The following is a 144,179-nucleotide window of genomic DNA, read 5'->3' on the forward strand; positions in this document are numbered from 1 at the left end:
GGGTGGAGACTCCACCTCTGGAGCCGGAAGGGATGCCGGGACAAGTGGAGCTCTGCCCCCAGAGCAGGTCATGGTGCCGGGACAGGTGGGGCTCTGCCCCCAGAGCAGGTCATGGTGCCGGGACAGGTGGGGCTCTGCCCCCAGAGCAGGACATGGTCCCGGGACAGGTGGGGCTCTGCCCCCAGAGCAGGTCATGGTGCCGGGACAGGTGAGGTTCTGCCCCCAGAGCAGGTTATGGTGCCAGGACAGGTGGAGTCTCCGCCCCAGGAGCAGGATGAGGCAAAGGGATGGAGGGCAGAAGCTCCACCCCCGAATCAGTACAGAGTTTCGGAGCAGGAGGCCACTCCACCCTCGAATCCATACGGGGAGCCAGAGTGAGAGGAATCCTTTATGTGAAGTAGTGTACTAGCCAGTACAAATTGAAAATTACATCTTAAATTGTTATTTATAATTGAAATAAACAATGTAAGTTACTTATCTCTCACTCATTGATACTTTGGACTTGTGTCTGAGGTGTGGCCTGGGATCCTACAGAAACTGAAATGAAAAGAAAGGTAATAGATACTAACCTTTGGCATTCCCACGGTATATTTGCTTGGTCTTGTGAAGGTGTGAAAGTCATCTTTCGAAGTTGTGAAAAGCATTTCTCATTTCAGGGTGAGGATGACACTGTTAATGTTGAAAGATAGCCCATGTTCTCTTTCTCTGTCTCTCTCATCAGAAAAAAACAGAAGTGGGCTGAGGTCAATGACATCCACTGAAGCAACAGTTAAAGGCATAGACTGACCTATTTGTTTATTTTCAAAATATTTTACCTTTTCAAATTGTAATTCCTTCCACTATCTGAATGTTTTAATAAAGAGGAAATGATAGCACATCAGAAAGAATCTTTAGTGTGTGAAGACATACATGTTCTTGCATGACCACACAGTACAGTATAAACAGCAGACTGATTCCTTATGTCCCTTATATTCATTACAATGTTACTAACCTGTATTACAATCTGCAGAATGTCCTCTTGGGTAAGACACTGCCAAGTGATTTTTCTCCAACAGACAACCAGCATCACCATTTGGACAACAAAGCCTATTTGTCCTATGATGAGCTCTCCTATTGGGTCTAATGAGGAGATGTGGATGTGAGGAGAAAGCAATTTAAATTAAATCTCTGTTACCTATTCGGGCCAGCTTCACTGACACATTGATAACTGACACCAAGTCATTACAGGATGGATTCTGGTCTGTTAAAACGTTTTAAATAACTGAACTGTTGGTCTGTTAAAACCAAGATGTTTTATGGGAACTGTGTGTATCCTTTCAGGAATCCTCCCACCTACTTTATTTTCCTGTAATTCCACAAAAAGCTGTTAATAAAATGATATTAAAATACAATACTACTGCATGCTTATTTTGCCATTTCATATATGATTCTGTCTACAGAGACTAATTTAAAACAATAATAATAATATTATCAAATATAGTTTTACAATTAATAAAAGTAAGCATGTTTTCCTCCAGAATCTGAAACATGCACATATTTTCCATGTCAATGAAATGTGTACAGTACATCAGGGATTCCTAAGCCTGTTCCTGGAGAGGTTCTGTCTCTAACACCAGTTGTGATTAACCTGATTTAGCCTGTTCAACATCACAAACAACAGTTGTGCTGGATAAACGTAGGAAAGGATGGTAACACTACGGCTAGCCACCGAAAAGAGGGCGTGCACTTCAGTCTGCTGTATCTGCTTGTGCAGCATTTTTTTCCAGCAGAGATGCTATTGTAACCCTTTTATTCTTGTACTGATTATTTTATTTATTTTAATATTGTAAAAACATTGGTAGTTTATAAATAAAATAGACTTTGACTATTGCTTGTGTAAAGGACCTTTGTTTAGACATGTACAGTAAATATGTACAGTATAATATTTTCCCGAACTAATGGGCATTTTCCACTGCATGGTACCGGCTCAACTCGTCTATAGCCTCGACGTTAATGCTTCATGGGGGACAGTTCTTTACTGTGTTTAACCACTGCCGTGTCTGTAGATGGCGCTATAGCGAATTGCACATGTGTAAGGCAAGACCACATGTCTATGGGCAAGACAGTAGCCATTTGGTTCCCGCACTGTTGTCCCGAGAAAACTAGAGTGAACATTCATTTTAGCGACTTGGTCCTCTCGTCAACTCTTGTTCAAAGTGTATAAGGTATAAGCTATATGCTCTAAATTGGACAATACAACATGTGGATTATCACATTGTTTTACTACAATTTGATGAACTCCCGAAACAAACAAAGCTCAAGGATTTTTTGGACATTAGACCAAAAATTATTGAACGCCGAGTCACCTACATCTATGGTGAGTTCTGTTCAATTATAAATAATTATAAAAAAAATAATTATAAAAAAAGTGTTAAGAGTAAGAACATACTGACTGTTTTGTATTAAACAATGACTGTTTGCAATATTCTATTAACATTCTAATTCTTTAGTCAAAGTTCTAAACCATTGGCGGGAAAACAAGTTATAGAAACTGAGCTTGAAAAAAACTGCGTTGGCCTGATATGAAATACCTACAGTCATAGACATAATAAAGAGTAGACGCAGCATCGACCACTACTGGCTACTGGCGCTGACGAGCCGTGGGGCCGCCATCTTGGACCGGTCCGCCGCTCCACTCAGTGTAATCTCTTTTGGCAGGTGAAATGAGCTGTCAGCGCATTAAATTAATCATACCTCAGTGAATACCTTACTGATTGTCACACGTTTTATTTTTTGCTGCAAAGGTCATATATGTCAATGTCAATGAATTTGTCATACATTCGTCTCTGCTCTTTGCGGATGATGTTGTCATGTTGGCCCCTTCAAACCAGGACCTTCAGCATGCACTGGGACGGTTTGCAGCCGAGTGTGAAGCGGTGGGGATAAGAATCAGGACCTCCAAATCCGAGGCCATGGTCCTCAGTCGGAAAAGGGTGGCTTGCCCACTTCAGGTTGGTGGAGAGTGCCTGCCTCAAGTGGAGGAGTTTAAGTATCTAGGGGTCCTGTTTACGAGTGAGGGAAGGATGGAACGGGAGATTGACAGACGGCTGCAGCTTCTGCAGTAATACGGTCGATGTATCGGTCTGTCGTGGTGAAGAAAGAGCTGAGCCGCAAGGGGAAGCTCTCGATTTACTGGTCAATCTACGCTACTACTCTCACCTTTGATCCTGAGCTTTGGGTCATGACCGAAAGGACAAGATCCCGGATACAGGCGGCCGAAATGAGCTTTCTCCGCAGGGTGGCTGGGCGATCCCTTAGAGATAGGGTGAGAAGCTCGGTCACCCGGGAGGAGCTCAGAGTAGAATCGCTGCTCCTCCACATCGAGAGGGGTCAGCTGAGATGGCTTGGGCATCTGTTTCAGATGCCTCCGGAACGCCTTCCTGGGAAGGGACTAAGTCTCCCAGCTGGCCTGGGAACGCCTTGGTGTTCCCCCGGAAGAGCTGGAGGAAGTGTCTGGGGAGAGGGAAATCTGGGCATCTCTGCTTAGACTGCTGCCCCCGCGACCCGGCCACCGATGAAGCGGAAGAAGATGTATGTATGTAGGTCATACATGTAGCTATGACACAGGACACGTGGTTCGGCATATTTTAATATTCATAATGGGCTTAACAGTAATAGAATATTCTGATATATGATATAAAGCAAAGGTCTCAAACCGGTTCCACGGAGGGCCGAGTGTCTGCAGGTTTTCGCTCTCACCTTGTACTTAATTGACTAATTAGGTCAATAATTGGTTAGTTTCTAACCCCACCTGGTTGTTTAGGTCTGAACTGGGAACCAATTTAAAGGAAAACCCAAAAACATGCAGACACGTGGCCCTCCGTGGAACCAGTTTGAGACCTCTGATATAAAGTGATCAGACGTCCGAAATCAAAACTGGGAACATAATCCCCAAAAAGGGAGAAAAACGGATGTTTCCAGTTTGACGATCATTCTGATTGAAACACATAATGTGTAAATAGTGGCAGTAAAATCAGATATATATATTTTTTTCTCTCTTTTTAATTTCGCAGCCCCCCTCCCAACATACACACACAAGTCCCAGTACTCTGTCTAAAATAGCAGGATGAAATGAAAAGTGACAGTTTTTATTTAAACTGCACATTTACTTTGCTGAAACTCCCTTGAAAAGTCTGCAAACTTAATTACTGTAGCAATTTTCAAAACACAGTTACAAAGTGCTTTACAGAACACAGAGGGAAAGAGATCAGGGTAAAGACAATCACAAACACAAAGACATAATGTAAAGATAAACTTCACTATACACAATCTCGCAAACCCAGTGTAAGGCAAACGAGACCAAAATGTTGATTCCTGGAGACACACACCATGAGGCTAGAGTTCATGAAACACAAACAAACAGAGGTATTTACAGACCCACCTACACTTACAGCAGTATTCACATATAATGTGACAGACCACTGTTTCCAGGCAGTTTTAAGCCATTGCTTTCAGTTTCAGTGTTAATCTTGTCAGAATTATGACAAATATGACATTAAGATACGTGTGATGAGTAAGGTTAAAGTACAGATATAAAGCTTAGAATTAGTTTTGGGATGCCGGAATTTAGGATTAAAGTCTTGAATTGTCGTGGATCCACACACACGCACACACTCTTAAACCCCTGAAAGAGGACAGTTTTGCAGAGCTTCTTCCACATGCTCCCTTTCTGCAGTTCACGAGAGGTGAGCTTGGCAATGGGGTGCAGCCTTATTTTGAGAAACACAGACACAACCAATGACAACAAGTCAGAATGATGGTTGTCGGTGCCAAACTGTGTCTCCACAATGTGTTCTCCAAGAAGAAAAACATCCTCCGTTCCAATCTCCTCCCGGACGATGTGTGTGACTGTCGACACCTTAGGAGCTTGCATTGGTGAAGCTTGGCGGATCACCCTCTCTGCAGCTCTCAGCACCTTATTAAAAAAATAATTACAAAAATACATTATATTTATATAGCGCTTTACACCGTGCTCAAAGACACTTTACAAAACAGAGAAAATAATAACAAAGCAACCTTAATATACAAAGATTAAAATAATAAAAAAAAACAAGATAATAAAATCAAACCTTCACTGTGTCTTGTGATGGAATCACTAGGCCTCCATTGTTTTTCAGGGTTAGAAGGTGGTAGCTCTTATCAAATGAAGATGGTACAGTATCTCTGACCAAGCTCGAACGGCACACATCACAGGACAGTTTTTGTAGAATCTGCTGGACTACAAACCCTGCTATGTAGACCAGAGCATTTTCCACCAGACCACCAAACCGAGTGGGGAGATAACTGTGGTGAAACACAAGGGCCAAATGTTGGTGAATGGAGATGGGTGCTCTTCAGCAGTTTCAGGAGAGGACATCTCCACAGCAGACAGGGACACAGTGTTATCCTGGGCTGCCACATTGCCTGTCTTACCAGGTGAGACACCACACCGAACCATCAGCGGCGGAAGATGGCCTGGAACTGGCGTGCCGATGGATTGTTATTCCAGACCCCTTGTATGGAAAACAGGTACACAATACATACATTACTCACAAGACAAAGATATTCATTAGGTATATTTTCCTAATTAATTGTAATTAAAAGAACACCAACCCTACCTGATGCTCTGTTTGAATTAAATAGGAACTCCAAGTGATCTTGGCTGGACTGTAGGTGAGCACATACCGTTGAACTTTGAGCAGTTAAGGAATCATCAGCATCAACATGTCGATATTCATGACAAATCTGATGACCGGCAAGTACCTGCAAAAGAAAACGTTTTATTACTCTGATCATGGCAAAAAAAGACACCCCAAGAAAGCCCCATGTGATTTTGTTAATTGAAAGCAGTAAAGTGAATTTTCCATCACATCCATCAGTAATGTGTAATCACCTAGTCTTGAGTGCCTATCACAGGGGTGCAAACTCACAGAGAATGAAAATGGTAAACAGCTACCAGGGCAGATAGATAATTAGTTTGCCTCCATGTTTTTAGGAATGGGATCATTTTCTTGTTTAACATATACAGTATACTTGTAGACAAAGGAAAATTAACTTGGAACAATGTAATTGCAGAACTGGGATAAAATGAAAACAACACATGCAATACCTACCATTTTGACACCTACATGTACTTGATGTTGTGTAATACATACCATTTAGAAACATCTAGGACTTGAAAAACACACTGAATACAAGATAATTCCAACAGAAACAAAACTGCATATCACTACACAAAAACTAAGACCCAGTCAAATGTAGCTAGCTAAGTAACACAAACACAGAAGTAGGCTAGTTCACCACATAGGATGCTACTTTAAGTTAATTTTTAAGCTAATTTCACATTACAAGAAAAGTGTAGCTTGTGTGGCCAAGCTACTTGGTAAATAAAGGAGTTACTACTACTGAAAAGTTACTTGATTCTGGAAATAGTGAAGCTACCACCAAAATACTAAGTTACTAGCTAAGCTAGTACTGCTCAACAATGATAATACTGTGATAAATGATGTGCCACTTGTGTAAAATTAGCTGACCAATGTTATATGTTGAAGTCTAACACTTCCCCGAGTTGGTTTGTTGGAAAGGAGAATAAAACACCAGGAGTCAGGTCTAATTACCGTATCATATGTCCATTTATTACAGAAGCTTCTGGAGACACGTGTCGCTGCACAATGTCTAAGGATCAACAGTCAAAACATAATTTTTATACTTCTACTACGCCCAAAAAGATAGAGGCGTTAACTTACAAAGTGTGTGCCATTGGCCCAATCCCAGTTTTATTCCTTATAGGATAACTGCAAGTATCCCCTTGCCCCCCTTCTGGTTTCTGTCTTGTCTGTCTGACTATGTGTGTGTGTCTCTGACCTGTGACCTGTTTCTCACAAAACAGACATACTAAATCTTTCTCTCCCCGGCAACCGCATTTAATATTTTGTTTCATTGGTTACAACAGCTTATAATATTTCACTAACTCATACAATCACTACATCTACATATACCAGTAATATTTGTTTAATTTCTACAATAGCATTCTTGTGTCAGCTGTAATCTAAGTCATAGCATAGCATAGCATAGCATCATCTTCCGCTTATCCGGGGCCGGGTCGCGGGGGCAGCAGTCTAAGCAGGGATGCCCAGACTTCCCTCTTCCCAGACACATCCTTCAGCTCTTCCGGGGGGACACCGAGGCGTTCCCAGGCCAGCCGGGAGACATAGTCCCTCCAGCGTGTCCTAGGTCTTCCCCGGGGTCTCTTCCCGGTGGGACGGGACCGGAACACCTTCCCAGGAAGGCGTTCCGGAGGCATCCGAAACAGATGCCCAAGCCACCTCAGCTGACCCCTCTCGATGTGGAGGAGCAGCGGCTCTACTCTGAGCTCCTCCCGGGTGACCGAGCTTCTCACCCTATCTCTAAGGGATCGCCCAGCCACCCTGCGGAGAAAGCTCATTTCGGCCGCCTGTATCCGGGATCTTGTCCTTTCGGTCATGACCCAAAGCTCATGACCATAGGTGAGAGTAGGAACGTAGATTGACCGGTAAATCGAGAGCTTCGCCTTGCGGCTCAGCTCTTTCTTCACCACGACAGACCGATACATTTCTGCATTACTGCAGAAGCTGCACCGATCCGTCTGTCAATCTCCCGTTCCATCCTTCCCTCACTCGTGAACAGGACCCCTAGATACTTAAACTCCTCCACTTGAGGCAGGCACTCTCCACCAACCTGAAGTGGGCAAGCCACCCTTTTCCGACTGAGGACCATGGCCTCGGATTTGGAGGTACTGATTTTCATCCCCACCGCTTCACACTCGGCTCCAAACCGTCCAAGTGCATGCTGAAGGTCCTGGCTTGAAGGGGCCAACACGACAACATCATCCGCAAAGAGCAGAGATGAAATCGTGTGGTCCCCAAACCTGACACCCTCCGGCCCCTGGCTGCGCCTAGAAATTCTGTCCATAAAAATTACGAACAGAACCGGTGACAAAGGGCAGCCCTGCCGGAGTCCAACATGCACAGGGAACAAGTCTGACTTACTGCCGGCAATGCGGACCAAGCTCCTGCTTCGGTCGTACAGGGACCTGACAGCCCTTAGCAAAGGACCCAGGACCCCATATTCCCGAAGCACTCTCCACAGGATGCCGCGTGGGACACAGTCGAATGCCTTCTCCAAATCCACAAAACACATGTGGACTGGTTGGGCAAACTCCCATGAACCCTCCATCACCCTGTAGAGGGTATAGAGCTGGTCCAGTGTTCCACGGCCTGGACGAAAACCACACTGTTCCTCCTGAATCCGAGGTTCTACTATCGGCCGTATTCTCCTCTCCAGAACCCTGGCATAGACTTTCCCGGGGAGGCTGAGAAGTGTGATCCCCCTATAGTTGGAACACACCCTCCGGTCCCCCTTCTTAAAAAGAGGGACCACCACCCCGGTCTGCCATCCCAGAGGCACTGTCCCCGACTGCCACGCGATGTTGCACAGGCGTGTCAACCAAGACAGCCCCACAACATCCAGAGACTTGAGGTACTCAGGGCGGATCTCATCCACCCCCGGTGCCTTGCCACCGAGGAGTTTCTTAACCACCTCGGTGACTTCAGCCCGGGTGATGGACGAGTCCACCTCTGAGCCCTCATCCTCTGCTTCCTCAATGGAAGACGTGACGGCGGGATTGAGGAGATCCTCGAAGTACTCCTTCCACCGCCCGACGACATCCCCAGTTGAGGTCAACAGCTCCCCACCTCTACTGTAAACAGCGTTGGTAGGGCACTGTTTCCCTCTCCTGAGGCGCCGGATGGTTTGCCAGAATCTCTTCGAGGCCAGCCGATAGTCCTTCTCCATGGCCTCACCGAACTCCTCCCAGGCCCGAGTTTTTGCCTCCACAACCACCCGGGCTGCAGTCCGCTTGGCCTGTCGGTACCCGTCAGCTGCCTCTGGAGTCCCACAAGCCAACCAGGCCTGATAGGACTCCTTCTTCAGCTTGACAGCATCCCTTACTTCCGGTGTCCACCACCGGGTTCGGGGATTGCCGCCTCGACAGGCACCGGAGACCTTACGGCCACAGCTCCGAACGGCCGCTTCGATAATGGCGGTGGAGAACATGGTCCACTCTGACTCAATATCTCCAGCCTCCCTCGGGATCCAGTCAAAGCTCTGCCGGAGGTGGGAGTTAAAGATCTCTCTGACAGGAGACTTTACAGTACGCTTGGGCCTGCCGAGTCTGTCCAGCTTCCTCCCCCGCCATCGGATCCAACTCACAACCAGGTGGTGATCAGTTGACAGCTCCGCCCCTCTCTTCACCCGAGTGTCCAAGACATATGGCCGCAGGTCAGATGAAACGACAACATCATCGACCTGCGGCCTAGGGTGTCCTGGTGCCACGTGCACTGATGGACACCCTTATGCTTGAACATGGTGTTCGTAATGGACAAACTGTGACTAGCACAGAAGTCCAATAACTGAACACCGCTCGGGTTCAGATCAGGGGGGCCGTTCCTCCCAATCACGCCCCTCCAGGTGTCACTGTCGTTGCCGTGGGCGTTGAAGTCAGTGTTATGGAATACTATAATCTAAGTCAGTGTTATGGAATATTACTTATCAAGTCATAGCTAGGTGAACACCGGCTGGTGCAGTAAACATAGCCTAGGTAGCTGGCTACGATTTCAGTACAGTAATATCAAAGATCCTTGCTCCTTCTCAACTCTCTGGTAATATTCTTGTCACAAAATACAACCAATAGTACGGTAATGTTATCCTCAGGTTCGGAATGTTTTGTGCTTCTTCGCATATCAACAGTTGAACAGGTATGGTAACATCGTTAGCTAAATTGTCTAAATCATGTTTCTTTGGGTATCAACAAGTTAGAATTTTATAATATGTGCTTACACCTTTTAACTTTTATGAACTGATACGTAACGTTGGCTAAATCATGTTTCTTTGTGTAACGTTATCCACTTCATGTGGATAACGTTACTCTTGGCAGTAAATTTAGACTAGCTAAACCTGGACCTGTTGCAATTTTGTTACTGAGGTGTCTGTGTATCCACATTGTTCTTAACTAGCCTGTGTGTGTCTTATGCTGCCAGTTTTTTAAACTTATTTTCTAAACATTGCTTTCAGGTGATGACGTTTTCTGTAGTTTGGTTCCCGGAGGAGGATGACTGTGTGGCAGCAGTTCCACGCCAGGTATGTGAATTACATGTTGATCTCGTAATTGCTGCAATGTTTACTTGGTTTCACCATATTTACCTGTTCACCAACTTTTATGTTTCTTTTTAGGATGGAGCAAGCACAGTACTCCTAGGCACCAGAGAGGTACTCCACGCCACCATGTAGAGGATGGCTACATAGGTACGTGTGGGTTCATTCACTTAACCCAGATGCTAAACTTGTTATTAAAGCATGTTGCTTCCAATTTAATTTGTCAATTTCAATGTATTTTTAAGGGCAAGAAGGCAGAGGTAGGGGGAAGTGTTAGCTCTGCACATGAAGGTATGAATGAACATTTTGGCGGACACAGCGATTTGAGTTCTGATTGTAAAATATCCAGATATTTAGGACTGAATAATTAACTGTCTGCCTTTACTTTCAGAACATTTGGAGAAGATCAAGTGGCTGACTTAAGAGAAGGTCGAGCTGAGGGCACAGATAGCTCTACATTCAGGTAAAAACAAGAATATAGTTATTGTAACAACTCGTCGTGGTGTAGTGTTGGAGGAACCAGGCGCAGGCAGTACTCTCGTTCGTGGGTTTTTATTAAAACAACAAACAAACCAAACACGAACGGAAAACGAAACTAACTACTGACTGAATGAAAATAAAGTGCGCGACAACGCGTCTTAAACAATAAACATTCAACAGTACGTTAACAACACTCACCGGTATACTAACAGACAGCGACAGCGACAATGATCCACAATGTGGGGAGCAGAGGGGAAACATATATACACATACAAATGATACAAATTGGGACCTGGTGTGGAAGATTGGAAACATGTGACAGTCCGGGATGTGTTTGTGAGGTATGGGAACTGAGGAACTATGGCACGGTGGCGCTGCTGCTCACCGCACTGTGACAGTACCCCCCCCCCCAAAGGGGAGGGCCAAGACGAACCCCAGCCCAAGGGAGGGGGGGGCAGGGCAGCGCAGTACCCCCATCGGCACAAACCCGCCGAGGGGGCGGAACAGCCGAGACTAACCAGGGTGGCGGAGCCGTCGGGACAGGCCGGGGAGGCAGAACCGGCTGAAGATCAGGAGCCGGCGGAGGGTCAGGAGCCGGGAGAGCCGACGGAGGGTCGGTAGCCGGTGGAGGGTTAGAGGCCGGGAGAGCCGACGGAGGGTCGATAGCCGGCGGAGGGTTAGAGGCCGGGAGTGCCGACGGAGGGTCGGTGGCCGGGAGAGCCGGCGGAGGGTCGGTAGCCGGGAGAGCCGACGGTGGGTCGGTAGCCGGGAGAGCCGACGGTGGGTCGGTAGCCGGGAGAGCCGACGGTGGGTCGGTAGCCGGGAGAGCCGACGGTGGGTCGGTAGCCGGGAGAGCCGACGGTGGGTCGGTAGCCGGGAGAGCCGACGGTGGGTCGGTAGCCGGGAGAGCCGACGGTGGGTCGGTAGCCGGGAGAGCCGACGGTGGGTCGGTAGCCGGAAGAGCCGACGGTGGGTCGGTAGCCGGAAGAGCCGAAGGAGGGGCCGGGGCGGCCGGGACAGGAGAGGGCGGTGGCAGCCAAACCCCGGCAAGCTCAGGCGGTGCAGGCCACTCCTCCTTGGCCTCAGGCGGTGCAGGCCACTCCTCCTCGGCCTCAGGCGGTGCAGGCCACTCCTCCTCGGCCTCAGGCGGTGCAGGCCACTCCTCCTCGGCCTCAGGCGGTGCAGGCCACTCCTCCTCGGCCTCAGGCGGTGCAGGCCACTCCTCCTCGGCCTCAGGCGGTGCAGGCCACTCCTCCTCGGCCTCAGGCGGTGCAGGCCACTCCTCCTCGGCCTCAGGCGGTGCAGGCCACTCCTCCTCGGCCTCAGGCGGTGCAGGCCACTCCTCCTCGGCCTCAGGCGGTGCAGGCCACTCCTCCTCGGCCTCAGGCGGTGCAGGCCACTCCTCCTCGGCCTCAGGCGGTGCAGGCCACTCCTCCTCGGCCTCAGGCGGTGCAGGCCACTCCTCCTCGGCCTCAGGCGGTGCAGGCCACTCCTCCTCGGCCTCAGGCGGTGCAGGCTGCTGCCACTGGCAGGAAGGAGGCGCTGGCTGCTGCTCCAATGCAGCAGGGGGCGCTGACTGCCGCTGCTGGCAGGTAGGAGGCGCTGGCTGCTGCTCCAATGCAGCAGGGCGCGCTGACTGCCGCTGCTGGCAGGTAGGAGGCGCTGGCTGCTGCTCCAATGCAGCAGGGCGCGCTGACTGCCGCTGCTGGCAGGTAGGAGGCGTTGGCTGATGCTCCAATGCAGCAGGGGGCAATCGGCGCCGTGGCGCAGGGACAGGGGCGGCGGAAGGCCGCGGAGCAGGAAGCGGTGTGCGCCTAATTGCCAGCCTACAGCCTGGCCAGCCTGCACGGGGTCGAGGAGGCCCCGGACATAGAGGGGGCGCCGTCGGGACTTCCCTCGGGCACCCTCTCAGCCCCCCCCTAAAATTTTCCTGGGGGGACCTCGGACCGAGCGTTGGGCACCTTGCCCTCTTCTTCCTCCGGCCTCGCCTATGTCCTTCCTGCCTCCTGCATGTCCTGCAGGAGACCCTTCACCAGCTCCCCTTGTTCTTTGGTGAGGGGCTTGACCACTCCATACTGGTCCATGCCCCACAGCGGCACCCCGGACCCGTCTTGGGGCAACCCCCAGCACTGCTCCCCAAGGGGATCCTCCTCCACTCTCTCATAGACCGCTTCATCATCGTCCGATGAGAGGGAGTCAGACCCCCAATCGCCCCTCCACGTATACACCCTCTCTGGAGGGGCTGCCTGCTGGCTCCAGTTGCGGTGGATCATTCTGTAACGACTCGTCGTGGTGTAGTGTTGGAGGAACCAGGCGCAGGCAGTACTCTCGTTCGTGGGTTTTTATTAAAACAACAAACAAACCAAACACGAACGGAAAACGAAACTAACTACTGACTGAATGAAAATAAAGTGCACGACAACGCGTCTTAAACAATAAACATTCAACAGTACGTTAACAACACTCACCAGTATACTAACAGACAGCGACAATGATCCACAATGTGGGGAGCAGAGGGGAAACATATATACACATACAAATGATACAAATTGGGACCTGGTGTGGAAGATTGGAAACATGTGACAGTCCGGGATGTGTTTGTGAGGTATGGGAACTGAGGAACTATGGCACGGTGGCGCTGCTGCTCACCGCACTGTGACAGTTATGCTAGCATCTTGTCTTAATTAAACTGCATCTGTCTGAACGTGTGCCCTTTACTGAAATGCAGTACTGTGCAGCCTTTCTGAAATTACATGTATACACTCACCTAAAGGATTATTAGGAACACCTGTTAAATTTCTCATGAATTCCATTATCTAATCAACCACATGGCAGTTGCTTCAATGCATTTAGGGGTGTGGTCCTGGTCAAGACAATCTCCTAAACTCCAAACTGAATGTCAGAATGGGAAAGAAAGGTGATTTAAGCAATTTTGAGCGTGACATGGTTGTTGGTGCCAGACGGGCCGGTCTGAGTATTTCACAATCTGCTCAGTTACTGGGATTTTCACTCACAACCATTTCTAGGGTTTACAAAGAATGGTGTGAAAAGGGAAAAACATCCAGTATGCGGCAGTCCTGTGGGCGACAATGCCTTGTTGATGCTAGAGGTCAGAGGAGAATGGGCCGACTGATTCAAGCTGATAGAAGAGCAACTTTGACTGAAATAACCACTTGTTACAACCGAGGTATGCAGCAAAGCATTTGTGAAGCCACAACACGCACAACCTTGAGGCGGATGGGCTACAACAGCAGAAGACCCCACCGGGTACCACTCATCTCCACTACAAATAGGAAAAAGAGGCTACAATTTGCATAAGCTCACCAAAATTGGACAGTTGAAGACTGGAAGAATGTTGCCTGGTCTGATGAGTCTCGATTTCTGTTGAGACATTCAGATGGTAGAGTCCGAATTTGGCGTAAACAGAATGAGAACATGGATCCATCATGCCTTGTTTCCACTGTGCAGGCTGGTGGTGGTGGTGTAATGGTGTGGGGGATGTTTTCTTGGCACACTTAGTGCCAATTGGGCATCGTTTAAATGCCACGGCCTATCTGAGCATTGTTTCTGACCATGTCCATCCCTTTATGACCACCATCTACCCATCCTCTAATGGCTACTTCCAGCAGGATAATGCACCATGTCACAAAGCTCGAATCATTTCAAATTGGTTTCTTGAACATGACAATGAGTTCACTGTACTGAAATGGCCCCCACAGTCACCAGATCTCAACCCAATAGTGCATCTTGGGGATGTGGTGGAACGGGAGCTTTGTGCCCTGGATGTGCATCCCACAAATCTCCATCAACTGCAAGATGCTATCCAATCAATATGGGGCCAACATTTCTAAAGAATGCTTTCAGCACCATGTTGAATCAATGCCATGGAGAATTAAGGCAGTTCTGAAGGCGAAAGGGGGTCAAACACAGAATTAGTATTGTTGAATCTGGGAATTAACAATTACAATATGAATGTATGTTTCATTGGAAGTGCATGTGTCACAATAATGAGAACAACAGAAACATCTTTGTTTAGATTATCTCTCTGTAGGTTGTGCTTGAATGACCAGAGGAATGTTTACGATGGCCATATGGCATGGGGGGTTGACTTCTAAAAACATGGTCTTTGCTAGTTAGAAACGCCTTCAGTGTATATATCAGCTTTTAACCAACATTACAGTGAGAAGATAATGGAACGTTCACCGAATGACATCTGTGCTGCAATTCTCCAATAAACTTGAGCGAACTTCTCCCTCGATTTGATACGGGTTCTACATTATTTTACCACTATACGTAACCGCCGATTTCTAACAGTATGGTGTTCCTAATAATCCTTTAGGTGAGTGTATGTCAGTTTTGTTTATTTCACTATTAAGCTATTGACATTTTTGTGCTTTTTAGCTTTTGATAAACGTCTGACTGAAAATAATGTCAAGCTGAGGGCACAGCTGGCTCTACAATCAGGTAAAAACAAGACTATAGTTGCACTAGCATGTTGTCTTCATGAAACATTTCATTTGTCTTGAATGTCATGCAATTCTCAAAATCATGTCAGACTATTTAAGTACAATATCTGATTACTGTATTACAGGAGCCATAAGGAAGAATCTTTCCAACCGGGATGCCACTGATGAGGCTGTCCAGAACCAGGTCCACAGGTACCATAAAGGGGCAGCTGACCATGCAGGGTGGGAGATGTCGCGGCGGTACAAGGGACCTGCCGTGAATATGAATGACATCTCCAGCACAAGCAATATTGAATATATAAATGAATACATGATATATATGAATATATATGATTGAAGATCATATATATTGAATAAATATGATATTCAATAACTTTGGATTGCTGCTAGGTCATACTTATGTATATTACTGCCATTCTACTGCCCTTGTTTATTTTGTATTGTATTATGTTTATTTTGTACTTTCACATTCAAATACTGTAATTTTATTATATCTGTTGCTGGACATGTTTTCTTGCACTATTTGATTTTGTAAAATTTTTATTTATTTTGTATGCTTGCTGAATAATGCATGTTTTTTTGTATGCATTGTGGCAGACTACAAGGAGAGGTGAGGGGAGTGGTGATTGAAGGAAGGTATCTTGCGGCTCGTTGGCTCCACCCCCGAGCCTTATATGGACTTCCTCTTCCGACACAGACAGGCTGGGATTAATTGGGTAATTAGGTATTGGAGGGTAAAAGGGAAGCAGCTGGTTTTAGGGGGAGAGAGAGGGTAGAAGAAGGTGGGACAGTGCGAAGAGAGGAGTGATGAGAAAATATAGAATTGTGTGACTACTTGGTGTGACCTGGACTGGCTGACTAACCCCCTGTGTACCGAACTGATTTGGATGAGAACCTGTTGGTGGATTACCTGTGGACTCCCCGTGGATAGAAGACGATGATAATGGAGTGTGGACCGTGAAGCAGTGGACGGTGAAGTAGTGACAAAATCCCCTCCTACGCTGTGAATTGTGCTTAATAAACTTTCCAACTGTGTTCAACTGTACTCCTGGTGCCGGCTTGTGTTATTGTGCTGGTGACGTGGAAGCCCACACCCCCGGGCTTGCCACAGCATCTTGCACAATTTGAAATTAATTGTTTAGATTTTTTTCAGTTCATTTTCATTTGTGATATGACCAAAATTATTATAAAGGATTATTATAAATTAAAACCTAATATTGGGGCATGAGGCATCCCGCTGGGTTTATTGCATAAAAGCGGCTAGCCGCCGTCGGGCCGCTGGTGAGCTGCTGGTGAACCGCTGATCAGGGTATTGTTGGAAGGCATTGTCATGAAAGCGGCCCACTGCAACAGCGCTATATTAAAAATAGCGGCCCGCTAGCCGGACGCTTTGCAGAAACGCTCGGCGGCCGCAGCAACAAAACGCTAGTGGGCCACCGGTTTGGTGACTGGCGTGTTGCTTGCTGGAAAAAAACTGTAACTCCCCTTACGTTACCAACTAAAATATTGTAATCAGATTACCGACACTTTTGAAAAAAGATATGATTACATTTGGATTACTGCAATTGAAAAGAATAGTCGCGTGAAATAATTATGACACCTTGCATGTTTGATTTTTCATATAATGTTTTAAAAACATTGTTATTTGAACCAAAATAACAATTGTTGGGTGTGATCATCATACGCCCAAAAGTGGGCGCGCATAACCAGATTAGTGACAGATGAAGCGCTACTTTTATTGGTAAAACAGAGTGTATCTACGATAATATAAGCCTACCCATATAAAATGTGATTTATCCACTCGATGCATCTTTCTCAGAACAATAATTGGCGATAGGCCTACCTGGTGTTATATATTCTTCCACTTTCAAGGTCTATTTGTCAATCGCATGGAGCTACCGTCAAGATAAGACATAAGTAATTTATCATGACATTCGAGGAGAAAATGTGTTGGGAAGCACTTTTCCAAAGGATAAAGTTATGCATTTGAAGCAGCCACCTTAACTCTGTCCATACAGGTCATGTGGTCCTGCTTTTGCTTTGCATCTCAGAGAATTGTGGTTGTCATTGGCTGCTGACCGCATTGAATTTAAGCTAAGCTATAATCACAGTTTATTTCTTTCATATGCGTTTTTAAAAACCTTTGCTGGTGGCCGTAATCACAGGTTACGTTTCACGCTGGTACAATGTATTTGTGTGTGGGTGTTCACAATTGCAAAGCTATGTAAACTCTAACATTGATTGATCCCACAAAATGTGTTCAGTTGGTTATAGGCTATTCCTATTTGTTTTCTAATGCCTCTTAATATTAAAGTAATTCAAAGTAATCAGATGACCTTACTGAGTTTGAGTAATCGAAAATGTTACTGATTACAAATGTGGACATGTTACTTGTAAACACAATGGAGTACTTTTAAAAAGTAACCTACCCATCACTGACTACAACAGGATTGTAACACTCCAGAAACAGGGTTGGGCAGGTCTGATATAAAGTGTCAATACTACAGAAACAACTGTTTAACCATGGGTTTCATTAAATTAGTTGTCAATAGAAAAGAAAACACATTTCCACTATACCATGAGGATCGTGAATATATGTGCTGTATGTAAAGAATTTTGAACACCGACACTATGGCCAGTTTAGTCTAGTGGCTAGTGTCTAATGTTCCTATTGTGTGGAGAAACCATCCAAATACTGTTGCTAAAATAGACATTCTGGGTCAATTCTGCTACAGTGTTGGTATACTTCATAGAGTCTGGGGTAACAAACACATTCCACAAAGGGCAAAGTATTGGCTGTTTTTTTGTCTTCCTTTTATTTGGCCCAGTTAAGACCTAGACAACCAGGTTAAGGCAGGTCCTTACTAATTAGTGTCCTTCATTTTCAACCAGTCACAAAGTAGGACTGATAACCTGCAGGCAGTTGGCCCTCCATGGAATTAGTTTTACACCAGTGTTGTAGGTAATCCAGGGGTTTATCTTACTTCCAACACTGGGCCTCAAGTGTTTCCAGGTAAATGGAATCGGTTTCTCACAAACTTCAGGTACTCACAAATACACTCAGTGTCTTAGTATAGTATTAGATACCTATCTGATTAGTACCGGATCAAACCACACATTTTCTCTAGAGAACCCTGAGTTTTAGTTTTTGGTTGTTTTGGTAATTTGTAGACACTGTCTTAAGCTAGAAGTGAAGGTTTCACAATTACTTAGTGTGAGAAAAAATTCTACAATCTAAAAATGTGACCACTTTGAGGAAGTGGTGGTGGAGTGGTGAGCAGAGATGAAACTGAGATGAGAAACTCATAGTGAACCCAGACTTTGACGGAGGAGAGAAAGAGATGACAATGACTTTGGGACTGCTCCTCATCCTTTTGTTCCTACTAACAGGTAAGACAGAAAAGATCAGTGAGAGAAATAGTCAATGTGTTATAATACACATTACACTGTGGTGAAAGGGTCTCTTTGGGTTATTTCACCACTACATTTTTCCATAGACGTTCAAATATGGTCTGTGTTTTGTTAGGGTTTACCCTGCCTTAGTGTTTTGATACTTGTGTAAATCTTGTCAGTACAAGGTGTCTTTAATCAACATATTTGCATCAGTTCACTAAAACATATTGACTCAATGAGGGATATTGACAAAATACTAAAAGGTATGATGCATCATTTTCTATACCAAGAATATCATTAGAAAAATAAAACCTCTTTCATAAAGATACCTTTATACAATTAAAATGTTATATCTTTTTGCTATTGAAGGATATTTTTATATTCTTTGGAAAAGTACACAGAGATTCTTAAACCCGGTCCTTGGTGTGATGGCAATTTCTAAAGTTCAAACAATTTATGAAAATGGGAGGTAAGACAGGGGAAAACTCAGTTGCACAATAAACAGTTTTTTTCCTGCAAGGAGAGAGTACACAGGTTACCAAGTAACAGTGAATAATCTCTAAAGCATTTAGAAGTACATTCAATACTTATAGATACATGGGTGGGGATTAGAATCTGCATGGTCATGCCACAAAAACAACACACGTTCCCAATCCATCCTACCCTCTGTCGTATATCTTCCTCTATACGGTCCTAAAACCCCTTGGTCTGCATCTACCCCCATCCTACTGAAGATTTACGTTAACCTCCACACCTCATACTTCCTTTCTCACAACACAACCAACATTCCTTTTCTTATCTAAACATGGGGACTCAATACTTTAATCAATAAGAATACATCAGTGACATTCCAGTGACCAGTATGAGGGAGTGTGAGAGTGATAACACCAAATTTAAAACACCTGCTCCCCATACACACCTGAGACCTTGTAACACTAACGGGTCACATGACACCGGGGAGGGAAAATGGCTAATTGGGCCTAATTTTGACACTTACGGGTGTACTCACTTGTTGCCAGCGGTTTAAACATTAATGGCTGTGTGTTGAATGATTTTGAGGGGATAGCAAATGTCCACTGTTATACAAGCTGTACACTCACTACTTTGCATTGTAGCAAAGTGTCATTTCTTCAGTGTTGTCACATGAAAAGATATAATCAAATATTTACAAAAAAGTGTGAGATATTGTATATAAATTATAAGGCAACTAAATTGCAAAAGCAATTCTCCCAACTCACTTGTTTATTCTATTTTTTTTTAAGTGGGTAAGTAACACAAAATGAAAAATGTAACACAAAATGACATATATGTATTAAAATATGTATTTTTTGCACCCCAGTTGACTATTTGCAACAAAACATTAGATTTTCTGGTGGCAACGCATTAATAGTTTAGCTATTTCAAGAGTGTTGCATCCATCTGAATGGCGTTTTGCAATTTTTGACTCAGTTAAATCTCTTTTTTGGCCCATTTTACCTGAGGTCATGAGGCTGCCTATTAATTATGCACACCTTGATATAAGATGTAATTCACTTTCATGACACCCTCCCTCATTACACAAATATACATCACCTGAAAATGATTCAATCCAATGAGCATTCAAGTTTATATGGTTTATATGGTTGTGGAATATGGAACATGGCAGTTCCACTGCTACATTAGCCTGGTCTCAGGGAGCTAAATGTTGCTGATTCAAGACACTGCCTGATAAAGGGCCTCTGTACGCCTATGTATACACTCTATTTTAAGCAAGCGTGCCGCACAAGCCCTGAAAAGTGAAGCCAAAACGTCTCGAGTTTGTTTTTAAAATAAGTTGGTTTTTAGTTAGTTATTTAATGCTCTAAAAACGGTGGTGTGACGTCGTGATTCACAGCTTTGATTGACAGCTATCTGAGCCAAGGAGCCACTGAAGCGCCATCCTCCTTCGGAGGACTGAGGAGATTGGAGCTTAACATTTAATAAATTTCTATAATTGATATAATTTCACACGGACATAATGGGTTGTCCTGCAGTACATTGTGCTAACCGATTTGGCATTTCCAATCGATCTTTGAATTTTTTTCGGTAAGTTAAATTTATAAGCTATTTAATTAGTAAATAAATGTAATGGGCTAGCTAACGTTAGCTAAAAGACAACAAGCCTCGTTAATAGCCATGTTAATAGCTAGCAGGTGATCGTTAGCTAGAAGTTACCAATTATTTTTGTATTAGGCCTATTCTAAATTAAGGTTAAACATGATGTAAGTTAGGCTATAACATATCGTCTAGGTTTAACAAGCAAAGGTTGTACTGTACTTGGACTTGCGATTGATTACGGTATGCGCATTCTGCGAGGGAGAGTGAGGGCGGGGCACAGGGGTGGGGCCGTTGATTTCGCGGCTTTACGGCTTTACTTCCTGCTCGAACTGGTCCCAAGATCGCTATCTGCGCAGACGCAAGTCCAAGATGTCAGCGCCGTATCGGGACACTGGCGGCTTCATTTTTCACCAAGGGAAAAGAGCGAAAGGGCGTCGTCCATTTTTTTTTTACAGTCTATGATTTTAAGCTACAATTATCATTTACAACATTAACAGTGTCTACACTGTAATTGTGATGCATTTGATGTTATTTTAATAGACAGAAAGTTGCATTTCTTTCGAAAAATCGGTAGTGTATTTTACGTACTGTAATTCACGTTTATTCATGTGGCTTATACACAGATAATGAAAACAAATCATAATAAATGAGTTTACATTTTTAAAACCGTTTCCACCTGTGAACTTTTTCCCGACATAGAGGTCTCAAAAACTCATGTAGCAAAAATGACACAATTGTTATTACAGGGTTGTCAAAAACATCTTATTCTTCACCAGATAATTTTTGGGAGCACCCCATGACAGATATTTAATATTAATGTACAAGGTATGTATGAGTCATAATTCTCTGGGCAAATGCAGTTTATATACAGGTGCGTTTAAAACTCAGGTTTGTATACACACAAAGCTATAAAATAAATGGTGCGGTTTATACACAGTGCAGGTTAGGAATTACAGTATTCCCCTAAGACCACGTTGGTATCAACATTTAGTATCTGTCCTACTCTGAAATGGAGTCTGTTCAGAAATTGTCCATCAATCCTTAGAATTAGATGGAGCACATACAGAAAAGCTGGCAGACAGCTCACTGAGGTGTGTGAAAATAATCTCAATCGATGGTGGGAGGATAGCAGGCCTCTATTTCAAGAATCTTTAGTTCTCGTTAATGACGACAACCATAACCTTCCTGTTTATTTAAGATTAGTGACTTTTTCTCTCAAAACCTTGTTGACATCACCTTGTTGCATGATGTTAGTAGGACTAGGTATAATTCTTCATTTTCACATGAAGATACAACCAAAGGTTTTAGATTGAATATATACAAAGAGTCTTCTCTAATAGAAATCCCCAATCAGAATTCATGTACTTGTTTTTAGCACAAATCATGGGCCGAAAAACATTAATTCTAACAGTCATGCCACACTGAACTGCCCATCAGCAGATCTTAAGTTAGTTTCCCACTTTCATGTGATTGTAGTCGTTATTGTTTATATACTCTCAACTGTGAGAGGCAGAATCTAAAACAAAAATCCATAAAATCACATTATATGATTTTTAAATAATTAATTAGCATTTTATTGCATGACATAAGTATGTGATCACCTACCAACAAGTAAGAATTCCGCCTCTCACAGACCAGTTTTTCTTTAAGAAGCCCTCCTGTTCTCCACTCATTACCTGTATTAACTGCACCTGTTTGAACTCGTTACCTGTATAAAAGACAACAGTCCACACACTCAATCAAATGGACTCCAACCTCTCCACAATGGCCAAGACCAGAGAGCTGTGTAAGGACATCAGGGATATAATTGTAGACCTGCACAAGGCTGGGATGGGCTACAGGACAATAGGCAAGCAGCTTGGTGAGAAGGCAACAACTGTTTGCGCAATTATTTGAAAATGGAAGAAGTTCAAGATGATGGTCAATCTCCCTCGGTCTGGGGCTCCATGCAAGATCCCACCTCGTGGGGCATCAATGATCATGAGGAAGGTGAGGGATAAGCCCAGAACTACACGGCAGGAGCTGGTCAATGACCTGAAGAGAGCTGGGACCTCAGTCTCAAAGAAAACCATTAGTAACACATGTCATGGATTAAAATCCTGCAGCGCACGCAAGGTCCCCCTGCTCAAGCCAGCACAAGTCCAGGCCCATCTAAGTTTGCCAATGACCATCTGGAAGATCCAGAGGAGGAATGGGAGAAGGTCATGTGGTCTGATGAGACAAAAATAGAGCTTTTTGGTCTAAACTCCATTCGCCGTGTTTGGAGAAAGAAGAAGGATGAGTACAACCCCAAGAACACCATCCCAACCATGAAGCATGGAGGTGGAAACGTCATTCTTTGGGGATGCTTTTCTGCAAAGGGGACAGGACTACTGTACCGTATTAAGGGGAGGATGGATGGGGCCATGTATCGCAAGATCTTGGCCAACAACCTCCTTCCGTCAGTAAGAGCATTGAAGATGGGTCGCAGCTGGGTCTTCCAGCATGACAACGACCCGAAACACACAGCCTAACTAAGCCAACTAAGGAGTGGCTCCGTAAGAAGCGTCTCAAGGTCCTGGAGTGGCCTAGCCAGTCTCCAGACCTGAACCCAAAAGAAAATCTTTGGAGGGAGCTGAAAGTCTGTATTGCCCAGCGACAGCCCCGAAACCTGAAGGATCTGGAGAAGGTCTGTATGGATGAGTGGGCATAAATCCCTGCTGCAGTGTGTGCAAACCTGGTCCAGAACTAAAGGAAATGTATGATCTCTGTAATTGCAAACAAAGGTTTCTGAAACAAATATTAAGTTCTACTTTTCTGATGTATCAAATACTTATGTCATGCAATAAAATGCAAATTAATTACTTAAACATCATACAATGTGATTTTCTGGATTTTTGTTTTAGATTCCGTCACTCACAGTTGAAGCTAATACCTATGATAACAATAACAGACTTCTACATGCTTTGTAAGTGGGAAAACCTGCAAAATCGGCAGTGTATCAAATACTTGTTCTCCCCACTGTAGGTTTTACCTGAAAGGGTGGGCAGGCCCCCCATCCTTATCCCAAGGAACTAAGGACACTGCTTATTCATTCCCTAAAGACAACATTTGTTCCTTATCCTTCCTGCCATAATATTTTACCCAAGTCAGGGCTAAGGGAACTTTGTAAAAGACCGTCAACCACATTTCTGAAGGACATACATCCTAATTGGTTTAGGCAATTTAACAAATGGTCAGAGTACCTAATGATCTTCTGATATCATTCAGACATGTCACAAACAAAAACCAGAGTTACATACCAGGTATTAGAAAAGCAAAGAAATGTAAATTTGGTCAAGAATTTCCTTAACATGTGGTATGCTCCGGATCATACTCCGTTCCAAGCCCTCTACATACTTTTTATCTTCCTATCTTTCTGCTACAGGTTGATCTTAGCATCATCTTTCCAAAGAATGCTGTTACAGAACTGGGCTGGCTTTTTTTTTTTTGATGTATTTGCTCTTGTGAAGTATTCTCTTTATAATAGACTTGGATAATGACATGCCTACCTCCTGGAGACTGTTCTTCAACTTGGCTGGATGTTGTGAAGGCGTTTTTCTTTACCATGGAAAGGATCCTAAAATCATTTACCACTCTTGTATTCTTTGGGCATCCAGGTCTTTTTGTGTTGCAGAGCTTTTTTTTTTTTTTATCTCAGAGTGTACCAAACTGTTGATTTGGCCACTACTAATGTTCCTGCTATCTCTCAGATGAATTGTTTTGAGAGCTCCTTTGACCGCATGTTGTGGGATCACAGCAACAACATCCAAATGCGAATGCAACACCTGGAGTCAACTCCAGACATTTTACCTGCTAAATTGATGAAGAAATAACAAACAAATAACACCTGTCCAAGAAACAGCTTTTGAGTCAATTGTCCAATTACTTTTGGTCCCAAGAAAAATAGGGGGCTACAAATTAAAGAGCTGTAATTCCTAAACCCTTCCACCAATTTGGATTTGGAAACCCTCAAATTAAAGCGGAGATGTGATTATTTAACTGTAGCTTGAATATAATTTGGTAAACTGCCATAATAACAATACTTGTGTCAGTGTCCAATTATTTACGGATCTGACTGTATAAGGTTGGCGATACAAAGACATGTTGACTCTTTGGCACTATAATACTGTATGTAATTTTCTCTGCCATAAAGGCAAAATGTCTGTGAATCGGCAACCTTTTATTGAATGAATGAATATGTCTTCATAGTTCTGGTTTACCTGTTGTAGTAGGAGGGCCTTTCATTTAAATAAGCAACTGCAAAGTTTGGAATGAGACAGGCGAGACGTTCAACTAATGTCAAGGTTAAGAAATTGCAATGATCCACTGTAGGGGTGTCTGAAATCGTATTATAAAATTCTTCCAGGCTTGAATATGGTAACTATATTATAATATTCATGATTACAGGGAAGAACGTTATATGCATGTTTCGACCCCCCCGACCTGATGTTTTTCCCTCTTTTGGGCCCAAATTTTTATCCCCACCGTACTTCGAACGCTGCCTAGAGGCACACCAGCCAGGACCTGACACCACGTCCTCCGTGCTTAAAAAGAAATAGACCATCCGGCTTGTTGTCAGCGCACTGTTCAAAAGCCAACATCTGTGTTGGGTGACTGTCCAGATCTGATATTGGAGCAGCTTTTGGAGCAACATATGCTGCCATGTCATTTACAGCATGGCTCCGTAGTAAAAAAAAGTCTGGGTGCTAAACTTGCCTGCCAGAATGTAAAAACATTTCACTTTCAAAAATAGAGCAATTGGTCTCAGTTCTCAAACGCTTACAGAGTGTTCTTAAACAGAAGAGGAGATGCAACACAGTAATTAACATGCACCTGTCCCAACCTTTTTGAAACTTATTGCTGTCATCAAATTCAAAATTGGGGTATATTTAAAAAAAAAAAAAAAAAGATTTCTATTTTCAGTTAGATATAGCAGAGATGGGGACAAGTCACACATGGTCAAGTCCAAGCAAGTCTCAAGTCTTAATCATCAAGTCTCGAGTCAAGTCTCAAGTCATAGTTCAGATAAATCAAGCAAGTCAAGTCAAGGCTTCACCCTAAGCAAGTCAAATCGAGTCCTTATAAGTTTCAAGTCAAGTCAAGTCACAGTACTAAAGAGATGAACACACACTCACACACACACACACACACACACACACACTGTCCTCTGTTTCTGACGTGCGCTTGGTGTGAAGCTCGATTTCAAAATCAAATATTTTTCTCCTCCGCGGTACAATTTCTTGGGGGGACGAAGCGGAGGGATCTTGAATCAGCCTGAAGGGGTTGTATTCGCTATAACAACCGCCTCGCCATACCTTATCCCGCTTATTACATACCTACCAAATAAATCAATAATTTGACACAAAATATTGATTTCAAAAGGAATGTATTGATTTAAAAACAATTGTATTGCTTCCTCTAAAGAAAATAGTCCATTCCGTCTTTGGTTAGAATCCTGCTGCGTCCATAGCAACGCGCTGTTTTTCATGGCAACGGTCTGTTATCAAGAAATAACACGCATTCTGCACTGGAATTCAGCCAATCCATGTAATAAGGGCTAATAATAACAACCTTATAAACTAATTATTGTGACTGAAAAACAGCCTAATATGTAATTACGCTGTAATTATTCTTGTCTGTATGAGTAAAAAAAAAAAACTCTTCGAAATGTTTCGGTGCTAGTAATCACATCGGCGCCTCCATGTTAGCTTTTCATGCAGTAAAGTTAACTGTTGTGGTGTAAGCACAATGCTTTTAAGTTTCCACACGCAGTCCACAAACACTTGAAAATACGCACATTTAATACAGAAATTATAGCCTACGTGTAATAATATACATGCCCGCTCATTTTAAGATGCCCATCAACATTAAAATTCAGGCTATGCCACTGTTATAGTCAAATTCCCTTACATCTATTTACCAGACGTATTCAGTAATGATAATGGTCACATTTCTAACAAGAAAAAAAACAAAACATAATATGCAACCAAGGCCAAATGATGACAAACAAAAGATTAATTAATTACATTAGTAACTTAATCGTTATAGATCTTAGTGAAACTGAATATAAAGAGATTACTTTCTTACCTTTCCTTGTGGTTCTTAAAATGACGAATGAAATTTGACGTTGTTGCATATTTTGCATCTGGCAAATCTTTTTTTATTCACACGGTCCAGTTTAAAGTCCTTGTATCCAAATCATAGACTGTAAAAATAATGGACGACGCCCTTTCGCTCTTTTCCATTGGTGAAAAATGAAGCCACCAGTGTCCTGATACGGCGCTGACATCTTGGACTTGCGTCTGCGCAGATAGCGATCTTGGGACCAGTTCTGCGCAGTAGTTATGCGCAGTAGCGAGAAGGAAGTAAAGCCGTAAAGCCGCGAAATCAACGGCCCCACCCCTGTGCCCCGCCCTCACTCTCCCTCGCAGAATGCGCATACCGTAATCAATCGCAAGTCCAAGTACAGTACAACCTTTGCTTATTAAACCTAGACGATATGTTATAGCCTAACTTACATCATGTTTAACCTTAATTTAGAATAGGCCTAATACAAAATTAATTGGTAACTTCTAGCTAACGATCACCTGCTAGCCATTAACATGGCTATTAACGAGGCTTGTTGTCTTTTAGCTAACGTTAGCTAGCCCATTACATTTATTTACTAATTAAATAGCTTATAAATTTAACTTACCGAAAAAAATTCAAAGATCGATTGGAAATGCCAGATCGGTTAGCACAATGTACTGCAGAACAACCCATTATGTCCGTGTGAAATTATATCAATTATAGAAATTTAGAGATTAAATGTAAAGTTCCAATCTCCTCACTCCTCCGATGATTCAGTGGCTCCTCGGCTCAGATAGCTGTCAATCACAGCTGTGAATCACGACGTCACACCACCGTTTTTTAGAGCATTAAATAACTAACTAAAAACAAACTTATTTTAAAAACAAACTCTTGAATTTACATTAGCGTGATACAAACTACAGTAAATGACAGAAACCAGCTTCGGAAAAAATATATTTGAAGGGTAATTTAATTGTTTAGTTGGTCTCGCGTCCCATTGAATAACATGGGGAGGGCGGGGTTTATGACCTATACTGGGACCACTCACCAGGGGGCGATCGAGACGTTTTGGCTTCACTTTTCAGGGCTTGTGCGGCACGCTTGATCCAAATGATGCTATTTGTGGAGCTCGACTAACGTTACTGTCTGCCATGTTTGGCGCGGTTTGAATTGTGCAGCGTTAAAGGCACATATGCTGATTAGTAGTGCTGATGTCACAACATATAGAATTATTTTATTGCTGTTTGTTTATTATAAGTTCAAGTCATTGTCGAGTCTTCCACTTCAAGTCAAGTCTCAAGCAACTTGTTCTCAAGTCAAAGTCAAGTCAAGTCATTTTCATACTTTAATCAAGCAAGTCACAAGTCCTGAAAATTGTGACAAGAGTCAGACTCGAGTCAAGTCATGTGACTCGAGTCCCCCACCTCTGAGATATAGGGATAAATGATTTGCACATGATTGCATTCTGTTTTTATCTTCATTTATCCAGCATCCTTACTTTTTGGCAACGGGGTATTAAGGCAAAATCAGTATGCCGTTAGTTTTTTTTATATATATATTTTTTTATATTTTTATATTAGAATAAGACTTTCAGCTGCTGGTGAGCAGTAGAATTTGGTATGAAATCTTAACAGTTGAAGAAAGAATCATGACCACTTTGAGGAAGTGAAGCTAGTACAGATGGTGTTTAGTGGTGAAACTCTGACAGAGAGAGAGAGGATCATGGCTGACATCTACCATTATATTTTATGTCGCCTTGTGACTATTTTATGTCTTACTATAAGGTAAGACAGCAAAGACAAGAATGCTATCCAGATTAACAATACTTGTGAAGAATATCAAGTAACTTTCTTGAAATATAATGTATTGTGTTTTACCATTGAAACATATTCTGATTATTCTCTTGTCAGGTGTCAGTGGAGACACTTGTTCTCTGTACACCAGAGTGGGAGATACTGTAAGTCTGTCATGTACCAATGTGGTTTATCCAAACTGCTCCTCAACTACATGGACCTATCACAGAACTGGATTACGGAGTGCTATTGAAGAGGTTGGACATGGGAAGATTAACACTAACTCAAAGAGAGCAGACAGACTGAAAGTGGGGTCTGACTGTTCTCTACATGTTCGTGATGTCAGAGGTGAGGATGCTGGAATCTACACCTGTCAACAATTACTTAGTAATGGATCACAATATAGAGGGGATGCTTCTGTTCATCTGTCTGTTCTAAACAGTGAGTATTACTGTTTAAATGGGAAACTTATATTTCACTTTGTACTGTGTAGTGTTGTACTTCTTTTATATGAAAATTAACCTTGTTTGTTCTCAATTACTACAAAGAAATAACAGCCTTGTCAACCACTTCCCCACCTTCTGAAAATAATGTATTTAAAATATATTGTTGTACTTCTTTTATATGCCATGTGAGTTCATAGAAATTCACATTTAAGACAATGACATTGATGATCACCTTCAGGCATAAAAAAAAAAACTTGCATCACTATTATATGTGCAAATATAATGTATTACTTCTTTAATGTGCCATCTGAATACACATCACTACGGTACCCTGCATCAGTCTGGTCCAGAAAAAAAGACTCAAACATATTTTGTCTGCTGCTCTTGAGGGTTAGGGTTGCAGATTGCAGTAGATCTTGTCTGTACTGTTCTTTCACCATTATTCATTATAAAAAGTGGTCTCCTTGTTGTTTCTCTACTATCCAGGACATACAGCCTCTACTGCAGGGACAACAATGCCAGTCACCTCCACATCTTCTATTGGTAATATATTTTATACTAATTAAACAAACACAGAACTTTTAGTTTCACATTAGATGTTTGTTCCTGTGAGTGCTTTCGTTGTCATTCAGAAAATAAAAAATGCTAGTAATTGGAGATCTATATACACTACCATTCAAAAGTTAGGGGCCACTTAGAAATGTCCCTGTTTTAAAAAAATAAGCTATTTTATTCTTCATTAAAATTACATCAAACTGATCAGAAATAAGGTGTAGACATTTTAATTTCCTAAAAGAATATTGTAGCTAGAATCGGCTGATTTGTAATGGAATATCTACATATGCGTAAAGAGGCCCATTATTAGCAACCATCACTTCTGTGTTTCAATGACACGTTGTGTTTTCTAATCCAAGTTTATCATTTTAAAAGGCCAATTGATCATCCAAAATCATTGCAAATATAGTTGCATAGCAACAATGGATGTGGTCCTCCAATATGGAGCGTATAGGTAAAAGGTCTGGTGGGGTACACTAACAGAATGAGATTCTGGCTGATATACATTGTGATATACTTCATGGTCCCAGGTAATCATTGTATGATTTGTAAAGATGTAATACATCTTCCATGTTCAATCTGGTTATATACCTATCAGCTGAAACTATAGAAGAACCTTGGCCACGAACTGACGATACCAATTTTAATGTATGGCCTTAGAAATGTAAGGTGACTTCAGTATTATACTTGATATAAGGACTGTTCTGCTAAAGCAGTTTTCCATAAATGTTTAGTCAGAGTTTGTCTTTCTAATACCTTAAAAATGTGTTGAAACTTTTGATCTACCAATGTCAAGACATTTGAATTCATGGTATTCAGACAGTTCTTATAGTATGTTACCTGTAAAGACAACTACATACATTTGTTCTGCACATGTCTGTGACTGGTAATGTATAAACCTGTAAAAACCATAGCATTAGGAATTAAAATACCATCCCTATCATAAAAAAGCACAAAACTTATTTATAGAAAGTTTGTTTTGTCTAGTGGTCTCGAGAATGAAGTGGATTTCCTGTAAACGTCACAGACTATATTAAAGTAAACTACAGGGTTAGGGTTATAGAGAATGAAGTGGATTTCCTGTAGATGTCACACACTATATTAGAGTAAACTACAGGGTTAGGGTTATAGAGAATGAAGTGGATTTCCTGTAGATGTCCCAGACTATATTAAAGAGAACTCTACAGGCGTTACAGAGTGAGTCAGTGGATGTGGATCTATTTTCTACTGTTCTGTCTCCCTTTAGACTCCCAGTTTACATGCATGCTAGTTACACAGATATCATCTGTAATCACTCTGGTATGTGTGGCTAGTCACCCTGATTCACCACGGAAGAAAATGTACCTTGTTTGTTCTCAATTACTAAAAATAAATAACAGCCTTGTCAACCACTTCCCCACCTTCTGAAAGTAACGTATTTAAAATATATTGTTGAACTTCTTTTATATGCCATGTGAGTTCATAGAAATTCATATTTAAGACAATGACATTGATGATCACCTTCAGGCATAAAAAAAAAAACTTGCATCACTATTATATGTGCAAATATAATGTATTACTTCTTTAATGTGCCATCTGAATACACATCACTACGGTACCCTGCATCAGTCTGGTCCAGAAAAAAAGACTCAAACATATTTTGTCTGCTGCTCTTGAGGGTTAGGGTTGCAGATTGCAGTAGATCTTGTCTGTACTGTTCTTTCACCATTATTCATTATAAAAAGTGGTCTCCTTGTTGTTTCTCTACTATCCAGGACATACAGCCTCTACTGCAGGGACTACAATGCCAGTCACCTCCACATCTTCTATTGGTAATATATTTTATACTAATTAAACAAACACAGAACTTTTAGTTTCACATTAGATGTTTGTTCCTGTGAGTGCTTTCGTTGTCATTCAGAAAATAAAAAATGCTAGTAATTGGAGATCTATATACACTACCATTCAAAAGTTAGGGGCCACTTAGAAATGTCCCTGTTTTAAAAAAATAAGCTATTTTATTCTTCATTAAAATTACATCAAACTGATCAGAAATAAGGTGTAGACATTTTAATTTCCTAAAAGAATATTGTAGCTAGAATCGGCTGATTTGTAATGGAATATCTACATATGCGTAAAGAGGCCCATTATTAGCAACCATCACTTCTGTGTTTCAATGACACGTTGTGTTTTCTAATCCAAGTTTATCATTTTAAAAGGCCAATTGATCATCCAAAATCATTGCAAATATAGTTGCATAGCAACAATGGATGTGGTCCTCCAATATGGAGCGTATAGGTAAAAGGTCTGGTGGGGTACACTAACAGAATGAGATTCTGGCTGATATACATTGTGATATACTTCATGGTCCCAGGTAATCATTGTATGATTTGTAAAGATATAATACATCTTCCATGTTCAATCTGGTTATATACCTATCAGCTGAAACTATAGAAGAACCTTGGCCACGAACTGACGATACCAATTTTAATGTATGGCCTTAGAAATGTAAGGTGACTTCAGTATTATACTTGATATAAGGACTGTTCTGCTAAAGCAGTTTTCCATAAATGTTTAGTCAGAGTTTGTCTTTCTAATACCTTAAAAATGTGTTGAAACTTTTGATCTACCAATGTCAAGACATTTGAATTCATGGTATTCAGACAGTTCTTATAGTATGTTACCTGTAAAGACAACTACATACATTTGTTCTGCACATGTCTGTGACTGGTAATGTATAAACCTGTAAAAACCATAGCATTAGGAATTAAAATACCATCCCTATCATAAAAAAGCACAAAACTTATTTATAGAAAGTTTGTTTTGTCTAGTGGTCTCGAGAATGAAGTGGATTTCCTGTAAACGTCACAGACTATATTAAAGTAAACTACAGGGTTAGGGTTATAGAGAATGAAGTGGATTTCCTGTAGATGTCACACACTATATTAGAGTAAACTACAGGGTTAGGGTTATAGAGAATGAAGTGGATTTCCTGTAGATGTCCCAGACTATATTAAAGAGAACTCTACAGGCGTTACAGAGTGAGTCAGTGGATGTGGATCTATTTTCTACTGTTCTGTCTCCCTTTAGACTCCCAGTTTACATGCATGCTAGTTACACAGATATCATCTGTAATCACTCTGGTATGTGTGGCTAGTCACCCTGATTCACCACGGAAGAAAATGTACCTTGTTTGTTCTCAATTACTAAAAATAAATAACAGCCTTGTCAACCACTTCCCCACCTTCTGAAAGTAACGTATTTAAAATATATTGTTGAACTTCTTTTATATGCCATGTGAGTTCATAGAAATTCATATTTAAGACAATGACATTGATGATCACCTTCAGGCATAAAAAAAAAAACTTGCATCACTATTATATGTGCAAAGTTAATGTATTACTTCTTTAATGTGCCATCTGAATACACATCACTACGGTACCCTGCATCAGTCTGGTCCAGAAAAAAAGACTCAAACATATTTTGTCTGCTGCTCTTGAGGGATAGGGTTGCAGATTGCAGTAGATCATGTCTGTACTGTTCTTTCACCATTATTCATTATAAAAAGTGGTCTCCTTGTTGTTTCTCTACTATCCAGGACATACAGCCTCTACTGCAGGGACAACAATGCCAGTCACCTCCACATCTTCTATTGGTAATATATTTTATACTAAATAAACAAACACAGAACTTTTAGTTTCACATCAGATGTTTGTTCCTGTGAGTGCTTTTGTTGACATTCAGAAAATAAAAAATACTAGTAATTGTAGATCTATATACACTACCATTCAAAAGTTAGGGGCCACTTAGAAATGTCCTTGTTTTCAAAAAAAGAAAAGCAAATTTATTCTTCATTACAATTACATCAAACTGATCAGAAATAAGGTGTAGACATTTTCATTCCCTAAAAGAATATTGTAGCTAGAAACGGCTGATTTGTAATGGAATATCTACATAGGGGTAAAGAGGCCCATTATTAGCAACCATCACTTCTGTGTTCCAATGACACGTTGTGTTTGCTAATCCAAGTTTATCATTTTAAAAGGCCAATTGATCATCCAAAATCATTGCAAATATAGTTGCATAGCAACAATGGATGTGGTCCTCCAATATGGTGCGTATAGGTAAAAGGTCTGGTGGGGTACACTAACAGAATGAGATTCTGGCTGATATACATTGTAGGCAAGTAGATGTCATTGTTCACATATTCTTTCTGACCACACTATATGGGGAGATGAATGAGGCAAAGGACAATAAGCATAGTGTCAGGCTTCGAGTGAAGGAAAGACAGCAGCGAAGCTTAACAATACTCTTGTGATGAGCAAGACAGCGACAAAGCTTAATTATGCTCTTTACCAAGAGAGACAATAACACACAAAGACATATATACTGCAGAGGGAACATATATACTGGGGAGAATGATGAGGAAGAGAATCAGGTGAGCTAAGACGAGACACAGGTGAAATGCATAAATGAGATGGGCGGTGGTGTCAGAAGGCCGGTGACGTCGAACGCTGGAGTCTGTCCGCTGCAGGGGGAGGAGAGGCAGCAGAGGGCGTAGTCGTCACACATAGAAGGAAACAGATATTTGTTTTTAAACAATGAAACAGAATAAAAACAACAGGAAATAGAATAAAGTAGAAACTGTATGAAAGACAAAGAATCTATAGATGAAATTAATAAAAACAACAGGACTAGAAATATACTACACACCATTTAAAAACAAACAGGGAATATTGTAGAGCTGCAACTTATAACTATTTTGATAATCGATTAATCGATTAATCTGATAGAAAGAAAATATCGGATCAGATCGGTCATCAATATTTGCTCCTTTTCTCACTCACGTCCATGTCACCTGCTCTCCCTGCCCTGTTGGCATCCTCATACCCTCTCTCTCACTCTTTCTTCACTCTGAACGCACCAGAGTGAACATGACAGAAAAATCAGTAAACAAGTTTCTTGCCATGATGTTCAGGAATGGATTACGAACCATTCCTGATCTGAATGGCAAAGATTATTATATAAATAAACAGTGACTCACCTCTTGTGCTACTGCATAATTATCTGACTGGTACATGATGGGGCGCTGAGTGACTCAGATTGACTTATACTATTTTATTTGAAAATCAAAAAAATAACAGAAGCACAACTGAACATTTTAACAGCACAAACAAGCGCAAACACCATGTACAATTAGCCTATTTTGACTAAATGTGGAGCATGTCGGTGGGCTGACTGACGTCATCACCAATAATTAAATATCTAATATAACAAATACCAAAGCAGCACAAACGAATCACAAACAAGACTATTTTGGTTGATTTTGGAGTATGTTGCGGGGCTGAGTGACCTCAGAATATCTATAAAATGATTGATGCACAAACGAAAATGTTAACAGCACAAAGCAGCACAAACGGAGCACAAACGATTGAGCCTATTTTGCCAAAGTTTTGTGTTGGGTGGGTGGCCAACCTCATGCAGGTTCCTAACGCCCTACCTGTTACAAAACATAGATCTGGGGAATTGCTAAAACATTGCTAATGATAGCTAGACAGTAGTTACAACTACTAAGCAAGTACGTTTTGGTGTAGTCAAATGAATCAGAGTCTGATTGACACTAGTTAAAACATGTAACACCTCAAACTAATTAATTAATGACAATTTAAAATGAGAGGGTATGTTCAAAATGAGGAGATCTGTAATTTTCACAGGCTTTTCCAATTTGCATGAATTTCATTGCAGCAACTCATAATGTGACTCGAGTGTGTATGACTGAATAGTGTGTAGGTGCCTGTATGCACTCCTGACAATGTCTGGGCATGCTCCTGATGAGACAGGGGATGGTGTCCTGGGGGATCTTCTCCTAGACCTGAATCAGGGCATCAGTGAGCTTCTGGAAAGTCTGTGGTGCTACTTGGCAGCGTCAGATGTACTGATACACAACGTACCAGAGGTTCACAATTGGATTCATGTCTGAGGCACGTGAGGGCCAGTCAATGCAATCAATACCTTCTTCATCCAGGTCACGTACTCATGTGTCATCCTGGAGGCGCTGGACTGCCTGTGCAACCTGAATGGGCTGCAGGTACCGCCTCATACTAACATTAGTGAAAAGGACACTGGCAAAACACAAAACTAGAGAAGAATTAGTCAGGAAGGATAAGAGAGAGTAATTGTCTGTAGCCACCACCACCAAAACCTTTCCCCTTTTTTAGGCTTTTGCCTCTCCAGTGCACCTGTTGTTGCTTTCATTTGCACCAAAACAGGTGACATTGTTTCACAATCGCTTATGCTTCCTAACTGGACAGATTGATATCCCTGAAGTTTAATTGACATATACTGTAATAATGTAAATATATTTTTTGAGCAGTGTAGTTGAAACTTGGGTAGACAAAAACAAATACAGTGAGGAGAACAAGTATTTGATACACTGACGATTTAGCAGGTTTTCCCATTTACAAAGCATGTAGAAGTCTGTCATTTTTATAATAGGTACAGTTCAACTGTGAGTGACGGAATCTAAAACAAAAATCCAGAAAATCACATTGTATGATTTTTAAGTAATTCATTTGCATTTTATTGCATGACCTGTAGTTCTTGACCAGGTTTGCACACACTGCAGCAGGTATTTTGGCCCACTCCTCCATACAGACCTTCTCCAGATCCTTCAGGTTTCGGGCTGTCGCTGGGCAATACAGACTTTCAGCTCCCTCCAAAGATTTTCTATTGGCTTCAGGTCTAGAGACTGGCTAGGACCTTGAGATGCTTCTTACGGAGCCACTCCTTAGTTGCCCTTGTTGTGTGTTTCGGGTCGTTGTCATGCTGGAAGACCCAGCCACGACCCATATTCAATGCTCTTACTGAGGATCTCGCGATAGATGGCCCCATCCATTCTCCCCTCAATACGGTGCAGTCGTCCTGTCCAGTTTGCAGAAAAGCATCCCCAAAAAATTATGTTTCCACCTCCATGCTTAACGGTTGGGGGATGGTGTTCTTCGGGTTGTACTCATCCTTCTTCTTCCTCAAATACGGCGAGTGGAGTTTAGACCAAAAAGCTCTATTTTTGTCTCATCAGACCACATGACCTAGTCCCATTCCTACTCTGGATCATCCAGATGGTCATTGGCAAACTTCAGACGGGCCTGGACATGCGCTGGCTTAAGCAGGGGAGACCTTGTGTGCGCTGCAGGATTTTAATCCATGACGGCGTAGTGTGTTACTAATGGTTTTCTTTGAGACTGTGGTCCCAGCTCTCTTCAGGTCATTGACCAGGTCCTGCCGTGTAGTTCTAGGCTGATCCCTCACCTTCCTCATGATCATTGATGCACCACGAGGTGAGATATTGCATGGAGCCCCAGACCGAGGGAGATTGACCGTCAACTTGAACTTCTTCCATTTTCTAATAATTGCGCCAACAGTTGTTGCCTTCTCACCAAGCTGCTTGCCTATTGTCCTGTAGCCCATCCCAGCCTTGTGCAGGTCTACAATTTTAACCCTGATGTCCTTACACAGCTCTCTGGTCTAGGCCATTGTGGAGAGGTTGGAGTCCATTTGATTGAGTGTGTGGACAGGTGTCTTTTATACAGGTAACGAGTTCAAATAGGTGCAATTAATACAGGTAATGAGTGGAGAACAGGAAGGCTTCTTAAAGAAAAACTAACAGAGCCGGATTTCTTACTGGTTGGTAGGTGATCAAATACATATGTCATGCAATAAAATGCAAATTAATTATTTAAAAATCATACACTGTGATCTTCTGGATTTTTGTTTTAGATTCCGTCTCTCACAGCTGAAGTATACCTATGATAAAAATGACAGACCTCTACATGCTTTGTAATTAGGAAAACCTGCAAAATCGGCAGTGTATCAAATACTTGTTCTCCCCACTGAATTATTGTGTCAAGGTTTAGATCTGGGAAAGGTTATAAAAAGTTCCCAGGAGCGCAGTTGGCTCCATCCTTGTGAAACAGAAGATTTCATCTCAGGGTACTGTGTATGCATCAACCATGAGAAGAACACTGAAGAATATGACATTAATTGGATGGTTGCTAGGAAAAAGCATCTGCTGTCAAAAGAACCAAGCTGCCCATGTAAACTTTGTTAGAGAATTCCTGAAGAGTTCTAGAAGTCCATTCTCTGGATGTATGATTTCAAAAGGTACATTTTTGGTCAAAATGTAACCCTCTATGTTTGGCAAAAACACTAAAAACTCTGCAGACCATCAAAAGAACAGCAACTGTCTGGTCACTTTTTGGTAAGCACACTCCATTTTGTGCACCAATGAATCCAATTGCCATTCTAACCAAGCTTAGATGGGCGATCCTGCCAGAAGGATCACCTGTCTGCAGAATTCCATCAATCTGGTCTTTTAGGGTAGACTGGCTAGACAAAAGACACTCCTGATATGACTTAAATGCATATAATATGCCCCCACAAGGACTGAGATCATGAGGAAGAAGATTGTCTGGTTAGACAAATGTGGCCTGAATGCCAAACTGTACAACTGGCAAAAATAAGGTTGCACATACCCCCTAGCTAATACATCTCTATTGTAAAGCATGGTGTTGTCAGTGTCATGTTATGGGAATGCATCTCAACAGCAGGGACTGGTAGACTGGTAGATTCAGGGAAGGATGAAGCGATCCAGATTGCATAGGACCTCCGACTGGTGTGAAGAATCATCTTTGAGGAAAACAATGACCCAAAGCACAAGAGCAAGACAAAGCCCAGACATGACCTACCTTGAACATCTGTTGAGGGGACCTGCAGATCACTGTTCACTGATGCTCCACCTCTTTACTGACAGAGCATGAGAAAATAGACATGGAACAACGGGAGAAACCACCAAAACCAAGTTGTACAAATCTGGTAGAGGCAGACAAAGGTGCTTCTACAAATTCTTGAATAGTGTCTGAATACATATGTGCATGTGTACCTTCTGTCTTCCTTCTAGAGACTGAAGTGAATAATGATTTAGGAGATTGCAGAAGAGAATGCAAACACAGAGTCAGTGGGTGTGGATCTATTCTATACTTTTCTGTCTCCTTTAGTCTTACAAGTTACCTGGTCTTAGATGCTTATATGAATGTTTTTTAGGCAGCAGGTGACTAAGTGGTTAGACCATCTGACCAGCAACCAAAAGGTTCCTAAATTAAGGTGGAACATCTAGTCCCAAACTATTGCTTTAACAATAAATATGTTTTGGTAAACAACAACACTAATCATTTGGGTATATGAGGCTTGCCACTAATTAAAATATGTTTCTATCCAGATAGTACAGCCTCTACTTCAGGACCAGTCTCATCAGCCACCACCCCATCTTCACCTGGTAATGGATTTTATAACATTTCTTTTTGAAAAAGTGTAGATTTAACAAGAATTTGAGTAGTGAAAGTATCATATTTTTTTAGACACTTCTCGTCAAATAACTGTGTGTCCTGTCAAGACAACCACCCAGCAGCAGTTAAAAACTGGTATGTAATAACAGTCCCAAACATAATTACATTCAACTCCAGATCCCTCCAAAAGTGTTCTTCCAAAATTACAAGTTCAACAATTTCAACAGAAACCTAAAATTAGTGTTGTTGTTAGACAACTTGAGGTAGTCAGACCTGCGTTTGAAATCAGTCTTTAAAGGCTGAACAAAATCTTGTCAACCTGTCTTTTCTTTCAAAACGTATAGTTTGTTATCCACTCTAGGGAATTATCTAGTAGGGTTGTAAATAATAATTATAAAAATAATATTTTGAGTTTTTCAGAAAAATATAATACTATTCCAGAAGTTTTGGGTCTGAAAAAAGATTGTGTTCAAATAAAACCATACCTCTTATGTTTTGCGCAAAATATGTTTGTGTTGTTTATTTTCTCCTTTTACTTTTGCTCAATTTCAGTGGAGACAATACTTTTTGATTTGATTTTAGAGAAAGTACAGATTGTCTAGGCACCAGATCTTAGAGGAAAATTGTAATACTGAAATATGAGTAGTTAATCATTGGGCGTCATTTGAGGAACATTCCTTGGGCAGCACTAATGTCTGTTTAATTACATTTGAGTAAACAAGGATGCACCACCCTCAGGTCCTCCTTCACCACAGAACATCCCTGTTGTTGTGGGAGTGTCTGTGAGAGTGTTTGTGGCAGTTTCCATGTCTGTCATTGTCACTGTCATCATTTTACGCTGGAGAACCAGTAAGTATTGATGTTGTTCATTTTTCTTTTTGTTTAATAAAATGCATCACTAGCTCAGTAATACACATGGAAACAGGTCCTCTGATGTTTTTTTTTTAAATTGCTTCCTTCAGAGATTCAAATGGCAGCAGATGTCAGCCTTGTGAGTAACACAGACCTTGTATTGTGTCTTCAAGTATTATTAAACTATTGTTGTACATAATTAACTAAAGGTCCCACTATATAAAGTCATTCATTACTATCGTTACTAATTTATATGATTTTAATGCAATAAATCACTGCACCCCACAAGACAATGAAGACAGGGTCAGTTCATCAATATGTTACAGTATTTGATCAAATGAAACATGTTTTAACCCATATTGTTGTTAAAATGAGACTAACATTATGTAATTATTCACTTGTAGAGTCAACCTGTTGGCAGTATCACCTATGACTCCATCAACCACATAGACCATAATCCCCTCCAGAGAGTTGTCGTTAGTGAAACTAATGTACATACTGTTGTGTCTTCTTCCTATAGGACTTTCAAAACATTTCCTTTGTGATTGTGTGTGTGTGTGTGTGTGTGTGTAGGCCCATGGTGAGAATGCAGTGAACTACGCCTCAGTTATGACCTCTACTGAAAGAGGAAGAGAGACAGAGAACCCTGCTGACCCCAACTCCTTTTATTCTACTATCAATGAACCTCAGGGGAGTTAAGCCATACAAACGTCAGTCATTCATTTAAATACACCATAGTTTCAGTACCCAGAAGTACTTTTTGTATGTGTGCTGGCCAGCTACTCAATACGGTTCTGGTAAGAGAAGTTTTTATATAATACATTAAGATATATGTTAAATCAGATTTCCTGGGCACAACAATGTGTGTCCTACAGGTACACATTACACTTTTCTATTCCAAAATAAAATAACCCAGTTCTCTAAAAGAATAGGCATACAAAGTAAGTATTGTTAAGTATTTTATTGAATCGAATGCAGGTATGTTGTAGTGTTTTTAACATGATGAAGAAAAACAACAACATTGTTCATGATTGCTTATATACTTTAGTTGAATTATTAGGTTTGTGATAATAAATGTTTTTTTTTATTTTTATAAATGGCCTCCACAAAACCCCATCTCTCTCAGAACAGTAAAGCAGTGTTTTGTAAAATTCAACTTTCTAAAGTGTCTAGTGACAAAAACATTTCACTGTAGCTCTGTATAATGAAATAAAACCTCATACTCAAAAGCAGTTGAAATACTGCATTTAAATGACAGTATCTCACAAAATTGAGTACACCCCTCACATTTTTAAAAATATTTGATTATATCTTTTCATGTGACAACACTGAAGAAATGACACTGCTACAATATCAAGTAGTGAGCGTAGAGCTTCTATAACAGTGTAAATTTGCTGTCCCCTCAAAATAACTCCAAGTACACAGGGAGGTTATGGTTAGTGATGGGTCACAGAGTCCAGTAGTACACAGGGAGGTTATGGTTAGTGATGGGTCACAGAATCCAGTAGTACACAGGGAGGTTATGGTTAGTGATGGGTCACAGAGTCCAGTAGTACACAGGGAGGTTATGGTTAGTGATGGGTCACAGAATCCAGTAGTACACAGGGAGGTTATGGTTTGTAATGGGTCACAGAGTCCAGTAGTCCAGAGCGAGGTTATAAATAAATACAAACTGCGCTTCTTGTCCTCTGCTGCTTTCTAGTGGCCGTTTGGTGTACTTACAGGCCAGGGGCTGCAGAACATTTTGCCTTTCCAACACATTCATTTTTGCCGGACCACACAAACAGAGACGGCTATGTCTCTTACTAAGTGGGTGAGTGGGTGAGTGAGTGAGTGACGGACTGACTGAGTGAGCGAGTGAGTACCCCTTGTTAAATAGCGTAGTGGTTAGAGAAGCAGACTTGTGAACTATAGGTCACAAGTTTGTGTCTCCTCGCAGGCGAAGCGAAGAACGCATTGTGAATTATTCCGTATTGGCGGAAACTTCGCTGGCTAAAACCGAAACCTGAAACTGTTTACGGTTATATTGCGACTGTTTCTGGCATGGAATAGTTCATCTTCAGTCTCGCTAGCAATTGCTCTATTCTTATGATTATTCCTAGGATGTTAGTAGATACTAGTAAGCCACATTACTGGCTAATAAGCTGTTAAAACGTCCAGTGGCAATAGCAATACAGTTCATAGATGCTACTTGTGTTTGAGGTAAACTTAATAAGAAATGTTAGTCCGTTTTACACAATCCTCAATAGAGTCTAGCTACTGCTAAAATATGTAATGCCGTCGTGTAGTGGTTAAAGACAGTGCCTCTCCTGTGGAAGACCTAAGTTTGAATCTATTGAGAGTAACAACATTTATTAGTTATTTCTGTTAGATTCCACGATTCTCTCATCCTTTCACTTGATGAAAAATGTCATTATCGTCAGCTTTATTGATAGTTATTATATAAATTTAATTCATGAATGAAAGAAAATGTACATTGTTTTGGCATGAAAGAACAAAATACGTTCTTATGCCATGAAATGAAATAGCTTTGGCAGACTTGCTAGCAATTGCTAAATTCTTATGACTATTCCAGTAAGTTAGTAGATACCAGTAAAGCTTATTACTGGCTAACACGCTGTTAAATCAGCCAGTGTCAAACGCAGTACATAGCCGCTATTTGTGGTGGAGGTAAAATTAGTAAGGAATGTTTTTTTAACTGTATTAATGTAATTCACGAATGACCAATTAACTATTGAAATGGCCAATGGCAAAAGAGGATTTGTTCAGACAAGAGGCTATACTGACTATCAGCAAATGTACAGCTCTGTGGTGGTTAACGACACAGCCTTTCACGTGGGCGACCCTGGTTCGAATGTCGAGGTAGCAAACCTTTCTATTGCGGGCGTGCTGAACTAGGCTTGCCTGGTTTCTTGTTTAAATAGTGCCTTTGAAGTCTGTTTTAATGTGTTGTTATTGTAGCTGAATAATATTTAAACCCTTGTATCTATTGGACATTTATTTTAATATTGTTTAAGATAAAAAAAAATGGGCTCTTTAAGGATTTATGGGTGAAATTATTATTATTACACTAGTTGGAAGTTCTTCATTTCAGTATAGTGATATTTCTAATGCAGGAAAATATATACATTATAATATTAAAAATAAATCTTGAATATACAGGTTAATGTTTTTTCTTTCTTTTCTGTTGTACATAAAGAGAATTCATGTGTATTTTTATTAATGAAACATTTAGTATAGGAGATATAGGAGAGTATCTATGGAATCCTCTAATTCTTATAGGTAGTGCTAAAAGCTAGCCTGTCACTGCAGACCCCCCTATGTACACAGGTAAGGACAGTCACGTCCTGAACCATTCCCTAGCCCCTATGCAGCTGGAGACCAGAGAGGAGGATGTAGTTACTTCGTAGGGATTAGTTAGCCTTACAACCACTGCCTCTGGTGGGCTTATATGGCGGTTATTTTTTGCTCGAGGAAGCCTCAGAGAAACTCCCTCTTGAATGTTTCATGTCCCTGAACCCACCTGAGGAGACAGGAACCACCCAGGTAGGCAGACTGAGGACTCTTCAAGGTGTAGTAGGAGTGCTTTTTCCCTCCATGTCACACCGATTAAAAAAGCTTTGACAGACCTTGTCGTTTCCGACCTCCAGTCTTTACTAGTAGGTCTACGGGCTGAATGTATGAATGGACAGTCAGTCAAGAGATTCCTCCATACTTGTATTGAACTATATTGGTGCAGAGTCGAGCTGCATCACTGCTTGTCTTACATACTGGGTGTTAATGAGACTAGTATGGGTTACTGCATACATGGAGTGTGTCTGAAAACAGGTGGGAGGATCAACACAAGCAGGTGAATGAAAAACCAAGTGGCTGGTTGGTTGCCATGGAAGAATGTTTTTGCATTTATGGTTTCTGTTCCATTGTAGTTGTATTTTAGCTAGGCCTAACCCTTTTTCAAACTTCAACTTTCTAAGCAGTCATGCTAATTATCCTAACCTGTGTTAATTCTCCTAAACTGCTACTCTAATTCTCTTAACATGCTAAACCGGCTTAGTTGAAATGCTAAAAGTAGGTTCCCATACATCCCTTTATGTTGAACGGTCTTACGTGACAACCAATTTGACCAGTTAGCTGCTAGGTTTCCATACACCCACTCATGTATGTCCTCCCAGTTGTTCCTCAACGCCCACTTTCAGACACACGTTTCTCAAATCAGACCTAGTAGTATGTTGTAATTAAATATTTCTCGGGTAACTGAACATAATGTTTGTGACCAGAAACACTAAGAGTGTGAAAACATTATTCAGCCTTAACATAATGGGTCTGGGAGTAGTGAGGTTGTTATTGTTCTGGATCTCTTTGGGCCCCTCCACAGGTCCTGCCCAGGAGATGCAATGTGTACAGTAACGGTCCAAGATCCTGCAAAGGGCCTCTGCTCATGAGGAACAAGATGACAATGCATGAAAATACATTTCCCATAACGTGAACTTCAAATAGCCTAATATCTGATATAGAATCTAACAAAAACAACAATTATTTTTCTAAACGTATCAAGTAGCCCAACAAGCAGTCATAAATATTCCGCATTGCAAGAGATGGAGACACCGACATGTCGAAAAAACATAAAGAACCTATAGGTCGTGAAAGTGAGTATCTGTAAATAAATTGGCATATTGTAGTGAGATGATTTTCCCCCTGTGTTTCAGGTGACATTCCTCAACCAGCTTTTCAAAATTGCATGGTATTTCTCCAGTTTAACCGCTAGGATGTGGATACGCATTGGTTGAAATTTGCGTAGAGATATGCACACTTTTCCGTCAATTTCAACATTGATAAATGTCAACCTTTGTGTCAAAACTGGCGTACTCATGGTTTACGCACATATTTGTGTTTACGCACGATTGATACATCAGAATCAGCTTTATTCGCCAGGTATGTGTACACATATGAGAAATTTGACTCTGGATTATACAGGCTCATGATGTGCTTACTCATCAAAAAAATATTTAAAAAAAATTTGACACTCAACAAGAGTCACCGACTGCAATATACAGTACACATAAATACACATAATAAACCAAAACAATTACATAGTAAGACTGATGAGACAATAGTGCAATGAGCAAGGTATAAAGGTGCTGGAAATAAATATTTTTGTACCGGTATTATTATTTACATAATGACGGTGGATGTGATTATGTGTGTATATATATATATACACTCACCTAAAGGATTATTAGGAACACCTGTTCAATTTCTCATGAATGCAATTATCTAATCAACCAATCACATGGCAGTTGCTTCAATGCATTTAGGGGTGTGGTCCTGGTCAAGACAATCTCCTGAACTCCAAACTGAATGTCAGAGTGGGAAAGAAAGGTGATCAACCTCAAGGTTGTGCGTGTTGTGGCTTCATAAATGCTTTGCTGCATACCAAAGTTGCTCTTCTATCAGCTTGAATCAGTCGGCCCATTCTCCTCTGACCTCTACCATCAACAAGGCATTTTCGCCCACAGGACTGCCGCATACTGGATGTTTTTCACTTTTCACACCATTCTTTGTAAACCCTAGAAATGGTTGTGCGTGAAAATCCCAGTAACTGAGCAGATTGTGAAATACTCAGACCGGCCCGTCTGGCACCAACAACCATGCCACGCTCAAAATTGCTTAAATCACCTTTCTTTCCCATTCTGACAAAAAAAAAGTAGCAGACAGGCGGATTTTAGGGTCAGAGTTACTGGGTTGTTATACAAGGATTGTGCCTGGCACTAATTGTCTGAAGTTGACTGTTCATCAGTGATGGCCTGTGGGTAGAAACTGTTCCTGTGTCTGTTCTTTTGGTGTACAGTGCTTTGTAGTGCATAACAGAGGGGAGGGGCTGGGACAGGTTGTATACATGAGGCCCCTGGTCCTGGGTGTGTTGGAGGACCTTTATCTTCTCTGTACTGGTAATGGTTTGTCTTAGAGCTGCTGTTCTCTCTGCCAGCCTTTAATGGAATAACACAGAGTCAATGAGTCACTGCTGCATTAATATGTCCATGTTCAACTGATGTAACATGATTAGCTGTGCTTTTCAGTCAGCTTGGCACATTCATTCTATATAAGATGCAGGGTGACAAATTGTAAGATCAAGTCAAGGACATAAACAGCATGCAGTAGTCTAGTGTAAGATATTTTATTGGCCTATATGTGAACAATATTAAAAATTGTTCACTGAAAAGGGGATTTATTTTGGGGGTGTGTCCCAACAGAAACATTATGGTACAGTTGTGTAGTTTGACCAGACCTGATCTGACTAGCCATGTGTCTCGGAGACTAATGGTCTTTTGCAGGGGGATCTGGATCTGATCATGAGGACATCAGGGTCATGCTACAGGATACAGCAGTGACAGTCTTCTCTCCACACAGGGGAAGCAGCTGGGTTGGCCTTTACCTTTCCACTGCAGGAAGGTATGACCTTGCTTCATCACAGCAACTCCTCAGCCGGTTCAAGAGTAAATGTGTCCTCAGAAGCATATCTTGCCAACCGGTTCTGTTTCTTATCAAACTGCTCACCCAGTAACCAGAACGTCTTTAGAGGAGAGAGCATTCTGCAGCAATCAAAATGGATCTTGCAGGTATATGACCTAACACAAGATCACAAGCTGTCCCGTCTGATGTCCTTTTCATCCACCCTGAACTGTACTGAACTGTTTCACACCAGACTGTAGGACCCCCAGGACTTATGGTGAACAGCAACCAGGATTTTGACTCCTGGACCTATCTTTTTGGGAAGGGGAGGCTAAACACAGGCAGTAACCTCTACCAATAAAGAACCATTAGTTGTTATTTTACCATACCATCATCTTCCGCTTATCCGGGGCCGGGTCGCGGGGGCAGCAGTCTAAGCAGGGATGCCCAGACTTCCCTCTCCCCAGACACTTCCTCCAGCTCTTCCGGGGGGACACCGAGGCGTTCCCAGGCCAGCCGGGAGACATAGTCCCTCCAGCGTGTCCTAGGTCTTCCTCGGGGTCTCCTCCCGGTGGAACGGGACCGGAACACCTTCCCAGGAAGGCGTTCCGGAGGCATCCGAAACAGATGCCCAAGCCACCTCAGCTGACCCCTCTCGATGTGGAGGAGCAGCGGCTCTACTCTGAGCTCCTCCCGGGTGACTGAGCTTCTCACCCTATCTTTAAGGGATCGCCCAGCCACCCTGCGGAGAAAGCTCATTTCGGCCGCCTGTATCCGGGATCTTGTCCTTTCGGTCATGAATAGTTGTTATTTTGTTAAGCTTAATTGTTTGGTAATGTGACAAGAGTGCTACACTCTTCATGGCTTGAATTTATGGATAACAGCTGCTTTTAGAGTTCCCAGGACATCATGGGTCTTTGGACCAGACCCAACTTGTTTTACGAGCGAAAGAGAGTCCGGGAGAGCTGAAGGGTTCACACAGATTTAACTGAGAAGAAGGAAGAGGGTTACATCAGAACTAGATTGGTTAATCAATATTCTATATCTAGGGGTTGCACGGTCAAACAAGGGCTTGGGTAAAGTAGAGGATTCCACTTCTCTTTAACTTGTTATATGTCACCACCTAGTGGTGAAACTCATGGGGACGTCTGTATGAATAAATTGTAATCGTTTTGGTTCCTTGTGAACTATAACACTTGTAGCTACAGCTTTTACTACTGCCTTCTGAGATGGTGACAAATTGATTGATAGGGACAAAACAAATGTATTGATATAATCACTTTTGCCCTATTCATGTGTTTGCAAATTACAGTGGAAATTACTAAACAGTGCAACTTACTAGGTTGTAAAAAAACTGGTAATTCAGTTTTACCATTAAGCGTGGAAGTGTAGACGTTCAGTAAAATACACACAGAGAGAGACACAATGAGTTGTACATATTGCAGTGGTTTTACTTTATTTAAAAAGTATAAGTATAAATACATTTAAATTGATTTCTCAATGCTGACTTTATTCCCTATGGCCAGAAAAAAAAAAAAAAAACACTCATCAGCCTCTCTTAAACAGCTTAATTTCATGCAAAAACACATTGTGAGCTTCCTAAGAAATTTGCAATACTGTTCTACAGAACACTCTGCAATAATCAATACTGTAAAACATTTCTAGACCTGTCTTCAACATTAAAGCTACAGACAGTTGAATGTCTTGGTCCAGAACAGGGAGAGTAGTGAGAAACAAGGATCATCCCTCCTGGACCTGATGATCAATACCAGAGATGTCTTCTATATGTAGAACAACACAACAACAGACATAAGAACACGTCTCTCAATTAACTCTAAAAGTGACTGTAAAGATGGAATAGTTCATTCGGATTAAAACATTCAGGATCATTATGTATATGAACAGACAATATAAATGATCAGGTTATAATTCAATTAATCGAACTGAAGGACAAGAAATAACAGAACAATTAGTTTGATTCTCCAGTTGGCCCATATCCATAATATTTAGGTCTATCCACTTCTAGTCCTTTAAGATCTGTGAACTCTGATGATATGAGAGTTGGAGGGAAGAGCAAGGAAGTAGGAACCTAAATGGAACTGTACCAATGTCAGAGATTCTCACCTGTTTGTGTTCTCAGAGGCTTGGGTGGGCTTTTCCTCATTGTGTAAATAGTTATTATGGAAGCCATGATGGTCAGTGCTACAAACTGCATGATGCGACTGATGGGTAACTCAGTATAACTGTTACCTGGACAATGAGACAGACAGTGTGTGATTTGGATCATTGGGATTGATTTATAAGCTTTGAAAAATGAAGATTTCACCCAAAACACCCACTAGATGATGATGAAGAGCAATATCCATCAGCCAAATCCCTCTACAACTTCACCTTCACCTGATCACCAAATACTGTAGCTTTACATTCCCACACATGGATTGTTTTGACTGTTTAGATCTTCCATAACATGTTAAAGTTTCTATAACATGTTAAACATGGACCAGTGATATTTGGCATCAGACAAGCAGAAATTCCACTGGAAGAAAAATATGTTTGATCTGCACTACAGAAAAACATTTTTAACACAGAAGCTAGTTGCATGTAGAAGATGGGGAAGTGTATGGCAAGGATGGTCCTGCAGTAGGAGCTGTACTTCCTGAATAGTAAATGAAAACAAACAGGGTGGCCACTTTTTATTTGTGAAAAAGGGTGACCAGCCTCACATACCAGAGAGACTACTGCTAATATCTGTTCTATGAACATTCATGTTAACTTGTGGGATCAGGTAACTGGTGAGGATAAAGGGAGACAATATAGAATAAAGAACTGTACAGAATAAATCCACATCCCTGACTCACTTAATGCTGTTTGTAAAGTTTTCTCTACTGTAATCTTCTGTATCTGATTGAAACTTTAGAACCGTCAAAGTCAACTCTCTACCTCAAAGCCAGTTCCAAAGAAATGTTTCATTGCAACCTTCTAATCAGGGTCTTATTTAGACCTGGGACACCAGGTGAGTGTAATTAATGATGAGGTAAAACAAGGAAAATAGCAGGATCCAGACCTCATAGGGTAGGATTAGAGTACTGCTGCTCTAGAGCATATTATTAACTAAAATATAGGGACGTGGCAGTTCTTGGCCAAAATTCTTCTACACATTCAGGTGTTAGGTATATATCCAGATGGCACATGGAAGATGTACTATATCTTTACAAATCATACAATGATTACCTGGGACCATGAAGTTGAAATCAAATGAGATCTTCTTCTTTTCATTAATATTCAGCTGACATGTCCACTTCCTGTTGTTGTCCTCCTTCTGGAGTGTCACAGTCAGAGTGATGTCACAGTCAGATGTTTGTGTGACCTGGAGTCGTTCTTCAGCTTATTACCTGCCTCATCCACCCAGAGGAGACTATCATGTTCTGTTATACCTTGGTGACATTTTCCAGGTCCATCAGATGTGTACCGAAAGCACCTTAATGTTACTGGTCTATCAGGCTTTATATCTGTTACTGGTGTTGACAAGGAGTCTGAGAGAGAAAACATACATGAAGGAAATTATTCATTATATTAATGTATTGGTCACACTTAATATGACTACAAACTACACAATGCCCAGTGAAATATAAGCTCCCATTTAAACACTAATACTCACTGGTTAGAACAGACAGATGAACAGGAGCATCATATCCATATTGGGGTCCACCCTCTGTAAGGAATTGTTGACAGGTGTTCCAGCATCCTCAGCTCTGACATCACTGACATGTAGAGAACAATCAGACCTCACTTTCAGTCTGTCTGCTCTCTGTGAGTTAGTTTTAATCTTCCCATGTCCAACCTCTTCAATAACTCTCTCTAATCCAGTTCTGTGATAGTTCCATACAGTTGAGGAGCAGTCTTGATTAACCACATTGGTACATGACAGACTTACATTATCTCCCACTCTGGTGAACAGAGAACGAATGTCTCCACTGACACCTGACAAAAATGATATAAAATGATTGTTAAAAAGTATGATACACATACTGTATATTTGGTTTACTGTTACACTGCTGTGTGAAGACAAATGTACTAATGAGGAAGGAACATTTAAAGTGTATTGTTTCAGATTGTCTGTGATATGCAAATTATGATTGAATAAATATTTTCTGTCTCTCAGTCGTCTCACCTGATTGCAGATACAATAGAGTCACAAGCAGTCTGACAAAACAATGGTGTTCCTCAGCCATAGCTCTTTCTCTCTACTCTGTCAGGGGTTTCAATAATATACATTTCTCAGATGCTGTAGGGGTGAGTACCATCGCTCCTCACCACTACAGAATCACTTCCTCAAAATGATCACATATTTTTCTCTAGTTAAAAACATTGTTAAACTAAATGATCATAATGATGTCAAACTGTGAACTTTACCACTATGTTACAAAGCATCCATCCATCCATCCATCTTCTTCCGCTTATCCGGGGCCGGGTCGCGGGGGCAGCAGTCTAAGCAGGGATGCCCAGACTTCCCTCTCCCCAGACACTTCCTCCAGCTCTTCCGGGGGGACACCGAGGCGTTCCCCGGCCAGCCGGGAGACATAGTCCCTCCAGCGTGTCCTAGGTCTTCCCCGGGGTCTCCTCCCGGTGGGACGGGACCGGAACACCTTCCCAGGAAGGCGTTTCAGAGGCATCCGAAACAGATGCCCAAGCCACCTCAGCTGACCCCTCTCGATGTGGAGGAGCAGCGGCTCTACTCTGAGCTCCTCCTGGGTGACCGAGCTTCTCACCCTATCTCTAAGGGATCGCCCGGCCACCCTGCAAAGAAAACTCATTTCGGCTGCCTGTATCCGGGATCTTGTCCTTTCGGTCATGACCCAAAGCTCATGACCATAGGTGAGAGTAGGAACGTAGATTGACTGGTAAATCGAGAGCTTCGCCTTGCGGCTCAGCTCTTTGTTCACCACGACAGACCGATACATCGACCGCATTACTGCAGAAGCTGCACCGATCCGTCTGTCAATCTCCCGTTCCATCCTTCCCTCACTCGTGAACAAGACCCCTAGATACTTAAACTCCTCCACTTGAGGCAGGCACTCTCCACCAACCTGAAGTGGGCAAGCCACCCTTTTCCGACTGAGGACCATGGCCTCGGATTTGGAGGTTCTGATTTTCTTCCCCACCGCTTCACACTCGGCTGCAAACCGTCCCAGTGCATGCTGAAGGTACTGGTTAGAAGGGGCCAACACGACAACATCATCTGCAAAGAGCAGAGACGAAATTGTCTCTGCTTGGGAGCCGCAGCCGGCTCCTCCGCCGGCTCTTCCGCAGGCTCCTGACCCTCCGCCGGCTCCCCCGTCTCCTATTCCTCCGCCAGCGCCCCCCGCTGCCTGGGAGCCGCAGCCAGCGCCGCCAGCGCCCCCTGCTGCCCGGGAGCCGCAGCCAGCGCCCCCCGCTGCCTGGGAGCCGCAGCCAGCGCCACCAGCACCCCCTGCTGCTTGGGAGCCGCAGCCAGCGCCCCCCGCTGCCTGGGAGCCGCAGCCAGCGCCACCAGCGCCCCCTGCTGCCCGGGAGCCGCAACCAGCGCCCCCCGCTGCCCTGTGGCCGCAGCCGCCAGCGCCCCCCGCTGCCCAGTGGCCACAGCCGCCAGCGCCCCCCGCTGCCCACTGGCCGCTGCCGCCCGGGGCCGCAGATGACTGGCCGCCGCCGCCCGGGGCCGCGGATGACTGGCTGCCGCCGCCTGAGCCAGCGGTTGACTGGCCGCCCGAGGCCGCGGATGACTGGCCGCCGCCGCCCGAGGCCGCGGATGACTGGCCGCCGCCGCCCGAGCCCGCGGTTGACTGGCCGCCTTGTCCCGCAGCGCCTTCACCTGCCCAGGAGCCCCCGCATCGTCCCACGGCGCCCTCGCCTGTCCCAGCCTCAGCGGCGCCCTCGCCTGTCCCGGCCTCAGCGGCGCCCTCGCCTGTCCCGGCCTCAGCGGCGCCCTCGCCTGTCCCGGCCTCAGCGGCGCCCTCGCCTGTCCCGGCTCCCCCGTTTCCTGCTCCCCCGCCGGCCGTCAACCCTCCGCCGGCTCCCTCGGCTCCTGTTCCTCCGCCGGCTGCCGACCTGCTGCCGGCTCCTATTCCCCCGCCGGCTCCCCCGTCTCCTATTCCTCTGCCGGCTCCTGTTCCTCCACCGGCTCCCCTGTCTCCTATTCCTCCGCCGGCTCCCCCGGCTCCTACTCCTCCGCCGGCTCTCCCGCCGGCTCCGGACCCTCCACCGGCTCCCCCGGCTCCTGCTCCTCCACCGGCTCCTGCTCCTCCGCCGGCTCTCCCGCCGGCTCCGGACCCTCCGCCGGCTCCCCCGGCTCCTGCTCCTCCACTGGCTCCTATTCCCCCGCCGGCTCCCCCGGCTCCTATTCCTCCGCCGGCTCTTCCGCCGGCTCCGGACCCTCAGCCGGCTCCCCCGGCTCCTGCTCCTCCGCCGGCTCCTACTCCTCCGCCGGCTCTTCCGCCGGCTCCCCCGGCTCCTGCTCCTCCGCCGGCTCCTACTCCTCCGCCGGCTCTTCCGCCGGCTCCTGACCCTCCACCGGTTTCCCCGTCTCCTACTCCTCCGCCGGCTCTTCCGCAGGCTCCTGTCCCTCCGCCGGCTCTCCCGTCTCCTGACCCTCTGCCTCCCCGGCCTGTCCCTGCGGCTCCGCCTCCCCGGCCTGTGCCGGCGGCTCCGGGCGCTGAGCCTCCACCGGTCCGGGTGTGGTCGTCCCGGACTTGCGGTCGGGAGCCCGCGCCTTTGGGGGGGGGTACTGTCATCTCTGCGCTGGGCTCGGGGCATAGCCGGGACAGGACAGGAGGTGGCCTTTAGCCACCTCTACTCCTTTTTTTGGTTTCCCCAATTGGAGGCAGGTGTTAGTTATTGCCTCCAATTGGGGACCCTATTTAAGTTTAGTTTGTTAGGCCCCAAGGCGTGGTTCATTTTGGTTTTGTGTATCCTGTGTAAGGAAGACCCACGTCACTGGTTGCTGCCTTTTTGTTTGTTGGAGTCCTTCTTTCTTTTGTTTGATTAAACATGGATTACCTTCCCTACCTCTACTCTGCGCCTGTGTCCTTTCCATCCCACGACCGTGACATACTCAGGGCGGATCTCATCCACCCCCGGTGCCTTGCCTCCGAGGAGTTTCTTGACCACCTCTGTGACTTCAGCCCGGGTGATGGACGAGTCCACCTCTGTGCCCTCATCCTCTGCTTCCTCAATGGAAGACGTGTCAGCGGGATTGAGGAGATCCTCGAAGTACTCCTTCCACCGCCCGACGACATCCTCAGTTGAGGTCAACAGCTGCCCACCTCTACTGTAAACAGCGTTGGTAGGGCACTGTTTCCCTCTCCTGAGGCGCCGGATGGTTTGCCAGAATCTCTTCGAGGCCAGCCGATAGTCCTTCTCCATGGCCTCACCGAACTCCTCCCAGGCCCGAGTTTTTGCCTCCACAACCACCCGGGCTGCAGCCCGCTTGGCCTGTCGGTACCCGTCAGCTGCCTCAGGAGTCCCACAAGCCAACCAGGCCTGATAGGACTCCTTCTTCAGCTTGACGGCATCCCTTACTTCCGGTGTTCACCACCGGGTTCTGGGATTGCCGCCTCGACAGGCACCGGAGACCTTACGGCCACAGCTCCGAGCGGCCGCTTCGACAATGGCGGTGGAGAGCATGGTCCACTCGGACTCAATATCTCCAACCTCCCTCGGGATCCAGTCGAAACTCTGCCGGAGGTGGGAGTTAAAGATCTCTCTGACAGGAGACTCGGCCAGATGTTCCCAGCAGACCCTTACAGTACGCTTGGGCCTGCCGAGTCTGTCCAGCTTCCTCCCCCGCCATCGGATCCAACTCACCACCAGGTGGTGATCAGTTGACAGCTCCGCCCCTCTCTTCACCCGAGTGTCCAAGACATACGGCCGCAGGTCAGATGAAACGACAACAAAGTCGATCATCGACCTGCGGCCTAGGGTGTCCTGGTGCCACGTGCACTGATGGACACCCTTATGCTTGAACATGGTGTTCGTTATGGACAAACTGTGTCTAGCACAGAAGTCCAATAATTGAACACCACTCGGGTTCAGATCCGGGGGGCCGTTCCTCCCAATCACGCCCCTCCAGGTGTCACTGTCGTTGCCCACGCGGGCGTTGAAGTCCCCCAGTAGAACAATAGAGTCCCCAGTCGGAGCACTTTCCAGCACCCCTCCCAGAGACTCCAAGAAGGTCGGGTACTCTGCACTGCCGTTCGGCCCGTAGGCACAAACAACAGTGAGAGACCTATCCCCGACCCGTAGGCGCAGGGAAACGACCCTCTCGTTCACCGGGGTAAACTCCAACACATGGCGGCAGAGCTGGGGAGCTATAAGCAAACCCACACCAGCCTGCCGCCTCTCACCATGGGCAACTCCAGAGTGGTGAAGAGTCCATCCTCTCTCAAGGAGTGTGGTTCCAGAGCCCAAGCCGTGCGTAGAGGTGATCCCGATTACCTCTAATCGGAACCTCTCAACCTCACGCACCAACTCAGGCTCCTTCCCTGCCAGCGAGGTGACATTCCACGTCCCTAGAGCCAGTTTCCGTGTCCAGAGATCGGGTTTTCTAGGCCCCTGCCTTCGACCGCCGCCCGATCCTCTCTGCACCGGCCCCTTATGGTCCCTCCTGTGGGTGGTGAGCCCACGGGAGGGCGGCCCCACGTCGCCTGTTCCGTCTGAGCCCGGCCGGGCCCCATGGGGAAAGGCCCGGCCACCAGGCGCTCGCATACGAGCCCCAACCCCGGGCCTGGCTCCAGGGTGGGGCCCCGGCTGCGCCATACCGGGCGACGTCACGGTACTCAAAATGTTTTTCTTCATTAAGGGGGTTTTGAACCGCTCTTAGTCTGACCCGTCGCCTAAGACATGTTTGCCTTGGGAGACCCTACCAGGGGCATATAGCCCCAGACAACATAGCTCCTAGGGTCACTCGGGTACTCAAACCCCTCCACCACGTTAAGGTGGCAGTTCTTGGAGGGGTGTTACAAAGCAACCAACCTTAAATGTAACAGAGGTTGTTGATTTTGTCCTGATAAAAACACAATTACACTAAATTTGACATTAAAATAAGAGAGTTCTTCTTTTACCCAGGAGATCCCTGCACCCCTAAAGCACATCTCACAAGTAGCTTTTTGAAAATCTCCTTGAGGATAACGAGCCTAAGTTAACTTCCCAAACCAACCACACTCCATCCAAGTAGTAAAAACTTAAAGTCAGTGAGTCACTGTGGTCAGGAGTTTGAATACTAGAGGGAGATTACTGGCACACCAATTAATCCAATAGACATTAATATTAAGGCAAAATCACAAAATCATGACACTAGACAGTGTCATACAGATGCCTTCAACTGCTGGTACATTCTCACAAAAGTGTAGCAACATCTTCAAGTAGAGACAAACACATGACCACATAGAGCAAGTGCTGCTTTAGTGCTGAGTAGAGATGAGACCACAGTAATCACATATCACAGTTTTTTTAAGTATCAGTGAAGACCAGTGTGTCTGGTCCTGGCTGAGGGCCTCTAGGCATCTCTATGCCCCTGGGGGTCACAGCCAGGGGCCTGACCGCAGAGGTGCCTTTAGACATCAATGTGCTCCTGTTTTTGTTCTGTCCAATAAGAGGCAGCTGCACTGCGTTGCCTCTAATTGGGGACACTATTTAAGTTACCCTTTTTGCCTATTGAGTTGTTGATCATTGTTTGTTTTTGTACTCAGTTTGTGGGCAGCTGCGCCTTTTGTTGGTTTCTGTTCAGTTTGGTAAAAACGAACATTACAAGTTTTCCCCAATCGATTTGACACATTTTCCAAACTCAGGTAACTGCCCCCCAAAACTGTTAACACAGCAAACTAAACACACTCTTATGTTGGTGAAACAGGTCAATATTTACTGCATAATAAAGCACTGCTTTTTATTCTAGTAACACATTTATTAAAAAGAAACACTAACATCAAATCTACAAGTGTGTTCTCTGTTGAACTGATAACACATTCAGCACTAGATACACAATGAAAATAGTTTTTGTGAAGTTCTTTAATGAATTGTTTAGTTGTATAACAATGAGATTTTGTCCCAAAAAATTATTACATAAATAAGTAAATAAACAAATAAGTGTACTGCAATCATTTAATCAATGAACTTTATTGATCATACCATGATTACATCTGGCCGAGAATTTCATTAACATCACAGCATATATTTTCACAAGTCATACATCATGAGACAAAACACTCTGAATGCTGGATCCATTCTTGTCATGATCGTGCCTCAATTTCTCCACAGGCCTCTTCCATCGCTTGAAGAGGACTTACTTGGTTGTAATCATATTCTTTCTTCCTCCAAGTGGAGAAGTGTACCTCAACTGGATTCAGGAAAGAAGAATATGGTGGAAGGAACACCATCCTGAAATGTGGGTGATGCTCAAACCACTCTGGCACCAGTGGAATCAAACCACTCTAACACCAGTGGAATCAAACCACTCTAACACCAGTGGAATCAAACCACTCTAACACCAGTGGAATCAAACCACTCTAACACCAGTGTTGAATGGTGGAGTTGGACATAGTCCCAAACAACTACAAAATTCTGCTCCATTCGCCCCTGATCAACCTGCGGAAAGAGGATTTCAATTGAGGAAGTTTAATTTCACCAGTGCTAGAAATCACAGCACACACCATATATAATATCCAGGAAAAAAATATCTTTGTTTACAGTAAAAGTGCAGTAATAGGCTTGCACATACTTGAAAAAACTGGAATAGCAACTTTTTAATTCTAACGGAGTTATACCTGTTTTTTTCAGATGTTATTTTTTCTTAGAACATGATCAGTAATAGAGAGACTGCATTGGTGAATGTTGTGGAATAGTTGATTGTCCTTTATTATTCTTTGCTGAATTTCTTTGAGGCGGAGGTTGTTGTTCTGGACCACCATGTCAACAATGGAATGCTCTTGTTCAATTTAAAATAGTCTTGTTTGTCCACCTTAATGTTCTCGAACTTTGTTCTCAAAATTCTGAATAATGTTTGGACAAGCAGGAACATTTATAGTACAAAACTAGGACTACATAAAACAAGATTACATAGACTCTCACTGTAGAAGTAGAATGGCATAGTTACTTACCGGTTTTCCCTCTGAAATGTGTGGATAGTTGAAGCCACTATTGACCTGTTTATATTAGGCTGGACTCTCTGCCCAGCTTCTGTCAAGGAGAGACCATGATTTATGACATGGTCAATTTTTTGTAAAGACCAATAGAAAGAGCTGCAATAGTTTTTTCCTGATATATGCACGTTTTGGCTGGCTGTATGAACTACTGTGAAAACATATGGGAATTTTGTGTGCATTGTTTTGAGAAAATTATGCATGTGATATGTAATTCGTATTAAATGAAGGAACATTTACTATCTGTTTAGGACAATTACAAAGTTTTCAGATCACCCACTCCAGGGCTCCAGTGCCGGTCCCCTGCCCTGAGCCCCCTCTGCTCCGGTACCACGTCCTGCTCCGGTACCACGTCGTGCTCCGGTACCACGTCCTGCTCCGGGGGGCAGCCTGCACCCGTCCCGGCGCCACATCCATGGCATGATCGCAGAGGTGCCTCTAGGCATCACTGTGCTCCTGTATTTATTCTTCCCAATTAGAAAACAGCTGCACTGCGTTCCCTCTAATTGGGGATCCTATTTAAGATGCTCCTTTTTTGTTTTTGTCTTATAGATCATTGTTTGTGCCAGTCGTGTTTGTGTGTTGCGCCTCAGTTTGCGTTTTGTCTCTCCTTTTGTTGTTTTGTGCTTAAAAATAAAAAGATGTTTCACTACACTCGCTCTGTGCCTGGTGTCCTGCCCCGTGACAGTGACACAGTATTGTAGTGGTGTGTGTAGAAGTAGCTATACTCTGATTTTACCAAATACCTTTCAAAAATAAAGCTGCCCAGAAAATGAACCAAATGGTATGATTCAAGTTCCCAACCACACTAAAACCAGACTTACCAGAAACCGAAAGGTTGCTAGATCAAATCCCCAAGCTGACTAATGGTCCCTAAGCAGAGCAGTTAATCCTACATTTTTCCTGGTCACACCACTACAATACTGAATGCAATTATTAACAGGTGTAGCTTTGATTCATAATGAATCTGATAAGAGCTTTGTACCATTGTGTTCTAATGCAGTAAGGCAGGTGCATTCTGGGGAGGGTAGCAGATACACCTGTCTGTGCTGACATAGTATTTGACATGCTAGTTGCATGGGTGTAATATACTTATCATTTGCTGAAGTCAGGACTACTGAGAACAGGTGCACTACATAGAAGATCCTTAACAGTGGCAAAGGCGCGTTGACACTTACCCTTCTCCTGACTGATATCGTTCAACAATGAGATCCCTCTGATGCTTTGGAAGCTCTCTGAGGACCATGGCTTTTGCTCTGAGATGCAATTAAGAAAATGTCTGGAAAATCCTATTAGAACATCTTAACTTTATTTATGATTAATCAGAGTCTGACAAATGATGGCAGGTGTGTAATGACTTTTATTTAAGATTTCAGTTTGTTTTTCAATTGAATTGTTCACATTATGGGTCACATTAAAAGTGGAAAAAGGCCTGACATGATTTATCCTTGTCTCATCATTTTAAATCACAAGAACCTGGCATTTTAACAGGGTGTGTAGACTTTTTATATCCTCTGTATATTGTGATTTAGTCTCTTTGAGCTATGTTTAGCAGTGAGAGAGAAACTACCCTTCTGGTTTTGTAAGATTACTTTTGCTCACAACAGGATGAGCTGCATGATATAATTCTCTTTTTTTCAGTTGGAGTCCTCATATTTCTACATTCTCATACGGTATAACTGTTATCCTCTTTGAAAAGCTGCTAAAATTAGATTGCCTTATCGTGGTAGAGTAAACTGAACCGGATTAATTCCAGAAACTCAGTTTTAGTCTGGTGCCTGTATTTGTCTATTTTACAAAATTTCCATTTATTCAGTGGCAAATGGAAGGGACCAGAGCAAGGGACAGTGAGTTTTCCACCATGGAGTAAATTAAGGCTGGGATTATATTGATTGGAAAACAAGCGCCTTGCTAAGAGTGCTTCCGGTGTTGGAGGAGTGTAGCTACATAAACGTGTTTTGTGGCTGAAAAACATGCAGAGTACAACAAAGTGTAAAAAGCTATTATAGTTTTTCACAATTGCTAAGAGATTTCTTGAAACCTTCACCCATTTTCTCAAAACTTTAAACACAGATCCAAATCTTCAAACTACATTCACAAAATCCTTGACTCTTCTTTTAAAATCACTCAAAACCATTTAATCTGTTCTCAGAATCAAACAATGCTTTTAGATCATACACATAGCCAGTCAAAATATAAACACTACAGGAGCATTCATTAGACTACACTACACCAAAAAATGGAAAACCGAGCACCCATGCAGTTAGAAAAAAAATAAACAAAAATGTAAATAGTAAATGCATTTTGCAATAAAAAAGAAACATATTCACAACTTAGTTCAGTGAATATATTGAATACTGTAAGTACTGCAAGTAATACAGTATTGAATGTCTGTATCTTCAGCAGTGGCATAAAAATACAGTAGTCCACTGCAAAAGCCCAATGATCAAAGAAAACTCTAAATGAACAAGAAACCAAGTTCAGCCGGCCTGCAACAGGAAGAGTTGCCATCTTGAGATTTGAACCCGGGTCACTCACGTGAAAGGCTGTGTCTTTAACCATTACATCACTGAGCTGTACATGTGCCAGCTGTCAGTATAGCATCTTGTCTATGCTGACACCCGGCACCTGTATATCCTGAATAAATCCTCTGTTGCCACTGGCCATTTTAGTTTTTCTCAATTGATTTGGTACATTTCTCCAAACTCAGGTAACTGCTCTCAAAACATTTAACACAGTGATCTGTACACTTTGTAATTGTCCTAAACAGATAGTAAATACTCCTTTATTTCATCCAAGTTACAAATCAAAAGCATAATTTTCTCAAAAGACTGTTCACAAAATTCCCTAATGTTATCACAGCAGTTCATACAGCCAACCAAATCTTTAATATATCAGGAAAAACATTTGCAGCTTTTTCACTGGTCTTCACAAAGATCACAAGCATTTTTGTACCATTTTCAAAACACAACAAACAAAACTAACCCCAAATTGATATCTGATGAGTCAGTAATCCACTCAACACAGAACAAGCCAATTTCCTAATTGAAAACGAATGAGGAAGAAAGACAGTAAAAAGAAGAATGAGCAGTGGAAAAGGAAGAGGTGTAAGAGTGAGAGGTGGTGGACAGGGTAGAGGGAGAAGAAGAGGAAGAGGAAATGGAGAAAGAGAAAGAAGAGCTGAGGATGTAGGATGTAGGAGAAAGAGAAAGAAGAGCTGAGGATATAGGAGAAAGAGAAGAATATAGAGGAGTAGAGGGAGAAGGGATGGATAGATTGGAGGGCAATGGTATAGTGGAAAGAGAAAGAGTAGAAAATATAAGAAGAGATGGACAGAGAGGAAGAGGAGGGCAAGGTGTATGAGGAGGGCAAGGTGTAAGAGGAGGGAGGAAAGGTAGAAGGATAGGGTACACATGTGTTTAAAATGAAATCAGAGCCACACTTATTGACCATGTCATACAGTTTTTCTCAATCGATTTGGTACATTTCTCCAAACTCAGGTAACTGCTCTCAAAACATTTAACAGAGTGAGAAGTGGTGGACAGGGTAGAGGGAGAAGAAGAGGAAGAGGAGATGGAAAAGGACCAAGAAGAGCTGAAGATGTAGGAGAAGGAGCGGTTTCAAATGAAATCAGAGCCACACTTATTGACCATGTCATAAATCATGGTCTCTCACTGAGAGAAGCTGGGCAGAGAGTTCAGCCCAACATAAACAGATCCAAAGTGGCTTCAATTATCCGCACATTTCAGAGGGAAAACCAGTAAGTAACTAAATCATTCTACTTCTACAATGAGAGTCCATGTTGTTTTGTTTGACATTTTCTACAGTCAATGTTCCTGCTTGTCCAAACATTTTTCAGAACTTAAGTTAGAGAACATTCAGGTGGATGAACATGACTTCTTTCAATTGAATAAGAGCATGCCATTGTTGACATGGTGGTCCCGAACAACACCCTCCGCCTCAAAGAAATTCAGCATGGAATAACACAGGACAATCAATTGTTCCACAATATCCACCAATGCAGTCTCTCCACAATTGATCGTTTTCTAAGGAGAAATGCAATCCGAATGAGAGGAACTCCGTTAGAGTGAAAGAGTTGCGATTCCAGTTTGTTCAAGTATGTGCAACCCAATTACTGCAATTTTACCGTCAACACGAATACATATTTTTCCTGATTTTTAAGTATGTGTCCATGTTAGCCTATGGGGCTTTCGGCCGGATTTCACTAGTGGGACATTTTGGGTCCTAGATTCATTTCTGTAACAGATACAACCTATTATGATGTATCCTTTTAATAGCAACCCCTCTGGCTACAATAAAAACACATAAAAACAGACTTCTGGGTCACTATTTATAAAACTCATCTGTTTGAAAGGCTAAAAAAAAATTTCTGAAAAAATTTCTGCCATTCAGCATCAATATCTTTTTTTGAAAGCATTATGAGATTTTGTGTCAATGGTATTTCCTCATACTTTCATGCCTTTACTATCAAATTACACTGTAATTGGGTTGAAAATAATGAAATAATTATATAATAGAAGGTAAAAAATATAGGCACCCCCAAAAAACCTAGAAATAAAACATTATGAAATAAATAAGATTGAATGTAAAAAACCCATGTAATGGGTGTAATGACTCAAAACGGCCAGCAGATGGCAGCACTAGATCGCTAGTTACGTTTGGACTTATATATTTTATAAACTCAGAAAAATTACCAACTTCTTCCCAAAAACTCAAGAACATCCCCCTACTATTTTGACTAAATATTAATTTTTATATCTTATATATAATACAAACGATGTATTATGGTTCAAAACATCATATATAGTGATGTACACGCTTGTAATATTTATACTGATGTACAAATGAGCCTTTCTAAGATGAATAGGCAATGTCGTTGCCTGGTGAAAAGTTCTCCTAGCAACCCAAACTATACAACTATACAACCCATATTATACACGGAAAACCCCAATTATACACGGAACGCTTCAGGAAAGTGGCTACAAATAATATACCATTGGAATCGGACGATTATGGCGAATCTATTTTTCGAAATATAAGTATGTGCAACCCAATTACTGCAATTTTACCGTCAACACGAATACATATTTTTCCTGATTTTTAAGTATGTGTCCATAAACTATTCCATGCTACTGTAAGTAAAAAAATGTCAGGCATATCTATGTATACTACTGCTTCAAAGTGTGAACTCAAACTTCAGCAACAGTTTCACAGTAGTATTGACTGCAATCAATGCCATTACTGTAAAACAGTAACTTACTGTATTGTACCTTGTGTTCTTTTTCTCTAGAAAATCTTGGAGTTGGATAGCAGTGCAACTCATTATGAGTACCTGTATATTGATGAAGCAGGCTTCAATCTTCACAAAAAAAGGAGAAGAGGGAGAAATGTGATTGGCCATCGTGCTACAGTCAATGTTCTTGGACAACGAGGAGGCAACATCACTCTCTGTGCCACAATTTCTACAACTGGTGTTGTAGCAAGGCTCCTACATTTTTTAAACCTCCTCAATGAAATCCTCTTTCTGCAGGGTGATCAGGAGCAAATGGTGCGGAATTTTGTAGTTGTTTGGGACAATGTCCAATAACATCATTCAGCACTAGTGAGAGAGTGGTTTGAGAATCACCCACATTTCAGGATGGTGTTCCTTCCACCATATTCTCCTTTCCTGAATCCAATTGAGGAATTCTTCTCCTCTTGGTGATGGAAAGTACATGATCGCAACCCTTACAACCAAGTAAGTCTTCTTCAAGCGATGGAAGAGACCTGTGGAGATATTGGGGCACAAGTATGTCAAAGATGGATACAGCATTCAAGGCATTTTTTCCCCACGATGCATGGCTCGTGAAAATATTTGCTGTGATTTTGATGAAATTCTCTGGCCAGATGTAATTGAGAGGCATGATCAATAAATTAATTGATTCAATGAATGCAGTAAATTGTATTTTTTATTTACCTATGTACTTATTTGCATAATGTAATTTTTTTGTGGGGTGACAACTCATTGGTATAAACCTGAACTCCTCATTAAAGAACTTAATGAAAAACGTGCATTTTCATTTATTTCTTTGTGTATCTTCAGCTGAATTTGTTATCAAATCAACAGAGAACACACATTTAGTTTTGATGTTAATATTTAATTTAAATAAATGCATTACTAGAATAAAATGTTGTGTTTCATTGTGCAGTGAATACTTAACTGTTTCGCCAACATAACAGTGTATTTATTTTGCTGTGTTAACTGTTTTGAGAGGAGTTAGCTGAGTTTGGAGAAATGTACCAAATCAATTGAGAAAAACTGTAATAGTTAATTGGCCATTCGTGAATGACATTGATACAGTTAAACTTGGGGGGGTGGGGTGGGGGGTGCTAAGCTACGCTTCATCTCTTATCCAGGCTGGGTCTGGCCACAGTACTTTGTCCACATCACAAGATACGTTTTCTCTTCACAAACATCGACGGAAGGTTCTCCTAGCATAGTGTATCCAACCTTGGACAGAGGCAACCTCTATGTCCCCACATGCGTCCTCCATTGCCTGGAGAAGCGACGTGCGGGCATAGGGTTGGCGATCACACAGAAGAATTCCTCTGTGGGATTTAGAAAAGGTGAATATGGGGGTAGGTACAAAACTACAAATTGTGGATGGGTGGCAAATCGGTTTTGGGCCCGAACAGCCTAAAAACTCTGAAAACTAACATTGTCCCATATAACCACAAATCTACCAGGCTCCTGATCTGGATCAGGGACAAGCATTGTGTAAATTGCAAAAAGCAGTGATTGGTAAGTGATCAGTTAAGCAATTAGTGTTTGCACATGTGAGGAGTGTGTGTGTGACCTGGTGAATAAGTGTAGCATTTTGATTGGGTGTGGTTAGAAAAGGAAAGCAAGTCACTTCCTGTAAGATTTTTGGGTTTTAGGTAGAGAATGGTGTGCAGTGTTTTGAAAAAAGTGTTTCATGCAATTGAAAACTGAGTCAAAGGCTGAGAAATAGCTCATGGTTTTGGAGATTTGGTGTGTAGTTTTACACTTTGAGTGAGAGGTTTCAAAAATCATGTGACATGAAAAGATTTTGTGTGTAAGCAGTAAGAAAAAAGTTAGTCAGTCAGTCAGTCACTCAGTTAGAGACATTCACTCTTCTTAGCCGGCTCCGCTTAGGCAGGCTGGCAAAAACACATTTAAAATAACTCACAAATGTTGTGCAACTGCAAAATCTACGTCAGTGAGAGATTCATTCTGCCTCATCATCATGTTTTTGTGCTGAGTGTGCTGAGTCCTCGTCCACCACCTATGACACATACTCTTCCTCCTCATCCACACCTCTGACACATACTCTTCCTCCTCCTCCATCACCTCTGACACATACTCTTCCTCCTCGTCCACCACCTCTGACACATACTCTTCCTCCTCGTCCACCACCTCTGACACATACTCTTCCTCCTCATCCACCACCTCTGACACATACTCTTCCTCCTCATCCACACCTCTGACACATACTCTTCCTCCTCCTCCACCACCTCTGACACATACTCTTCCTCCTCGTCCACCACCTCTGACACATACTCTTCCTCCTTGTCCGCAACCTCTGACACATACTCTTCCTCCTTGTCCGCAACCTCTGACACATACTCTTCCTCCCTGTCCACAACCTCTGACACATACTCTTCCTCCCTGTCCACAACCTCTGACACATACTCTTCCTCCTCATCCACCACCTCTGACACATACTCTTCCTCCTCATCCACCACCTCTGACACATACTCTTCCTCCTCATCCACCACCTCTGACACATACTCTTCCTCCTCATCCACCACCTCTGACACATACTCTTCCTCCTCATCCACCACCTCTGACACATACTCTTCTCCTCTGCCTCTGAGTTATATTCTGAAAAATTGGTTTGATCACATCATTAGAAACAAGTGTGAACTATTTTGAGTCACTGTGTGTAAACGATGACCACTGTGTTGTAGTTGTGTTTAACTTTTGATGCCTGTGTTTACCATTTTGAATAAGCAATAGATGTAAATTAAAGAGCATTGAAGATGGGGCGTGGCTGGGTCTTCCAGCATGAAAACGACCCGAAACACACAGCCAGGGCAACTAAGGAGTTGCTCTGTAAGAAGCATCTTAAGGTCCTGGAGTGGCCTACCCAGTCTCCAGACCTGAATTCAATAGAACATCTTAGGAGGGAGCTGAAAGTCTGTATTGCTACAGGACTACAGGAAACGTATGATCTCTGTAATGGCAAACAAAGGTTTCTGTACCAAATATTAAGTTCAACTTTTCTGATGTATCAAATACTTATGTCATGCAATAAAATGCAAATGAATTACTTAAAAATCATACAATGTGATTTTCTGGATTTTTGTTTTAGATTCCGTCTCTCACAGTTGAAGTGTACCTATGATAAAAATGACAGACCTCTACATGCTTTGTAAGTAGGAAAACCTGCAAAATCGTCAGTGTATCAAATACTTGTTCTCCCCACTGTATGCCTCCATCGAATATTCTATCGACCATTTCATCTCAGATTATTAATGGAAGTGGAGCTAATGTATATATATTATTAAGATTTCTATTGAGATTCTACAATCGCCATGGGCTTTAGAGCGGTTGTTGCGTACCATGTGTCATGGAAATTCATGAACTAATGTACATTTGAGAAATGTCTGCTTTTATATTACCTGGTATGTAACTCTGGTCTTTGTTTATGACACATATGTCTGCATAATATCAGAGAATCATTAGGTACTCTGACCATCTGTTAATCTGCCTAAACCAATAAGGGTATCTGTCCTTTGTTCATTAGGAATGTGGCCCTTGGGGGAGGTAGGGGCGATTGGTCCCTTCAGGTAAACACAACAGTAAACACCTAGGGCATGAAGGATAAGGTGGGGGGGACATCCCACCCTTTGGGTAAAACCTGTGTGACATAAGACAGCTGGGCAGCATCTTACCACACCCCTTTTAACTGTAATAAATACTGACTGTTCATGTATTTACCTCTGAGATTCCTCAGAGTGTTATTTTGTAAGCTTGTGACGCGTCTCTGTATTTGAAAATAAACTACTAATAATGCCAAGGGAATTTTCTCTGTACTAACTCCTTTAAGAGTTCCTATTGATGGAATTACCATCACATATGCCACACCTTTCCTAACCACTCCTGTAAAACCTGCATCTCACTCACGGGAAAAAAACAACTGTTGCTCCAAATTTGCTCCATTCATTCATGTCATAATTCTTTCCTATATATTTTGGCCATTTATTTTTTTAATATTGGAACATTAATATGTTTGATTTCAATAAAGCCTACAGCAAATTTTTATGAACATGAAAAGGTGACTCTATAGGTACTAATATTTTAAAACAGGCTGTCTTAGGCTATGCTTTCTCAAGAAAAATTTATATAATTTAATAGATTAGGTTATATTATTAGGTTATTGTTCAAAGTATATTTGTAGCCGATAAAGAAAGGGAAAAGCATTTGCGACATCCCATAGGCTGGCAGAAAAATCAAAAGCTAAGCATTTAAAAAACATTTTGCAACTAGGCTGCATAAAATATAATATTAGAGGTACCTATTTAGAATTAAATAAAGTCAGCTGAATGTCCATGGAAATATATAGACTTCTATTGTTTTTATATACAGCTACGGAAAAGATCAATAGGATTATCCAACTGATTCTGTTTTTTCACTAACATCAGAAAAAATCATAATACATTTATATGACGACTAATCAGAATGTTATCTTCCTACTAATTAAGATACTGAGAACAAAGGCTCCCTGCTTTTGTTGTTTTTGGCCTTGGCTACGAACCTGCATGTTGGTCTTCTAGGCGCTTTCTTTGACAACCCTCCTGCATTTGGTTTGTGGTGAGTGACACCTAGGTTATGCTGTGCTCTATCCAGGCTTTTTTTTAGAGAGGGATTGAGAATGGACTGGGCAGCCACCCAACTGCTCTCCTCTGGGCCGTAGCCATCCCAGTCAACAAGGCATTGGAGGATACCACCCGGTCACCTGGAGTCCAAGACAGAGCGGACCACGTAAGCCGGTTCACCACCGATGTCCAACGGATGGGGGGCACTGTGCCGGGTGAGAGAGGGATGATGGAGGGGGATGATGTCATGTGTTCCCTTCATTTTCATGCGTGTTTCAGTGCTCTTTAAAATGTTTTTTTTTTATCCAGAAGCAGCTTGTTCTGTATTGATTCTCTGGGAGGACAGCTGGCTATTTCACTCTAGTCCTCACTTATAATGACACCATTTTGTGGTTTTGTCTCTTTAAGCTGTGTTTAGCTGTGAGAAAGACAGTAGCCACTTGGTTTTGTGAGATGTGTTTTGCTCAAAACAGGATCTTCTGCATGATGTAATTCTGTTTTGTTTGCAGTAGGAGTCATCATATTTTTACATTCTCATGAGGAATATCTGTCATGGTTTAGCCGGTACAGCCTCACACTGTGCCGGTAGTTTCATGTTTCCCTTTCATCACAAACAGTTCCTGGACTCGTTAATTGTGTCTTCATAACTGATTACTACACCTGACTCCCCTTTTTTCATTATGTGTTTATATAAATGTGTCCTCTGCTGGTCCTGTGTTGTCGATTGTTCTTAAAAGTACCTGGTGAGTCTTTGGTCCGTTCGCTGTGATCTGTCAATGCTTTTCTTTGCATCAATTTTTGTTTTTGTATTTAGTTTTTATTTTATTAGAATTGACATTAGAATGCAAGTAAGCCTGCGCCTGCAGGGCTGGACAATAACGATGGACCGAAGGCCCCAGGCCAGTTAAAAGTCAATTAATCAAACTAGCAGGTCACTGTCCTGATCGGGCCACCGCAAAAACAATTTGAGATTGTAAAATAATAATCGCATTATAAACTCGACATCCTCCAGTTGTTTCGTAATATGGCACATGCACAAAACTGCCTTGCAGCTCCTTGACCAGTTGTTGACCAGTCAAAAGTTGAGCAGTGATGTGACGTGTGGCTGTCTGGTATTTGTTTTAAATAAAGCATGCAAGTCACTCAACTGAAGATGGTGGTGTAGGAAAACCACAAGCTCCAATCTTTTACCTCAGTGCAAAAAATAATGTACCTGTTTCGACGTCAGTGGAACTCAGATTCAGGACAGTCGTCTGTCCTAAGTTCGCGGCTAGGTCTTTCTACAAAGGCACTGACAACTTTCACAAACAATCCCCGACCAGCCATGCTATTAGTGAACAGCACCTGGTCAGCATGACAGCCAAGCAGGTTATCACACCGATGAACGAGTGGGGACCCAAATGCGGACACAGAGGCAGAGGAGGGCGGTCCAAAGTATTTATTGAACAACCAGGCAGTGGGCAGGCTCGTAGTGGTGGACAGGCAGGGTTCGTTATCGGACGATCAGATGGTCGAAGGTACAGGAGTGGGCAGGCAGGCTCGTGGTGGGGGACAGGCAGTGTTTGTTGTCGGGCGGTCAGATGGTCGAAGGTACAGGAGTGGGCAGGCAGGCTCGTGGTGGGGGACAGGCAGTGTTTGTTGTCGGGCGGTCAGATGGTCGAAGGTACAGGAGAGGGCAGGCAGGCTCGTAATCCGAAAGACAGGCAAGGGTCGTAACCGGGGAATGGAAGGACAGGTAGACTGGATGATGCACACATAGAACGCTGGAAACGACTGTACTGGACAAGACGATCTGGCAACTGCCAAACAGAGAACAGGGTTTAAATACACGGGGCTAATAGGGAACCGGGAACACCTGGTGAGGGGCGGGGACAAGACAACAGGTGAAACACATCAGGGTGTGACACAGGTGGCTGACAATCCATCTTCAGGGCCCTTGGTTGTATCAGGAATTTAAATGCAGATGCCCATTGGGTGATTGTACGACATAACAAATGCATACCTAACTGATGGACCAGCCAGTCGTCTTGTTCCCTAGGGTGAATGAGTTAGTGTTTTGTTTAAAAATCTGTGTTTTGTTTGAAAGTCAAATGCTTTTTTGACTTATCTATATTCATTTTCATAATTAGAAATATTATGAAAGAAATACACAAATATTTTGTTTTATATATCCAGAATGCATTTTATAAATTATTTATCATGTTGTAAATGCTAAATTACAACTTTTGGAACGAGGGACAGTAAAAAAAAAATTTCGGACCAGTAAGTTTCAAAGATTCAATGTGGAAAAAGGTTTTAACATTGAGCCCTGGCCTGGTTCCTCCACTCAACCACCTCATGACAATATCTGTTATCCTCTTTGACAAGCTGTTAAAATGTGATTGACTTATCTTGGTATAGTAAACAAAACCTTGTATTCAATTAATTACAGAAATTCAGCTGAAGGTTATGGTAATAAAGGGATTAGTCTGTAACTTCATTAAATCTTTAGGATCACTAATTTACAATGTCAATTAGAAGATCTAAACAATACTGCTGACTAAGTTGTAGCCAATAAGGGAAGGGAAGGTCATTGGAGTCTGTAACGGGAAGGGACACTGGGAACAGACACAGAGGGTGTGTCCTGCCCCCTGGTGGGCATTTAATGAAAACAATACAAAGGGTGAGGGAAGAGGTGATGGAGAGATCAAAAACACACCCCTTTATTAGGGTGACGGCTTTTTCTCTGGGACAACCTGCTGGTAGTGGTTTGGGAGGAAGGGGCGCTGGCTGATGTATCTTTGTTTGGAAAGGGACAATGTCAGGGACAATGTCTAGCCATAACACTGCAACTACACAGACATTGTAGATGAAACTAAGTGGAACGAAGAAGGCTAATACTGGTAAATTACATAGTACTAAGGGGACAGTCATTTGCATTGCAACTACCCAAGATAATATGGAGCTAACAGGTAAGTGAATGGGATAGTTACAGAGGCAGAACCATACAATTCAGACCATTTCTAGCAGCAACAATATGAACATTTGTGGAAGGAATAATGAGTATTCAAGGAACCAGTAGGTACACTCGAAATACACATGCAATAAAAGTTTGACAATGTTGGACAAGAGAGAAGGCTAATGCTGAATTACACCTATAGAATACAGCTTTGCAGTAAAACTACATGGTGTAGAAGTGAAAATACAGGGGAATTTAACAATGGAGTTGTGCTGAAATAACGTTGATGTCAGAAAAGTAATGAAATACAGGAGTGCAACATATCAGCTGTTGTTGGTTAATTGTCACATTCTTACGTGGATGTTGCGGTCTTCCTTCTGGGCAAACAAAAAATAAATGGGTAACTACAATGGCCGTACCTAGTGTTGCGGTCTCAGTTACAAAGCGTTTTTCCTAGCAGTTACCTACTAATAACTGCAGAAACATGGTTACAATTAATGTGTAGTTACCATGTTGTTAACCAGTTGTTTCCACTTTGTTTCTTTGTTGTTTCCTCGAATAACCTAGTAAAATAACCTAGTTATTACCTTCTTATTTCCATCCTGCCAAATAAAGTGGAACCCTTATTCCCTTTTGGGTAAAAGAAAACATTAACCTCTGCAACCAACCTATGGAGCTCAGGAACGTCCCCGTCCTGGCACCAAGTTTCAAAGACCTGCCAGTTATACACATAGACAGAACAAAGAGGGTGTCCCAGAATCCTTAGTTATCACAACAACATTCAGGGGGAGTCATTTTTCACATCCTGTCTGGGGCGTTCCTGCTCTTTATCTGAGAGACAATCCTGTTCAGAGTTGAGACCAACAGGCTTTCCGGCAATGGTTGGCAAAAGCTGCCAAGACTGAAGGAGAAAGGGTGGTTGCAGGCAGGAATGGAGGAAGGTAGGTTTCTGTGGTGAGGGTATCCTGGTGGAGCAAACCACTTACAGGGGAAAGACATTGCTGAGGGGCACCATGAGTAATGTAACGGGTATCTCCTGTCTGTGAGGTGACAGTTGGTGGAGAACTGACATCCTGATAAATGATTTTCAACACACAAGTTTGAATGGTCACTTTTATTTTCATAGACCGCACATAGCAAGAAAGATGCCGAAAAACAACCATGACACCAGATGATGATCATTTGCAATGTCAAGTTAGATTTTGCCATGCAGAGACTTTTATCAATACAAAGCTTTTATCAATACAAAGTAATTAAATTATAATATATAAAGACATCTATATCTGTATCAAGACATAGGCTTTCGCTGAAGAAATAGAAGGCCTAAGTGACTGATCAACACTGTTAGGGATGGCCTTTTTTTCTGCATTATGATTTGGATTTATGTAGCTTGTTAATACATTTGTTGAATTAGGTTACTGTTGCGAGTGAATAGTGGTGAATTGAAAAAAAACATATCCAGAGGGGGGTGATTTCACAGAGAGATGGGATGGTCGTTGTTGAGGAAGACCTGGAGGCTATGCCCAAGATGGAGTCCAACATAAGAGGAAAAGTAGTGGTAAGAAGTTAGGGGGAACATGCCACTAACAAAAATACAGATAAAACCACACTGGATCCTTTACAAAGCTTTATACTCTACAGTTTTATTTCCTCTGATTTCTTTGTTTGCCACTGGATTTACAGCACATGCACACAGTTGACACATACATGTTTTTGGCATGCAAAATTATACAGGCTATATCACGTCATGTATCAATCAGCTTATTTATTGGTAGAAAATTATGTAAACAGAGAAAGCTTGTTCCCAGACCCATCTGACCAATTGAGTTGTCTGCATTATGGATTTACAATACCTAGGTTAGTAAAAATTCTATCTTGGAGGGCAAAGCCAGGCTTTGTAAATTTGGGCCTGGATAGAGGAACAGTCATGTACCTTTTTTACCACACAGTAACAAACACAATGTTTGGCCCCGTCTCATCCAAACTGAATAGTCTACCTAGACAAATAGGGATCAACAGCTTTACAACAGACCTTGTAACTCGTGCCTCCTACTTCACCTCATCAACAGTATATCAAATGACATGGAGAATCTGTAACAAAGCATGTTGAGTACTTTATTACACATGTTTGGTTATATGTGACTAACTTGGCCTTTCAGAATCAGGACATGAGTGAAGATGAAGAGGCATCGTTGGTAACATGAGGTGAATTATACAAACAGAGTGGTTTCTGACAGATTGGAATGGACGCTGGGATGGGTGGAGACTCCACCTCTGGAGCCGTAAGGGATGCGGGACAAGTGGGGCTCTGCCCCCAGAGCAAGACATGGTGCCGGGACAGGTGGGGCTCTGCCCCCAGAGCAGGTCATGGTGCTGGGACAGGTGGGGCTCTGCCCCCAGAGCAGGTCATGGTGCCAGGACAGGTGGGTTTCTGCCCCCAGAGCAGGTCATGGTGCCGGGACAGGTGGGGCTCTGCCCCCAGAGCAGGTCATGGTGCCGGGACAGGTGGAGTCTCCGCCCCAGGAGCAGGATGAGGCAAAGGGATGGAGGGTGGAAGCTCCACCCCCGAATCAGTACAGAGTGTCGAAGCAGGAGGCCGCTCCACCCTCGAATCCATACAGGGAGCCGGAGTGAGAGGAATCCTTTATGTGAAGTAGTGTACTGGCCAGTACAAATTGAAAATTACATCTTAAATAGTTATTTATAATTGAAATAAACAATGTAAGTTACTTATCTCTCACTCATTGATACTTTGGACTTGTGTCTGAGGTGTTGCCTGGGATCCTACAGAAACTGAAATGAAAAGAAAGGTAATAGATACTAACCTTTGGAATCCCCACGGTATATTTGCTTGGTCTTGTGAAGGTGTGAAAGTCATCTTTCGAAGTTGTGAAAAGCGTTTTTCATTTCAGGGTGAGGTTGACACTGTTAATGTTGAAATATAGCCCATGTTCCCTTTCTCTGTCTTTTTCATCAGAAAAAACAGAAGTGGGCTGAGGTCAAGGGCATCCACTGAAGCAACAGTTACAGACATAGACAGACCTATTTGTTTATTTTCAAAAAGAGGAAATGATAGTACATCAGAAAGAATCTTTAGTGTGTGAAGACATACTTGCAGACTGATTCCTTATGTCCCTTATATTCATTACAATGTTACTAACCTGTATTACAATCTGCAGAATGTCCTCTTGGGTAAGACGCTGCCAAGTGATTTTTCTCCAACAGACAACCAGCATCACCATTTGGACAACAAAGCCTATTTGTCCTATGATGAGCTCTCCTATAGGGTCTAATGAGGAGATGTGGATGTGAGGAGAAAGCAATTTAAATTAAATCTCTGTTACCTATTCGGGCCAGCTTCACTGACACATTGATAACTGACACCAAGTCATTACAGGATGGATTCTGGTCTGTTAAAAAGTTTTAAATAACTGAACTGTTGGTCTGTTAAAACCGAGATTTATTATGGAAATTGTGTGTACCCTTCCAGGAATCCTCCCACCTAATTTATTTTCCTGTAATTCCACAAAAATCTGTTAATAAAATGATATTAAAATACAATACTACTGCATGTTTATTTTGCCATTTCACATATGCTTCTGTATTTTTGTCTACACATGATTCTGTCTACAGAGACTAAAATTTTAAAAAATAAATAATATTATCAAATATAGTTTTACAATTAATAAAAGTAAGCATGTTTTCCTCCAGAATCTGAAACATGCACATATTTTCAATGTAAATGAAATGTGTACCGTACATCAGGGATCGCCAAGCCTGTTCCTGGAGAGGTTCTGTCTCTAACACCAGTTGTGATTAACCTGATTTAGCCTGTTCAACATCACAAACAACAGTTGTGCTGGATAAATGTAGGAAAGGATGGTAACACTACGGATAGCCGCCGAAAAGAGGGCGTGCACATCAGTCTGCTGTATCTGCTTGTGTAGCAATTTTTTCCAGCAGAGATGCTTTTGTACCCCTCTTATTCTTGTACTGATTATTTGATTTATTTTAATATTGTAAAATCTTAGTGTACAGAATTTTGGTCAACATTGGTAGTTGACTTTGACTATTGCTTGTGTAAAGGACCTTTGTGTACAGTAAACACATCTCGCCAACCATAATATTTTCCCGTACTAATGGGCATTTTCCACTGCATGGTACCGGCTCAACTCGTCTATAGCCTCGACTTTAATGCTTCATGGGGGACAGTTCTTTACTGTGTTTATACACTGTCGTGTCCGAAGATGGCGCTATAGCGAATTGCACATGTGTAAGGCAAGACCACATGTCTATGGGCAAGACAGTAGCCATTTGGATCCCGCGCTGTTGTACTGTGAAAACTAGAACGAACATTCATTTTAGCGACTTGGTCCTCTCGTCAACTCTTGTTCAATGTGTATAAGATATAAGTTATATGCTCTGAATTGGACAATACAACATGTGGATTATCACATTGTTTTACTACAATTTGATGAACTCCCGAAACAAACAAGGAACAAGGATTTCTTGGACATCAGACCGAGAATTATTGAACGCCGAGTCACCTACATCTATGGTGAGTTCTGTTCAATTAGAAATAACTAGCGTTAAGAGTTAAGAGTAAGAACGTACTGACTGTTTTGTATTAAACAATGACTGTTTGCAATATTCTATTAACATTCGAAATCTTTAGTCAAAGTTCTAAACCATTGGCGGGAAAACAAGTTAAAGAAACTGAGCTTGAAAAAAACTGCGTTGGCCTGATATGAAATATCTACAGTCATAGACATAATAAAGAGTAGACGCCGCATCGACCGCTACTGCCTACTGGCGCTGACGATCCGTGGGGCCGCCATCTTGGACCGGTCCGCCGCTCCACTCAGTGTAATCTGTTTTGGCAGGTGAAATGAGCTGTCAGCACATTTAATTAATCATACCTCAGTGAATACCTTACTGATTTTCATAAGTTTTTTTTTTTGCTGCAAAGGTCATACATGTAGCTATGATACAGGACACATGGTTCGGTATATTTTAATATTCATAATGGGCTTAACAGTAATAGAATATTCTGATATGATATAAAGCAGAGGTCTCAAACCGGTTCCACGGAGGGCCGAGTGTCTGCAGGTTTTCGCTCTCACCTTGCACTTAATTGACTAATTAGGTCACTAATTGGTTAGTTTCTAACTCCACCTGGTTGTTTAAGTCTGAACTGGGAACAAATTTAAAGGAAAACCCCAAAACCTGCAGACACATGGCCCTCCGTGGAACCAGTTGGGCTCACCATGGGCAACTCCAGAGTGGTGAAGAGTCCATCCTCTCTCAAGGAGTGTGGTTCCAGAGCCCAAGCCGTGCGTAGAGGTGATCCCGACTACTTCTAGTCGGAACCTCTCAACCTCACGCACAATCTCAGGCTCCTTCCCTGCCAGCGAGGTGACGTTCCACGTCCCTAGAGCTAGTTTCCGTGTCCAGGGATCGGGTTGTCTAGGCCCCCACCTTCGACTGCCGCCCGATCCTCTCTGCACCGGCCCCTTATGGTCCCTCCTGTGGGTGGTGAGCCCACGGGAGGGCGGCCCCATGTCGCTCGTTCGGGCTGGGCCCGGCCGGGCCCCATGGGGAAAGGCCCGGCCACCAGGCGCTCGCGAACGAGCCCCAACCCCGGGCCTGGCTCCAGGGTGGGGCCCCGGCTGCGCCATACTGGGCGACGTCACGGAACTCAAATAATTTTTCATCATTAAGGGGTGTTTTGAACCACTCTTAGTCTGACCCGTCGCCTAGGACCTGTTTGCCTTGGGAGACCCTACCAGGGGCATATAGCCCCAGACAACATAGCTCCTAGGGTCACTCGGGTACTCAAACCCCTCCACCACGTTAAGGTGGCAGTTCAAGGAGGGGAAGAAACTCCTCGGTGGCAAGGCACCGGGGGTGGATGAGATCCGCCCTGAGTACCTCAAGTCTCTGGATGTTGTGGGGCTGTCTTGGTTGACACGCCTGTGCAACATCGCGTGGCAGTCGGGGAAAGTGCCTCTGGGATGGCAGACCGGGGTGGTGGTCCCTCTTTTTAAGAAGGGGGACCGGAGGGTGTGTTCCAACTATAGGGGATCACACTTCTCAGCCTCCCCGGGAAAGTCTATGCCAGGGTTCTGGAGAGGAGAATACGGCCGATAGTAGAACCTCGGATTCAGGAGGAACAGTGTGGTTTTCGTCCAGGCCGTGGAACACTGGACCAGCTCTATACCCTCTACAGGGTGATGGAGGGTTCATGGGAGTTTGCCCAACCAATCCACATGTGTTTTGTGGATTTGGAGAAGGCATTCGACTGTGTCCCTCGCGGCATCCTGTGGAGGGTGCTTCGGGAATATGGGGTCCTGGGTCCCTTGCTAAGGGCTGTCAGGTCCCTGTACGACCGAAGCAGGAGCTTGGTCCGCATTGCCGGCAGTAAGTCAGACTTGTTTCCTGTGCATGTTGGACTCCGGCAGGGCTGCCCTTTGTCACCGGTTCTGTTCGTAATTTTTATGGACAGAATTTCTAGGCGCAGCCAGGGGCCGGAGGGTGTCAGGTTTGGGGACCACACGATTTCGTCTCTGTTCTTTGCGGATGATGTTGTCGTGTTGGCCCCTTCAAGCCAGGACCTTCAGCATGCACTTGGACGGTTTGCAGCCGAGTGTGAAGCGGTGGGGATGAAAATCAGTACCTCCAAATCCGAGGCCATGGTGCTCAGTCGGAAAAGGGTGGCTTGCCCACTTCAGGTTGGTGGAGAGTACCTGCCTCAAGTGGAGGAGTTTAAGTATCTAGGGGTCCTGTTCACGAGTGAGGGAAGGATGGAACGGGAGATTGACAGACGGATCGGTGCAGCTTCTGCAGTAATGCGGTCGATGTATCGGTCTGTCGTGGTGAAGAAAGAGCTGAGCCGCAAGGCGAAGCTCTCGATTTACCAGTCAATCTACGTTCCTACTCTCACCTATGGTCATGAGCTTTGGGTCATGACCGAAAGGACAAGATCCCGGATACAGGCGGCCGAAATGAGCTTTCTCCGAAGGGTGGCTGGGCGATCCCTTAGAGATAGGGTGAGAAGCTCGGTCACCCGGGAGGAGCTCAGAGTAGAGCCGCTGCTCCTCCACATCGAGAGGGGTCTGCTGAGGTGGCTTGGGCATCTGTTTCGGATGCCTCCGGAACGCCTTCCTGGGAAGGTGTTCCGGTCCCGTCCCACCGGGAGGAGACCCCGGGGAAGACCTAGGACACGCTGGAGGGACTATGTCTCCCGGCTGGCCTGGGAACGCCTCGGTGTCCCCCCGGAAGAGCTGGAGGAAGTGTCTGGGGAGAGGGAAGTCTGGGCATCCCTGCTTAGACTGCTGCCCCCGCGACCCGGCCCCGGATAAGCGGAAGAATGTGATGATGAAATGTTGTATTTATTTTGTATGCTTGCTGGATAATGCATGTTTTTTTGTATGCATCTTGCACAATTTCGTCGGGCCGCAGGTGAGCCGCTGATCAGGGTATTGTTGGAAGGCATTGTCATGAAAGCGGTCCACCGGCGGCCCGCTAGCCGGACGCTTTGCAGAAACGCTCGGCGGCCGCAGTAGCAAAACGCTAGTGGGCCACCGGTTTGGTCACTGGCGTGTTGCTTGCTGGAAAAAAACTGTAACTCCCCTTACGTTACCAACTAAAATATTGTAATCAGATTACCGACACTTTTGAAAAAAGATGATTACATTTGGATTACTGCGATTGAAAAGAATAGTCGCGCGAAATAATTATGACACCTTGCATGTTTGATTTTTCATATAATGTTTTAAAAACATTGTTATTTGAACCAAAAGAACAATTGTGCGCCCATTATTGGGTGTGATAATTAGTGATTAGTGACAGATGAAGCGCTACTTTTATTGGTAAAAGCAGTGTATCTACGATAATGTAAGCCTACCCATATAAAATGTGATTTAGTTATCCACTCGACGCATCTTTCAATGATTGGCATACAATGATTGGCGATAGGCCTACCTGGTGTTATATATTTTTCCACTTTCAAGGTCTATTTGTGAAACGCATGGCGCTACCTTCAAGATAAGACATTATAAGTAATTTATCATGACATTTGAGGAGATAATGTGTTTGGAAGCACTTTTCCAAAGGATGAAGTTATGCATTTGAAGCAGCCACCTCAACTCTGTCCATACAGGTCATGTGATCCTGCTTTTGCTTTGCATCTCAGAGAATTGTGGTTGTCATTGGCTGCTGACCGCATTGAATTTAAGCTAAGCTATAATCACAGTTTATTTATTTCATTTGCGTTTTTAAAAACCATCGCTGGTGGCCATAATAATCACAGGTTACATTCACGCTGGTAAAATGTATTTGTGTGCGGGTGTTCACGATTGCAAACGTGCATTCGCGTTTCTCTGGCTTTTGCAACGTTTGTGTTTGTGGAGCAAAACATCAGACTATTGCAGATTTAGTGTAAGCACGTGTATGCAAATTCCGTTTTTGGCCAGCTATGTAAATTCTAACATTGATTGATCCCACAAAATGTGTTCAGTTGGTTATAGGCTATTCCTATTTGTTTTCTAATGCCTCTTAATGTTAAAGTAATTCAAAGTAATCGGATGACCTTACTGAGTTTTAGTAATCGAAAACGTTACAGATTACAAATGTGGACTGGTAACTTGTAAACACAATGGAGTACATTTAAAAAGTAACTACAACAGGATTGTAACACTCCAGAAACAGGTTTGGGCAGGTCTTATATAAAGTGTCAATAATACAGAAACAACTGTGTTTAACCATGGGTTTCATTAAATTAGTTGTCAATAGAAAAGAAAACATATTCACGATCCTCATGGTATAGTGGAAATGTATGTGCTGTATGTAAAGAATTTTGCACACAGACACTATGGCCAGTTTAGTCTAGTGGCTAGTGTCTAATGTTCCTATTGTGTGGAGAAACCATCCAAATACGGTTGGTAAAACAGACATTCTGGGTCAATTCTGCTGCAGTGTAGATCTACTTCATATAGTCTAACAAACACATTCCACAAAGGGCAAAGTATCGGCTGTTTTTTTGTCTTCCTTTTAATTGGTCCAGTTAAGACCTTGACAACCAGTTTAGGGCAGGTCCTTACTAATTAGTGTCCTTCATTTTCAACCAGTCACAAAATAGGACTGATAACCTGCAGGCACTTGGCCCTCCATGAAATTAGTTTTACATCAGTGTTGTAGGTAATTCAGGTGTTTATCTTGCTTCCAACACTGGGCTTCAAGTGTTTCCAGGTAAATGGAATCGGTCTCTCACATAAACTTCAGGTACTCACAAATACACTCAGTGTCTTAGTATAGTATGAGATACACCTATCTGATTAGTACCGGATCAAACCACACATTTTCTCTAGAGAACCCTGAGTTTTAGTTTTTGGTTGTTCTGGTAATTTGTAGACACTGTCATAAGCTAGAAGTGAAGGTTTCACACTTAGTGTGAGAAAAAATTCTACAATCTAAAAATGTGACCACATTGAGGAAGTGTTGGTGGAGTGGTGAGCAGAGATGAAACTGAGATGAGAAACTCATAGTGAACCCAGACTTTGACAGAGGAGAGAAAGAGATGACAATGACTTTGGGACTGCTACTCATCCTTGTGTTCCTACTAACAGGTAAGACAGAAAAGATCAGTGAGAGAAATAGTCAATGTGTTATAATACACATTACACTTTGTGGTGAAAGGGGCTCTTTGGGTTATTTCACCAATAGATGTTTCCATAGAGATTCAAATGTGGTCTGTGTTTTTATTAGGGTTTACCCTGCCTTAGCGTTTTGATACTCGTGTAAATCTTGTCAGTACAAGGTGTCTTTAATCAACATATTTGCATCAGTTCACCAAAAAATATTGACTCAATGAGGGATATTGACAAAATGCTAAAAGGTATGATGCATCACCACTCTCAGTCTATACCAAGAATATCATTAGAAAAATAAAACCTCTTTCATAAAGATACGTTTATACAATTAAAATGTTATATCTTTTTGCTATTGAAGGATATTATTATATTCTTTGGAAAAGTACACAGAGATTCTTAAACCCAGTCTTTGGAACGTCTCCAGTTCATGGAGGAATGCCTGGCAGTTTGTGGCATATCCCTCATGAAGAAGTCAAACTGACAGGTGTGATGGCAATTTTAAAGTTCAATCTATTTATGAAAATGCTAGGTATGACAGGGGAAAAATCATTTGCACAATAAACAGTTTTATTCCTGCAAGGAGAGTACACAGGTTACCAAGTAACGGTGAATAATCTCTAAAGCATTTAGAAGTACATTCAATACTTATAGAGGAATGGGTGGGGATTAGAATCTGCATGGTCATGCCACAAAAACAACACGTTCCCCATCCATCCTACCCTCTGTCGTATATCTTCCTCTATACGGTCCTAAAACCCCTTGGTCTGCATCTACCCCCATCCTACTGAAGATTTACGTTAACCTCCACACCTCATACTTCCTTTCTCACAACACAACCAACATTCCTTTTCTTATCTAAACATGGGGACTCAATACTTTAATCAATAAGAATACATCAGTGACATTCCAGTGAACAGTATGAGGGAGTGTGAGAGCGATAACACCAAATTTAAAACACCTGCTCCCCATACACACCTGAGACCTTGTAACACTAACGGGTCACATGACACCGGGGAGGGAAAATGGCTAATTGGGCCCAATTTGGACATTTTCACTTAGTGGTGTACTCACTTTTGTTGCCAGCGGTTTAGACATTAATGGCTGTGTGTTGAGTTATTTTTTAGGGGATAGCAATTTTTCACTGTTATACAAGCTGTACACTCACTACTTTACATTGTAGCAAAGTGTCATTTCTTCAGTGTTGTCACATGAAAAGATATAATCAAATATTTACAAAACAACTCACCTGTTTATTCTCAATTTTTTAAGTAAGTCACACAAAATGACAAATGTAGCACAAAATGACAATTTTTTGCGCCCCAGTTGACTATTTGCAACAAAACATTAGATTTTCTGGTGGCAACGCATTAATAGTTTAGCTTTTTCAAGAGTGTTGCATCAATCTAAAAGGCATTTTGCAATATATTACTCAGTTAAATCTCTTTTTTGGCCCATTTTACCTGAGGTCATGAGGCTGCCTATTAATTATGCACACCTTGATATAAGATGTAATTCACTTTCATGACACCTTCCCTCATTACACAAATATGCATAACCTGAAAATGATTCAATCCAATGAGCATTCAAGTTTGTATGGTTTATATGGTTGTGGAATATGGAATATGGCAGTTCCACTGCTACATTAGCCTGGTCTCAGGGAGAAAATGTAAATGTTGCTGATTCAAGACACTGCCTGATAAAGGGCTTCTGTACGCCTATGTATATACTCTATTTTAAGCTGCAATAATCATTTACAACATTAACAGTGTCTACACTGTATTTGTGATGTATTTGATGTTATTCTAATAGACACAAAGTTAGAAGTTTCTTTGGAAAAATAATGACAATTTCTGAACGACCCCAAACTGTTGATCGGTAGTGTATTTTACGTACTGTGATTCCCGTTTATTCCTGTGGCTTATACACAGATTATGAAAACAAATAATAATTAATGAGTTTACATTTTTTAAAACCGTTTCCACCTGTGAACTTTTTCACGACATAGAGGTCTCAAAAACTCATGTAGCAAAAATGACACAATTGTTATTACAGGGTTGTCAAAAACATCTTATTCTTCACCAGATTAATTTTGGCAGCACCCCATGACAGATGTTTAATATTAATGTACAAGGTATGTACAAGTCATAATTCTCTGGGTAAATACAGTTTAAATACAGGTGTGTTTAAAACTCAGGTTTGTATACACACAAAGCTATAAAATAAATGGTGTGGTTTATTCCTGTTTATTTAAGATTAGTGACTTTTTTTCTCTCAAAACCTTGTTGACATCACCTTGTTGCATGATGTTAGTAGGACTAGGTATAATTCTTCATTTTCACATGAAGATACAACCAAAGATTTTAGATTGAATATATACAATGAGTCTTCTCTAATAGAAATCCCCAATCAGAATTAATGTACTTGTTTTTAGCACAAATCATGGGCCGAAAAACAGTCATGCCACACTGAACTGCCCATCAGCAGATCTTAAGTTAGTTTCCCACTTTCATGTGATTGTAGTCGTTATTGTTTAAATACTTCACACTTCAACTGTGAGAGGCAGAATCTAAAACAACAATCCAGAAAATCACATTATATGATTAATTTAAATTTTATTGCATGACATAAGTATTTGATCACCTACCAACCAGTAAGAATTCCACCTCTCACAAACCAGTTTTTCTTTTAGAAGCCCTCCTGTTCTCCACTCATTACCTGTATTAACTGCACCTGTTTGAACTCGTTACCTGTATAAAAGACAACGGTCCACACACTCAATCAAACAGACTCCAACCTCTCCACAATGGCCAAGACCAGAGAGCTGTGTAAGGACATCAGGGTTAAAAATGTCGACCTGCACAAGGCTGGGATGGGCTACAGGACAATAGGCAAGCAGCTTGGTGAGAAGGCAACAACTGTTTGCGCAATTATTTGATAATGGAAGAAGTTCAAGATACTGGTCAATCTCCCTCGGTCTGGGGCTCCATGCAAGATCCCACCTCGTGGGGCATCAATGATCATGAGGAAGGTGAGGGATAAGCCCAGAACTACACGGCAGGACCTGGTCAATGACCTGAAGAGAGCTGGGACCTCAGTCTCAAAGAAAACCATTAGTAACACACTACGCCGTCATGGATTAAAATCCTGCAGCGCACGCAAGGTCCCCCTGCTCAAGCCAGCGCATGTCCAGGCCCATCTGAAGTTTGCCAATGACCATCTGGATGATCCAGAGTAGGAATGGGAGAAGGTCATGTGGTCTGATAAGACAAAAATAGAGCTTTTTGGTCTAAATTCCACTCGCCGTGTTTGGAGATAGAAGAAGGATGAGAACAACCCAAAGAACACCATCCCAACCATGAAGCTTGGAGGTGGAAACGTCATTCTTTGGGGATGCTTTTCTGCAAAGGGGACAGGACTACTGCACCATATTGAGGGAAGGATGGATGGGGCCATGTATCGCGAGATCTTGGTCAACAACCTCCTTCCCTCAGTAAGAGCATTGAAGATGGGTCGTGGCAGGGTCTTCCAGCATGACAACAACCCGAAACACACAGCCTAACTAAACCAACTAAGGAGTGGCTCCGTAAAAGAAGCATCTCAAGGTACTGGAGTGGCCTAGCCAGTCTCCAGACCTGAACCCAATAGAAAATCTTTGGAGGGAGCTGAAAGTCTGTATTGCCCAGCGACAGCCCCGAAAACTGAAGGATCTGGAGAAGGTCTGTATGGATGAGAGGGCAGAAATCCCTGCTGCAGTGTATGCAAATCTGGTCAAGAACTAAAGGAAACGTATGATCTCTGTAATTGCAAACAAAGGTTTCTATACCAAATATTAAGTTCTACTTTTCTGATGTATCAAATACTTATGTCATGTGTGACGACTACAAAAAATGTCATATGTGTTTTAAGAATATTCACAATTATTGTCTTTTATTTGAGCACAAGTTGTAGTATATTTTTATTTTAAATAGAAAGAAATAAGTATCCCAAGGGTTTTATTTTTATGTGATTTTTCTGCTTCTAAGTTAATTGTGTAGTGATTGCTCCGAGCCAGCAGGGGCAGGGTCGGGTGACGGGTTTACTGTAGCTGCGTGAGTTGTGAGTTTCTCATTACTGCAGAGAGCTCGAACCTGATTCACTGCCTCCTCGTTTCTCTCCTGGTTTACAGGTGGGTAAATGTACAAAAACACCTCAGAGGTAGAATGTAGCCATGCTTAAATGTATGTGGGATATGAGTGGATTGTTTTAGTGAAATAATTCTCGTTTATAACGAGTTTGAAACGAGACAGCAAAGTCCGGCTGAGTACGGTCGACCGACAACGCGCACATTACTTTAGAGAGCAAGTCAGCAAAACAAACACACTTTCCCATGCGCACATGCACCTGAAGATATCTTTTTGAGCTTGCAATGTTAACAGATATGGTTAACTCACTGTATGCCCCACCATCGGTTGGAAATGTTTTTTTGCTCAATAAGTTTAGACAAACATTTTTACAGTTAAAAATGATGTTTAAAGTTACACTTTAAGCACTTTATTAGTTTTGAGCATTATTTTGCAGTACTGTATTGACATGATACTGATAAAATACTGTGAATGGAAGATTCTAAGTATCTTTAAAAATAGATGGTGAATATTACCATTGTCTTTACATTTCATTTTGATAAATAGTGTAAAATACAAGCACTAAGAGAGGTGAACATGCATTTGGTGAGAAGAGGTTTATTTTATTGTGGATTTTGTACTGACATGGACACTGGAAATTCATTGTAATGTTAAAAAGACACTGAATATGCAATATGTGAAACATAGTGTTTGCTGAAGAAGATTCAGAAAATAAATTACTGCAGAGAGCTCGAACCTGATTCACTGCCTCCTCGTTTCTCTCCTGGTTTACAGGAATCAATCTGTTTTCCACGGTGCCGTTGCTACGGTACCCGTTACACATGCAATAAAATGCAAATCAATTACTTAAACATCATACAATGTGATTTTCTGGATTTTTGTTTTAGATTCCGTCACTCACAGTTGAAGAATACCTATGATAAAAATAACAGACTTCTACATGCTTTGTAAGTGGGAAAACCTGCAAAATCTGCAGTGTATCAAATACTTGTTCTCCCCACTGTAGGTTTTACCTGAAAGGGTGGGCAGGCCCCCCAACCTTATCCCAAGGAACTAAGGACACTGCTTATTCATTCCCTAAAGACAACATTTGTTCCTTATCCTTCCTGCCATAATATTTTACCCAAGTAGGGGCTAAGGGAAAATTGTAAAAGACCGTCAACCACATTTCTGAAGGACATACATCCTAATTGGTTTAGGCAATTTAACAAATGGTCAGAGTACCTAATGATCTTCTGATTTCATTCAGACATGTCACAAACAAAAACCAGAGTTACATACCAGGTATTAGAAAAGCAGAGAAATGTACATTTGTTCAAGAATTTCCATAACATGTGGTATGCTCCGGATCATAATCCGTTCCAAGCCCTCTACATACTTTTTCTTCTTATCTTTCTGCTACAGGTTGATCTTAGCATCATCTTTCCAAATAATGCTGTTACAGCACTGGGCTGGCTTTTTTTTAGATGTATTTGCTCTCGTGAAGTCTTCTCCTTATAATAGACTTGGATAATGACATGCCTACCTCCTGGAGACTGTTCTTCACTTGGCTGGATGTTGTGAAGTCGTTTTTCTTTACCATGGAAAGGATCCTAAAATCATTCACCACTCTTGTATTCATTGGGCATCCAGGTCTTTTTGTGTTGCAGAGCTCACCAGTGTGTTTTTTTTTTATCTCAGAGTGTACCAAACCGTTGATTTGGCCACTACTAATGTTCCTGCTATCTCTCAGATGAATTGTTTTGAGAGCTCCTTTGACCGCATGTTGTGGGATCACAGCAACAACATCCAAATGCGAATGCAACACCTGGAGTCAACTCCAGACATTTTACCTGCTTAATTGATGAAGAAATAACAAACGAATAGCCCACACCTGTCCAAGAAATAGCTTTTGAGTCAATTGTCCAATTACTTTTGGTCCCAAGAAAAATAGGGGGCTACAAATTAAAGAGCTGTAATTCCTAAACCCTTCCACCAATTTGGATGTGAAAACCCTCAAATTAAAGCAGAGATGTGATTATTTAACTGTAACTTGAATATATTTTGGTTAACTGCCCAAATAACAATTCTTGTTTCAGTGTCCAATTATTTAGGGATCTGACTGTATAAGGTTGGTGATACAAAGACATTTTGACCATCTGGCACTATAATACTGTGTGTAATTTTCTCTGCCATAAAGGCAAAATGTTTGTGAATCAGCAACCTTTTATTGAATGAATGAATATGTCTTCATAGTTCTGGTTCACCTGTTGTAGTAGGAGGGCCTTTCATTTAAATAAGCAACTGCAACGTTTGGAATGAGACAGGCGAGACGTTCAACTAATGTCAAGGTTAAGAAATGGTCCACTGTAGGGGTGTCTGAAATCGTATTATAAAATTCTTCCAGGCTTGAATATGGTAACTGTATTATAATATTCATGATTACAGGGAAGAACTTTATATGCATGTTTCCACCCCCCCGACCTGATGTTTTTACCTCTTTTGGGCCCAAATTTTGAAATCCTGTATCAAGCAAGAATGTAAAAACATTTCACTTTCAAAAATACAGCATTTGGTATCAGTTCTCAAACGCTTACAGAGTGTTGTTAACAGAAGAGGAGATGCAACACAGTAATTAACATTCACCTGTCCCAAACTTTTTGAAATGTATTGCTGGCATCAAATTCAAAATTTGGGTATAATTTTCCAAAAACGAAATAATTTTTCTGCCTCAACATTTGAAATGTTGTCTTTGCACTATTTTCAGTTAAATATAGGCATAAATGATTTGCACATGATTGCATTCTGTTTTTATCCAGCATCCTTACTTTTTGGCAACGGGGTATTGAGGCAAAATCAGTATGCCGTTAGTTTTTTTTATATATATATTTTTAAACATTTTTATATTAGAATAAGACTTTCAGCTGCTAGTGAGCAGTAGAATTTGGTATAAAATCTTAACAATTGAAGAAAGAAACACCACTTTGAGGAAGTGAAGCTAAACAGATGGTGTTTAGTGGTGAAACTCTGACAGAGAGAGAGAGGATCATGGCTGACATCTACCATTATATTTTATGTTGCCTTGTGACTATTTTATGCTTACTAATAAAATAGGTCATAAGGCAAAGACAAGAATGCTATCCAGATTAACAACACTTGTGGAAAAAATCAAGTAACTTTCTTTAAATATAACTGTATTGTGTTTTACCATTGAAACATATTCTGATTATTCTCTTGTCAGGTGTCAGTGGAGACACTCGTTCTCTGTTCACCAGAGTGGGAGATAATGTAAGTCTGTCATGTACCAATGTGGTTTATCAAGACTGCTCCTCAACTACATGGAACTATCACAGAACTGGATTACAGAGTGTGATTGAAGAGGTTGGACATGGGAAGATTCAAACTAACTCAAAGAGAGCAGACAGACTGAAAGTGGGGTCTGACTGTTCTCTACATGTTAGTGATGTCAGAGCTGAGGATGCTGGAATCTACACCTGTCAACAATTCCTTAAAGTGGGTGGACCACAATATGAAAGCCATGCTCCTGTTCATCTGTCTGTTCTAAACAGTGAGTATTACTGTTTAAATGGGAGCTTATATTTCACTGGGCACTGTGTAGTTTGTTTGAAGTCATTCAATGTGACCACTACATTAAATACAGTATACTGAATAAATTCCTCCATGTATGTTTTCTCTCTCAGACTCCTTGTCAACACCAGTAACAGATGTAAAGCCTGATAGACCAGTAACATTAAGGTGCTTTCTGTACACATCTGATGGACCTGGAATATGTTCCAGTGGTGTTACAGAACATGTTAGTCTCCTCTGGGTGGATCAGGCAGGAAATAACCTGACGAAAGACTCCAGACACCAGGTCATACAAACATCTAACTGTGACATCACTCTGACTGTGACACTCCAGAAGGAGGACAACAACAGGAAGTGGACATGTCAGCTGATTATTGATGGAAAGAAGAATATCTCATTGGATTTCAACGTCATGGTCCCAGGTAATCATTGTATGATTTCATGTTCAATCTGGTTATATACCTATCAGCTGAAACTATAGAAGAACCTTGGCCACGAACTGACAATACCAATTTTAATGTATGGCCTTATAAATGTAAGGTGACTTCAGTATTATACTTGATATAAGGGCTGTTCTGCTAAAGCAGTTTTCCATAAATGTTTGGTCAGAGTTTGTCTTTCTAATACCTAAAAATGTGTTGAAACTTTTGATCTACCAATGTCAAGACACTTGAATTCATGGTATTCATAAAGTTCTTATAGTATGTTACCTGTAAAGACAACTACATCATTTTTTTCTGCATATGTCTGTGACTGGTAATGTAAAAACCTGTATAAACCTTAGCATTAGGAAGTAAAATACCATCCCTATCGTAAAAGAGCACGAAACATATTTATAGAAAGTTTGTTTTGTTTAGTGGTCTTGAGAATGAAGTGGATTTCCTGTAGACGTCCCAGACTATATTAAAGAAAACTACAGGGTTAGGGTTATAGAGAATGAAGTGGATTTCCTGTAGATGTCACACACTATATTAAAGAAAACTCTACAGGCGTTACAGAGTGAGTCAGTGAATGTGGATCTATTTTCTACTGTTCTGTCTCCCTTTAGACTCCCAGTTTACATGCATGTTAGTTACACAGATACCATCTGTAATCACTTTAGTATGTGTGGCTAGTCACCCTGAAAGTTAACCTTGTTTGTAATGTATTTAAAATATATTGTTGTACTTCTTTTATATGCCATGTCTGCCCGCTGCAGGGGGAGGAGAGGCAGCAGAGGGCGTAGTCGTCACACATAGAAGGAAACAGATATTTGTTTTGAAACAATGAAACAGAATAAAAACAACAGGAAATTGAACACAGTATAAACTGTATGAAAGACAAAGAATCTATAGATGAAATGAATAAAAACAACAGGAATAGAAATATGCTACATACCATTTAAAAACAAACAGGGAATATTGTAGAGCTGCAACTTATAACTATTTTGATAATCGATTAATCTGATAGAAAGAAAATATCGGATCAGATCGGTCATCAATATTTGCTCCTTTTCTCACTCACGTCCATGTCACCCGCTCTCCCTGCCCTGTTGGCATCCTCATACCCAATCTCTCCCTCTTTCTTCACTCTGAACGCACCAGAGTGAACATGACAGAAAAATCAGTAAACAAGTTTCTTGCCATGATGTTCAGGAATGGATTACTAACCATTCCTGATCTGAATGGCAAAGATTATTATATAAATAAACATTGACTCACCTCTTGTGCTACTGGATAATTATCTGATTGGTACATGATGGGGGGCTGAGTGACTCAGATTGACTTATTTGAAAATCCCAAAAAATAACAGCAGCACAACTGAAAATTTTAACAGCCGGAACCCGCGCAAACACCATGTACAATGAGCCTATTTTGACTAGCATGTCGGGGGTTGACTGACGTCCTCACCAATAATTAAATATCTCCATCCATCCATCATCTTCCGCTTATCCGGGGCCGGGTCGCGGGGGCAGCAGTCTAAGCAGAGATGCCCAGACATCCCTCTCCCCAGACACTTCCTCCAGATCTTCCGGGGGGACACCGAGGCATTCCCAGGCCAGCCGGGAGACATAGTCCCTCCAGCGTGTCCTAGGTCTTCCCCGGGGTCTCCTCCCGTTGGGACGGGACCGGAACACCTTCCCAGGAAGGCGTTCCAAAGGCATCCGAAACAGATGCCCAAGCCACCTCAGCTGACCCCTCTCGATGTGGAGGAGCAGCGGCTCTACTCTGAGCTCCTCCCGGGTGACCGAGCTTCTCACCCTATCTCTAAGGGATCGCCCAGCCACCCTGCGGAGAAAGCTCATTTCGGCCGCCTGTATCCGGGATCTTGTCCTTTCGGTCATGACCCAAAGCTCATGACCATAGGTGAGAGTAGGAACGTAGATTGACCGGTAAATCGAGAGCTTCGCCTTGCGGCTCAGCTCTTTCTTCACCACGACAGACCAATACATCGACCGCCTTACTGCAGAAGCTGCACCGATCCGTCTGTCAATCTCCCGTTCCATCCTTCCCTCACTTGTGAACAAGACCCCTAGATACTTAAACTCCTCCACTTGAGGCAGGCACTCTCCACCAACCTGAAGTGGGCAAGCCACCCTTTTCCGACTGAGGACCAAATATCTAATATAACAAATACCAAAGCAGCACAAACGAATCACAAACAAACAAGACTATTTTGGTTGATTTTGGAGTATGTTGGGGGGCTGAGTCACCTCAGAATTTTGGGGGGCTGAGTGACCTTAGAATATCTATAAAATGATTGATGCACAAACGAAAATGTAAACAGAACAAAGCAGCATAAACGGAGCACAAACGATTGAGCCTATTTTGCCAAAGTTTTGTGTTGGGTGGGTGGCCAACCTCATGCAGGTTCCTAAAGCCCTACCTGTTACAAAACATAGATCTGGGGAATTGCTGGCCATGAACTGACATTACCAATTTTAATGTATGGCCTTAAAAATGTAAGGTGACTTCAGAATTATACTTGATATAAGGACTGTTCTGCTAAAGCAGTTTTCCATAAATGTTTGGTCAGAGTTTGTCTTTCTAATACCTTAAAAAATGTGTTGAAACTTTTGATCTACCAATGTCAAGACAATTGAATTTATGGTATTCAGAAAGGTCTTATAGTATGTTACCTGTAAAGACAACTACATACATTTTTTCTGCACATGTCTGTGACTGGTAATGTAAAAACCTGTATAAACCATAGCAGTAAGAATTAAAATACCATCCCTATCATAAAAAAGCACGAAACATATTTATAGAAAGTTTGTTTTGTTTAGTGGTCTTGAGAATGAAGTGGATTTCCTGTAGACGTCCCAGACTATATTAAAGAAAACTACAGGGTTAGGGTTATAGAGAATGAAGTGTATTTCCTGAAAATGTCACAGACTATATTAGAGTAAACTACAGGGTTAGGGTTATAGAGAATTAAGTGTATTTCCTGTAGATGTCACAGACTATATTAAAGAAAACTCTACAGGCGTTACAGAGTGAGTCAGTGGATGTGGATCTATTTTCTACTGTTCTGTCTCCCTTTAGACTCCCAGTTTACATGCATGTTAGTTACACAGATACCATCTGTAATCACTTTAGTATGTGTGGCTAGTCACCCTGAAAATTAACCTTGTTTGTTCTCAATTACTAAAAAGGAATAACAGCCTTGTCAACCACTTCCCCACCTTCTGAAAGTAATGTATTTAAAATATATTGTTGTACTTCTTTTATATGCCATGTGAGTCCATAGAAATTAATATTTAAGACAATGGCATTGATGATCACCTTCAGGCATAAAAAAAACATGCATCACTATTATATGTGCAAATATAATGTATTACTTATTTAATGTGCCATCTGAATACACATTACTACGGTACCCTGCATCAGTCTGGTCCAGAAAAAAGACTCAAACATATTTTGTCTGCTGCTCTTGAGGGTTAGGGTTGCAGATTGCAGTAGATCTTGTCTGTACTGTTCCTTCACCATTATTCATTATAAAAAGTGGTCTCCTTGTTGTTTCTCTACTATCCAGGACATACAGCCTCTACTGCAGGGACAACAATGCCAGTCACCTCCACATCTTCTATTGGTAATATATTTTATACTAAATAAACAAACACAGAACTTTTAGTTTCACATCAGATGTTTGTTCCTGTGAGTGCTTTTGTTGTCATTCAGAAAATAAAAAATACTAGTAATTGTAGATCTATATACACTACCATTCAAAAGTTAGGGGCCACTTAGAAATGTCCTTGTTTTCAAAAAAAGAAAAGCAAATTTATTCTTCATTACAATTACATCAAACGAAGCTTAACAATACTCTTGTGATCAGCAAGACAGCGACAAAGCTTAATTATGCTCTTTACCAAGAGAGACAATAACACACAAAGACATATATACTGCAGAGGGAACATATATACTGGGGGGAATGATGAGGATGAGAACCAGGTGCGCTAAGACGAGACTCAGGTGAAATGCATAATGAGATGGGCGGTGGTGTCAGAAGGCCGGTGACGTCGAACGCTGGAGTCTGTCTGCTGCAGGGGGAGGAGAGGCAGCAGAGGACGTAGTCGTCACACATAGAAGGAAACAGATATTTGTTTTGAAACAATGAAACAGAATAAAAACAACAGGAAATAGAACACAGTATAAACTGTATGAAAGACAAGAATCTATAGATGAAATGAATAAAAACAACAGGAATAGAAATATACTACACACCATTTAAAAACAAACAGGGAATATTGCAGAGCTGCAACTTATAACTATTTTGATAATCAATTAATCAATTAATCTGATAGAAAGAAAATATCGGATCAGATCAGTCATCAATATTTGCTCCTTTTCTCACTCACATCCATGTCACCCGCTCTCCCTGCCCTGTTGGCATCCTCATACCCTCTCTCTCCCTCTTTCTTCACTCTGAACGCACCAGAGTGAACATGACAGAAAAATCAGTAAACAAGTTTCTTGCCATGATGTTCAGGAATGGATTACTAACCATTCCTGATCTGAATGGCAAAGATTATTATATAAATAAACATTGACTCACCTCTTGTGCTACTACATAATTATCTGACTGGTACATGATGGGGGGCTGAGTGACTCAGATTGACTTATACTATTTTATTTGAAAACCAAAAAAATAACAGCAGCACAACTGAACATTTTAACAGCACAAACCAGCGCAAACACCATGTACAATGAGCCTATTCTGACTAAATGTGGAGCATGTCCGGGGGTTGACTGACGTCATCACCAATAATTAAATAACTAATATAACAAATACCAAAGCAGCACAAACGAATCACAAACAAACAAGACTCTTTTTTTGATTTTGGAGTATGTTGAGGGGCTGAGTGACTTTAGAATATCTATAAAATGATTGATGCACAAACGAAAACGTTAACAGCACAAAGCAGCACAAACGGAGCACAAACAATTGAGCCTATTTTGCCAAGTTTTGTGTTGGGTGGGTGGCCAACCTCATGCAGGTTCCTAAAGCCCTACCTGTTACAAAACATAGATCTGGGGAATTGCTAAAAAATTGCTTAAGATAGCTAGACAGTAGTTACACCTACTAAGCAAATTTGTTTTGGTGTAGTCAAATGAATCAGAGTCTGATTGACACTAGTTAAAACATGTAACACCTCAAACTAATTAATTAATGACAATTTAAAATGAGAGGGTATGTTCAAAATGAAATAAACCTAAGATGGAAATTAATCAAAATGAAATCTAGATGTCTGCACAATTTGGACAGAGATATAATGACATTTAAATAAGAAACAAGGCAAGCCTAGTTCAGCCAGCCCCCAATAGAAAGAATCTTGCTCTTGGGATTCAAACCCAGGGCGCCCAAATGAAAGGCTACATCATTAACCACTACAGCACAGAGCTGCATACTTGCCAGGTGTCAGTATAGCCTCTTGTGTCTATCCTGAACAAATCCTCTTTTGCCACTGGCCATTTCAACAGTTAATTGGCCTTTCGTGAATTACACTGATATATTAAACTGACTGACGTTTTTTTACTAAGTTTATCTCCACCACAAATAGTTTGCGACTGGATGTTTTAACAGCATATTAGCCAGTAAGAAGCTTTACCTGTATCTACTAACTTACTGGAATAGTCATAAGAACTGAGCAATTGATCGCGAGTCTGCCATAGCTATTTCATTTCATGGCATAAGAACGTATTTTCTTCTTTCATGGCAAAACAACATACTTTTTTCTATCATTCGTGAATGACATTGATACAATAACTATCAATAAAGGTGACGATAACTCACTTTTTAATCAAGTGAAAAGATGAGAAAATCGTGGAATCTACCGTAAATTATTAATAAATGTTGTTGATCTCAATAGATTCAATCTTACAGTAGGTCTTCCACATATGAGGCACTGTCTTTAACCACTTTGCCAAGGCATTAAGTTTCAGCAGTCGCTAGACTCCATTTAGTATTGTGTTAAACTAACTAACGTTACTTAATAAGTTTACATCCACCATAGCGTCTATGAACTGTGTGGCTTTTGCCACTGGCCGTTTTAACAGCTTATTAACCAGTAATAGGCTTACTAGTATCTACTAACGTCCAATGAAAAATCATAATAATTGAGCAAGAGCAACCTAGTGAGACTGAAGATGAACTTTTCCATGCAAGAAACAGTTGCAATATAACCGTATTCAGTTTCAGTTAAGGCTTACTATAACGTAACTACTGTATGTTAAGCTAGCAAATGTGTTTGTCTATCCTGACCCAAAACGCATGCACGGAAACGTACTTCGAAAACCCACCTGAAAAAGTCGCAATATAAACGTAAACTGTTTTATTTCAGGTTTACTATATTGTAGTTACTTGAGGTTTTAGCCAGCAAAGTTTTCGTCTTTACGGAGCAATTCATAATTCGCCTGTGAGGAGATATGAACTCGGGCCAGGGCGGTGGAGCTTCTGGGACAGGAGAGGGCGCTGTGGGTCGAGGTGGCAGTGGCCAGTTCTCGGCGGGCTCGGGCGGCAGCGGCAGGGTCAGGCAGCAGCGGTGGCCAGTCCTCGGCGGGCTCGGGCGGCAGCGGCGGGGTCAGGCAGCAGCGGTGGCCAGTCCTCAGCGGGCTCGGGCGACAGCGGCGACAACTGGGCAGCAGGAGGAGCTGGAGGATTCTGTGTAACCACACAGCCTCAATCCAGCTTGGCATAGAGGGGGAGTCACAAAGTTTTCCCTCTTAGAAGAGATAATGCCCTGTATAGAGAAGTTCAGTAAAACATTTTGTTTAGTATACATTCACTGGATTTGTCACAGACAACAACAAGTTCAGGAAAAAATACAACTGTGAACATTAAATGTTTTATAATTTACCATTGCCTGCTCAAATTCTACTGAAATCTTATTTACACATACCATTATGATGACACCAATGTGAACAAATATTTTTAAATAACACTTTTTACATCTTGTTGAATACATAGAAGAAAGATCTGTAATTTTCACAGGCTTTTCCAATTTGCATGAATTTCATCACAGCAACTCATAATGTGACTAGAGTGTGTATGACTGAATAGTGTGTAGGTGCCTGTATGCACTCCTGACAATGACAATGCGGAAGGTGTCCTGGGGGATCTCCTCCTAGACCTGAATCAGGGCATCAGTGAGCTTGTGGAATGTCTGTGGTGCTACTTGGCAGCGTCAGATGTACTGATACACAACGTACCAGAGGTTCACAATTGGATTCATGTCTGGGGCACGTGAGGGCCAGTCAATGCAATCAATGCCTTCTTCATCCAGGTCACGTACTCATGTGCCATCCTGGAGGAGCTGGACTGCCTGTGCAACCTGAATGGGCTGCAGGTACCGCCTCATACTAACATTAGTGACAGGGACACTGGCAGAACACAAAAACTAGAGAAGAATAAGTCAGGAAGGATAAGAAAGAGTAATTGTCTGTAGCCACCACCTGTAAAACCTTTCCCCTTTTTAGGGCTTATCTTGCTGTTACCTCTCCAGTGCACCTGTTGTTGCTTTCATTTGCACCAAAACTGGTGACATTGTTTCACAATCGCTTATGCTTCCTAACTGGACAGATTGAAATCCCTGAAGTTTAATTGACATATACTGTAATAATGAAATGTTCCCTGATATTTTTTGGGTAGTGTAGTTGAAACTTGGGGATACAAAAACAAATACAGTGAGGAGAACCAGTATTTGATACACTGCCGATTTAGCAGGTTTTCCCCCTTACAAAGCATGTAAAAGTCTGTAATTTTTATAATAGGTACACTTCAACTGTGAGTGACGGAATCTAAAATAAAAATCCAGAAAATCACATTGTATGATTTTTAAGTAATCAATTTGCATTTTATTGCATGACCTGTAGTTCTTGACCAGGTTTGCATTCACTGCAGCAGGGATTTTGGCCCACTCCTCCATACAGACCTTCTCCAGATCCTTCAGGTTTCGGGGCTGTCGCTGGGCAATACGGACTTTCAGCTCCCTCCAAAGATTTTCTATTGGCTTCAGGTCTGGAGACTGGCTAGGACCTTGAGATGCTTATTACGGAGCCACTCCTTATTTGCCCTTGCTGTGTGTTTCGGGTCGTTGTCATGCTGGAAGACCCAGCCACGACCCATATTCAATGCTCTTAATGAGGATCTCACGATACATGACCCCATCCATTCTCCCCTCAATACGGTGCAGTCGTCCTATCCACTTTGCAGAAAAGCATCCCCAAAGAATGATGTTTCCACCTCCATGCTTCACGGTTGGGATGGTGTTCTTCGGGTTGTACTCATCCTTCTTCTTCCTCAAATACAGCGAGTGGAGTTTAGACCAAAAAGCTCTATTTTTGTCTCATCAGACCACATGACCTTCTCCCATTCCTACTCTGGATCATCCAGATGGTCATTGGCAAACTTCAGACAGGCCTGGACATGCGCTGGCTTGAGCAGGGGGAACTTGCGTGCGCTGCAGGATTTTAATCCATGACGGTGTAATGTGTTACTAATGGTTTTCTTTGAGGTCCCAGCTCTCTTCAGGTCATTGACCAGGTCCTGCCGTGTAGTTCTGGGCTGATACCTCACCTTCCTCATGATCATTGATGCCCCACGAGGAGAGATCTTGCATGGAGCCCCAGACAGAGGGAGATTGACCGTCATCTTGAACTTCTTCCATTTTCTAATAATTGTGCCAACAGTTGTTGCCTTCTCACCAAACTGCTTGCCTTTTGTTTTGTAGCCCATCCCAGCCTTGTGCAGGTCTACACCTTACACAGCTCTCTGGTCTTGGCCATTGTGGAGAGGTTGGAGTCTGTTTGATGGTGTGGGCAGGTGTCTTTTATACAGGTAATGAGTTCAAACAGGTGCAGTTAATACAGGTAATGAGTGGAGAACAGGAAGGCTTCTTAAAGAAAAACTAACAGGTCTGTGAGAGCCAGAATTCTTACTGGTTGGTAGGTGATCAAATACATATGTCATTGTTACGCATGCCTCCCGCAGGAGAGGCGTGCGTAACAACCACTGACGAGCGGGCGTAGGGGCTCTCCAATCAGCCCAAAACCGACCAATCAGCTGCAACTGGCGATCAGGAAGCCAATTAGCCTGCAACCACCACATAGAACACCAAAGGACAAAAACACACACGAACACAGAGCAAAAGAAAGCTCTGGGGATGTAACAGTCATGCAATAAAAGGGAAATTAATTATTTAAAAATCATACACTGTGATTTTCTGGATTTTTGTTTTAGATTCCGTCTCTCACATCTGAGGTGTACCTATGATAATAATGACAGACCTCTACATGCTTTGTAAGTAGGAAAACCTGCAAAATCGGCAGTGTATCAAATACTTGTTCTCCCCACTGAATTATTGTGTCAAGGTATAGATCTGGGAAAGGTTATAAAAAGTTCCCAGGAACACAGTTGGCTCCATCCTTGTGAAACGGAAGATTTCATTTCAGGGTACTGTGTATGCATCAACCATGAGAAGAACACTGAATGAAAATGACATTCATTGGATGGTTGCTAGGAAAAAGCCTCTGCTGTCAAAAGAACCAAGCTGCCCATGTAAACTTTGTTAGAGACTTCCTGAAGAGTTCTAGAAGTCCATTCTATGGATGTATGATTTCAAAAGGTACCTTTTTGGTCAAAATGTAACCCGCTATGTTTGGCAAAAACACTAAAAACTCTGCTGACCATCAAAAGAACTCAATCCCAATTAATATGACAGCAACAGTCTGGTCACTTTTTGGTAAGCACAATCCATTTTGTGCACCAATGAATCCAATTGCCATTCTAACCAAGCTTAGATGGGCGATCCTGCCAGAAGGATCACCTGGCAGCAGAATTCCATCAATCTGGTCTTTTAGGGTAGACTGGCTAGACAAAAGCCACTCCTGATATGACTAAAATGCATATGATATGCCCCCTCAAGGACTGAGAGCATGAGGAAGAAGATTCTCTGGTTAGACAAATGTGGCCTGAATGCCAAACTGTACAACTGGCAAAAATAAGGTAGCACTCACCCCCTAGCTAATACATCTCTATTGTAAAGCATGGTGTTGTCAGTGTCATGTTATGGGAACGTATCTCAACAGCAGGGACTGGTAGACTGGTAGATTCAGGGAAGGATGAAGCGATCCAGATTGCATAGGACCTCCGACTGGTGTGAAGAATCATCTTTCAGGATAACAATGACCCAAAGCACAAGAGCAAGACAAAGCCCAGACATGACCTACCTTGAACATCTGTTGAGGGGACCTGCAGTTCACTGATGCTCCACCTCTTTACTGACAGAACTTGAGAAAATAGACATGGAAACACAGGAGAAACCACCAAAACCAAGTTGTGCAAATCTGGTAGAGGCAGACAAAGGTGCTTCTACAAAGTCCTGAATAGTGTCTGAATACAAATGTGCATGTGTGCCTTCTGTCTTCCTTCTAGAGACTGAAGTGAATAATGATTTAGCAGATTGCAGAAGAGAATGCAAACACAGAGTCAGTGGGTGTGGATCTATTCTATTCTTTTCCGTCTCCTTTTGTCTTACAAGTTACCTGGTCTTAGATGCTTATATGAATGTTTTTTAGGCAGCAGGTGACTAAGTGGTTAGACCATCTGACCAGTAACCAAAAGGTTCCTAAATGGAATGGAACATCTAGTCCCAAACTATTGATTTAACAATAAATACTTTTTGGTAAACAACAACACTAATCATTTGGGTATATGAGGCTTGCCACTAATTAAAATATGTTCCTATCCAGGAAGTACAGCCTCTACTTCAGCACCAGTCTCATCAGCCACCGCCCCGTCTTCAACTGGTAATGGATTTTATAAGATTTATTTTTTGCAAAAGTGTATATTTAACAAGAATTTGAGTAGTGAAAGTATCATTTTTTTTAGACACTTCTTATCAAACAACTGTGAGTTCTGTCAGGACAACCACCCAGCAGCAATTAAAAACTGGTATGTAACAGCCCCAAACATAATTACATTCAACTCCACATCCCTCCAAAAGTGTTCTTCCAAAATTACAAGTTCAACAATTTCAACAGAATCCTAAAATAAGTGTTGTTTTTAGACAACTTGAGGATATCAGACAGAATATAGATTGTAGGGTTGCAAATAATAACAATAAAAATAATATTTTGAGTTTTTCAGAAAAATATATTACTATTCCAGAAGTTTTGGGTCTGAAAAATGATTGTGTTCAAATAAAACAATACCTCTTATTTTTTTGCACAAAAAAATTCTTATTGTTTGTGTTGTTTATTTTCTGCTTTTACTTTTGCTTAATTTCAGTGGAGACAATACTTTTTGATTTGATTTTAGAGAAAGTACAGATTGTCCAGGCACCAGATCTTAGAGGAAAATTGTAATACAGAAATATGAATAGTTAAGCATTGGGCGTCATTTGAGGAACGTATCTTGGGCAGCACTAATGTCTATTTAAATACATTTGAGTAAACAATGCATCCACCCTCAGGTTCTCCTCCAACACAGAACATCCCTGTTGTTGTGGGAGTGTCTGTGGGAGTGTTTGTGGCAGTTTCCATATCCGTCATTGTCGCTGTCATCATATTACACAGGAGAACCAGTAAGTATTGATGTTGATCATTTTTCTTTTTGTTTAATAAAATGCATCACTAGCTCAGTAACACACATGGAGACAGGTCCTCTGATGTTTTTTTTAAATTGCTTTCTTCAGAGATTCAAATGACAAATGATGTCAGCCTTGTGAGTAACACAGACCTTGTATTGTGTCTTCAAGTATTAAACTATTGTTTTACTTAATTAACTAAAGGTCCCACTATATATAAAGTCATTAATTACTATTGTTATTCATTTCTAGGGTCTTAATGCAATAAATCACTCCACCCCACCAGACAATGAAGACAGGGTCAGTTCATAAATATGTTACAGTATTTGATCAAATGAAACATGTTTTAACCCATATTGTTGTTAAAATGAGACTAACATTATGTAAATTATTCACGTGTAGAGTCAACCTGCTGGCAGTATCACCTATGCCTCCATCAACCACGTAGACCAAAATCCCCACCAGAGAGTTGTCGTAAGTGAAACTAATGTACATACTGTTGTGTCTTCTTCCTATAGGACTTTCAAAACATTTCCTTTGTTGTGATGTTGTGATTGTGTGTGTGTAGGCCCATGGTGAGAATGCAGTGACCTACGCCTCAGTTATGACCTCTACTGACAGAGGAAGAAACACAAAGAACCCTGCTGACCCAACTCCTTTTATTCTACTATCAATGCACCTCAGGGGAGTTAAGCCATACAAATGTCAGTCATTCATTTAAATACACCATAGTTTCAGTACCCAGATATACTTTTTGTATGTGTGCTGGCCAGCTACTCAATACGGTTCTGGTAAGAGAAGTTTTTATGTAATACATTAAGATATATGTTGAATCAGATTTCCTGGGCATAACAATGTGTCTTACAGGTACACATTACACTTTTCTATTCCAAAATAAAATAACACAGTTCTCTAAAAGAATAGGCATGCAAATGTAAATACCCAAACATTTTGCTAAGTATTTTATTGAATCGAGGAGCAAGTGTGTTAAATATGGTGTCATCGCTCTCACACTCCCTCAACATGGCACCTCATGGCAAAGAACTCTGTAAGGATCTGAAAAAAAATTATTGTTGCTCTACACAAAGATGGCCTAAGCTATAATAAGATTGCCAAGACCCTGAAAACGAGCTGCAGCACGGCGGCCAAGAACATACATCGGTTTAACAAGACAGGTTCCACTCAGAACAGGCCTCGCCATGGTCGATCAAAGAAGTTGAGTGCACGTGCTCAGCGTCATATTCAGTGGATGTCTGGGAATAGATGTATGAGTGGTGCCAGCATTGCTGCAGAGGTTGACGGGTCAGCCTGTCAGTGCACAGATCATACTCTGCACACTGCATCAAATTGGTTTGCATAGCTGTCGTCCCAGAAGGAAGCCTTTTCTACTGATGATGCACAAGAAAGGCCGCAAACAGTTTGCTGAAGACAAGCAGACTAAGGACATGGATTACTGGAACCATGTCCTGTGCTCTGATGAGACCAAGATAAACTAATTTGGTTCAGATGGTGTCAATTGTGTGTGGCGGCAACCAGGTAAAGAGTACAAAGACAAATGTGTCTTGCCTATAGTCAAGCATGGTGGTGGGATTGTCATGGTCTGGGGCTGCATGAGTGCTGCCGGCACTGGGGAGCTACAATTCATTGAGGGAACCATGAATGCCAACATGTACTGTGACATACTGAAGCAGAGCATGATCCCCTCCCTTTGGAGTCTGGGCCGCAGGGCAGTTTTCCAACATGATAACGACCCCAAACACACCTCCAAGACGACCACTGCCTTGCTAAAGAAGCTGAGGGTAAAGGTGATGGACTGGCCAAGCATGTCTCTGGACCTAAACCCAATTGAGCATCTGTGGGGCATCCTCAAATGGAAGGTGGAAGAGCACAAGTATCTAACATCCTCCAGCTCTGTGATGTCGTCATGGAGGTGTGGAAGAGGACTCCAGTGGCAACCTGTGAAGTTCTGGTGAACTCCATGACCAAGAGGGTTCAGGCAGTGCTGGAAAATAATGGTGGCCGCACAAAATATTGATACTTTGGGCCCAATCTGGACATTTTCACTTAGGGGTGTACACACAATTTTTGCCAGTGGTTTAGGCATTAATGGCTGTGTGTTGTATTATTTTGAGGGCAAATTTACACTGTTATACAAGCTGTACACTCTCTACTTTACATTGTAGCAAAGTGTCATTTCTTCAGTATTGTCACATGAAAAGATATAATCAAATACTTACAAAAATGTGAGGGGTTTACTCACTTTTGTGAGATACTGTGTTTAGACATTAAATTGGACCTACTGAATAAATGTTTTTATTGCTGTTCTTTTATGGCTTGCTTATCATTTCAACAAGCAATTTGACTGAGCTTGAACAGTTCTGCAAGGACGAATGGACAAATATTGCACAGTGTATGTGTGGAAAGTTAGTAGAGACCTGTGGGGATTTCTTTAAGACTGCAAGGGAAGCTCGGCTTCCCCTATAATGTAAAAAATTATTATGGTCAAATATGTACTATTGTGTAAACATTTTATTGACAAAAATGTGTTAAAACACATTCATCTCTAAAACTAGTTAGTTCAGAATCAGCTACAGGTCTGCTGACTTGATTTTCTTCTCATACAATCCCGCAGCGTCACAATGCATTTCCACGTTGATGCCGAGTGTCCATCGACTTCAAATGGGGCTGCTTACAACAGTTTCTTTCAGTGCTCCGAAAGTAGATGGTGATTGGATAAATGCTGCGATTATGTCCCGCCCACGGACGAGCGTCTCTGGGGGTGAATGAGGAGTGGGGTGGCCCGGACTCTGGGCTTCCGCGTGATGATTGGAGGATCTGACGATCTGTCAAACTGCATCTCCTTTTGACTGACAGCGGTCTGTACTATAAGAAGTCACTGAAGCTATTTCGCGCTCAGTCTCATCACGGATTTCTCAAGTGTATTCGAAAGACAAACTGCTTCAATATTTCTTGATATTTGTTGGCGAAATTGCTAGCTGATTTGCATCATACATTTCACACAATTATAGGCTACACCACAATCCTTGTTTCAGTTTTACAAAGTTTAATATATTTTTTTTAGATAGTTCATAGCTCATTCATTCATATACAGTAGTAGGCTAGGCTAGCGTAGAACGCGGGTGAAACTGCGCACGATGGCAGATAGTTTATTAATGGCTTTGCTAAAATCAGGTCGACAATATTAGCACTGAGTAAAATTATATATATGATATATATATATATATATATATATCTATTGTTCTGTTACAAAATTAAATGTTATCGTCTGGGGTCCAAAAGACCCCAAAGACCCTGAGTGTCACTACAAATGAAGACCATCAGAGGGTTATAATATAGGCAAATGTAGAGTCCCCTCTTTGAAAATGAGCTTCCCCTCTTAGAAAGACCAGCAGCCGCCACTGGTAGAGACATACTGAAAGAGACTCATGGCTGCAATTCAATCAAAAGGTGGTTCCACCAAGCATTAACTCAGTCTGATTTGATGTTTTCATTTGTGACTCTACAGCAACAAAAGGTGTACATTTTGAAATAAACTGGCAACTTTCTAAACCGACTATATAATTCCATTTGATTTACTAAACATTGTACATAAAACTGTAAGCAAGGCAACATTGGTAATTAAAAGATAATGCATAATGAAAAAGCATTAATCTAAACATAAATCAAAGAAGTTGGCAGGGGACATACAGTGGGGACAACAAGTATTTGATACACTGCCGAATTTGCAGGTTTTCCTACTTACAAAGCATGTCCAGAAAATCACATTGTATGATTTTTAAATAATTAATACATAAGTATTTGATCACCTACCAACCAGTAAGAATTCCGGCTCTCACAGACATGTTAGTTTTTCTTTAAGAAGCCCTCCTGTTCTCCACTCATTACCTGTATTAACTGCACCTGTTTGAACTCGTTACCTGTATAAAAGACACCTGTCCACACACTGAATCAAACAGACTAAAACCTCTCCACAATGGCCAAGACCAGAGAGCTGTGTAAGGACTTCAGGGATTAAATTGTAGACCTGTACAAGGTTGGGGTGGACTACAGGACAATAGGCAAGCAGCTTGATGAGAAGGCAACAACTGTTGGCACAATTATTAGAAAATGGAAGAAGTTCAAAATGACTTTCAATCTCCCTCGGTCTGGGGCTCCATGCAAGATCTCACCTCGTGGGGCATCAATGATCATGAGGAAGGTGAGGTATCAGCCCAGAACTACACGGCAGGACCTGGTCAATGACCTGAAGAGAGCTGGGACCACAGTCTCAAAGAAAACCATTAGTAACACACATTAGAAACACACAGCCAGGGCAACTAAGGAGTGGCTCCGTAAGAAGCATCTCAACGTCCTGGAGAGGCCTAGCCAGTCTCCAGGCCTGAACCTAATGGAAAATCTTTGGAGGGAGCTGAAAGGCCGTAGCCCAGTGACAGAGAATGTTTGTATGAAGGAGTGGGACAAAATCCCTGCTGCAATGTGTGCAAACCTGGTCAAGAACTATAGGAAACGTATGATCTCTGTAATTGCAAACAAAGGTTTCTCTACCAAATATTAAGTTCTGCTTTTCTGATGTATCAAATACTTATGTCATGCAATCAAATGCAAATTAATTACTTAAATATCATAAAATGTGATTTTCTGGATTTTTGTTTTAGATTCCGTCACTAACAGTTGAAGAGTACCTATGATAAAAAATGATAGACTTCTACATGCTTTGTAAGTAGGAAAACCGGCAGTGTATCAAATACTTGTTCTGCCCACTGTATTAGATAAAGACTAGGTCCAAAATGAATAGGCTATGTGAACAAAGTGTCTTTGCAGGAGTCTCCCGAGGGATCTAGTGGGGCTATTGGGTTGATTTTAACACCAATGCATAGCCCTAGTAGGAAAGAATATCGTTGGTATAGGCATAGGCATTTGCCGGTTCCTTTGTTAACCCCATTTGAAATAAACGTTTGTGTTCATTGTTCCAGCATCGAAGGTTGGAGGAGACACTGCTTCAAAACAGTCCATAAGCTCATAGTTAGTAATGACAATGCCTGATTCAAATGGAGTTATAGAGCCGATATACAACATACTGCCGATAGGGGGCGTTAAGTTGCATAGGGCATCTTTAATTTTTTTGAGCATTGTATTTTAACAATAGAGAAGAAAATCAAAAGATATGTGTATACTTTGTATGAACATCATGTATTTCAATGAGAAACACATCTTTCTAGGTGTTTTTCTGATACTCAATAAATGGTAGAGTTGTGGACACATTTTTTTTGATGATCTGTGGTGTTTTTTGTGCTAAGAGTGGTGAAATATTACCACATACCTCTGGTAATAGTAACAAAGCGTCTGACAAAAACTGTAATCTGCACACAATACCCTGTTTAACTATATTTATTTTGTGAATGTATGAAACAAAACCATATGTAACTTGTGACATATGTAATTGCTTTTCATGTATTGTATTTTTCAACAAACAGAATATTGAACATAATTACATTCAACACAACAAGAGTTCAGGAATAATAATTCGATCAATACAACTAGTTTTTCACGTAAAATAACAAATACCATTCGCTACTTTATTATGAATCAAAGCTACATCCGTTATTATTTGCATTCAGTAGTGTAGTGGTGCGACAGGGTTAATTGTTCTGCTTAGGGACCATTTGCCAGCTTGGGGATTTGATCTAGCAACCTTTCGGATACTGGTAAGATTGTCTAGTTGTGATGGCTGTATGATGCTCCTAATCCAACAACAGTTTTAGGTGCTTCTACATTTGAAGGTTGACTACAGTACACTCACACCACTTCTACATTTCTCTGTGTTTCTGCTGACCTCAAAACTGGATTTCTGATCATTTATTTTTCAATTGAGCATAATTTAACTAAGCTGTTTGATGAATAACCAACTCTTATTCATGGGGGAACGGTAACAGGGCAGGAAGCGCTATTAGGGTTAACGTCTTGTTCAGGGACCAAACGACCAGGCCACCTTGTCAAAATCCTGGTTGAAGTATTATTGGGAACTAAAAAAAATATTTTTCTTCTTCTAGGCAGCTTTACTTTGCCAGAAAGGCTGTTTTGGAAGATATTTGGAAAAATCACAGTAAAACAACTTCTACCTGCACCAGTACAAAAAGGTCTTCACTGATATTTGAAAATAGTGATATGGTATTACTGTTTCATGGTCCCATCTCTAGTTGACCCTACAGCATCACTTACTCTAAGTGGTCATGTGTTTGTCTGTATTTATAGATTTTGCTCTACCTTTGTGAGAATGTACCAGCCGTTGAAGCCCTTGTCAACCTGTATGACAGTGTGTACTGATGTAATGATTTAGTGATTTTGTCTAAATATAATGATGTTTATTGGATTCATTGGTGTTGACTGTCAGTAAGTTGCCTCTAGGTATCAAACCCCTGACCACAATGACACGGATGACTCACTATTTCACTACTTGGATGGAGTTTATTCAGACAGGGAAATCAACTGAGACTCATTATCCTTGAGGAGATCATCAAAAAGCTCCTTGTGAGATGTGCTTAGGGGTACATGGATCTCCAGGGTAAAAAATAAATCCAGGATTCTTTGCACTGGCCAATCTTTATGGGTTATTATATTATAAATGAACAGTTGTGTGAGCTAATGTGAGCTCCTGAAGTACAACAGGTCTACAGGACCTTTAGCCCAGTAAAGACCGAAGTACTGGTTCGGATTGACAGAAACTGTGCGGTGTAAGCCTTCTCAGTGAAAAACTGTGGCAAAAGTGTCACAACATTTTCAACTAGAGAAAAACATTTTGAGGAAGTGGTTGTGTAGTGGTGAGTAGAGATGATGCTTTGGTGAGAAATGAATAGTGTTGAAAACTCTGACAGAGTAGAGAGAGAGAACTATGGGTTAGGAACATCACTGTTTTGTCAGACTGCTTGTGGCTCTATTGTATTTGCTAACAGTTGAGACAATTGACAGACAGACAAGATTTATTCAAAGATCATAACTTGCATTTCACAGAAAGTCTGAAACAATCCAATGAAACTTTCTCAATGCAAAGAAAACCAAGGAGCTCATTGTAAATTAAAGGAAGTCTAAGGGCCCCAGTTCTCATTTGTGGCGCTGATGTGGTGCGTGTGTCCTGCTTCAAATTCTTGGGTGTCCATATCTCCAAGGACCTTTTTTCGACCCTAAACACCTCAACCCTGGTCCAAAAGGTGCAGCAGTGCCTGTACTTTTTAAAGAGGCTGAAGAAGGCCTGCCTGTCCTCCAAGATCCCTGTGAACCTTTACCACTGCACAATTGAGAGCATTCTGACTAACTGTGACACAGTGTGGTTTAGTGGTTGCTCCACAGCCGACCGGAAGGCCCTGCAACGGGTGGTGAAAACCACACAGCACATCACTGGTTCCCAGCTTCCAGCCATCGTAGACCTCAAGCACAGGGAGCGCGGCATCATCAGGGACCCTTCATATCCATGTTTGCCCTCCCACCATCAGGCTGTCTTTCTAGAGTGGGCCAAAATCCCTGCTGCAGTGTGTGCAAACCTGGTCAAGAACTAAAGGAAACGTATGATCTCTGTAATTGCAAACAAAGGTTTCTCTACCAAATATAAAGTTCTACTTTTCTGATGTATCAAATATTTATGTCATGCAATGAAATGCAAATTAATTACTTAAAAATCATACAATGCGATTTTCTGGATTTTTGTTTTAGATTCCATCGCTCACAGTTGAAGAGTACCTATGAAAAAATTATAGACTTCTACATGCTTTGTAAGTGGGAAAACCTGCAAAATCGGCAGTGTATCAAATACCTGTTCTCCCCACTGTAAATGTGGGCAATTCCTTCGTTTTCTTCATTAATTAAGCAGATAAAAGTCCTGGAGTTGATTCCAGTTGTGGCATTTGGAAGCTATTGCTGTGAACCCACAATATGCGGTCAAAGGAGCTCTCAATGCAAGTCAAACAGGCCATTCTTTGGGTGCAAGAACAATCCATCAGAGAGATAGCAGGAACATTAGGAGCGGCCAAATCAACAGTTTTTTTTAATTCTGAGGAAAAAAGAACTCACTGGTGAGCTCTGCAACACAAAAGCCTGTATGTCCTTGGAAGACAACAGTGGTGGATGATCGTAGGATCCTGTCTATGGTCAATAAAAACTATTTCACAACATCCAGCCAATTGAAGAACACTCTCCAGAAAGTCGGCATATCATTATCCAAGACTACAATAAGGGTTCACCACAAGGTGCAAATGTAACGGGTACCGTAGCAACGGCACTGTGGAGAACAGATTGATTCCTGTAAACCAGGAGAGAAACGAGGAGACAGTGTATCAGGTTCGAGCTCTCTGCAGTAATTTATTTTCTGAATTTTCTTCAGCAAACACATCTGTATTGTTAAGAGTCATTTTATGTCTCACATATTACATTTTCAGTGTCTTTTTAACATTACAATGATTTTCCAGTGTCCATGTCAGTACATAATCCACAATAAAATAAACCTCTTCTCACCAAATGCATGTTCACCTCTCTTAGTGCTTGTATTTTACACTATTTATCAAAATGAAATGTAAAGACAATGGTAATATTCACCAGCTAGTTTTAAAGATACTTAGAATCTTCCATTCACAGTATTTTATCAGTATCATGTCAATACAGTACTGCAAAATAATACTAAAAACTAATAAAGTGCTTAAAGTTTAACTTTAAACTTCATTTTTAACTGTAAAAATGTTTGTCTAAACTTATTGAGCAAAAAACATTTCCAACCAACGGTGGGGAACAAACATACAGTGAGTTAGCCATATCTGTTAACATTGCAAGCTCAAAAAGATATCTTCATGTGCATGTGTTCATGGGGAAGTGTGTGTGTTGAGCTGACTTGCTCTCTAACGTAATGTACGCGTTGTCAGTCGACCGTTACTCTGCCGGACTTTGCCCTCTCATTTCAAACTCGTTATAAACAAAATCATAAACGACCTTAACGAAAATTATTTCACTAAAACAGTCCCACATACATTTCGGCATTGCTAAATTCTACCTCTGGGGTGTTTTTGTACATTTACCCATTGACATAATAAAGAGTAGATGCCGCATCGACCGCTACTGTCTACTGGCGCTGACGATCCGTGGGGCCGCCATCTTGGACCGGTCCGCCACTCCACTCAATGTAATCTGTTTTGGCAGGTGAAACGAGCTGTCAGCACATTTAATTAATCATACCTCACTGAATACCTTACTGATTTTCACGCGGGTTTTTTTGCTGCAAAGGTCATACATGTAGCTATGATACAGGACACATGGTTCGGTATATTTTAATATTCATAGTTTTATATTCATCAAAACTGTGAACATAATCCCCAAGAAGGGAGAAAAACAGGAACATTTCCAGTTTGACTATCATTCTGATTGAAACACCTAATGTGTAAATAGTGGCAGTAAAGTCAGAAATATATATTTCTCTCTCTCTCATTTCACAGCCCCCATCCCAACATACACACATGGGTCCCAGTCTAAAATAGCAGGATGAAATGAAAAGTGACAGTTTTTATTTATACTGCACATTTACTTTGTTGAAACTCCCTTGAAAAGTCTGCAAACTTAATTAATGTAGCAATTTTCAAAACACAGTTACAAGTGCTTTTCAGAACCCAGAGGGAAAGAGATCAGGGTTAAGACAATCACAAACACAAAGACATAATGTAAAGATAAACTTCATTATACACAAGCTCACAAACCCAGTGTAAGGCAAAGGAGAACAAAATGTTGATTCCTGGAGACACACCATGAGGTTAGAGTTCATGAAACACAAACAAACAGAGGTATTTACAGACCCACCTACACTTACAGCAGTATTCACATATAATGTGACAGACCACTGTTTTCAGGCAGTTTTAAGCCACTGCTTTCAGTTTCAGTGTTAATCTTGTCAGAATGATGACAGATATGACATAAAGATACTATGTGTGATGAGTAAGGTTAAAGTACAGATATAAAGCTTAGAATTAGTTTTGGGATGCTGGAATTTAGGATTAAAGTCTTGAATTGTCGTGGAACCACACACACGCACACGCTCTAAAACCCCTGAAAGAGGACAGTTCTTCCTCGTGCTCCCTTTCTGCAGTTCAAGAGAGGTGAGTTTGGTAATGTGGTGCAGCCTTAGTTTGAGAAACACAGACACAACCAATGACAACAAGTCAGAATGATGGTTGTCGATGCCAAACTGAGTCTCCTCAATGTGTTCCCCAAGCAGAAAAACATCCTCCGTTCCAATCTCCTCCCAGACGATGTCTGTGACTGTCGACAAAACTTAATTCAGAAAGACCCACAAACAAATACTAGAAGACAGCTGCAAAGCCTGGCAAAGCCTCACAACAGTGGAAACCAAGTGTTTGGTAATTTCCATGCGTTCCCGACTTCAAGCAGTAATTGCCTGCAAAGGATTCTCAACAAAGTATTAAAAATGAATATTTTACAATTTTGTTCATTTGTCCAATTACATTTGAGCCTCTGAAACAAGGTGACTGTGTACAAGAATGGTAGCAATTCTTAAACGTTTCATATTATATTTTTGTTCAACTCCTTGAACTAAAGCTGAAAGTCTGCTCTATGTGATGGTGTGCAGGTTCTATGTTAAACCTCTTTATATTCCTTACCAACAACCTCTTCCAATACAAAGCAGAGGTCACCTCAGGAAAGGAAGGGCAACAGTGACTAAAGTATCAAAAGGTGAAGCGGTGTTCATGGTCTGTCTGGGTCAGTGAAGAAGGATGAGCCTGGTCATGTGTGGAAGAACTACAGTCTGGGAATCTCCACCGCTTGGCCAGAGCTGGAGCTGGAAGACAGAGGTACACAGGAGGAGGCTGTTGAAGTATTATGGTTGTGAGGTTGGTGTACAGTATGGCTACATGTTATAACAGTGGTAGATTAGCATGGTTGTCAGTGTGGGCCCAACTGTCACTTGTCATGCTTGGTTCCTGGTCCTGTGTGTGTTGGTGGAACACTCTTCTCTGTACTGGTAATGGTTTGTCTTAAAGATGTTGTTCTCTGTGCCAGCCTGTAATGGAATAACACAGAGTCAATGAGTACTGCTGCATTAATATGTCCATGTTAACCTGTGGGCCTAGTAACATGGTTAGTTAGCTATGCTTTTCAATCAATTTGGCACATTCATTCTATAATAGATGCAGGGTGACAAATTGGAAGTTAAGGATGCATGTATGCAGTAGTCTAGTGTAAAATATGTTACTGGTGTATATGTGAAAAATATAAAAAATAGGAAAAAATATATATTAAAACTTGTCTTGGGGGTGTGTCCCAACAGACACACTATGGTACAGTCGTGCAGTTTGACCAGACCTGTTCTGACTAGCAATGTGCCTCAGAGACTTACAGTCTTTTGCAGGGGGATCTGGATCTGATCATGTGGACATCAGGGTCGTACTACAGAATACAGCAGAGACAGTCTTCTCTCCACACAGGGGAAGCAGCTGGGTTGGCCTCTACCTTTCCACTGCAGGAAGGTATGACCTTGCCTCATCACAGCAACTCCTCAGCCGGTTCAAGAGTAAATGTGTCCTCAGATGCAGCTCTTGCCAACTGGTTCTGTTTCTTATCAAACTGCTCGCCCAGTAACCAGAACGTCTTTAGAGGAGAGAGCATTCTCCAGCAAACAATTACAAATGAGCTTGCAGGTATGACCACAAGATGTCACTGTTGCACAATGAGACAAGGCAGTCCCGTCTGACATCCTGTCCATCCACCCTGAATGGTACTCAACCGTTTTGCACCAGACTGTAGGACACCCAGGACTTATGGTGAAAAGCAACTAGGATTTGAACTCCTGCATTTATATTTTTTGGAAGGGGAGGCTAAATGTAGGCAGTAATCCCTACCAATAATGTACCAGTAGTTGCCATAATGTACAGCTTAATTGATCAGCAATGTGACAGATGTGTTATTCTCTACTAATTCCTAGAAATGTGTGGATAACATCTGGTTTTAGTGTTTAGAGGACATCCTGTTGTTCACCCAACACAGCCAGAAGATGACTGGTCACCCCTCTGAGCCTGATTCCTCTCTTGGTTTCTTCCTAAATTTCAGCCCCTTTTAGGGAGAGTTTCTTAGCCACTGTGCTTCAACGCTGTTTTTGCTTGCTGCTTTTGGTTTCAGGCTGGGTCTTTTGTAAAAGTACATTGCCACAACTGCTGATGTAAAAAGGGCTTCATAAATCAATTTGATTGATGGATCTTTGGACCTGGCCCAGCTCGTTTTACGTGTGGGACCGGGAGGGATGGAGGGTTCACACAGATGTAACTGAGAGGAAGGAAGAGGGTTACACCAGAACTAGATTGGTTAATCAATGGTTTTGTTGGTTACATGTGGTTGCGGTTGGTTGGTGTCTCTCTGGTTGATGCTTGGCAAAGTGGGTGAAGTGACTTCCTGTATATTGGGCCCTTTGTGGGGTTACCCTCGAACAGGCCACAATGTCACTGAACCTCCCTGTCTCAGCCCCAATGTTTTACGCTGCTATATGATTGTTCCGGGGGAGTAGGGTCAGTTCTCCTTCTCCATTGTAAACCAATGTTAATCTAAGTAATGTACACTCTAAACGTTCCTTATCTCAGGCTCCATTTAAACTTAGGAGGACATGAGCCCTTAGACCTCACCTCAGGACCACCAGGCACCAAGCTGTCCATGTCCAAAGTCCTCTAGGTTGTGTTGCAGATCAAGCAGCTGACGATAGCTAACGATGTTAGTTGCCACTCCACTGATCATTTCTCCCCCCGATTCTCCCTGTCCTTGTCCATCTTGTAGTTCTGCTCACTTGGATGATGTTTTACTGACTCTCGACACAGCCCACATGCATCTATTAATTATTAAATGTTATACTATTAAAATCTTCACCCTGTCTTATTTAGACCCAAGACAGCAGGTGAGTGTAATGATTAGTTAAAACAAGAAAAACAGCAGGTTCCAGAACTCATATGGTAGGAGTTGAGTACTCCTACTCTAGAGCATATTATTAACTAAAATGTAGGGATGTGGCAGTTCATGGCCAATGTTCTTCTACAGTTTCAGATTATAGATATTTATCCAGATGGAAAATGGAAGATGTACTATATCATACAATGATTACCTGGAACCATGAAGGTGAAATCAATGGATATCTTCTTATTTTCATTTATATTCAGCTGACATGTCCACTTCATGTTGTTGTCCTCCTTCTGGAGTGTCACAGTCAGAGTGATGTCACAGTCAGATGTTTGTGTGACCTGGTGTCATGAGTCTATCTTCAGCTTATTACCTGCCTCATCCTCCCAGAGGAGACTAACAAGTTCTGGAACATCATGGGAACAAATGTGTTTCTGTACACAGTTCCTTCCAATGTGTACAGAAAGCATCTTAATGTAATTGGTCTATCAGGCTTTTTATCTGTCACTGGTATGGACGAGACGTCTGAGAGAGAAAACATACATGAAGGAAATTATTCATTATATTAATGTAGTGGTCACATTGAATGACTTCACACTACACAGTGCCCAGTGAAATAAAAGCTCAAATTTAAACAGTAAAACTCACTGGTTAGAACAGACAGTAAGAATCCCCTCCATGTTGTGGTCCTCCCAAGGAATTGTTTACAGATGTACATTCCAGCATCCTCAGCTCTGACATCACTAACATATAGAGATCAGTTTGACACCACTTTCAATTTGCCAATTCTCTCTGAGGTAGGACTGATCTTAGATTTAGATTAGATTCAGCTTTATTGTCATTGAACAAGTACAGTACAACAAAATGCAGTTGCCATTGAACTACAAGTGCAAATAGAAGTGGGCAGAAAATGAGTATTAAGTATAATGAATGTGACAAGTTGGATAAATTGTTGTGCAGGTACAAATGTCAATTTTAAATGGCATTCTAGATGTGCAATTGAGGCATATTGAAGGAGTAAGGTAGCATGTGCCATCGGTGTTGTGGAAATTCTGAAACCTGATGCATTCTTACTGATTAAAGGACTGAGTCCCATTGTTTGGATGTGAAGATGAGTGTGTTAGAGTGGGATCTGGTATTTGTCCTAGGGGGCATTCTTGATTGGTAAAAGTAGATTATAGGGTTAATCCTCTGCCTATCTGTCCAGATGCTTTAAATCCCCCTCAAGGGTTGAGAAGGTTATCCAGATGGGGGGAGGACAACATGTGACTTGTGACTTCATTGACAAGACAGATGGGCAACAACTTACCACGCCCTTTTTCTATGTAATATATACTGTTGAATTACATGTTTTGAGTCAGAGACTCCTCGGACGATTATGTTTGTAAGCGGTTGACGCGTCTCTCTTATTTGCAAATAATTAATAAACTGTTTAATTGTGCCAAGAGAATTTTGTCTCTGTACTTCCTTATTAAAGATGGAATTTCCATCACATCAGGAAGCAGAGATAACAGCAATGAGGCCCCTGAGATAGGTGTGTGTGTAACAACTGTAAAAATGTATGATGGAAATTCTAAAAGTGCAAAGAGGCAAATTGAATGTGCATGGTGAATGTGAAACTCAAATGCAGGGATGGCAGCAGTGAGGTTCCCGAGGTAGACACATACCTGAAACAACTGAAAACTTCCATTATCAAGCTTTGCAAGGTAGTGTCAGAGTAGTACAAAGGGAGTAGTGCAACATGGTCCCTGAGAAGCGGGGGTATAGTTAGTGATGGGTCACAGAGTTCAGCAGGGTTACAGTAGAAAAAGAAACTGTTCCTGAGCCTGCTGGTGCGAGAACGGGGAGATCTGTACCGCCAGCCTGATGGTGGGAGGGCAAACATGGATGTGAAGGGTCCCTGATGATGCCGCGCTCCCTGTGCTTGAGGTCTACGATGGCTGGAAGCTGGGAACCAGTCATGTGCTGTGTGGTTTTCATCACCAGTTGCAGGGCCTTCCGGTCGGCTGCGGAGCAACCACTAAACCACACTGTGTCACAGTTAGTCAGAATGCTCTTAATTGTGCAGTGGTAAAGGTTCACAAGGATCTTGGAGGACAGGCAGGCCTTCTTCAGCCTCTTTAAAAAGTACAGGCACTGCTGCACCTTTTTGACCAGGGTTGAGGTGTTTAGGGACGAAAAAAGGTCCTTGGAGATATGGACACCCAAGAATTTGAAGCAGGACACATGCACCACATCAGAGAACTGGGGCCTTTAGACTTCCTTTAATTTAGAATGAGCTCCTTGGTTTTCTTTGCATTGAGAAAGTTACATTTAAACTGGATTGTTTCAGATTTTCTGTGAAATGCAAGTTATGATCTTTGAATAAATCTTGTATGTCTGTCAATTGTCTCAACTGTTAGCAAATACAATAGAGACACAATAAGTCTGACAAAACAGTGATGTTCCTAAGCCATAGTTCTCTCTCTCTACTCTGTCAGGGTTTTCAACACTATTTATTTCTCACCAAAGTATCATCTCTACTCACCACTACACAACCACTTCCTCAAAATGTTTTTCTCTAGTTGAAAATGTTGTGACACTTTTGCCAAAGTTTTTCACTGAGAAGGCTTACACCTTACAGTTTCTGTAAATCCGAACCAGTACTTCGGTCTTTACTGGGCTAAAGGTCTTGTAGACCTGTTGTACTTCAGGAGCTCACATTAGCTCACACAACTGTTCATTTATAATATAATAACCCATAAAGATTGGCCAGTGCAAAGAATCCTGGATTTCTTTTTTACCCTGGAGATCCATGTATCCCTAAGCACATCTCACAAGGAGCTTTTTGATGATCTCCTCAAGGATAATGAGTCTGAGTTGATTTCCCTGTCTGAATAAACTCCATCCAAGTAGTGAAATAGTGATTAATCCGTGTCACTGTGGTAACGAGTTTGAATACTAGAGGCAACTTACTGACAGTCAACACCAATGAATCCAATAAACATCAATATATTTAGACAAAATCACTAAATCATTACATCTGTACACACTGTCATACAGGTTGACAAAGCCTTCAACTGCTGGTACATTCTCACAAAGGTATAGCAACATCTATAAATAGAGACAAACACATGACCACTTAGAGGAAGTGATGCTGTAGGGTCAACTAGAGATGGGACCATAAAACAGTAATCCCATATCACTTATTTCAAATATCAGTGAAGACCTGTTTTGTACTGGTGCAGGTAGAAGTTGTTATACTGTGATTTTTCCAAATATCTTCCAAAACAGCCTTTCTGGCAAAGTAAAGCTGCTAGAAAAAAAAGTTCCCTATAATGCTTCAACCAGGATTTTGACAAGGTGGCCTGGTTGTTTGGTCCCTAAACAAGACGTTAACCCTAATAGGCACTTCCCGTTACCGTTGGTTATTCATCAAATACCTTAGTTAAATTATGGTCAATTGAAAAATAAATTATCAGAAATCCAGTTTTGAGGTCAGCGGAAACAGAGAAATGTAGAAGTGGTGTGAGTGTACTGTAGTTAACCTTCAAATGTAGAGGCACCTAAAATTGTTGTTGGATTAGGTGCATCATACAGCCATCACAACTAGACAATCTTACCAGTATCCGAAAGGTTGCTAGATCAAATCCCCACGCTGGCAAATGGTCCCTAAGCAGAACAATTAACCTTGTCGCACCACTACACTACTGAATGCAATTAATAACAGATGTAGCTTTGATTCATAATAAAGTAGCGAATGGTATTTGTTATTTTACGTGACAAACTAGTTGTATTGATCTAATTATTATTATTTCTGAACTCTTGTTGTGTTGAAAGTAATCATGTTCAATATTCTGTTTTTTGAAAAATACAATACATGAAAAGCAAGTTACATATGGTTTTGTTTCATACATTCACAAAATAAATATAGTTAAACAGGGTATTGTGTGCAGATTACAGTTTTTGTCAGACGCTTTGTTACTATTACCAGAAGTATGTGGTAATATTTCACCACTCTTAGCACAAAAAACACCACAGATCATCAAAAAAGCCCCTTTTTCCACAACTCTACCATTTACTGAGTATCAGAAAAACATCTAGAAACACGTGTTTCACATTGAAATACATGATGTTCATACAAAGTTTACGCATAACTTTAGACAAGATTTTCTTATCTATTGTTAAAATACAATGGTCAAAAAAATGAAAGGTGCCCTATGCAACTTAACGCCCCCTATCGGCAGTATGTTGTATATCGGCTCTATAACTCCATTTGGATCAGGCATTGTCATTACTAACTATGAATATAACTAAGCATATAGACTGTTTTGAAGTAGTGTCACTAGAACCGTCAAATGCCTATGCCTATACCAACGATATTCTTTCCTACTAGGGCTATGCATTGGTGTTAAAATCAAATCAATAGCCCCATTAGATCCCTCGGGAGACTCCTGCAAAGACACTTTGTTCACATAGCCTATTCATTTTGGACCTAGTCTTTATCTAATACAGTGGGCAGAACAAGTATTTGATACACTGCCGGTTTTGCAGGTTTTCCTACTTACAAAGCATGTAGAAGTTTATAATTTTGTATCATAGGTACTCTTCAACTGTTAGTGACGGAATCTAAAACAAAAATACAGAAAATCACATTGTATGATTTTTATGTAATTAATTAGCATTTTATTGCATGACATAAGTATTTGATACATCAGAAAAGCAGAACTTAATGTTTGGTAGAGAAACCTTTGTTTGCAATTACAGAGATCATACGTTTCCTGTAGTTCTTGACCAGGTTTGTGCCCACTGCAGCAGGGAATTTGTCCCACTCCTCCATACAGACATTCTCCAGATCCTTCAGGTTTCGGACTGTCGCTGGGCAATACGGACTTTCAGCTCCCTCCAAACATTTTCTAATGGGATCAGGTGTGGAGATTGACTAGGCCACTACAGGACCTTGAGATGCTTCTTACGGACCCACTCCTTGGTTGCCCTGGCTGTGTGTTTCGGGTCGTTGTCATGCTGGAAGACCCAGCCACGACCCATCTTCAATGCTCTTACTGAGGAAAGGAGGTTGTTGGCCAAGATCTCACGATACATGGCCCCATCCATCCTCCCCTCAATACGGTGCAGTCGTCCTGTCCCCTTTGCAGAAAAGCATCCCCAAAGAATGATGTTTCCACTTTCACGGTTGTGATGGTGTTCTTGGGATTGTACTCTTCCTTCTGCTTCCTCCAAACACGGCGAGTGGAGTTTAGACCAAAAAGCTCTATTTTTGTCTTATCAGACCACATGACCTTCTCCAATTCCTCCTCTGGATCATTCAGATGGTCACTGGCAAACTTCAGACGGGCCTGGACATGCACTGGCTTGAGCAGGGGGAACTTGCGTGCGCTGCAGGATTTTAATCCATGACGGCATAGTGTGTTACTAATGGTTTTCTTTGAGACTGTGGTCCCAGCTCTCTTCAGGTCATTGACCAGGTCCTGCCGTGTAGTTCTGGGCTGATACCTCACCTTCCTCATGATCATCGATGCCCCACGAGGTGAAATCTTGCATGGAGCCCCAGACCGAGGGAGATTGAAAGTCATCTTGAATTTCTTCCATTTTCTAATAATTGCGCCAACAGTTGTCGCCTTCTCACCAAGCTGCTTGCATATTGTCCTGTAGCCCATCCCGGCCTTGTGCAGGTCTACAATTTTTGTTTTAGATTTTGTTTTAGATTTTTGTTTTAGATTCTGTCTCTCACAGTTGAAGAGTACTTATGATAAAAATGACAGACATCTACATGCTTTGTAAGTAGGAAAACTAGCAAAATCGGCAGTGTATCAAATACTTGTTCCCCCCACTGTACCCATATCGTGGAAATCACTGGAACATCTTTTGAGTCAATTGCCCAATTACTTTTGGTCCCTTGAAAAAGAGGGGTTTACATATAAAAGAGGTGTAATTCCTAAACCCTTCCTCCAATTTGGATGTGAATAGCTATTTTTAACTGTAACTTGAAATTATTTTGGTAAACAGCTAAAATAGCAAAATGTGTCAGTGTCCAATTGTTTGAAGACCTTACTGTATATCATCCAGTTGCTGTAAAATGTGCTTTCTCAAAACAAGCCAAGGAGGAAGGTACGTCTCCCAGAAGGCCATTGGCTGAAAGGCCTGCATCACCGAATGTGATTGGTGAAAGAACTGGATTTTGACCTGTTTTAGATTAACTCCAAATAGTCAATGAATTAATGTAACAAATTAATTCAATATATAAAGAGAGTATTACAATTACAGTTCAAGTAACAACGATAACATTTAAAATGTCTCCTAAGAAGTGTAAGTGCCGAAATGCATGCAGAAGGGAAGAAAATGCAAGAGAGAGCTTCCCCAAACCCCACTCTGGTTTATTCCCAACACTAAAGTTGTAAGGGACTCATTCCATTAAGTTCCTGGGGCCATCACATATGACAGTGTGGTATTATCTCGAAGATCAAGCAAGCTAAGGCAGTTAAAACCAACCCTTTTGTCCCTGCATTCATATCTTACAGAAATATCTGTTAACCATTAACATTTCAATGATAGCCAGCTAGGACAGAAATTAAGTACATAGGTATACATGTCTATGCAAATTATGAAGAATCATTGAACATGTACACTGATCAGTCATAACATTTTGACCACTAAGAGGTGAAGTGAATAACACTGATAATCTCATCATCATGGCACCTGTCAGTGGGTGGAATATATTAGGCATCAAGTGAACATTTTGTCCTCAAAGTTGATGTGTTAGAAGCAGGAAAAATGGGCAAGCATGAGGATCTGAGTGACTTTGACAAGGGCCCAAATTGTGAAGGCTAGACGACTGGATCAGTACCTATCAAAAGTGGTCCAAGGAAGGAAAAGTGGTGAACTGGAGACAGGGTCATGGGCGGCTCATTGATGATTGTGATGAGCTACTGTAGATCAAATTGATGAAAAAGTTCATGCTGGTACTGATAGAAAGGTTTCAGACCACACTGTGCACGTGAGCATCAGAGAAGGACCACGGACTTAAACAATATTAGGCAGGTGGTCAGAATTGTATAAGTGTATGAATGTATGCTTGTTATGTTTAGATTACAACAGAACATCTATTCATCTGTACACAGGAAGTCACGTTCAGTCAAAGCATGACAGTAATTAGCCAATGGGCTTGCAGTACTGTGTTGTGGATGCCTATAAAGTAAAGGACAACCAGACGTTCTCTGAGGTTAATTTGTTTGTAAGACCGAGTAAGATAACAAGGAAGGAGGTCTGTAACATCATGAACAATAAACTATCAAATGCTGCAATAAATAATTTAATTTCTCTTTCCCTTGATGACCGGGTATGCAATCATTATTTCACCACTATACGAACGGATGATTTCTAACAAGCTTATGGCTGATCGGTGTAAATAAACATAGAATTGACAATTTTCGGTTCCTTCATTGGCTGGAACAGAGTTTGCAGGAAAGTAGCGGCACGCCACCATGAATTCTAAATTGACATTCCACTGGCACTGAGCTATCTGGGGTGGCTAAACAACTCGTAGTGGGCTTCATTAGCCTACACAGCATGTTGACAACTTTTACTGAACAAATCCTACCTAGTGCAGCTTTAAACACTTATTTGAAAAATTATCACCAACACAGAAAAATTCAATATTTGCAACTTAAAACAATATTGGTAACATTAATAGTTAACTCCCCTGATGTTTATTGACAGTAGAATAGAGGGAGTTGGGGTCAGCAGGGTTCTCTGTCTCTCTTCCTATGTCAGTAGAGGTCATAACTGAGGCGTAGTTCACTGCATCCTCACCTTGGACCTACACACACACACACACACACACACACACATCACAGCAATTGCTGTGTTCAACGTCTTGTGGGAGGAAGAGGCAGCAGTATGTGCATTATAGTTTCACTTAAAACAACTCTCTGGGGGGGATTTTGGTTTATGTGGTAGATGGAAGCATAGGTGATACTGTCAGCAGATTGACTCTACAAGTGAATAATTTAAACAGGACTTTAGTGTCATTGCCCAACAACAATATGGGTAAAACCATGTTTCAAATGAACAAATACTGTAACATTGATGCACTGAACCTGTCTTCATTGTCTTGTGGGCTGCAGTGATTCATTTTATTCAGACCCTACATAAATGAATAACAATAGTAAGGAATGACTTGATATATAGTGGAACCTTTAATTAATTATCTACAACAATAGTTTAATACTTTAAGACACTCCTCATCAATACCAGGTATGTGTTACTCACAAGGCTGACATCAGCTGGCATTTGATTCTCTAGAGAAAGCAATTCACAAAAACATCAGAGGAACTGCCTCCAAGTGTATTATTGAACAATTTATGCATTTTAATAAACAAAAATACAAATGATGAATGTCAAAACTTTCTGGTTCTCCTTCTGCATAATATGATGACAGCAACAATGACACACGTGGACACTCCCACAGACACTCCCACAACCACAGGGATGTACTGGACCGAAACAGAACCTGAGAGGGGATGCATAGTTGTTTCTGTATTATAATTTTTGTCCAAGATCTGGCACTACATAATCCGTAGTTTCTTTACAGTCAACTCAAAAAGTATTGGCTCCACTGAAATTTAGCAAAAGTAAAAGAAAATAAGAAAATAAACAATACAACCAATGAGTCATATTTTGCACGTTTGTGTTGTCTATCTTTTGCTTTTGGTCAATTTCATGAACGGTGCAAATACTTCTTGAGTTGAATGTAGATAGGTTTGGGGGTCATTACTGTACATTACTAGTATTAAACCGCTGCAGGGTGGTTGTCTTGACTTAGACTCAGAGTAGTTTGATCAGAATTGACAAAAACAAATTATTCTACTGGATTGTTTTTCTACAGCAATCTGTAGATCTAGCCTAGATCTACAGATTAGATCTAGTACTGCAGACAGGTGATCCTTCAGGCAGGATCTCCCATCTTGCTCTGTTAGAATGGTAATTGGGTTCTTTGGTGCATTAAATGGGGCATGCTTACCAAAAATTGATAAGACAGACATTTTGACGGACCGCGTAAGCAGAGCCGGCCTAGAAGAGCGAATGTCTCTTACTGACTTGAGTGAGTACCTGACTGATTAACAGGCTACCCCTTATTAAATAGCATAGTGGTTAGGGACACAAACTACAGAGCACTAGGTTCTGTGTTTGATCCCTGTCACAGACAAACACATTTTGCCTTAGGATTTTTTCAGGACAGACCAAAACTTTGCTGGCTACAACCTTCAGTAGCATTGTTATAGCAAGCCTAAAATAAACTGTTTACTGTTATATTGCGACTATTTCTGGCCAATTTTTTTTATTATGCATAAGGATTTGTTTAGGATAAACAAAACACGATTCTCTCGTCTTTTCACTTGTTCCGAGCAGTGAAATTCTTATTGTGCCATGACACGTGACATCTACGCAGTAGCATTAAGTCAAATATAGAGCAAACAATAGAAAATATATATATATATACATAACCATGTTAACTAGCAGTAAGGAGTTTATGAACAATATGAAAGTAATACATATAATACATATGAATGTAATAGTTCCTATGATGGTACGCTAAAATATGTTAATGTACATTGAAGAAGTAGGAAGTCATCGGAGCATTTGAAGTATTCATGTGATCAGTACAATCATAGAACAATGTTGCTGATTGAGATGCATTATGGCCTGGGGGAACCAGTTGCTGTCATGTTACCTGTTTGTATAGGGTTCTTTTGGTGATCCTCAGGGTTAGGATTTCACCAAACACAGCGGTTTTGAATTTGACCAGAAAGGTACATTTTGTCCAGAGAATGGACTTCTAGAACCCTTCAGGTTTGTCCAGGAGGTCTCTGGCAACATTACTGCAAGTAGTTTGGTTATTTTTTGTCAATAGGGGCTTTTTCCCGGCTATTTCCATTTCCATTCAGTGTTCTTCTCACATCTTCATGTGTCACAAGTTCAGATAATTGTACTCCCTTCAGGCTGCTGGAGTGTATTCACTCAGCACTGTATACATGCTCCATATTTTCCAGACCAAGTTATTAGTGGAGCTTGATTGAATTTTTATGTCTGGTCTCCCCTGCATGCAACGTTTTTCAGAGGCACAGGCTACTGACAGTATTATTGTCCATCTTTCTCCTGGTGCTGTGTCAGCTCTTGGGTAGGTCATGACTTCAGATGTTGTTGGGCAACGCTGTATTTGGTTGTCTAGGTTGCATCTCCTTGAGACAGTCCGATATGTTTTGATGAATGGGCCCATTTTTCCCACCTCACTTTAGACTGTTTGTTGATCTCCGTGCTCGTCTGCAGGAACAACAGGCAAATAGGCATGCCTCTGTGTTAACTGTCTCACTGCTCCACCATCTGGTTAGGATCAGAGGATCTCACCCTTTCATTCACGCGGTGCTGTCTCCTCCACTAGAAAAGGGGGTAAGAGACCCTCCTAGCAAACAATGCTGGAGGATGATTGGGGTGCCGTTCCTCCCTCCTCTGTCCCTCAGGTGGGTGATGCCCCATGGTGTCTCTTTTGGTGCCCCCTGCCCCTCAGCCTTAGTGACTGGTTTGTTCCACTGTGAGCACTATTCTGATGCCCCCTCCTGTTCCTCCTGCCCTGTCTACAACTCCCCTTTCCTTCCTTGTTATCAGCCTGACGATCAGTGAGGGGGACATGAGGTTTCTCTGTGGCCCTTCGCTACTCTGACAAGCTGGTACAAACTTTAGTCGGTTTTGCAGCCATCCCTGTTTCGTGGTAGATTGTGTCATCTGTCGTAACTTCCGCTATTTATGTCCTGAGGTAGGAAACTGCTTCGTTACTGTGATAATGATAATGTGACCAATTGTTTGGGATGTTTGTGTGCCAGCGTTGTTGCAGGGCTCTTTGTATACAGTGTCCGTCCTACTGGGTGACAGGGGACATTTCTATGGTTCATCAGATTAAGGGTCTGGAGCCACCTCATGGGGTGCATGCTAACTCAACCTGGGAGGTGGGCTTCCCCTACTGCATAGTGTCACTACTACTATCCTGGCTCATCTATCTTAGTAGCACTGTATATTAAGGCTACATGATTTGGATATTATATTGAATCACAATTTGTTCTGATGAAAAATATAGCAATTACTTTTATGAATTGTGATTTTAAAACACAGTATTTCAACAATATAAAACACCAAAGAACATAAATTCCAAGACTCACTTAAGGAGATCTTTCCAGGTACCCTATGTAGCACAGTTTTTGGCTGTAATTGTGTAACATAATATTTGAATTCAACTCCAATTGCAAGTATACATATTTTTCAGAATTACAACAACAGCATTCACAGTAACAAATATTCTGCTATGAGACAAAAATCAGTGTGGGTGCAATTAATATGAAGTATATTACCAATAGAAGATGAGGTGACTGAAAAGGTTGGCCCAGCAGTAGAGGTTGTATGTCCTGGATAGTAGTAGAGAAATGAACAATGAATAATGTTCGAAGAACAGTACAGAAAAGATCCACTGTAATCTGCAAGAACTCATGAGCACCAGACAAAATATATTGGAGTCTTTTTTTCAGTGTGTGTTGCAGGGTACCAGTGGGGGTCTAGATAGGAATCAGAGGTGTTCAGAAGGCCGGTGACGCCGACTATTCATGCTTTATTTACATTCTTTCTTCAAACGATGAGGATATTGAGGTATTGAGGACCAGGCCAAACCAACGACTGCAGTTGGCAGTGTAACGTTTGTGGCTGGTGGAAACAAACACTAGGACGCAAACAAGGTCTTCACTGAATACGTGGTTTAATTGCAGGTCTCCAACATAAATCCATCTTCCAGAAAAAAGAAAAACGAACTCAACAGCCATGGGCTTAAAACATGAAAACTAGTTTATAAAACAAAAACAAAAACCAGGATACCCATAACCTACTGAATACTCAGAGCAGAAGAGCAGAATGCAAAGCCTGTCCTACAACAGACAGAAAATCCCAAACACTCCCCCAGATTCCCAAATAAAACACAGGTGTGTAACGCTCAGTTCATTCCCTCATGGAATCTCGTGCTTCCCTGGTGACTGGAACAGTTGTTAATAGGAAGGAGACGCCTAACATTGGATGGAAGAGGAGAGCCGATCCAGCGATGATGCTACAGGCAGCAGGGGAAGGATGGATTGAGTCCCCCTAAGAATAGAAAAGAGATTTATTGCCAAGTAAGTTTCACGACAAATTAGGAATTTGTTCTGGTCCAGTTGTTCCAGTTATATTGGAAATACACAAAGACAGTAACTGCCAGTAACTATATGGTGGGAAAATATTAGCACTAACAATCAAATTCAGCGTTATGTCGCCCTAAAAGTGCTTTACTCCACAAATTCTAAATTAAAGTTCCTAACACACTTTCTAGTATCTGTCTTAATTTGAGAATGTACTAATGATCATAAACTACACTGCTCCAAAAATTTGGGGAACATGTAATCATCACAGAATAACACCAAGTAAATTAAACATCATTGGCATGCCTCCCCAGACCATCACTGACCCACCGCCGAAACTGGTTATGCTGGATGATGTTGCAGGCAGCATAACATTCACCACAGTGTCTCCAGACTCTTTCATGTCTATCGCGTGTGCTGAGTGTGAACCTGCTCATCTGTAAAGAGAATGGGGTGCTAATGGCAGACCTGACAATTCTGGTGTTCTCTGGTGAATGCCAATTGAGCTGCACAGTGTCGAGCTGTGCGCTGACAGTTTAGTCAGAAACAGTCACACCCGTAGCCCGTTGGAGGAATATTTTGTAGGGGTCTGCCTGTGCTCCTCTTTAATTGATTATATTAGAAGAATTGCTGGGAGTTTGATACATTTTCACTGGATTTTTTTATGTAACTGTACTTGTTTCTTGTTTTTTTTCTGCAGACAGAGCGACAGAAACTCAAATGTTCCATTCCAAAATGATACATATGTAGAACTAGAGACCTACCTAGAACAACATGTGAGAAGGGCAGTGATTTCAGGCATATGTTTCAGAGCCCATCAAGATATTCAGCAACTGGTAAAGGTGATAATGGACCCGTCTGTCACATAAGTATGAAGGAAGCCTGTAGGACCAGCTGTTCACAATGTCAATGGGAATAACTGAACTGTTTCTAAAAAGGTACCAACTTTACTCCACGTACTTGAAGTGCTGTATTTTTTAGAAACAGTTCAGTAGTCTAATTCTGCTGTTAATGTGATTCCATTAACCACGTATTAGACTAAAGAATCAGCCGCTGATCGTACACTGTGTACCGGGGGGCAGAGCCACCCGCATAGCCGCAAATCTGGGGCTGGTGCTAGCGAAGTCTAAAACTGTCAAGTACAGAGAGTACAGAGAATATTGTTATTCATGTTGGCACCAACGACGTTAGGATGAAACAGTCAGAGGTTACGAAGCAGAACGTAGCATCCGCGTGTAACTTAGCTAGAAAGATGTGTCGGCATCAAGTAATTGTCTCTGGCCCCCACCCAGCTAAGGGTGGTGATGAGCTCTACAACAGATTTGCGCAACTCAATCGCTGAATGAAAACACATTTCTGCCCATTGCAGGAGGCAGAGTGTAGATAACTGGCCTTCTTTTTGGGACTCTCCCAGAAATAGGGCAAAGCCTGATCAGCTGAAGAGTGACACACTCCATTCTAGCTGGAGTGGTGCTCTTCGTTTATCTAGGGAACATTGACAGGAGTCTCACTCCTATAGCCTCACCATGAGATAGGGTGTAGGTCAGGCTGCAAGTTGTTAGCCATTCTGCTAGTATATTGGTTTGTCGATAGCATAGCCAAAGCAGTTACCATAGTTCTGCCTATTTCTGCCTAAAAGTTAAACAAAGTAGTGCTAACAATAGCAACCTAATTAAAATAAATCCTTCTTTCACCTCAGTAATTCATAAAAAAGACTGTATTGTCTCCCATCTTAAAATGGGACTCCTTAATGATAGATCCCTTGCTTCAAAGGCCCTTGCAATAAATTAATGAATCACTGATCATAAACTGGATGTGTGATATATGGCTTAAGCCTGATGAATTTACTCCATTAAATGAGGCCTCTCCTCCTGACTACTCTAGTGATGCCCTGCTAATATTTATGACAATGACTATAATATTACAATTAAACACATCATTGGTTTTCATTCTTTTGAAGTTTTACTAATGAAAGCTAACCAGGCTGAGAAATGAATGAATGAACTATCTAAAAAATATATATTAAACTTGGTAAAACTGAAACAAGGATTGTGGTGTAGCCTATAATTGCGTGAAATGTATGATGCAAATCGGCTAGCAATTTTGCCAAACAAATATCAAGAAATATTGCAGCAGTTTGTCTTTCAAATACACTTGAGAAATCCGCTATGGGACTGAGCGTGAAATAGCTTCAGTGACTTCTTATATTACAGACCGCTGTCAGTCAAAAGGAGATGCAGTTTAACAGATCGTCAGATCCTCCAATCATCACGCAGAAGCCCGGAGTCCGGGCCAGCCCAATCCTCATTCACCTCCAGAGACGCTAAGCGTCCGTGGGCGGGACATAATCGCAGCATCCAATCACCGTCTACTTTCGGAGCACTGAAAAAAACTGTTCTAAGCAGCGCCAATGAAGTCAATGGACGCTCGGCTTCAACAGGAAAATGCACTGTGACGCTGCGGGATTGTATGAGAAGAAAATCGAGTCAGCCGACCTGTAGCTGATTCTGAACTAACTAGTTTTAGAGATTAACGTGTTTTAACAAATTTTTTGTCAATACAATTTTTACACAATAGAACATATTTGACCATTATTTTTTTGACATTATAGGGGAAGCTGAGCATCCCTTGCAGTCTTAAAGAAATCCCCACTGATCTAAACCCACAAACTGTCAGCTAGACCCGATTCCAACAAAACAGCTTAAGGAGCTGCATCCTGTGCTAGGTCAGCCAATGTTGAACGTAATTAGTTGCTCCCTTTCCTCCGGATGTGTACCAAACTCACAAAAAATTAAGCCTCTTCTGAAAAAATCGAATTTTGATTAAGATATTTAAAAGAAAATTAGGACAATATCAAATCACCCGTTCCTCCCAAATATCTTAGAAACATTTGTTTCCCAACAATTGAATGCCTTCCTGAAGACAAATATCATTTATGAAATGTTCCAGTCCAGTTTCAGATCCCATCATAGTACTGAGACTGCACTCGTGAAGGTTACAAATTACCTTCTAATGGCCTTAGACAAAGGTTCCGCATCCGTTCTGTTGCTTCTTGACCTTAGTGCTGCTTTTGACACTACTGATCACTCCTTTCTCTTAGAGAGACTGGAAACCCATATTGGGCTACGTGGACACGTTCTAGCTTGGTTTAAATCTTATTTATCTGAAAGATATCAGTTTGTATGTGTGGATGGCATATCCTCTGACAAATCAAAGGTATGTTTTGGTCTTCCTCAAGGCTCGGTTCTGAGCCCATTATTGTTCTCACCATATATGCTGCCTCTGGGTGATGTCATCCGGAACCACAATGTCAATTTTCACTGTTATGCTGATTACACACAGTAATATTTCGATCAAATATGGAGAAACCCCAAAATTTGCCACTTTTGGAAGCATGGAAGTGGATGACAGAAAACGTCTTGCTTTTAAACTCAAGAAAAAAAGAAATGCTAATTTTAGGACCAAAGAAACAAAAATAGTTTTGTTGGCAGACCTTAGAGCAAACCTCAACGGTTGTATGGTTGTGTCCGAAATAAAACGTGAGAGACCTGGGCATTACCCTCGACCCTGATCTCTCCTAATATAAAATATATCTCAAGAGCTGCTTTTTCCATCTTCGGAACATTGCAAAAATTTGATTGCAAAAACAGATACAGAAAAACTAATCCATACTTTTGTCACTGCAAGATTAGATTACTGCAATGCTCTTCTCTCCGGTTCCCCTTATATCCAGTACTGTCCTAACCAATGAATGAGCCAGCTAACCGGGCTTTAATAGAGACAGACGATTCTGATTGGATAACATGTTTTCAGGACATGAACTTGACAGTAAGCTTAACTTTAGAACATAGATGAGAGAACATTTATTAAATGTATTGTATTAAATTAAATGAGATAGAAAGAAAAAAACAAAAAAAATATATATATATATACCATACCATACCATCTTCTTCCGCTTATCCGGGGCCGGGTCGCGGGGGCAGCAGTCTAAGCAGGGATGCCCAGACTTCCCTCTCCCCAGACACTTCCTCCAGCTCTTCCGGGGGGACACCGAGGCGTTCCCTGGCCAGCCGGGAGACATAGTCCCTCCAGCGTGTCCTAGGTCTTCCCCGGGGTCTCCTCCCGGTGGGACGGGACCGGAACACCTTCCCAGGAAGGCGTTCCGGAGGCATCCGAAAAAGATGCCCAAGCCACCTCAGCTGACCCCTCTCGATGTGGAGGAGCAGCGGCTCTACTCTGAGCTCCTCCCGGGTGACCGAGCTTCTCACCCTATCTCTAAGGGATCGCCCGGCCACCCTGCGGAGAAAGCTCATTTCGGCCGCCTGTATCCGGGATCTTGTCCTTTCGGTCATGACCCAAAGCTCATGACCATAGGTGAGAGTAGGAACGTAGATTGACTGGTAAATCGAGAGCTTCGCCTTGTGGCTCAGCTCTTTCTTCACCACGACAGACCGATACATCGACTGCATTACTGCAGAAGCTGCACCGATCCGTCTGTCAATCTCCCTTTCCATCCTTCCCTCACTCGTGAACAAGACCCCTAGATACTTAAACTCCTCCACTTGAGGCAGGCACTCTCCACCAACCTGAAGTGGGCAAGCCACCCTTTTCCGACTGAGGACCATGGCCTCGGATTTGGAGGTACTGATTTTCATCCCCACCGCTTCACACTCGGCTGCAAACCGTCCCAGCGCATGCTGAAGGTCCTGGTTAGAAGGGGCCAACACGACAACATCATCTGCAAAGAGCAGAGACGAAATTGTGTGGTCCCCAAACCTGACACCCTCCGGCCCCCGGCTGCGCCTAGAAATTCTGTCCATAAAAATTACGAACAGAACCGGTGACAAATATATATTTATTTATTTTAGTCCTTTTCTGAAGGCGTAGAAGGCCCTGAAGGTTCCCCACTGGGATTTACATGAGAAAGCTAAAAGATATTCTGCCATTTTACAAAGATTTTTGACTGTTGTGAGACAGAGGGAGCTTGATAAAAATACACTGACTTTAAGTCTACCCGGGTCTGAGACTGGGCTTATGTAGTAAACTTGACTGATTAACCTTATTGATGAAATTTGCCTGCGAAGCGTAGGGAAGAATGTTGAACAGGTCTAAAGATTTGACTTCATGGAATTCAAATGGTGAATTCATTTTCAAAGGAGAGATAATCAAGGGTTTGCACCTGTTGGATCTGGTTAAAAGTATGACAGCAACCGATAGAATTGCTGACAATAGAAGGCCGTTGGGGTGGGGGGTGTTTATAGAGGCCATGGCATGTCTCAACATGCCTTTTACAACTATTCCAAATGCGCTTGTAAGGTGTAAAATTTGTATAAACAAACGTCTAGCGACACAATGGATGATTTAGCCACTCCCCCAGCAACTGGCTATCAACCAACCAAAGCATTCTTTGTACCCCCTACCATAGACATCTTATTTAAAGGCTAGACGTCTCAAGGCGCACTCACTTCCGGCATCACCGGTGGCCATCTTGTCACAGGCAGGCTTCCTGTCGGGCTCTGTGGTACCTAATATAAGGTGAGTGATCAGCACTAACACAAATACACTTATCTCGCTGAAACCTTGACGGATTTACAAACAGTTTGGTTTCTTACAAACGTTATTAACGTGGCTATAATTCTGAATGCTTGAAAATGTTGAAATTGCAGCTTTTCTATTCTAAAAACGTCTAAATCGTGCAGCATAGTTGGATCACAGCTACTTGCGCAAGTTAGCAAGGCAGATATCACAAACGAGCTGTTCGATTATAGAGGTTTTACTGACACCAATAACGATTCTATGACATCTAATCTTTTGTCTAAATTACAATATTTGTGGATGTGGTTGTAGTTATTTGCTGGCTAATAACAATAAGCTTTGAGTGAGACCTATGGCAGCTAACGTTACAGTTTAGCTGCTAACCAACAAAGTTGCACATGCTTTTCAATCCGGTTGGTTCCTTTGTTGCTTGAAGGACAACAATATGTCCTGACCTACAGGTTCAGCCAGGACCACTTGGAGCTTCTCTTCAACTCCATCAGAGTATCTGGTAGGGTTCATAATTTATATTTACCAGCCGCAACACTAAGTGTCTTGTATTGTTTTCAGTTGTCGGTCCGTATGTTTTTTTACTTTTGGTAACATGTGTTTTCTGCAGACACACCTTAACCCTAAGACATACACAATACCTGGAAGTGTCACAAACCATTTTGAGTATTTAGAAAAATGCCTGTGTTTGACTATTTGTTTGCAGAACTTATCATCACTGATACAGTCTGAATTTTATGATAATGTCATTCAACCTATTTTATGTGGAAAGATCATTCAGGGGTGGCTAGTTCTAATTGGTCTTTTTTTGTAAAAATGTTTTAAGCATAAAACATTTTAAAGCATGTATTGAATATCTGTGTACAATTCTTGTATATCTTTTTTTTTCCTTAAACGAATAACAACCCTAATGCCAGCCAGTTCAAGTACATCTTTAAGATGTAAAGCTGATGGCCCAGTGTGGGGTTGTTAAACCATGCAGAGGCAATGTGACGGCACAGGGTGACACAGAGTCCCTACCAGCTGTCATCGACACCTCTACAAGCCTGTCAGCTGTAGATGTGTCCTATGCAGCAGGAGGAGAAGATCTTCCATCCCCGTTTGCTGACATTCCTGCCCTAGTACATGATCACAGCTACCTTCCCGTCCACTTCGATGGTCTTGTGGACAACGCTCTCATGTACATTTCAGGTGAAGGCTAACTGAAAGTAGATTTTCCCTGTAACCAAAAGTGCCAATAGTCACAATCTGGGGAAAAACAATCTCACGATTGTCCAAAAAGGGAAGTGTTCCCTTAATTTCCCCATGCTTATTAATGATTATTGTTATTAGTTATGATATTACTATCTAATATTTCAGGATTTGTTGTGCAACAGGCTCTGAAGAAGCTGTCGTGTGATGTCTGCCGTGCCAGCCTGGTGACAAGCTGCATCTGCCATCAAGGACCAGAGCTACCACATGCTGAATTTAAAAAACAATGGAGGTCTGGTGATTCCATCAGAGGGAACCATGAGTGTCATCAGGGCAGCAGAGTGGGTCATTCGGCAGTCATCAGGCAGTACCAGACAATCACAGCCCATCAAACTGCTTGAGGTTGTTTACATTGTCTGAAAAAGGATCGGTTCAGAGGATGTTTGTGTTGGGATAGACAGTATGGGATAGACATCCACCACCATAGGCTGTTAAAAATAATTCTGTCCCTGTTTTTTAAGTTAAGGCTGCACCACATCGCCAGAATTACAATCCTCAGCTTACAGAGCAACAACATGCGACAAACTTAATAAAACTGTCCTTTTCAAAGGGCTTTAGCCCAAGGTATGTGTTTTCAAGGTACTGTCCTCTTTTACTTCAACAGTAGTGTAGTGCTCTCTACAGCATTTATTTATTTGTGTATATATAAATGATTTATTTATATTTTGTGATGGCAATTTCTAAAGTCCAAACTATTTACGAAAATGGTAGGTAAGACAGAGGAAAACTCAATTTGCACAATAATCAGTTTATTCTTGCAAGGAGAGAATACACAGGTTACAAAGTAACAATGAATAATCTCTAAAGTAAAACAGGACAAGCATCATCATTTAAAGAAGAGTAAAAAGGGGTGTGGTAATATGTATGTCAATAAAACATTCACATGGTAATCCTTTTCAACCTTTTAGGAGTCACAATGTCTGGACACCCAAGGATAGACCCTAAAAGTGTTATACAGATTAACTCATTTACGAGTAACTAATCCACTAGTGCCGGTCAAGGATGATGTTCAAGGATGTCTCCCTGAGACAAACACCAGACCCCACTCTACCTACATTCCTTTACTTATCCAAACGTGGGGACTCAGTCCTTTAATCAATAAGAACACATCAGTGTAAGAAATTTCCCTGACAATCCGCCCTATATCATAAAATGTCATGTAATACAAACATGCAACGTTTAACCAATCAGACCATTTACATTTATTCATTAAGCTTCAGACTACTACAAACAATGCTCTTGAACAACATGATCTTTTATGATATCATCATCATCATCCCAGTAATTTGGGAACTGGAACATCTCTGAAACATCAGAATCCTCATTTACATGCTGCTGGACCATTACCTGTGTTGCATTCTTAGAAACACACACTTTTATTAAACAAGACAAAAATATACCACAAACAAACAAAAAGGCAATGGCGGCTAAAGCAGTAGTCAATAACTTGTATATTGTCATCCCCCAGGGACCAACCATAGAGGAAAGTCCTGAGAATGGGTCCCACCCATGAACTGTATGAAGCTCTTCTATTCCTTTATTAGTTTCTTGGACTAAATTAATTACCTTTTGTGATGCATCTGAAATGTATGTACAACATTCAGATCCCACCACCTTACAGACACCGCCCTGAGAAGCCAAAATCGTATCTAGGGCCATTCTGTTCTGCAGAGCAACTGAACGGGTTTCGCACAGCTCCGTGCCTATTTCCGCAATTGTGTCAGTTGTCAAATTCATGTGTTTCTCCAACACTTTGGACAGAGCCATTATCTCTTCCTGTGAGGTATATGTGCCATATCCTGGGATCAGAACACTAAATATACGTTGAGTTCTAGTAAGTGTTCGCTTAAGGCTGCCATTTCCCTGTGATCTGCTCGCCTAATCAAAGGGACCAAGTACGCCATATAGCATACTCCACCTGCGTCTCTAGGAATGCAACTGTATGCTTTCCCTCCACAGACTATATAGACCTGCTCCGGCAAAGCCCCTAAAGTCGTGAAGTTGGTTTGAGTTGTGGTGGAACAATCACTTTGTCCTAAACTCTGTGTGGCTCCTGAAGCATCTGTAATACAGAGTGAGACATTATGCAATTCATAAACAGGTATTGGTGACCAAATCTGGGCACAATCACGCAACCTGAATTTCTCAGGTATAGCTGGAGTAGAACAATTATGTAAATTGATGGTCATTGAATCTAAATTCATGTATCTCTCCCATGGGATATAGTTAACCACCGCATCAATACGAATTGAGAAACCCGAGGGTAAGGGATTACAGGTCATACCTGATCTGACTTCATCCTCCTCAGTGCGACAGTCTGTCTGCACCAGGATCATTTGAATCCTTACAATGAAGCCACGTGCTCCTACTCGCTCGGTGTAGGTTAGCCTAAATAATTTGGTTATATTCACTCCCACAGGACGACGGTGATTGTTAAATTCTACTATCACCATATAGACCAAATCTAAGTTAGCCCCACCCGGGTGGTCAGGAACGGCAGACGGGGTATAACAGTCCTTATCTGGTGGTGTCATTTGTGCTGCCACCTTGGTCCAACCGTGTGCCTGCCAGTCTGCTACTGAAAATGGGATAGGGGTTAACATAGGTGAACGTGAAGATGTTGGTATGTGTTGACAGATCCAACAATCAGTCATGTTCTTGTGTTTTGCAGTTAAAAGTGCTCTCCTTACTCTACTTGGTTCAGGACGTCGTGGTGCAGGAATAGGAACTACAGTAGTACGTGCAACTGTTAAGGGACATATCATAGCGGGTCTACCTTTAGGGAAGTCAGGTGATCTGCAAGGGGTGTCATCCTCATCGGTACTGAAACACCAGTAATCCTGGATTACTCCTAGTGGTTTGGAAATGTTAACAGTACAATAATCATTATCATAACATCTCCACCTATTCACATGGTTGGGCAAATAGTATGAGGGGAACATAGTATATAGGTGAGTCCAATACCACTTATTATCCTTCAACACTGGGCTTGTCAGTACATAGCAATCCCCATCCGGGGGGCAGTTCATCATGTCACAAGAGATTAACCTAGTCCGTTCAAAATCAGGCCCTATCTCTCGTTCTGACCTTTTCTTATGGAGTACAAATGTCTCTTTCCTTGCTTCATTAGGTGTCATGTTTACAATCTGTCCATGATCATCACAGTGCGGTTTGGAAATCCACACTAGCGATATGGCGACGACAATACTTAAAATCAACAGGCACCCGATGGTGCATCTCATTCCTCCGGACCTCCTGAGGGGGTTCCATGGCCTCTCTGGCTCCATGGTCGCAGGCTGTGTTGGAGTTGTTGGTCACTAGCACCACAACCCACGCCGCCCTTAGGTAACTTCAATTTACCTATTCTTTCGCCGTATATTCGTAAAGCCCTGTGTGTACCAATACTTATTTACAATATTCACCATCCCCCCTTTTGAAGCGTGATCTTTACCATGAGAGAGCACCGCATAGAAATGAAACAGATATTTTGGTAAGCAGAGGTTGCCATTAGGACCTATCCAAACAGTATCCACATAGGATGCCCCTGCTTTCTTCCAAGCGGTTCTCTCTTTAGGCGAAGCCTGAGATTGCGCTTCAACAAGATCAGAGAGGGAAACTGTGGGGGTCAGATGGGTCATCTGCAAAGCAGAATGAGGGGGGGTCTGAGCAGCGGCTTTAGCAGCTGCATCTGCCCTGCGATTCCCAAGAGAAACAACATCTCTGCCTGTAGTATGGGCCTCACATTTACAAATGGCTACTTCCTTAGGTAACAAAACAGCTTCCAAAAGGTTACGAATAAGGTGGCCATGTTGAATCCGTGTACCAGAAGAAGTAATAAACCCCCTCATTTTCCACAATGTACCAAAGTCATGTACAACACCAAAAGCATATCTACTGTCAGTGTAAATGGTAACACTTTGACCCTCAGCAAGGATGCAAGCTCGAGTGAGAGAAAACAGTTCTGCAGCTTGAGCAGAGAGATGGTGTGGCAGTCTGTGACCCTCAATCACATCATGATCAGTGACAATGGCATAACCCACATTATTGACAGCAGAAATAGGAGATTTACTAGCAGACCCATCAACATAAAAAACAAGATCACAATTCGGTAGAGGTTCATCAGACAAATCATCACGAGGAGTACACTGTTGGTTAATAACAGAGAGGCAGTCATGCGGCTCACCATCCACCTCAAAACAGGACTCCTTACAATAGTGACATGTGGTAAAGACAGTAGAACGTTATGATAATGCAGAAACCTAGCACCTGACAAATGACTAGTCTTGTGTTCCAACAAAATAGAAGCAACAGAGTGAGGAACTTGTAGCTCAAGTGGGTGATAACACACCAGAGGCCGAGACCGCAAAACAGCATCTGCTGCCGCTGCCACAGCCTTCAGACAGTAGGGAAGGCCTTGTGCTACAGCATCCAGTCTAGAAGATAAGTATGCAATTGGCCTCAACTTATCATCATGTTTCTGCATTAAGACTGAGGACATATAACCATTCTTTTCACAAACTGCTTGAACAAACTTCTTCTTAGGATCAGGGAGCCCTAAAGTAGGAGAGGTAGCCAAGGCCTGCTTTAAGGACCTAAAAGAAGCATCTCCCTCAGGGGTCCACACTACCCTATCATGAGACGCGAGCTTCTGGCCATGGGCCATGTCCTGTAAGGGCCGTACCAAACGAGCATATTCAGGAACCCATTGTCTACAGAAACCTGTCATGCCCAGAAAAGACAGAAGTTGAGTTTTAGTGAGAGGTTTTGGGATGCCAACAATGGCTTCTATTCTGTCTGCACTGAGACTTTTACCCTCTGGTGTTAGTTTATGGCCCAGAAAAATAACGTCTTTCTGGACTAGCTGTAGCTTATGTAAACTGGCTTTATGACCTTGCGAGGCCAAGTACTGTAGCAACAGTACAGTGTCCTTTTCACATGCATCTTTATCTGGAGAACAGACAAGAAGATCATCCACGTACTGAATAAGGGTGCTGCCATGTTTAAATTGGAACCCTTCCAAGTTATCTTTTAGCGCGGACGCAAACACAGCAGGAGATTCACAATAACCTTGAGGCAATCTGGTCCATGTGTACAATTGGCCAGAGAATTCAAATGCGAACCAAAATTGTGAATCCTTGTGCACAGGGATGCTAAAGAACACGTTGGCTAAGTCGATCACTGAGAAAAATTGACTATTACTCGGAATTTGAGTCATGATTGTATAAGGATCAGGTACAATCGGTGCGCGCGCATATACAGCCTCATTAACTTTTTTAAGATCTTGTACAAATCGCCAAGCTACAGGTTGTCCAACCACTTTGGCTTTCTTAACTGGAAAAATAGGAGTGCGACAGGGGCTGTTTGGACATGGAACAATTATACCTTTTTCTAACAATGCTTTAAACACAGGAGCTATCCCTTCAATAGCCTCCGCTTTCAATGGGTATTGAGCCTGGCATGGTCTATGGGGTCCTCTAGGTGTAACTACAAGAGGCTGTGCATTGTTAATCAACCCAACATCATATTTATGCTGTGACCACAAGGAGGGTGGAACTTCCGCTAACCTAGGATCTGTAGCAGCCACCTGGACTGCACAGACCTGACGGACCCAGTCGTCTTGCGGCACAAGATGTACTTCCCGTTTACCCAAAACGGTGCACCCAAACCTCTCTCTATAGGCCTGGGCTGCCACGGAAAATTCCACTCCCACCATGTGACAAGGGACCCAGTTCAACACTTCCTTGCACCCCTTCACCCAAGGACCCAAGCTCCCACGAATAACAATGATCAACAGACTGCGCACCATTTTGAACTGCTTGCAAAACAGTAAGTTTAATTCGCATGCCTTTGTCTGAACATTCTAATGTGATCCCTAACTGTGTCATCAAGTCCCTAGCTAACAAATTAACTGGACAACAATTGGAAAACAAAAATGAATGCCTCGGATAACGCTGGCCCTCGTCGTCTACAACCGACAGAGGGGGTGTAAATCGCTCCGTAGTCTGTCCTCCACTAGCCCCTACCGTAATTATAGTTCTACCACTCAATTTCGGAAGCGGATCCCATTCCTGGGCTCTAAGGACAGAATATCCAGCTCCAGAATCAACCAAAAATTCTATCTGTTTACCATTAATTGTAAGAAACATTGTGGGTTTAACTTGGTACTCTACATGTTCTCTAAATGCTTGTACATTAAGTGTCTGCATAACATCAATATATGCGGGGTCATGTAATGGATTGATCTCACCGGTAGATGTGTCCTGTCCTGCCCCCTCCGAGCGTAGAAACCCCTCCTCCTGGTAACCTTAGTTTCTCCGAGTTCCCCTTGGATTGTTCACTGTAAATCCACTGGAATTAAAATTGTCTCTATTGTTTTGTCCATCTTCCCTTGTGTCTTTTTCAGGACAATCGCGTACCCAATGTTCAAACGAGCCACACCGATGGCAACCTTTGTCATAGTTGTTTCGGTTAGCAGACCCTCGTCCTCTGCCTCTAGTCTTTGTTCGTCCTCTCACTCTGCCCCGTCCTCGGCCTCTTTGGTCGTAGCCGCTGTAAAAACCTAGTTGGGCCATCTGTAATTTTGTTTCACGTTTCCCTTTATCGGTTTGTCTCTTGTCCTCTTGGTCCTCGCAGACTTTTTCAGCGTGCTTGATATATGGCCAAACGATTTCCATGCGGCCCTCGTCCAAGGCCACACAGTGTTCCTTTACATGTTTCTGTAATGTTGGGAGCAGACCCGCAAACAATCTCATCTTACACTGTTGTTCCCAGGGAGAATCATTACCTCCATCTGGCTTGCGGCCCATTCCGCTGTGAATTTCGAATTCTTTCTCAAATCTATTACGATAGTCTGTAACTTTTTCTCCCTGTTTCTGTTTGCAATCAGAAATTTTCTCCCAGTTCATCCGTCTCAGGAAAAAAACACCTATACGTCCACATAACGCCATGATTATCAGCCTGTATTGAGAACCAACGGCCCAATTATACGGGCCAGTCTCCTTTCACCCTACCCCACCGTAACTGTAATGCTTTCATCATTACCATTTCTTCTTCAACTATTTGAAGAGTCCATCCTCTCTCAAGGAGTGTGGTTCCAGTGGTGGTCCCTCTTTATAAGAAGGGGGACTGGAGGGTGTGTTCCAACTATAGGGGGATCACACTTCTCAGCCTCCCCGGGAAAGTCTATGCCAGGGTTCTGGAGAGGAGAATACGGCCGATAGTAGAACCTCGGATTCAGGAGGAACAGTGTGGTTTTCGTCCAGGCCGTGGAACACTGGACCAGCTCTATACCCTCTACAGGGTGATGGAGGGTTCATGGGAGTTTGCCCAACCAGTCCACATGTGTTTTGTGGATTTGGAGACGGCATTCGACTGTGTCCCTCGCGGCATCCTGTGGAGAGTGCTTCGGGAATATGGGGTCCTGGGTCCTTTGCTAAGGGCTGTCAGGTCCCTTTACGACCGAAGCAGGAGCTTGGTCCGCATTGCCGGCAGTAAGTCAGACTTGTTCCCTGTGCATGTTGGACTCCGGCAGGGCTGCCCTTTGTCACCGGTTCTGTTTGTAATTTTTATGGACAGAATTTCTAGGCGCAGCCAGGGGCTTCGTCTCTGCTCTTTGCAGATGATGTTGTCGTGTTGGCCCCTTCAAGCCAGGACCTTCAGCATGCACTTGGACGGTTTGCAGCCGAGTGTGAAGCGGTGGGGATGAAAATCAGTACCTCCAAATCCGAGGCCATGGTCCTCAGTCGGAAAAGGGTGGCTTGCCCACTTCAGGTTGGTGGAGAGTGCCTGCCTCAAGTGGAGGAGTTTAAGTATCTAGGGGTCCTGTTCACGAGTGAGGGAAGGTTGGAACGGGAGATTGACAGACGGATCGGTGCAGCTTCTGCAGTAATGCGGTCGATGTATCGGTCTGTCGTGGTGAAGAAAGAGCTGAGCCGCAAGGCGAAGCTCTCGATTTACCGGTCAATCTACGTTCCTACTCTCACCTATGGTCATGAGCTTTGGGTCATGACCGAAAGGACAAGATCCCGGATACAGGCGGCCGAAATGAGCTTTCTCCGCAGGGTGGCTGGGCGATCCCTTAGAGATAGGGTGAGAAGCTCGGTCACCCGGGAGGAGCTCAGAGTAGAGCCGCTGCTCCTCCACATCGAGAGGGGTCAGCTGAGGTGGCTTGGGCATCTGTTTCGGATGCCTCCGGAACGCCTTCCTGGGAAGGTGTTCCGGTCCCGTCCCACCGGGAAGAGACCCCGGGGAAGACCTAGGACACGCTGGAGGGACTATGTCTCCCGGCTGGCCTGGGAACGCCTCGGTGTCCCCCCGGAAGAGCTGGAGGAAGTGTCTGGGGAGAGGGAAGTCTGGGCATCCCTGCTTAGACTGCTGCCCCCGCGACCCGGCCCCGGATAAGCGGAAGATGATGCTATGCTTCAACTATTTTCGGTTTATATTGGTCAAGCATCTGGAGGAAAACACGATTGAATTCCTCTCCACCTTCTTTCTCCGGGTTGGGCAGCGAACCGGCTACGTCTCTCAGGTCGGCAGGAGACCATGGGCGGTAGACTAAAAGAGTTGGGGGCGTGTTGCCTTCACCACCTGCAGCAGGATTCGCAACTTCTACCATCGGGAAATGACCTTCAGGCTTCCCAGACGACGTGACGCTCCTGGTCCTCCCTGCAATTGGGGATCTCGCACCAAGGTCGGCCACGAGCGAAGGATAAAACTTCCGGGCAGGAGGGGGACTGTTTTGAGACAGCTTCGGTGGCTTTTCCGCCGTTGATTCAGGTACAGCTGCAGACTTTTGCACAGTGTTATAAGGAGGAGGTCGTCGGGGAGGGCAGTCCAGGTCCGCATCCACTCTAGTAGGAGAAGCCAGAACACATTGATCAGTAGTCCCTACACTACTCTGTATAAATCTTTTATCAGTCTCTTCTTTCCACATACCATAAGCTTTCCAATCAACTTTTCGTTTCCCTTTCTGTATTTTTTTTAATTTTCCCCTGCTCGTATTCCTCCAACTTCTCTTTCAATCCATGCAACTGTCTTTGGCTAAAGCTGCCATTTTTCGGAAAACCCAAAACTTCCCAGAGATTCAATTGTTCACAAGTCCAAACACCATACTTCTCTTTCATTATCTCTGCTGGCCCAACGTAACTACGAGGGACGTTTAATGGTTTACTGCCGGACTTACCCATGTTCAGAAAACCTGGCAAATTAACGTGGCGAAATGCAAGATCTATTTTAGTCTAAATAGTGTGCTCTAACACATACTTGCGTCCTAACGCAAAAAGGGAGTCCTAACTCTTAGTATACTCGCGCCCTAACGCTGAAGTGCCCTAACACTCTTATCTCAATTAACGTGTTCCAAACACCTGTTAATAGACCCGTTGGCCCGTAAGTGAGATAATATAACTGCAGATTTAAAATGTGCCCTAACACATATCCAATGGCCTTTTCCCGACTGTATTGTGCTCTTACCTCCAGATTAAATTTCCACGGGTAACCTGTACTGATCATGCACGAGTCTCAGCTCCAGCCAGGCACTCCTTCTCAACCCCACAAAGGATAGCCTTTTTAGGGGGATAATGGAAGTTCCAGAAAATCTCTTTCTGGCCGTGCACGGTTAACCTGTTTGGAAAAAGGACTCAAACCGAGCAGGATTAGGATCCCGGACGAGCACCCCAAATTGTGATGGCAAGTCCAAACTATTTACGAAAATGGTAGGTAAGACAGAGGAAAACTCAATTTGCACAATAATCAGTTTATTCTTGCAAGGAGAGAATACACAGGTTACAAAGTAACAATGAATAATCTCTAAAGTAAAACAGGACAAGCATCATCATTTAAAGAAGAGTAAAAAGGCGTGTGGTAATATGTATGTCAATAAAACATTCACATGGTAATCCTTTTCAACCTTTTAGGAGTCACAATGTCTGGACACCCAAGGATAGACCCTAAACAGACCCCACTCTACCTACATTCCTTTACTTATCCAAACATGGGGACTCAGTCCTTTAATCAATAAGAACACATCAGTGTAAGAAATGTCCCTGACAATTTGTAAAGGGGAATCATGTACCTATTTTTTGTGTGCAAATAAATGTCACCCTTATAATAGTTTAAAAATAGAGACTTGTGTAATTATTCCATATTTTTTGTAGTCATTCTATATCAGAACCCCTGCCATACAATCCAAATATTCTACAAGTAACATCAGTGTTACCTTTCATTTGATTTGATTTCATTATGCTTCTACACGAAGAGGTTGCCCCACAGTAAGCATTTTATTGTCAGCATTTTGTCTGACAAAGTCCTATGGGGAGTTTCCATAGGGCATTTTACAATACGCATGACCATACCTTGGCAAATAATGGTCTAAAGTACTACATTTCATTCTATATTTATCTGCTTTTGCACACAGCTTCACAAGACCTGGTGCTAGGGCTCAGTTGTTTCTAAAGTCATATCAAGTGACCTAGAGGGCTGAAATGTGGTCAGTTCAGAGATGCTTGTTATCCGGCATAAAGAAAAAACATGTAGTAATGAAATTTTATAATAGTAATTTTATTATAATAGTACAAAAGTGTATATGTTTTGTTGCCATTCTGTAGCCTATTTATTGATTTAACATACATACCTTGTTTGTATATTCATTACACCTATCTGGTTCTGTTCAAGGATATTTTCATATGGAAGTCCATGGTTTTAATGGTTCATATGTATGCAGTGTCATAACTTTATCTCTGAAGTTTATAACAAACCAAACCGTTTGAAAATCGGTAGAAAAATGTGCAAGTTATGGTTATTTAAAAGTACATGCACCATAAAACACAATGTTACAAGTGAGCAAGCGGCCTGTGGCAAGATGGCCGCCATGTGCGGACGTCGACCTCCATTAGCCTTTAGCGCGGACAAGGTATCTAGCCTTTATATATGATGTCTAGGCCCCCTACCACGGACCCTACAAAATGGCTTCCATTTTAATGTTTTTATTTCATGCTTTTTTTATCATTTGTGATTCATTGTCAAAGTGTATTTTTTACCTTGAATAACTGTTATATGAAAAATACAATGTAAACATTGATGTGGTTTTACAAATTGTTTTATTTTTGGTACATCTTAGCTACAAACTTTGAGACTTGGGCATCATTTTCTCAAAAAATCATCAATATAAAAAGACATAGCATCTTTATAACTCAGACCTCTTGTCATTAGATAGAGAAAGAACACACAATGTTGTCCACACATGGTTGAAACCATGTCCTGTACTTGTTTTGAACTGTATTTCACATTCTCACAGGTTTGCAGAAAGGCACTGATTGACTTGGGAAAATATGTCAAATCTGGGGGGTTTCCAAAACTGTCATAAAACCTTCCAATACCATTGTCTGTTATGTAAATAGCCAATAGGGTGATTGCTCAGGTGTGTATTAACAGTCATCATTGATGCAATGTCTCGGACTGGTCCGCTAGGTAGTTGGTCGCATGCCAGCACACCATAGAAATGGGTCCTAGATGAAAATTGGTTCACCACACTAGTCAACTCTGTGGTATTAATTTCCACACCGTTTTCCTAATAGTAGTCAACCATGACTTGTCGCCGGTACGACACTTCGATAATGGAGTCAAAGATTGAATGAACAATCAAATGAATTGTGTGGAGTAGTGGTTGTCTGAACCTCATCTCAAGTCGTACATTCCCTGACTTGATCAAGGACAGGTGCTGACCATATTCCTCATCCGGAGGGCAGTTGAATGCATAAAGGGCATAGCCGTGTAAGAAGTCCTAACTGTCAATAACCAAGGCCTGGTCCTTTAGCCTGTCAGGGATTGGGTAAAAAAAGTCAATTTCCACCTAAAATGATGTACACAAATCTAAATGCTTGTAGCTCATGACCTGCATATAGTCGATTTTTTTTGTTGGTACAATTTGAAAGGAGACACTCTGTAGTAGCCATAAACTCCAAATTATAATGTTTGAAATTATATAGATTTTTTGTGAAACTTCCTGTACAACTGTCATTGTCCACCAATCTAATAACACATTTTGGCAGAGGTCGTAAAAATAGGTTTTCCTGGTTGCAAACACGACCCCCTGCCGGTAAACTAAATGTCTTCATACACACTCTTTCAATTGGGTACTTGGCATTGGTTGAGAGTAACGCTTGAGCGTGTCCAAGTTTCACGGCTGGCGAAACAGACACTTTCTTGAAAAATAGTGACGCAGATAATATATGCAAATGATAACACAAATCCCTGACCCCCATAAGGCAGAACTCATCTTTACCGCGCACCATCCTAACCTCTATGTCACCGCCGTTTAACATAAGTTTCTCTTGAAAGAAGATATCACTATGAACAGGGCCAAGCATTTCAAATGCTGTACTATCTGCTGAATAGGCAGCCCTTTCGTGAGTCCGTAACATCTATGTGAAACAAACCTGTCCTGGTAAAACAAACCAGCCGAAAACGGTGTCGTTAATGTATGTAAGTATTGTTTACATCAACGTATTATTTGCCATTTCCTGCTATGAAGAACTCCAGAGGGGCTGCATCTGATATTGCCGATAGGGTCAGTATATAAATGGATGTATTTTTCTCAATAAATGTCTGTGTGAAAAGAACTGTGAATAAATCCAACTCTGTTTTCATTCATTCACCAGACAGCAGGAGTGCCATCTTTCTAAAATATATTCTTAATC

The 144,179-nt window shown here is 42.1% G+C and overlaps 1 protein-coding gene across 1 annotated transcript; it reads left to right on the forward strand.

The window, feature by feature from the left end:
* Window positions 1-18,488: 18,488 nt before the first annotated feature.
* On the forward strand, window positions 18,489-102,304 carry LOC105007898 (uncharacterized protein PB18E9.04c-like; the record flags this gene model as incomplete). Its single annotated transcript, XM_034287848.1, has 14 exons — window positions 18,489-18,545; window positions 28,625-28,855; window positions 29,440-29,496; window positions 31,263-31,319; window positions 33,086-33,142; window positions 91,492-91,548; window positions 98,706-98,762; window positions 98,845-98,907; window positions 99,428-99,538; window positions 99,650-99,678; window positions 99,794-99,841; window positions 99,944-100,015; window positions 100,110-100,245; window positions 102,174-102,304. Coding segments are annotated over exons 1-14 (1,155 nt in total), but the record flags the coding sequence as incomplete, so codon positions are not given.
* Between the last annotated feature and the right edge of the window lie 41,875 nt (window positions 102,305-144,179).

This window comes from Esox lucius, chromosome 18, assembly GCF_011004845.1.
Source record: "Esox lucius isolate fEsoLuc1 chromosome 18, fEsoLuc1.pri, whole genome shotgun sequence".
NCBI classification, from domain to species: Eukaryota; Metazoa; Chordata; class Actinopteri; order Esociformes; family Esocidae; genus Esox; species Esox lucius.